At 48.0% G+C, this 142,404-nt stretch overlaps 2 protein-coding genes and 1 non-coding gene across 12 annotated transcripts; all 3 read left to right on the forward strand.

Moving 5' to 3' along the window:
- Positions 1–33,641: 33,641 nt before the first annotated feature.
- SCAMP5 (secretory carrier membrane protein 5) lies at positions 33,642–76,913 on the forward strand. Of its 3 annotated transcripts, XM_066278216.1 has the most exons (8): positions 33,642–33,738; positions 41,612–41,672; positions 67,550–67,591; positions 68,370–68,498; positions 72,013–72,169; positions 73,377–73,478; positions 73,914–74,031; positions 74,306–76,913. In XM_066278216.1, the coding sequence occupies exons 3-8, from the start codon at positions 67,585–67,587 to the stop codon at positions 74,498–74,500; spliced, it is 708 nt and encodes a 235-aa protein (XP_066134313.1). In that variant the 5' UTR covers positions 33,642–33,738; positions 41,612–41,672; positions 67,550–67,584; the 3' UTR covers positions 74,501–76,913. The 3 variants fall into 3 exon arrangements, with proteins under 3 accessions (XP_066134313.1, XP_066134312.1, XP_066134314.1); XM_066278215.1 differs by lacking the exon at positions 41,612–41,672 and having other exon boundaries at positions 33,648–33,738; XM_066278217.1 differs by lacking the exon at positions 41,612–41,672 and having other exon boundaries at positions 33,659–33,734.
- TRNAS-GCU (transfer RNA serine (anticodon GCU)) lies at positions 42,336–42,411 on the forward strand. The gene has a single exon. It is a non-coding gene; the product is annotated as a tRNA-Ser (tRNA).
- Positions 76,914–77,678: 765 nt separating the features above from the next.
- PPCDC (phosphopantothenoylcysteine decarboxylase) lies at positions 77,679–108,571 on the forward strand. Of its 8 annotated transcripts, none has more exons than XM_066278219.1 (7): positions 77,679–77,731; positions 82,810–82,906; positions 84,190–84,398; positions 98,050–98,145; positions 99,041–99,169; positions 103,323–103,491; positions 106,542–108,571. In XM_066278219.1, the coding sequence occupies exons 2-7, from the start codon at positions 82,861–82,863 to the stop codon at positions 106,631–106,633; spliced, it is 741 nt and encodes a 246-aa protein (XP_066134316.1). In that variant the 5' UTR covers positions 77,679–77,731; positions 82,810–82,860; the 3' UTR covers positions 106,634–108,571. The 8 variants fall into 8 exon arrangements, with proteins under 8 accessions (XP_066134316.1, XP_066134315.1, XP_066134319.1 ...); XM_066278218.1 differs by having other exon boundaries at positions 77,714–77,898; XM_066278222.1 differs by lacking the exon at positions 106,542–108,571 and adding an exon at positions 103,876–104,464 and having other exon boundaries at positions 77,714–77,898.
- Positions 108,572–142,404: the final 33,833 nt, after the last annotated feature.

Genomic DNA, 142,404 nt, shown 5'->3' on the forward strand with positions numbered 1-142,404 from the left:
ATGTGGATCCCCTTTCCTCCCAGGTGGAATTCGTTCAGTCATTCAGTCTTGGTACCTTGAGCTGTCTGGGGCCCCTTTTCAAAAAAGAGAATGAGCGAAGGCAGGTTTACCCCCGCCCTTTTTGCTCTCTCCGTTCGGAGCTAAAACAGATTTTAAGAGAGAAAAGGGGGTTGCGCAGTGGATAGAAGGTCAGGCCTGGACGCCCGCTTGAGCGCTGGGTCGCTGGCTTGAGCGTGGGATCATAGACACGACCCTATAGTCGCTGGCTTGAGCCTAAAGGTTGCTGGCTTGAAGCCCAAGTCGTTGGCTTGAGCAAGGGGTCATTAGCTCTGCTGCAGGCCCCCCCCCCCATATATGAGAAAGCAATCAGTGAATAACTAGGGAGACGAAAGGAAGAATTGACGCTTCTCATCTCTCTCCCAGCCTGCCCATCTGTCCCTCTCTCTCTCTGTAACAAAAAAACAAACAAACAAAAAACGAGTAAAGTGGGAAATTGAAACTTTGGTGGCATTATGAGGCTACAGGGTGCCCCTCTCCGGGAACCTTGTAGGATCCGGGGAGTGGCCCGGGATCTCCTGTCAGAAGAGGTGAACAGTGAAGACAGAGGTGAGGTTTGGGATGAAGAACAGTTGGAAGGGAGGGGAGGGGTTGGAGGAGCTGTACCCTCCTTGGAACTGCGCCAGCAGCACCTCACCTTTGACCTTTTCACTTAGCTTCACAATCAGAACTGAGAAAGGGGGGCGACACATGATCCAGGTGGGGGTCACTACGACTGAGCGGGATGGGGGGCAGAAGGGCATGGCAGTGCCTTGGGGAGCTGGGCCCCAGTCTGGAGAGAGGCTGCCGGAGTCCTCTCCCGCCTCACGGCTGCTCTCGCCTCCTCGGCACCCTGGAACTCCTAGCTCTTGGCCCGGGGCGGACCCCCTTACCACCTCTTGAGAATGGCTAGAGCAGGTGAATCTTTGCGCCCCAACGTATGAATTACCGACCTCTTCCCCGGTCTCCTGGACGTTCGCCCTGCGCCAGCTCACGCGGGCCTATCTGGAACAGCGATAGGAGCCAGAGGCATGAGGCACAGCAGCCTTGAGAAGGCACAAAGGCCGCGTGCAGCGTTTGGCGTGGAGAGAGGGAACCCAGACTCTTAAGATCAGGATAGTTGTGGGACTCCAAAGGCAGCAGTTTCGGCTAGGTCTGAGAAGAAACCCCTCTAGTGCAAGAAGCTAGGTTGGAACGGTCTGGTTAGGGAAGACTAGAGCTCGCCACCCATCGGGTGTGCAAAGCCTAAGTTGAACGTCCGCGGTGATGGTGGTGGTGGTGGTGGGGGGACCGGGGGGCATACAGACAGGGGCGTGCAGTTTGATACCGCCTGGGAGGTCAGGTTTTGAGTAGGCCCCACCCCCGCCCGCCCCCGCAGCCGGCTGTACGGACTTGGATTCACTTGGACACCGGAGCATTGAAAGGTCCGCAGCCCCTCCCCCCTGTCCCCTCCGCTCCTAGAGCTCTCAAAAGCACTTAAAATGTAAATGTATATAGTGATTAGCCACCAGGTCGCTAATTACTGCTGAAGCCATTCGTTATGCTGTCGGCGCGCATCGCAGCCCGCCGCAGTGCGCGCCTGCGGGGCCGGGAAGTAGCCAGGTTGGAAACCTAGCTCACCGCACGTGCCGAGGAAGGGCGCGTTAGATTCTGAGGACAGGGAACTGAATGAGGGTGATGAAGTACGCCTGAAGGAAGTGGGGGCGGGGGATGGGCCGTGGGAGGGGAGGAGACTAGGTGGGACATGAAGTAGTGGGGCTGGGACAGTGAAGTGGGGGGCGGGGCAGGGAAAGGCGCAATTCGTGGACAGCCAGGAGCGGGGGGCGGGGGGCGGGGGGCGTTGCAGAGGTTTCGAAGACGCGGAAGGAAGTGGGCCGTCTGGAGTAGGGGGTACCGGGGTGGGTAGCGGGCTGAGGGAGACTACTCCAGGAGGAGCCTAGGGCACGGGGAGGTCGCGGCTGGAAGAGGAATGGAGGGCTCAACCCAGGGCAGGTTAGTCAATTTGAGCATCTGTGGCGCTTACCCCCTCGACGGTTAGAAACGTGGAGGTACAGTCCAGCTTTGCTGTTAAAGAGAGTCGGGTGCCAGCTATTCACACCGTGGACACAGGTATTTTTAAAATGAGAGGGGATCTGTTTCCCTGTGTTTGTTTGTAGATGTAAATGCATTTTTTAAACATCTGCACTACACCTGTTACCTCCGAGGTCGCATCCAGTTTTTGTGGGCCTGTTTAAGAAAATTACTCAGTAGGAATACAGAGTTCAGCACAGAACATATCATCAAATTATCTACTAATGTTCTTTTATTTGTACCATCTTCAAAGTCATTTGGTACTCCCCTGGCTCCAAAAAAAAAAAAAAAAAAATCAGCACAGAGTGTTGGAACTGAACTTCATTAGCTGCTTTTGCTTCTTTTTTTTTTTTTTTCTGTATTTTTTTCTAAGGTTGGAAACAGGGAGGCAGTCAGACTCCCGCATGCGCCCGACCAGGATCCACCCAGCATGCCCACCAGGGGGTGATGCTCTGCCCATCTGGGGCATTGCTCTGTTGCAACCAGGGGCCATTCTGGCGCCTGAGGCAGAGGCCATGAGCCATCCTCAGCACCCGGGCCAACTTTGCTCCAATGGAGCCTTGGCTGCGGGGGGTGGAGGGGTGGGGGGGTGGGGGGTGGGAGAAAGAGACAGAGAGAAAGGAGAGGGGGAGGGGTGGAGAAGCAGATGGGCGCTTCTCCTGTGTGCCCTGGCTGGGAATCGAACCTGGGACTCCTGCACGCCAGGCCAACACTCTACCACAGCCAACTGGCCAGGGCCATGCTTTTGCTTCTAAGTGACCTTCAACATTACTTAACCCCCAAACTTTGGTTTTCTCAGCTGTAAAATGGGGCCAGCCAGAGGCGGATTTAATGGTGGACGCACTGGGCGAACGCCCTGGGCCCCGACTTCTGAAGGGCCCCGCAAAACCCCAATTTTACACCTTTTTCTAATTAAGGGGGGGGCCTTCATCGAGCCCTTAGGGGCCCAATATTTTCTTCTGCGCCCTAGGCCTCAACCTACCTTAATCTGCCCTGGGGCTAACATAGGAACCTGCCTTATAAAGTGGTTGTGAGACACAGCGGTATTAGAACCTTGGCTGGTAAGTTCTCAGGAAATGTTGGCTACTATTTTTCATATGTTGTTTGTGATTAAGATGAATTTAAAAAATTTAAAAAGGGAGATAAGGGAGAAAGAAAGTTGGCAAAAAGGGAAAAGAAAACTTCTTGGAAATGTCAGTTTTCCTAATATGTTAGGAACTAACGAGTAGCAAATTAGACTTGCACCCTTGGGAGATGATGGGTGGTTAGGCTGGCTCATCCTGCCTCTCATGGCCAAATCTCCTCTCAACCCAAGACTGGGAGGAAATCCCTGGCATAGGGTAGTCTCCTCCTCCTCTGTTGCCAAAGATGGGAAAAGAGTTGTTTGTATATGTAGACCCAGAGGAAAACTTGGAGACTGAAAATCTACTTCCAGAAGTGGAGGCAAGGAAAAGACCAATGAAAAAGGCTGGTGACCTGGCCAGATAGCTCGGTTGGTTAGACTAGAGCATTGTCCTGAAGCACAGAGGTTGCTGGTTCAGTTCCCAGTCAGGGCCCATACAGGAACAGCTTGATGTTCCTGTCTCTTTCTCTCTCTCTCTCTTCCTCTCTCCTTGAAATCAAACAATCAATCAATAAAAATTTTTAAAGAAAAAGAAAAAGGCTGGCGACTGCAGTTTCATAAATGATAAGAGTTTATTAAGGGAAGCTTACATACAAGGCATGTTGTGGACAGCTGCAAGAGAAATGGGTCCCTGAACATCTTGGCAGGCACCAAAGAATTACATAGGGTAAATTACATAGGGTAAACTACTATGTGATTGCTACCAGGTACAGAAATTGTTTCACATGCTTGACCAGGTCAGGACAATTACATGTCTGAGAAAGCAGTACGTAGCAGGAGGCAGGGGAGGGGTACCGATTTATGTCAGAATAAACATCAGTTATTGTCAAATTCTAAGGGGCTTTGCAGAAAGCAACCTCTATCTGGCCCTCGTCTAGCTAGCACTACAGATAGTGGTTGCATCATGGAATGGGATCAGGAGCACCCAAAGACTCTGTTTTACTACCAGCTTCTCCCAGCAGAGCCCTGGGAGAAGTCAGGAAATGGACAGTGGAAGAGGCTAGAGGGTACTCATATTATAGCCATCAAGTGCCCAGAATTGGGCCAGATCTACTCTCACAGATCTATTCCTTGATTAATCTTCATGATCTTTCCCTGATCTGTGGTGGCTCAGTGGATAAAGTGTTACCCTGGAATGCTGAGGTCACCAGTTTGAAACCTTGGGTTTGCCTGGTCAAGGCACATATGAGAAGCAACATGTGTTGATGCTTCCTGCCCCTCCTCCTCTGTTTTCTCCCTCCCTCTCTCCTCTAAAAAAAGCAGTAAGTAAAATACATTTTTAAAAATTTTATTTATTGACTTTTAGAAAGAGGAAAGAGAGAAAAAAAAGAGAGAGAGAAGCAGAAGTATCAACTTATAGTAGTTGTTTCCTGTTTGTGCCTTGACCAGGCAAGCCCAGGGTATCAAACAGTGACTTCAGTGTTTCAGATCGACGCTTTATCCACTGCACCACCACAGGTCAGGAAGTAAAATATATTAAAAAAAAATCTTCACCCTGACTAGTTGGCTCAGTGGTAGAGCATGGGCTGGGCGTGTATATGTGCCTGGTTTGATTCCTGGCCAGGGCACACAAAAGAAGCACCCAACTGCTTCTCCACCCCTCCCAGTCTCAATTCTCTCTCTTTCTCTCCTGCACCCATGGCTTGATTGGAGCGAGTTGGCCCTGGGCACTGAGGATGGCTCCATGGCCTCCACCTTAGGCACTAAAAATTGGCTCTGGTTGCAACAGAGCAAGGGCTTGCCGGAGTCTGTCTCTGCCTCCCCTCTTCTCACTTAAAAAAATAAAAAACAAACAAAAAAACTTCACAATCTTCCTTTCTATCATTGTTTTTTTTATTTTATTTTATTTATTCATTTTAGAGAGGAGAGAGAGAAGGGGGGAGGAGCGGAAAGCATCAACTCCCATATGTGCCTTGACCAGGCAAGCCCAGGGTTTCAAACCGGCAACCTCAGCATTTCCAGGTCAACGCTTTATCCACTGTGCCACCACAGGTCTCTATCATTGTTTTTAACAAATGTGGAAACTGACACAGAAAGGTTAAGTAACTTGCCCAATATACCGTGGCTAGGAAGCAGCAAACACAGAAACTTGGATGCAGGTATTCTGGCTTATTTTAATACCTCTTTGGCCAGTAAAAGGGAGAGAAGGGGGTTCCTACATTGGGGAAGGTGTATAGGTTACTCACTGCTGTGTAAAAATTACCCCAAAACTCGGGTGCTTATAACAGAAACGTTATAAGTTGATTCTTGTATGTGCCTTGACCAGGGATTGAACCCGCAACCTTAGCATATTGGGACAATGTCTAACCAACTGAACCACCTGGCCAGGGCGTGGTTCTACTTCTTGAAGCATCAAGTGATTTACAGACATTTCAAAACCACAGTAGGGGCCCTGGCTGGTTGGCTCAGCGGTAAAGCATCAGCCCAGCATGTGGGAATCCCAGGTTTGATTCCCGATCAAGGCACACAAGAGAATCAGCCATCTGCTTCTACACCCCCCCCCTTATCTCTCTCTCTCTCTCACTCTCTCTCTCTCTTCCCTTCCTGCAGCCATGGCTCAAGCTAATTGGCCATAGGCACTGAGGATGGCTCCGTGACCTTACCTCGTCTCAGGCACTAAAATAGCTCAATTGCTGAGCAATGGGCAGCTGCCCCAGATGGGCAGAGCATCACTGGGTAGGGGGCTTGCTGGGTGGATCCCAGTTAGGGTACATGCAGGAGTCTGTCTCCCTGCCCCTCTCTTAATAATAAAAAAACATTTAAAACCCCAAAAAACAATAGGGCCTGATCTGTGCATCCACCTGGAACACTGAGGTCACTGGTTTGAAATCCTGGGCTTTCCCGGTCAAGGCACATATGGGAGTTGATGCTTCCTGCTCTTCCTTGCCTTCTCTCTTTCTATCCTCTCTAAAAAATGAATAAATAAAATCTTTAAAACCACAGCAGAAGGTGAGTGTTTGAGAGGCAAATTTTGGTGGAGAGAGAATCAGGAATTGACATGTTGAAGCAAGTATGTGGAAGGCCCTTGAATTGGGAGAGTTAGGTTTAGTTCCTGGCATGCAGCAAGCACTTAATAAATGTTTGGTAAGTGGATGCATGAGTGACAGTTTTTCTGAGATTGTTTTCAAGTCTTTGGTCATGGGCATAAGAGAAGTCACCACCTTACAAGGCTCTCTTGAAGGTCGAATGGAATTGTGTTGGAGATCCTGCCCAGGCTGGGTGGTACTTCTCTTTGAGTGACTCCCAGGCCCTGGGGCAGTGTTCTGATTCCAGCTGTCCATTTCTTTCTCCACCCCAAGCCCAATCTCCTCACCATGTCTCATCCAGTTTTTACTTTTCCTCTTGCGCCAGCCAGGACGGGCCTAGGAGTCCCAACACCAGCTAGGCCTCTGACTTCAGACTCGTCTTCCTGTGTTCTGGTTGCTCTCAGTTGGAGGATAGAGATTTGCATCACAGATCCAGTGAGCAGTGCTATCTATCTGGGGACAAAAGCCGTTAACCTTGCATGAAATTCAATTGGTTTCATAGCAGACAGGCCAAGTCACCTAAGTCCTGAAAGAGAGAGGACAGGGGATATGTGGGGCTTAGACAGAGTGAGGAAAGGGGTCTGTAGGAGGGGACAGAGCTACAACAAAAGCTATGGGTTCTCCTCCGTCTCCCCAGAGGATTAAAGGTGATGGCCCACCAGTTTTTGGCTCCTTTGTTTCTTTACCGACTGTCCGAATCCAATGCGAACCTGCATGGGCCAGGCTGCTGTGGTGGTGGCCTTGGCTACTGGCCATACATCCTCTGTTACTGCTTTCACCTTTGGATAAGCTTGGGAGATAAGATTATATAATTATACTTCTAGTTCCAAAGTGAGAATTGATGGAAAACAAAAGAATGAGGATGTTTGAGAACCTTGGGGTGAGAATGAGGCAGGAAAGTTAGAATTAGGAACAAAGGCTTCAAGCTCTGCCCCTCCCCTTTTCCATATTTCCTGGAACATCACTGACGAGACCTTCGCTAACCACCTGTTCCCCCACTTCCCTGTACCCAATTTCTTGTAACTGAGAGGACCAAATAAATAAACTTGTTTAGTTCCCTGAGGTTACCTGCTCTCACTTCTCAAATGCATACTATTGCTTTAATAAATTTATCATACTTTGCTAAATCTCTCCATCATTCTCTCTTCCTCTCTCTCTCTCTCTCTCTCTCTCTCTTTTATTCAGTGAGAGGCAGGGAGGCCAAGAGACAGACTTCTGCATGCGCCTCTACCAAGATCACCCGGCAAGTCCACTAGGGAGCAATGCCCTGCCCTCTGGGGCATTGCTTCGTTGCTCAGCAACTGAGCTCTTCTTAGTGCCTGAGATGGAGGCCATGGAGCTATCCTCAGCACCTGGGGCCAACTTGCTCCAATCTAGCCATGGCTGCAGGAGGGGGGTAGAGAGAGAGAGAGAGAAGCAAGAGGGGGGATGTGGAGAAGCGGACGGGCACTTCTCCTGTGTGCCCTGACTGGGAATTGAATCTGGGACTTCCACACGCTGGACTGATGCTCTCCCACTGAGCCAACCAGCCAGGGCTTTTTCACTCTCTCAAAATCCTTTGTGGGCCATGACAAGAACGTGGATCGGGTTGAAGTCTCCCCTTGGTTTCCCTACATGTTCCCCGGCATCAAGAGGAAGGTTTTGAGCTGATAAAGTGAAGGAATAGTTACCAATTATACTTGACATTTACTTAACACTTACTTAGTGTGCTGGACACTGTACTATGTACTTGCATGTCATGTACTAACTTACTTAATACAGCAGTAGCTATGCAGTAGCAGCTACCCATTTCATAAGTGAGTTAGAGCCAGATCCAAAGTCAGGCAGTCTGGCTCCGGAGTCTGTCCTCCATCATGGCAGTAGACCTCCTGCAAGAGCACAGGGAAGCAGGCCAGAAAACTACCAGCTCCAGGCCTCCCCAGCTACCTATAATGAAGTTCATGGTGCTCCAGAGTAGAGTTCTTCCCGGCGAGGCACTTGCCTGGAGTTGGGGCAGGAGAGCTGCTCTTCCTCTTCCAGCTCTGACTTGGGCAGAGCTAGGGTGCTCTGTTTATGCCTTCCCAAAACGGTAACTCTTCTTCAGGTATGCAGTGACTTTTCTTATAATTTACCAAATGTTTGCTTTTCTAATACTCAGAAGTAACTAGTGAGTAGTTAAGAGTATGGACTCTGGTCTGACTTGTGGTGGCACAGTGGGTAAAAACATTGACCTGGAATGCTGAGGTAGCTGGTTCGAATCTTTGGGCTTGTCTGGTCAAGGCACTTATGACAAAGCAACCAGTGAACAACTAAAGTGAAGTAACTATGAGTTGATACTTCTCACTCCCCCTACCTCTCTCTCTTTCCTCTCTGTAAAATCAATAAATAAAATCTTTTTCTTTCTTCTTTTTTAAGGAAGGGAGAGAAATGAGAAGCATTAACTCCTAGTTGCATCACTTTAGTTGTTCATTTATTGCTTCTCATACGTGCCTTGACGGTGTGTGTGTGTGAGAGCTTCAGTTAAGCCAGTGACCTTGGGCTCAAGCCAGCAACTGTGGGTTCACGTTTATGATGGCACACTCAAGCTGGTGAGCCTGCGCTCAAGCTAGATGATCCCTGATCAAGCTGACGACCTCAGAGTTGCAAACCTGGGCTGTCAGTGTCCCAGGGAGATGCTCTGTATCCACTGTGCCACCACCAATCAGGTAATGATATCTTTTTTTTTTTTTTTTTTTAGCTAGAGTGAGAGACATTTAGACAGAGAGAGGGACAGATAGGGACAGACAGACAGGGAGGAAGAGAAATGAGAAGCATCAATTCTTCATTGCAGCATCTTCATTGTTCATTGATTGCTTTCTTATATTTACCTTGACCCAGGGGGCTACAGCTGAGCCAGTGACCCCTTGCTCAAGCCAGCAACCTTGGTCTCAAGCCAGTGACCTTGGGCTTTAAGCCAGTGACCTTTGGGCTCAAGCCAGTGACTATGGTGTCATGTCTATGATTCCATGCTCAAGTCAGTGACTCTGAGCTCAAGCTGGCGAGCCTGTGCTCAAGCTAGATGAGCCCACGCTTAAGCCAGCCATCTTGGGGTTTTGAAGCTGGGTCCTCAGCATCCCAGGCCAACACTCTATCCACTATGCCAGGCAAATTCTTAAAAAAAAAAAAAAAAAAAGTATGAAATTGAGTCCAACTACTTGGGTTTGAATTCCAGCTCTTCCACTTGCTAACTATACCCTTGATCCAGCTGTGGAACCTCTTTGTGCTGCAGTTATCTCTCCTGAAAAATGGAAGTGATGATTGACAGTACTCCTCCCTGGGTGGAATTGTCTCAGGTTATTTCCCAGTACCTCTGTGGAGTCATCACTTCCACTTTTTGGAGATAGCTTAAATTCTCAGCTACTAGGCAGTAAAGCTTGTAGACAAACCTGGAGGAGGGGTAACATAAAAATAGAGAGGCAGAGCAGGACTGTCAGCCTGTATGGAACAGCAAGAGCTGCTAGGCCCCAGCTGTAGGCTGACAGGCAGGAATACAGACCCAGTGGTTTTATTTTGCTTGTGTGTAATTTAGCATTTTCTGCTTCATTTCAATGGGGAGTGGCTGATTCAACTTTTCTGAATGTTGTGTATACAGAGCCCTTCTCCCATCACTTCCTGTCAGAACCAGGCTTGGGATGAACAATTTAATCTTGGGCTGGAGCACCGAGAAGCCAGGAAATAGTTCCCTCTTCCATGGGTCACTTCTCTTCCTTTCCAGGATACTAAGACTGGAAAACAGCTCTTATCACATAATATCCCCTGTCGCCCCTATGCCCCAGCTTATCGGTCCATAACAGAGCCCCCAAACCAAGCTAGGTGAATTGGGGTTTCTCCAAGTTCAGGGAGCTATGTGGTCAATCCCCTTCAGTGGCCACGAGGGTTCCCTGTCGTCACCTCGTAGTTAATTACATCTTCCCGTCTCATGAGCAAAAGATGCTGAACTTAGCCAAGTGTGTCCACCATCTATTGTTCCAAAGTAAAACCACTTCTGGGATGATGCCCTGTTTGCATCATCCCAGAAGACAAATTTTATAGAGCTCAATAAGGGAAAAGAACATAATTTGTTTACAAAATTCCTGGGAGAACCTCTCTCTCTCTGCCCAGGAATTATGTATACATGCTGATTCACGCCCTGCCCAGTGACTCTTACTTGGGAAAGGTAAGAAAGTCACAATTGGTTGCTACCAGCTGCCAGCATTTCTGCCGCTCCCTGAGAAGGATCATGGGAAATGGTGGAACTCTTTCCCCTCCGAAGCAGTCATTGTCTTGTACCCACAGACCTTCGCTATGGGTCGGGGCGCACCTTTCCCATTCTCCCATAAAGTCCAAGTGTTTTAAAATAAAAGACAAGCTCCAGATCTCATGGTTTGGTGTGACAATTTTATATTTTTAAATATTGTCAATTGTTTCAATTGCCTATTTTGGGGTAAGATATCACCTTAAAGCTTAGTGACTAAAAAATAAAGATTTAATATTTCTAATGCTTCTGTAGTTTAGTGGGACTCCACTAGGCAGTAATGTTCCACATAGTTTCAGCTGGGGTCATTCATTTGTCTGTATCCAGGTAGGACTTCGATGGGGACTGGAACACTCACGATGGCTTTACTCACATGTCTGGTGCCTCTGCTGGGCTGATTGGAATGGCTGTGTATTCTCCCTGTGGTCTCTAGCCCAGGCTTGGTTCTTTCTCTCTCATTCTCTTTTTCTTTTTAAGATTTTATTTATTTATTTATTTGTTTGTTTGTTTTTTTGCACTTTTCCGAAGCTGGAAACGGGGAGAGACAGTCAGACAGACTCCCGCATGCGCCCGACGGGATCCGCCCGGCACGCCCACCAGGGGGCGACGCTCTGCCCACCAGGAAGCAATGCTCTGCCCCTCCGGGGCGTCGCTCTGTTGCGACCAGAGCCACTCCAGCGCCTGGGGCCGAGGCCAAGGAGCCATCCCCAGCGTCCGGGCCATCTTTGCTCCAATGGAGCCTTGCTGCGGGAGGGGAAGAGACAGAGAGGAAGGATAGGGGGAGGGGTGAAGAAGCAGATGGGTGCTTCTCCTGTGTGCCCTGGCCGGGACTCGAACCCGGGACCCCTTGCACGCCAGGCTGACGCTCTACCACTGAGCCAACCGGCCAGGGCCTAAGATTTTATTTATTGATTGATTTTAGAGAGAGGAGAGAGAAAAAGGGAGGGAAGTGGAAAGCATCCACTCGTACGTGCCTTGACCAAGCAGGCCTGGGGTCCTGAACCAGTGACCTCAGCATTCCAAGTTGGTGTCCCATCTACTGTGCCACCACAGGCCAGGCCCAGATTTGTTTGTTTGTTTCTTTCTTTCTTTCTTGGAGGAGAGAAACACACAGGAAGGGAGAGAGATGAGAAGCATCAACTCATAGTTGCTTCTCATATGTGCCTTGATGGGAGGCTCCAGGCGAGTCAGTGACCCTTTGCTCAAGCAAGCAATCTTGTCGATGATCCCATGTTCAAGCCAGTGAACCCTGTGATCAAGCTGGATGAGCCCATGCTCAAGCTGGTGACCTCCAGTGTAGGTAGAGCGCAGAGCATTTACGTAGCAGCTGTGGCTGACGCAATGCTGTAAGAATACTCCAGCTTCCGAAACCCTCCTGGGCACACCCAGGAAGGAAGCTTGCCCACTGCGCAGAAATGACTCAATGCCAGCCGGGCAGTCTTCTGACCTTTTTTGGCCATTTGCCCTACCATAACATCCTATTGGCTGAACCCATCTATATAAGTTTGCTTCCTTCCTGAATAAAGCGGATCTGTGTCACTGAACCTGGTCTCCGTCGTCCTCACCCCCGGCGGGACTTGTCCACATTCTGGCGCCTCGAACAGGGACGTAACTGGCATCCAAGGGACGGGTGAGTGACCCTCTGCAATGGGAAACCTTCTCCCCCACTCTCAAGCCCTGCAGGCTTGATCCCTGCATGCCTTATTGCAGAGTAGGTGATTTGAAGTTTGTGAAAAGGATCCTGTACTCACTGAGATATTCTCTCTGGTCTCAATCCCTGGATTGAGGACACGCCCCTCTGGGACCCGGATAGTTGGGCCCGAGTTCTCCGACGCATTCGTTCTGCCAAGGTGCATGGGGGGCAAACCTTCCCTCTTGGCCTCCTGCCTTATTGGCAATACACGCCTGCTTGACTGGTGCTCCTGCTGGGGACCCTCTGCCAGTCCCTAAGGTCCTACAGGCTACTTCTCTTTCAGAGGAGCCTCTACCTCCGTATTAGCCTCCCCCTGTAGAGGAAGAAAAGGATTGGGCCACTGAGTATGATGAACTTGCAGCCAAGTGTGCAGAAACGAAACTAGATACGTTAGAAACTGTGCCATCAGCTCCGCCACCCAAAGAAGCAGAAGTCGCAACTTCCGCATTCCCTGCCGGGGCTCAATGCCCCACCCCAGCCTCTCAGATGCCATTTTCTACCCCAGCCTTAACTCCAACACTTATTTCTGCTGCAGACCCATGGGCCAGCCTATATGCCCCCATGTGTCAGCAAAGAGACATTTCCCATGAAGCATTAGGACTAGAGCCCCCTTACCTTTTTCCGGTCAACATTAACCCTACCGCTGCATGACTGCAACATGGCCCCCTTAACATTTTCTCAGATAGTGCTTATGCAGTATAAACGGTTAAAGGCCTTGCCCATTCCACCTTCCGGCCCAAGCAGACATTACTAGATAGGGCTCTCAGCCAGCTTAAAGAACTGTTAGAGGAGTGTCAACACCCTTGGTATGTTCAGCATCTTCGCTCCCATTCTGGCTTGCCTGGCCCCCTAGCGGCAGGCAATACACAAGGTGATCGTCTAGTTTTAACAGTCTCCCCTATTGAGCAAGCCAGACAACTTCATGCCCAGTTTCTTATGTCTGTCCATTCTCTCAAATCTCTCTTTCCCCGTCTCACTCACGCAACCTGCAAACATCTTGTTCGCGTATGTAAACAGTGTGGGCCCTTACTACCCTTAGGCCCCCTACAACCACAGGGGGTCAACCCTCAAGGCTTATAGCCTAATGCTGTGTGGCAAATAGACGTCACTCATGTCCCCCAATTTGGCAAGCTCCGCTAGGTACACATAGCAGTAGACACCTTTCTGGAGCCATCTCGGCCACGGCCCTAGCAGGAGAAAAAACTACACATGCAATTTGTGTCCTTCAACAGGCCATGCTTTGCCTTGGTGTACCTTGGGAAATTAAAACTGACAATGGGCCCTGTTATGCCAGCAGCCAATTTAAAGCCTTTTGTTCCCAATGACAAATCACACACCGCCTTGGCATTCCTTATAATCCCCAAGGACAAGCCGTTGTAGAATGATGACACAGAAACATAAGCTTCAAATTAAAAAAGAAAGGGGGGATATGCCCCAGGCCTCACCTGGAGAACTGCTCCTCAGTGCTGTATTCACAATTATTTAACTTTTGATTCTGAAGGAGTAACTCCCACTTATAAACATTGGGGAGGCCTTCATAGCCAACTGACTCCATTGCCATTAGTATGCTGGAAGGACCCAGCCACAGCTCAGTGGCAGGAACCGCACCCCCTTCTAACGCAAGGAAGAGATTATGCTTGTGTTTTTCCAGAAAATAGTCCACATTCAATTTGGATCCCAGGAAGGAACATACGGCCATGCCCGGTGTCCCAAGATGATCCCACCGACGACACCTCCAACACCTGTGAACCCTCTGGTTCAGGAGATGGCCAGCCTCAGCCTTGATGAACGGCCGCCTGGAGGAGGTCCTCAGCACTCCAGGAGGAGACCTCGTAACCAACGTGCTCATAACATAACCTGGGGAGGTATGAAGGTGCTAGCTGAACAGGCTCAGAGATTAGCCCCTGATGGACCCCCAGGTCCAGGCACTCTCTTCATGTGTGCCATTACCACAGCAAACTCCCAGGCATGAGGAGATCCTTGCATCTAGGTGGCTGTTCCCCACCCTGGCATAATTATGCCTGTTGAAGTTAATAGCCCACAGTTTCCAGAAGTATATTCCAGTAACTGCTCCCTTAGTCTCCCTGTGACAATAGTGGCCAGGAATCCCAACAGTGGAACGGCACTATATGGGGTAACCTCAGTGACCCAGTGCTACTTAAGTTTACTCTGAATAATAACACTGTCCCCTGGGAGGGGTGGGTCCTCCTTCAAAATCATACTACGGGGGACTTTGCTGAAAATGCTACTACCAACCAAGGCTCAGTACTTGGCCTACAAGCCCTCCTCCTGCTAGCTACCAATAGCTAGGCCCGCCCCGCTAACCTTGCCTTCCCTGGGCCACCTCTTTGCCCGTTCCTGTATGACGAACATCTAAGAACACTCCCAAGAGAAGGAATTCCCTGGAGAGACTGCCGCATTGCCTCTGGCCCAGATGCACAGACCATCAGCCTTGGAGTTTGGCATTGGAAGCTGAGAGATGGAATGCAACCATATGCAGTACACAGCCTGTGGCAGGCCATTTGTTTCATGTTTGGACACTGGGACTTTTGTGGGAAGGGGGCGTGCATGGACCTACGTCCGTTTTTTTACAATCAAAATGGAACTGTGTTTAACAGCACCTGGAAGGTCTCTGTAACACAATGGGAGGGAAATGACATCCTGACCCCTAGGAGGAATCCCTTGTTTAAGACCCCCGTTCTATTTCCTAACTAGTCAAACATTACAGAAGCTTGCCTCATTGTTTAATCCAGCTAATCTATTAGCATATAGTATAATAGGTTATATAGTTGTTTTAGTTCTACTAGGGTTCCGTTGTATAATGCATAGAATTCAGAAGCTACAACAGCAACAAGCAGTCATCAAGCAAGTTCAACTGGCCTTAATTAAAAGAGAAGGGGGAAATGTAGGTAGAGCACAGAGCATTTACCTAGCGGCTGTGGCTGATGCAATGCTGTGAGAATACTCCAGCTCCCAGAACCCTCCTGGTCACACCCAGGAAGGAAGCTCACCTGCTGCACGGAAATGACTCAACGCCAGTCAGGCAGCCCTCTGACCTTTCTTGGCCATTTGCCCTACCATAACATCCTATTGGCTGAACCCATCTATATAAGCTTGCTTATTTCCTGAATAAAGAGGGTCTGCGTCACTGAACCTGGTCTCCGTCGTCCTCACCCCCGGCGGGACTTGTCCACACTCCAGGTTTCAAACCTGGGACCTCAGCTTCCCAGATTGGCACTGTCACCTCTGGGCCACCACCAGTCAGGCTTGCTGAAATCCTTCTTTTTTTTTTATTTTTTTTTTATAGAGACAGAGAGTCAGAGAGAGGGATAGATAGGGACAGACGGGAACGGAGAGAGATGAGAAGCATCAATCATCAGTTTTTCGTTGCAACACCTTAGTTGTTCATTGATTGATTTCTCATATGTGCCTTGACTACAGCAGACCAAGTGGGGCTACAGCAGACCAAGTGGAGTGACCCCTTGCTCAAGCCAGAGACCTTGGGTCCAAGCTGGTGAGCTTTGCTCAAACCAGATGAGCCCGTGCTCAAGCTGGCGACCTTGGGGTCTCGAACCTGGGTCCTCTGCATCCCAGTTCGATGCTCTATCCACTGTGCCACCGCCTGGTCAGGCTGAAATCCTTTTTAATACCCTAGTAGGCTCACCAGCTTTGACTTTAAACTAAGACACCATTGCAGGCTTTTAGTCAGGCCTAACTTGATTACACTAGTGCTTTGGAAAGCTCAGATAGGATGCTCAGAGGCCTCTGTTTTAGTCATCAACTGCTGCATTACAAATTATCCAAAATTTAGTTGTATAAAAAGTAATTGATTATGCTCACAGATTCAGTGGGTCAAGAAGTTAGGGAAGGCCTGACCAGGCGGTGGCGCAGTAGATAGAGCATTGGACTGGGATGTGGAAGGATCCAGGTTCGAGACCCCCTAGGTCGCCAGCTTGAGCGCAGGCTCATCTGGTTTGAGCAAAAAGCTCACCGGCTTGGACCCAAGGTCGCTGGCTCCAGCAAGGGGTTACTCGGTCTGCTGAAGGCCCACAGTCAAGGCACATATGAGAAAGCAATCGATGGACAAGTAAGAAGTCGCAACGCACAATGAGAAACTAATGATTGGTGCTTCTCATCTCTCTCCATTCCTGTCTGTCTGTCCCTGTCTATCTCTGCCTCTGTAAAAAAAAAAAAAAAAAAAAAAAGAAAAAAAGAAGTTAGGGAAGGCACAGCGAGAATTGCTCCTCTCTTCACAGTGTCCAAAGTTTCAGCCAGAAGAGGCAAAGGCTAAGGACTGGAATGATCTGAACATTTGTTCACTTGTATGTCTGTTGGTTCTAGCTGGCTGTCAGCTGAAAGCTTTGGCTCTCCACATGGGCCTCTCTCCCTGTGGCCTCTCTGCTTGGATTAGTTTGGGCTTCCTCACAGCAAGGTGGCTGGATTCCAGGGTAGCATCCAATGACAGAGAGAGAGCCAGGCATGACCCAAATTGTGTTTTATGACCTAACCCTGGGTGTCACACAGCATCGATTCTGCCATATTCTATTTATGAAGGAAGCCACTAAGCCCTGCCCAGGTTCAAGGGGAAAGGAAATAGACTCCATTTCTTTTTATTTTATTTTATTTATTTATTTTTCTTTTTCCGAAGTTGGAAACGGGGAGGCAGTCAGACAGACTACTGCATGTGCCCGACCGGGATCCACCTGGCATGCCCACCAGGGGGTGATGCTCTGTCCATCTTGGGGCGTCGCTCTGCCACAGAGCCATCCTCAGCGCCCGGGCCAACTTTGCTCCAATGGAGTCTTGACTGCGGGAGGGGAAGAGAGAGACAGAGAGGAAGGAGAGGGGGAGGGGTGGAGAAGCAGATGGGTGTTTCTCCTGTGTGCCCTGGCCGGGATTCCCGGGACTCCCGCACGCCAGGCCAACGCTCTACCACTGAGCCAACCAGCCAGGGCCATTTCTTCTTTTTTAAGAATTAATTCCCTTGTCTCTTTTTTTTCCAAAAGAGAGGAGGGGAGATAGTGAGATAGAGCTTGCATCCTGACCAGGAATCACTCAGCAACCCTATCTGGGGCTAACACTTGGACCAATCGACCTATCCTCAGCGCCTGGGGCCAACACTCAACCATTTGAGCCACTGGCTGCAGGAGGGGGAGAAGGAGAGAAGGGAGAGAGAAGCAGGTGGTTGCTTCCCCTGTGTGCCCTGACTGATAATGAAACCAGGGACATCCATACACCAGGTTGACAATCTATCCACTGAGCCAGTCATCCAAGGCCAGTAAGCTCCATTTCTTGATGGGGAATGGCAAGGTTTTGAGAGGGTGTATGGGACTAGACATATTGCTGTGGCCATGTTTAAAGACTGATCTACGGCCTCAGAGAGGGGCATGAATTCAGTGAACTATCATTATTCTTCACAGTGCACCCAAACTCTGAGTGCTTCCCCACTCTGACCTCATGCCCCCCACTTTCCCCTGACTCATCCATTCAGGCCTCACCAGCCTCCTTGCTTTTCCCCAAATATGAGGAACAAGGTTCTGTCTCAGGGTTGCTGTACTTGCTGCTCCTGCTGCCTTCTGATAGGCCCTGGCTCTCTCCCTCATATCCTTTAGGCTCTGCCCAAATGTCATCTTCTCCAAGAGGCCTCCCTGAACACCCTTCAGTTCCCCTCCTTCAATCCATGTCACCTTCTCTGGCTTTCTTCTTCATGGTAATTATTGTCACTTGGCAAAACTATTTTTATTGTTTATTACCTGTGTCTCCTTCCATCAGGATGAAGGCTCTATGAGGACAAGGAATTTTTGTAATTTTCCATTGATTTGAAAGAAAAAGAGAGAGGAAGGGAGAGAGAGAAGTATCAGCTCATTGTTCCACTTAGTTGTGCATGCATTGGTTGCTTCTCATATGTGCCCTGACTGAGGATCGAACCCACGATCTTGGTGCTCCAGGACAATGCTCTAACTACTGGACCACTCATCCAAGGCCACAAGGACTTTGTTTTGTTCCCAGCTGCCTCTATACCATGCAGAACAGTGCTGGGTACTGATTAGGTTCATAGTAATTGGTGAGTGAATGAATAGTGGACTTCTTTAGGTGTGAAAAGTCAGTTACTCATCCTCAGAACATAGGCTATAAGAGTGGTTCTCAAGGGATCTTTGGACGTCTATAAGACCCTTTCTTGGTGAAGATGTGCCTTCAAGATCAAAAATATTCTTATAGCAGTACTAAAACATTATTTGCCATTTTCATTCTTATTCTGTCATGGACATACAGTGGAATTTTCTAAAGGCTGCATGACGTGATATTGTCGCAGATTAAATGCAGAAGCAGCCTCGCCTGTGGTGGGCATTGACCTGGAATGCTGAGGTCGCCAGTTCGAAAACATGGGCTTGCCTCGTTAAGGCACATACCACAAGCAAACAATGAACATCTAAAGTGAAGCAACTATGAGTTGATACTTCTCACTCCCCTTCTCTTCTCGGTAGAATCAATAGGTAAGAATCTTTAAATAAATAAATAAATACACAGATAAATAAATAAATAAATAAATAAATATAGAAGCAGATGTGAGACTCCATCTGTCATCTATCAAGCCAGACATTAAAAAGATCCTCACCTGACCAGGCAGTGGCGCAATGGATAGAGCATCAGACTGGGACACAGAGGACCTGGGTTTGAAACCCCGAAGTGGTCGGCTTGAGCTCATCTGGTTTGAGCACAGCTCATTAGCTTGAACTCAAGGTCGCTGTCTTTTTTTTTTTTTTTTGGTGGGCCATCATCTTTAATTCTAGCTTGCACCCGGCGGGTAAGTAGAAACACACACTGAGCTCCAAAACCCACTCACATTCAGTGCTCACAAAGCTACTGACTTATCCGAGTTTCCTAGAATCAAAGGTTCCTCGCTCACCAGACTTATTCACCTCTGTTCCCCATCTCCTTCCTTCTCCCTGCACAAACTCTGCACAAACTGACTTCTCACTCAACACTCCGCCATCTTGGCTGCTTCTCCTGGCCTCCTCCACGTGGCCTTTCTCTGCTCTCTACTCTCTCTTCACTCTGTTCTAATGTTAATCTCAGGAACCAAGACAAGGTCACTGTCTTAAGCAAGGGGTTACTTGGTCTGCTGTAGTCCCCTGGTCAAGGCACATATGAGAAAGCAATCAAAGAACAACTAAGGAGCCACAACAAAGAATTGACGCTTCTCATCTCTCTCCCTTCCTGTCTGTCCTTCTCTCTGCCTCTGCCACAAAGAAAAAAAAGATCCTCAAAATTTTAAAGCAATGTCATACTTCTCATGCCTCTACTTTTTGTGTTTGCTTTAGAAAATACAATTGTTTAAAATAAAAATGTTTTTTATGTTAACATAATGAGTTTATTATTACTTAAATTAATCTATAGATAAATATTTTTAGATTTTTATGTTTTAATTTTATAATAGGGTAAATATTGATGAATAGCTCATGTTCAAAAAATTAAATGGGGCCCTGGCCGGTTGCTCAGTGGATAGAGCGTCAGCCAGGCATGCGGACATCCGAGGTTCGATCACCAGTCAGAGCACACATGAGAAGCAACTATTCGCTTCTCAATCCCCTTTCACTCCCCCTCCTCTCCCTCTTCCACTGTTGTAGCCAGTAGCTTGATTGGTTTGCGCGTCAACCCTGGACACTGAGGATAGCTCAGTTGATTTGAGCATCAGCCCAAGACGAGGATTGCTGGATGGGTCTCGGTTGGGTAATATGCAGGAGCTATATCTCTATCTATTCTCCTTTTACTTAAAAAAAAAAATTAGCCTGACCAGGTGGTGGCAAAGAGCATCGGTCTGGGATGCTGAGGACTCAGGTTCAAAACCTGAGGTCGCTGGCTTGGGCGCGGGCTCATCTGGCTTGAGGGCAGAGTCACCAGCTTGTGTGTGGGGTCATGGACATGACACCATAGTTGCTGCTGGAGCCCAGAGGTAGCTGGCTTGAAGCCCAAGGTTGCTGGCTTGAGCTAGGGGTCACTGACTCAGCTGGAGCCCCCAGTCAAGGCACATATAAGGGTACAATCAATGAACAACTAAGGTGCCACAACTATAAGTTGATGCTTCTCATCTCTTTCCCTTCTGTCTGTCTGCCCCTCTCACAAAAATAAAGAATAAAAAAAATTAATGGGATTACTGATAACTTTTAAGAATGTAAAGTGGGCCCTGGCCAGTGGTGCAATGGATAGAGCATCAGCCCTCTAGCCCTGAGGTCGCCAGTTCAAGCCCTTGTCAGGGCATATATGAGAAGAAATCAATGGCACAACTAAGTGGAACAACAAATTGATGCTTCTCCTTTCTCCTTTGTCTCAACAAACAAACAAACAAACAAACAAACAAAAAAAAAACCACAATAGCTTGAATGAACTATGGATAGAGGTATAAGTATTTTTCTTTTCTTTTTTTTATTAAGTGAGAGGCGGGGAGGCAGAGATATACTGCCACACCCGGACTGGGATCCACTTGGCAAGCCCTTACCTCGTGATACTCTGCCCTACTGGGCCACAGCTCCATTGCTTGGCAACCGAGCTATTCTAGTGCCTGAGGCCAAAGCCAAGGAGCACCCGGGGCCAATTTTGCTCCAACCATTTGAGCCATGGCTGTGGGAGGGGAAGAGAGAGAAAGAGAAAAAGATGGGGGAAGGATGAGAAGCAGATGATTGCTTCTCCTCTGTGCCCTGACCGACAATCAGACCCAAGACTTCCACACACCGGGCCAACACTCTACTGCTGAACAGACTGGCCAGGGCCTATTTTTGCTTTTCTTTCGGGAAATATTTGAAGGATGAATAGAAGAAAGAAGGGGAAGTTAAAGGCACGGAGGAAAGAGTACAGTTGGAGGATCAAAATCCCAGAGGAGCCTGACCAGGTGGTGGCGCAGTGGATAGAGCGTCGGACTGGGATACGGAGGACCCAGGTTCGAGACCCCAAGGTTGCCAGCTTGAGCGCGGGCTCATCTGGCTTGAGCAAAGAGCTCACCAGCTTAGATCCAAGGTCGCTGGCTCCAGCAGGGGGTTACTCGGTCTGCTGAAGGCCCATGGTCAAGGCACATGTGAGAAAGCAATCAATGAACAACTGAGAAGTCGCAATGCGCAACGAGAAACTGATGATTGATGCTTCTCATCCCTTTCTGTTCCTGTCTGTCTGTCCCTGTCTATCTCTGCCTCTGTAAAAAAAAAAAAAAATCCCAGAGGAGATTAGAAGGGGTAGGAATCAGAGCACAGTTGGGGGAATGGCTTTTACCTAGGAGGGGGTGAGCAAGCATATATTTAGTGCATGTGGGCTGCCATAAAAAAAATAGCACCAAGGTCCTGGCCAGTTAGCTCAGTCAGTTAAGAGAGTCATTTGGAAACAACAAGGTTAAGGGTTCATTCCCTGTCAGGGCACACAAGAGAAGCAACCAATGAATGCATGAGTGGAATAACAAATGAATGCTTCCCTTCCCCCTTCCCCTTTCCTCCTCTCTTCCTTCCTCTCTTCCTTCCTCTCTGTCTCTAAAAAAAAAAAAATTTAAGCCCTGGCTGGATAGTTGGTTGGAGCATCATCCCAGAGCATAGAGCGCAGAGGATGCTGGTTTGATTTCCTGGTCAGGGCACATATAGGAGCAGCTCAGTGTTCCTGTCTCTTTCTCCCTACCTCTATCAAACAAAAACAAAACAAGAAGAAAATTTTGCTGACTGACTGATTTATAAACAACCAAAGTATGTTTCTCACAGTTCTGAGATCAGGATACCAACCTGGTGGGGTGAGGGCCTTCTTCCAAGTGGCAGATGGCTTATATCCTCACATGGTGGAATGGCCTAGGGAGCTTTGTGGAGTCTCTTTCATAAGTACTCCAATCTCATCATAAGGGCTCAGCCTTGTGACCTAGTTACTTCCCAAAAGGCCCCATATCCTAATACTGTCACATTAGGAGTTAGGATTGAAATATTGATTTGGTGGGGAGGAGGGGGGACCAAACAGTCAGCCTGTCACAACATCTCTTCCTCCAAGATAGCTAAAGAGGAGGAAAGGATGTAAGGACCTGTCAGTATTTCCCACTGAGGGGTTGAAGTTACCTGCCAAAAATTAATGGAGTGGGGCCCTGGCCGGTTGGCTCAGTGGTAGAGTGTCGGCCTGGCATGCAGGAGTCCCGGGTTTGATTCCCGGCCAGGGCACACAGGAGAAGCGCCCATCTGCTTCTCCACCCCTCCCCCTCTCCTTCCTCTCTCTCTCTTCCCCTCCCGCAGCCAAGGCTCCATTGGAGCAAGGTTGGCCTGGGCGCTGAGGATGGCTCTGTGGCCTCTGCCTCAGGCACTAGAATGGCTCTGGTTGCAACAGAGCGATGCCCCAGATAGGCAGAGCATCGCCCCCTGGTGGGCATGCCAGGTGGATCCCGGTCGGGCGCATGCGGGAGTCTGTCTGACTGCCTCCCCGTTTCCAACTTCAGAAAAATACCCCCCCAAAAAAAAAATTAATGGAGTGGGCAATTCTGGAGAGGAATTATCTCTAACAGGCTTTGGCAATTTACACATTCAAGGACATCAGGTAACAGGAGTTTATTGAAGAGATACCCAGGGAAGAAAGTCACACATTATTAAGCATCCATTTATCAAAAATACTTATTTAGTCTTTGTTACATGACAGGTATTGTTGTATGTGTGAGGGATATAGAGGTGAACAACATAAGAACCCTGGGTGGAGCTCCTGTTCTAGGGAAGTAAACATAACCTAGTGGATGTGCTTATCACCCTCTCCATGGCACTGAGTAGCTGGAGAAGGAAGCTCCCTGCTACCTCTGCAGCTGACACACAGAGTGAAGTCCATGACCCCAGGATGTGCTCAGGGGCTGACAGGCCACTCTCCAGTGGGTTTGTGCTCACTGTGTGGCATACACTGCTGGTACCTCCCCATATCAATTCTACCTCTCTTTCTCACTGATTTTATTCGCAGACACAATGTGCCCAATTAAAGGGTTAAAAATGTGCGTGACCAGTGGTTGTGCAGTGGGTAGAGCATCTACCTGGAACACTAAAAGACCCAGGTTCGACCCAAGGACACTGAATTGAGCTCAGACTCACCAGCTTGAGTGTGGGATCATCAAGTTTGAGTGCTGGGTCGCTGTCTTGAGCATGGGATGTTCAACATGATCCCATGGCCGCTGGCTTGAGCCCAAGATTCCTGGCTTGAGCAAGGAGTCACTGGCTCAGCTGGAGCCCCCCTACCCCCATCAAGGCACATATGAGAAGCAAACAGTGAACGACTAAAGTGCTACATTTCTCTCCCTGTCTCTGTCTCTCTTTTGCCAAAAAAAAAAAAAAAGGAAAAAATCAAATTAAATTTGTATATTAAGGAATACAGGGGTTGGCAAAAATAGGTTTGCAGTTGTGAGTACATGAAGCAGTTATTCTTATACTCTTATTTATTAATTATTGTATTATTTTTTCATACAAACAACTGTAAACCTACTTTTGCCCACTCAATATACTTTTTTAAAATGTTTATTTTATTGACTTTAGAGAGAGTAAGGGAGAGAGTAAGGGAGAGAGCAGGAAAGAGACAGGAACATCTGTTCCTGTATGTGCCCAGACCAGGGATCAAACCGGCAACCTTTCACTTTAGGACAATGCTCACCCAACTGAGCTGTCCAGCCAGGACTACTTTTTATTTTATTTTATTTGTTTTTTTCAGGGCTACTTTTAAAAAACATAATGTTACTGCACACTTAATAGGCTACAGGATAACATTAACATAACTTTATATGATCGGGAACCCCCAAAATTCATATGACTCACTTCATTGTTATTTTGCTTTATTGTGGTGGTCTGGAAATGAATCTGCAATATCTCTGAGCCATTCTTGTAATCACTTTGCAGTGGTTATAATCAAATCTAAGCTTTTAGACTTGAGAGAGTATAATACTGAAGGACGTGTACTTAAATTATGCTAACTTTGTTGGAATTGGATAAATTCTATATAAACCAAGCATGAACTTGATATATACTTGAATATACAGAGTTTTAAGTAGTAACTTCTCAAAGTTATTAGTACTCTTGTCAATCAGGCTTACAGGACCCACTCCTGACCCAAAAAGAAGACCATTTCCATTGTTATTTCTAATCCTAAAACTGATTATTTCATTCCAGATGTGAGTTCAAATAACTTAATCTGAATAATTTTTCATTTCTTTTTTTAAAAAAGATTTTACTTATTGATTTTACAGATAGAAGGGGTGCAGGGGACGAGCAGTAGTTGCTTCACTCTAGCTGTTCATTGGTTGCTTATCGTATGTGCCTTGACGGGATAAGCCCTGAGTTTTGAACCAGCGACCTCACTATTCCAGGTCGGCGCTCTATCCACTGTGCTACCACAGGCCAGGCTAATTTCTTTTTTTTAATTAAAATAATAATTATTATAATTTTTTTTGGTATTTTTCCATAGTGAGAAGTGGGATGCGGGTTCGATTCCCGGCCAGGGCACATAGGAGAAGCGCCCATTTGCTTCTCCACCCCTCTGCCGCGCCTTCCTCTCTGTCTCTCTCTTCCCCTCCCGCAGCCAAGGCTCCATTGGAGCAAAGATGGCCCGGGCGCTGGGGATGGCTCTATGGCCTCTGCCTCAGGTGCTAGAGTGGCTCTGGTCGCAACATGGCGACGCCGGGGATGGGCAGAGCATCGCCCCCTGGTGGGCAGAGCGTAGCCCCATGGTGGGCGTGCCGGGTGGAACCCGGTCGGGCGCATGCGGGAGTCTGTCTGACTGTCTCTCCCTGTTTCCAGCTTCAGAAAAATGCAAAAAAAAAAAAAAAAAAAAGAAGTGGGATGGGGGTTGTGAGGGGTGGTAGAGAGACAGACTCCCGCATGCACCCGACGGGGATCCACCTGGCAATCCCACCAGGGGGCGATGCTCTGCCCATCTGGGGCGTTGTTCTGCTGTAATTGGAGCCATTCTAGCACCTGAGGCGGAGGCCATGGAGCCATTCTCAGCACCGGGGCCAACTTTGCTCCAATGGAGCCTTGGCTGAGGGAGGGGAAGAGAGATATAGAAAGGAGAGGGGAAAGAGTGGAGAAGCAGATGGGCACATCTCCTGTGTGCCCTGGCCAGGAATCAAACCTGGGACACCCACACATCAGGCTGAAACTCTACCAGTGAGCCAACCGGCCAGGGCCCCAAATGGCCTATGGGAGACACTGCTGGTGGAAGAGAAGCAGTGAAGGATGGTGGTTGATTAAAGATTCACATACAGGCAAGAAGTTAAAAGTCAGGAATTGTCCTAGTTCCCTAGACTCGAGTGGCCCCAGGAATCCCCATTAAAAAAAAAGTTAATGGCCCTGGCTGGGTAGCTCATCCCCATTGGAGATTGGTTAGAACAGGGGTAGTCAACCTTTTTATACCTACTGCTCACTTTTGTATCTCTGTTAGTAGTAAAATTTTCTAACTGCCCACTGGTTCCACAGTAATGGTGATTTATATAGTAGGGAAGTAACTTTACTTCATAAAACTTATAAAGCAGAGTTATAGCAAGTTAAAGCATATAATAATAATTACTTACCAAGTACTTTATGTCGGATTTTTGCTGTTTGGCAGAATAAATCTTTATAAAACAACTTACTATAGTTAAATCTATCTTTTTATTTATATTTTGGTTCACTGCCCACCATGAAAGCTGGAACGCCCACTAGTGGGCAGTAGGGACCAGGTTGACTACCACTGGGCTAGAATATCATTTCCATATGCCAAGGTTGCGGGCACATACAAGAATCAACTAAAGCCCTGGCCGGTTTGCTCAGCGGTAGAGCGTCGGCCTGGAGTGAAGGAGTCCTGGGTTCGATTCCTGGCCAAGGCACACAGGAAAAGCGCCCATCGCTTCTCCACCCCTCCCCCTCTCCTTCCTCTCTGTCTCTCTCTTCCCCTCCCGCAGCCAAGGCTCCACTGGAGCAAAGTTTGCCCGGGTGCTGAGGATGGCTCTGTGGCCTCTGCCTCAGGCGCTAGAATGGCTCTGATTGCGGCAGAGCGATGTCCCCAGATGGGCAGAGCATCGCCCCCTGGTGAGCATGCCGGGTGGATCCCGGTCGGGCGCATGCGGGAGTCTGACTGCCTCCTCATTTCCAGCTTCGGAAAAAAAAAAAAAAAAAAAAGAATCAACTAAAGAACACATAAATAAGTGGAGCAACAAATCAATGTTTCTCTCTCTCTCCCTTCCTCTTTCTTACTCTCAAATCAATAAATAAAAATTTTAAAAAGCTAACAGTACTTTACTGAGTTATAATTTACTTACATACAATAAAATACATAGATCTTAAGTTTTCAGTTTGATAACTTTGGACAATTTTATATACTTTGTTACTACTACCCAAAACAAGACCTAGAATATTTCCATTACCCCAGAAATTTTTTTCTGTCTCTTTCCAGTCAATCTATGCATTCCCCCAATCAACAACCACTATTTCTTTCTTTCTTTTTCTTTTCTTTTTTTTTTTTACAGAGACAGAGAGAGAGTCAGAGAGAGGGATAGATAGGAACTGACAGACAGGAACAGAGAGAGATGAGAAGCATCAATCATCAGTTTTTCGTTGTGGCATTTCAGTTGTTCATTGATTGCTTTCTCATATGTTTCTTGACCGTGGGGCTACAGCAGACCAAGTAACCCCTTGCTCAAGCCAGCGACGTTGGGCTTAAGCTGGTAAGCTTTGCTTAAACCAGATGAGCCTGCGCTCAAGCTGGCAACCTTGGGGTGGGTCTCGAACCTGGGTCCTCCGCATCCCAGTCCAACGCTCTATCCACTGCGCCACCGCCTGGTCAGGCTATTTCAATTTTTATCATATTAATTTTCCTGCTTTTGAGTTCATATAAGTGGAATAATCTAGTTTGTATTTCTTAATCTAGCTTATTCTGCTCAACATGATGTATTTTAGATTGACCCATGTTCTTATATGTATCAGTTACATATTTTTATTTTTTAGATTTTACTTATTGATTTTTAGAGAGAGGAGAGAAAGAGAAAAAAGAGGGAGTGAGGAAGAACAGAAAACATCAACTCATAGTAGTTGCTTCTTTTTTTTTTTTTTTTCAGAGACAGAGAGAGAATCAGAGAGATAGGAACGTAGAAAGACGAGAAGCATCAATCATCAGTTTTTTGTTGCTGTTGCGACACCTTAATTCAGGGGTCCCCAAACTACAGCCCTTGGGCTGCATGTGGTCCCCTGAGGCCATTTATCTGGCCCCCACCACACTTCTGGAAGGGGCACCTCTTTCATTGGTGGTCAGTGAGAGGAGCACAGGAATACTGTATGTGGTGGCGTCGCATAGCGCGGCGTTGCTCATGTGGGACGCACACATCATAGCTCTGGAAGCGCGTGGTATCACTTGTTAGGGCAAGCAGAGACAATTATGGAACCAGACATTGACCATCTCAGCCAAAAGCAGGCCCATAGTTCCCATTGAAATACTGGTCAGTTTGTTGATTTATATTTACTTGTTCTTTATTTTAAATATTGTATTTGTTCCCATTTTGGTTTTTTACTTTAAAATAAGATATGTGCAGTGTGCATAGGGATTTGCTCATAGTTTTTTTTATAGTCCGGCCCTCCAAAGGTCTGAGGGACAGTGAACTGGCCCCCTGTGTAAAAAGTTTGGGGAGACAGACTCCCACATATGTCCTGACTGGGGTCCACCCGGCAACCCCCATCTGGGGCTGATGCTCTGCCCATCTGGGGCGGCTGCTTCATTGCTTAGCAACCAAGCCATCCCAGTACCTGAGGTGAGGCCTTGGAGCCATCCTCAGCTCCCGGGGCTAACTTGTTCATTCAAGCCATGGCCACAGGAGGGGAAGAGAGAGAGAGAGAGAACGAGAAGTGGGAGGTGGGGTGGAGAAGCAGATGGTCACTTCTCCTGTGTGTCCTGACCAGGAATCAAACCCAAGACTTCCACACGCCAGGTCCTCTTTTTTGTTTGTTTGTTTCAACATCCTCCACCCCTCTACTAGAGCTTCTTGTGATCCTCTCTCAAAAAAACCATTTGTACTCACATCCATGACATTCACATTTGAGAAAAAGAAGTGTTATTGAATAATTTGGCTCAGGCTCTTTCACCCCCACCCTCCACCATGAGAAAAACATGTTCCTAGAGCCTGGCACATGATATGAACAAGTCCCAGGCACTGTCCCATAGGTTATGCATGTCTACATTTGTTCATTTATTTCATCCTTACAGGAACTCTAAGACACAGGTCCAGGTCCTAGTATCATTATTTTACATCTGTGGAAAACTAACGTTCAGTAAGGATGAGTACCACACATAGCTGGGAAGGGGTAGGCAGTGTGCCATCTAGGTCCAGATTTATTTATTAGCAAGAGAGAGGGGCGGGGGCAGACAGGGACAGACAGGAAGGGAGAGAGATGAGAAGCATTAACCCTAGTTGCAGCATTGTTTGCCTTCTCATCTGTGCTTTGACCGTGGGGCTCCAGCTGAGCCAGTGACCCTTTGCCCAAGCCAGTGACCTTGGGCTTCAAGCCAGCAACCTTTGGGCTTAAACCAATAACTATGGGGTCATGTCTATGATGCCATGCTCAATTTAGCAGAGGTACAGATTCTTTTTTTTTAGATTTTATTTGTTCATTTTTAGAGAGTGAGGATAAAGGAGAGAGAGAGAAAGAAGGGGGGGGCAGTAAGAATCAATTCCCATATGTGCCTTGACCAGGTAAGCCCAGGGTTTTGAACTGGCAACCTTGGCATTACAGGTTGATGCTTTGTCCACTGTGCCACTACAGGTTAGGCAGGTCCAGACTCTTTTTTTTTTTTTTTTCAGGGACAGAGAGAGAGAGAGAGTCAGAAAGAGATAGATAGACAGACAGACAGGAATGGAGAGAGATGAGAAGCTTCAATCATCAGTTTTTCATTGCGACACCTTAGTTGTTCATTGATTGCTTTCTTATATGTGCCTTGACCGGGGGCCTTCAGCAGACCGAGTAACCCCTTGCTGGAGCCAGCGACCTTGGGTCCAAGCTGGTGAGCTTCTTGCTCAAGCCAGATGAGCCTGTGCTCAAGCTGGCGACCTCGGGGTCTTGAACCTGGGTTCTTCCGCATCCCAGTCGACACTCTATTCACTGCGCCACCGCCTGGTCAGGCCTTTTTTTTTTTTTTTTTGGTGACAGAGACAGAGAGAGTCAGACAGAGACAGATAGGAACAGACAAACAGGAAGGAAGACAGATGAGAAGCATCAATTCTTTGTTGCAGCACCTTAGTTGTTCATTGCTTTTTCATATGTGCCTTGACCGGGGGCTACAGCAGACTGAGTGACCCCTTGCTCAAGCCAGCAACCTTGGGCTCACCAACTTGGTGAGCCTTGCTCAAACCAGATGAGCCCGTGCTCAAGCTGGCGACCTCAGGGTCTCGAACCTGGGTCCTCTGCATCCCAATCTGACGCTCTATCCACTGCGCCACCGCCTGGTCAGGCAGGCAGGTCCAGATTCTTTTTTTTTTTTAAAGTATAGTCTTTTATATATATATATTATTTATTCATTTTTCAGAGAGAGAAAGGAGAGGGAGAAAGAGAAGGTAGGAGGACCAGGAAGCATCAGCTCCCATACATGCTTTCACCAGGCAAGCCCAGGGTTTCGAACCAGCAACCTCAGCGTTCCAGGTCAACACTTTATCCACTGAACCACCACAGGTCAGGCATGGTCCAGATTCTTTTATTTTATTTTTTATTCATTTTAGAAAGGAGAGAGAGAGAGAGGAGAGAGAGAAGGGGGGGAGGAGCAGAAAGCATCAACTCCCATATGTGTCTTGACCAGGCAAGCCCAGGGTTTCGAACCCGCGACCTCAGCACTTCCAGGTCGACGCTTTATCCACTGCGCCATCACAGGTCAGGCCATGGTCCAGATTCTTAATCACTGCACTATGCTGCTTCTCATAGAGAAGGTGATCAGCAAATGCTTGTTGAATAAAAGTTTGTTAAATAATTGTCACTACTAGGCCCTGGCCGGTTGGCTCAGCAGTAGAGCGTCGGCCTGGCGTGCAGGAGTCCCTGGTTCGATTCCCGGCCAGGGCACACAGGAGAGGCGCCCATCTGCTTCTCCACCCCTCCCCCTCTCCTTCCTCTCTGTCTCTCTCTTCCCCTCCCGCAGCCGAGGCTCCATTGTAGCAAAGATTGCCCGGGCGCTGAGGATGGCTCTGTGGCCTCTGCCTCAGTCACTAGAATGGCTCTGGATGCAACAGAGTGACGCCCTAGAGGGGCAGAGCATCGCCCCCTGGTGGGCATGCCGGGTGGATCTCGGTCGGGCGCATGCGGGAGTCTGTCTGACTGCCTCCCTGTTTCCAACTTTGGAAAAATGAAAAAAAAAAGTAATTGTCACTACTGAAGCATTGTTTTTTTCCATTTACACTGGGACACAAGTGGATTTCCACTTTTGGACCTGGGCACTTTTCCAGTCACTCTTGTAAGCCAAATAGAAGGCCCTTTGATTTTCCTGATTGGGGAACAGTCATCTGCGATCATTAGATAGGAAACACAAACATTTCCTGTAAGACTTTCCTGAACCTCAAGCTATCTCTTGTAAATTCTTTGTGGATCCCAGATGTGTCTACCCCCTGCCCCCATGCATTAACCATAATACATGCTTTGATGAATGACATGTGAGGCTTTGTGACATTTTACCATAGTTGAGAAGGCTTCAATATGGACCTCAGACTCTTCTCCTGAAGGCTCATGTGAATTTTTCTTTCTTGAGACCCACTTGGACTCCCAACATCTCTCCTGTAAGAGCCATGCTTGATAACCTCCTCAAGTTCCCAGTCACCGTGTCACTGGGTCCTCCCCACAGCTCTGTAATCAGGCTGAAGTTTGCATTATAGCAGGGATAGAGAGCAGTGACCATGCAGGAGAACCAGAGGCAGGATCCACAGCACAATCCTGTTGTCCTGCCCTTAGCCCATGACTCTTCTTCCATGATTGGCCTGGTGGTTAGATTATGCTTTCTGCTTAAATTCCACAGCTCCTGGGGTTTCCTCTCTTCTCTTCTTTCTCCCTCACTAGTTCTAGTCTACCTTTTTTTCCACTCCTGCCCCCTTTATATCCCAGCTGTGGGAATGAGGCCCCAGTTACAGCAGATTGGAGCCAGACAATGGGCCCTTATTCTGGGCAAAGAACTCCTGCAGTGTCTCCCACCCACTGAGGCCCCGCGATGTGGGCAGAGGACACTGTAGAGGGCATGAGCCATTGGCTGGCAGGACAGAGGGCAGCACTGGCTGAAAAGAGCCCTCAGGAGGTTTGCACTGTAAACACCACTCACAATAAAATCCTATCTTTCATTCCCAGCCCCATCTCTCCAGTGAGTATCTCTCCACCGTCATTCATTCTGGGCTTTTAAACATTCACCTTGGTCTGTATTCTTTCTAGGTGTTCATCTTTGCATATCACAGTCTCATTTCTTTTTTCTGTATCTTTTCTAAGCCTCTTTCGTTTTACTCCTTTGTGTAGCTTGCCTGCCTCTATTTCTTTTTTCTTTTCGTTCTTTTTTTTTTTTTTTACATAGACAGAGAGAGAGAGAGAGGGATAGATAGGGACAGACAGACAGGAATGGAAAGAGATGAGAAGCATCAATCATCAGTTTTTTGTTGTGGCATCTTAGTTGTTTAATGATTGCTTTCTCATATGTGCCTTGACCATGGGCCTTCAGCAGACTGAGTGACCCCTTGCTCAAGCCAGCGACCAAGCTGGTGCGCTTTGCTCAAACCAGATGAGCCCACACTCCAGCTGGTGACCTCAGGGTCTTGAACTTGGGTCCTCTGCATCCCAGTCCGACACTATCCACTGCGCCACCACCTGGTCAGGCTCTTTTCTTTTTTCTTAAGAGAGAGAGGTGCGGGGACAGACGGACAGGAAGGGAGAGAGATGAGAAGCATCAACTCATAGGTGCAGCACCTTAGTTGTTCATTGATTGCTTTCTCATATGTGCCTTGATGGGGGGGGGGAGCTCCAGCTGAGGCAATGACACCTTTGGCCTCAAGCCAGCAACCATGGGGTCATGTCTATGATCCCACACTCAAGCTTGCAACCCTATGCTCAAGTTGGCGAGCCTACATGCAAAGTGGCAACCTTGAGGTTTCGAGGTTGATGCTCTATCCACTGCGCCACCGTCTGGTCAGGCAAGACCCCCTCCATTTCTTATCTCTTATCTCATCATGTTCTTTTTCACCTCTCTCTTTCCATGTCTTTTTTTTTTTTTTTTTTTTTGTATTTTTCTGAAGCTGGAAACAGGGAGAGACAGTCAGACAGACTCCCGCATGCGCCCGACCGGGATCCACCTGACACGCCCACCAGGGGCGATGCTCTGCCCACCAGGGGGCGATGCTCTGCTCATCCTGGGCGTCGCCATGTCGTGACCAGAGCCACTCTAGCGCCTGGGGCAGAGGCCACAGGGCCATCCCCAGCGCCCGGGCCATCCTTGCTCCAATGGAGCCTTGGCTGCGGGAGGGGAAGAGAGAGACAGAGAGGAAGGCGCGGCGGAGGGGTGGAGAAGCAAATGGGCGCTTCTCCTGTGTGCCCTGGCCGGGAATCGAACCCGGGTCCTCCGCACGCTAGGCTGACGCTCTACCGCTGAGCCAACCAGCCAGGGCTCCATGTCTTTTTTTCTCTCCACATTTTGACTTCTCCATGTTTCTATGCCTCTGTCTCCCCATGTTTGTGTGCCTCTATGTTTAGGGCTCCCCTCTCTTGCCTTTCTTTGTCTATCCTTCCATGTGTGTCTCTGTCTCTCTCTATCTCAGCGGTTCTCAACCTGTGGGTCGTGACCCCAGCGGGGTTGCCTAAAGCCATTGGAAATACATAATGCATATCAGGTATTTACATTCCGAATCATAACTGTAGCAAAATTACAGTTATGAAGTAGCCACCAAAATTATTTTTTGGTTTGGGGTCACCGCAACATGAGGAAATGTATTGCGGGGTCACGGCATTAGAAAGGTTGAGAACCACTGCTCTATCTCCTCTCTGTTCTTCCATCCTCCAACCCCTTGACTTCATTTGGCCTGTGGACGTGAAGGACCTTCATCAGCCACCATGCTTTCCTGCTCACAAAACTCTCACTCCTTTCTGGTACATCCAGAGGGCGCTGGGACTACCACGGGAGGTTACCCCCCCCCCCCCCCCCCAGTGCAGATTTGAAAGCTGAAGCTCTGGCTGCTGGTAGCAGGCTCCCACCCCTGTGACTCTTCCTCCAAGTTTTCGTCCTGCTCTTTCTCCTGCGGTCCTGCCGGCTGCCCGATTGGGCCGGAGACAGGATTTAGGACCTCGGAGAGCTCCTGCAAGGTGCGGGGGCGGACTGGCCTTCTTTCCCGCGAGAGCAGCTTTAGAGAGGCCGCAGGAATCTCGCGAGAGCGGGTGCGGGCAGGGGCGGTGCGGGCGCGCGCGGAGTTGGCCCCTGGCCCGCGCGTTCTCGGTTTCCAACCCCGGAGCCGCTCGTGGCTGGCTGGGCTTCGCATCGCCAGGTGCAGCGCAGCACAGGGCAGCGCCGTGGCCTTTTGGCAGCCGAACGACAGCAGTGAGTCTGGGCCCGAATGATCGGAGAAGGGCTTTGCAGGGGAGCTGAGCGCAGGGGCGAGAGGGGATCACCCCCTCTGCAGCTCTGTACCCCCCCGCCCCGCTTCACCTTTGGATGAGGGAGGGCAGGCCTAGATGCTGGAGAGGTGGAGAGTCGAGGTCACCTTCCCTGTCCGGAGCGGGGGTGAGAGTACCACGGTGTCCCCCGGCTCTCCAACTTCCACCAACCTCATCCCCATCCCCATCCCCATCTCCCTCCGAGGGGACCCGAGCCTCGGGTGACGTCAGACCTCTGGATTCTGGAGCCTGGGTCTTGGGCCCGCTATTTCTCCCTAATTCCCCCAACCTGGAGTTCCCTGGATCCCGGCCTCCCCTTCCTGGGGCTGATGCACGCAATCGGGGCTATACAGAGGCGACTGGAGGAGGGTTAACTGTGGCCTCCCTTGGGTCCTTTCTGACAATGGGAGCCTGCAGGTGGACCCAAGTTGTTATAGCACCACCACCCCGCACACCTTCCGCCTCTCGGTGGCGACCAGCCTTTGCACGGCTGGTCTGAACAGCCTCAGGATTTGGGGCATGGGTGCACTGGCTTGAGCCTGGGGTCCTGCAGGACTGGGGTGGTGTGTTGGGTGTGCCGGATGTAGCTCGTTCCACCACTGGCAAGAGAGGGTCAAAGGATGAGGGTGAAGTGTTTGGGAGCCCGCCCCTGCCCCTGCCTCCGGGAGATCCTGGTCTGTGGGTTGGGGAAACCAAGGAGAGAATGGAAATTCATCTCAGGCGGTTTCAACCCGTGGCGCCCAGCTCTGGGATGGGGAGTTTAAGGAGGTCCAGCCAGGCAGACTTTCCCGGGGACACGAGGAGCACAGGGAGAAGTGGTGGTGGGGGGGCGGGAAACCAGTGAATAAGGGAGACTTCCTGGAGGAGGTGGAATTTGGATGGGAGGAGAGGCAAGAGAAGGCCTTCTTGGAGAATGGTACGTATGGGCAAAGGCATAGAGGTGGACTTAAGCACAGCTGTTGGGGAGTCTGCTTGTGGGCCCAGCCATGTGAGTCAGGGCGTTGGGGGAGTCTGAAGAATTTTTGCAGCTGGTTTTGCCTCCAAGGGATAGGGCTCAGAAAGAGGGAGATGGTTCTTGTAGGGGTATTACTGATGGACATGATTTTGTTTGGGGCTCACAAGTCTTGCTAGTTGAGATTTGATCTGAGTTTGGTGAGCCTGAAGGACAAGTCCCCAGAGCTGCCAGAGGACTGTCTCTGGGGAAATGGGCCACAGAAACAGGGTGTTCCTAGGTCCACAAACCCTTGGAGTCCTCTCCCTGGCTGGCTGGCCACCTCTGAACAAGTTCATTCCTCTCTCTGGGCAGCTCTTTGCCAGCACCTTTTTCTAGGGTTGAAGTAAAAGGATTAAGTACTGACCTCTCTTGAGGAAGCTGCTTGCTCTATTTTAGAGCCTCCCTGCCTGTTCTTCTCCCATTTCCTTTTCTCCTCACTCTCTCAACCTCCCTCTCCCTTCCCCACCCCACCCCGAAGAAGTTCCTCTAGACCCTGCACTTCCTTCCTGACTGATAGACAACCTGGACTCTCTGAAGGTTTCCTGGAGATGTGGGCATCAGGGTTGGCAGAAGTAGTGGGCTTAGCCCCATTGGGGACGGGCATCTGTTACTCCTCTTTCACCCTTTCGGAGGGTATCCAAGTCTTGAGCAAGAACATAGATTGACAGTGCTCTGCATCCTATCCTGTGTAGGGTCCCTCCTGGAAGCCCCATCCATGAGAGACTGAGGGAGAGGTTTGATGAGAATGAGTGACTGGTTGGTGCCCAATCTCTGGTTAAGCAGTGGGATGTATAGCAGGAATGTTTGGAGAGGTTTCGCAGGAGGGGTGGGCTGTAAGAAGATAGTAGAACTTAGAGGAGCTGACAGGGCTCTGGTTTAGTGGCACTGGAAGCAGAGGAGGGTAGCTTGACATGATCTCATGCTTGAAGCTGGTTGTGTGGGAAGCAGATCAGCCTGTAGTAGAAAAGCCAAGGGTAGTGAGGCAGGCAGTTTGTAGCTAATTGACCCAAAGCCTTGAATGCCAGGCACAGAATCAGTAGGGGCTACTGAATAGTCATCATAGGATAGTGATAGTAATCCCAGGAGAGTGCTGGTTTCTGAACGTGATCACAGTTCTGGGACTTTGTGGTGGGGGGTGGGCGAAGGGGACCAGAGGTAGAACAAGAAGGAGGAACTTCCATCTTAGATAGGCTCTGGGCACCCTGGAAGAAAATGACCATTTCTGTGCCAAGGATGAGGGGTTCGTGCTAGGGAAGGGGGGGGGGGTGAGATCTGGAGCTAGCCCCCAGGTCTCTGGCCTAATCTGAGACCAAGTTTGAGTCCCTTTTCTCTGCCATTGCCATGGGCCTCACTCTCTGTCCTCCCAGCTGAACAGTAAGAAATGGAATAAATTATAATTTGGGTTTTTAACAAACAAAATTCAGGTAGTATTTGCTATCTTATTTAGAAATTCTTCCCTTCTTCCCAAGAGCTCTTCATTCCATGTCATGGGAGGAGTATTCCAAACAGGACTACTCTCCCAAAATCCTTTACTCATAGAAAGGGTGATTAGGGGTTTGTGGGAGAAATGGAACCATACTCATGTTTTCCCACGTCTTGAGTCCCAGTAGAACAAGGGTCGGGAACCTATGGCTCGCGAGCCAGATGTGGCTTTTTTTTTAAAAAAAGATTTTATTTATTCATTTTAGAGAAGGGGGGAGAGAGAGAGAGAGAGAGAGAGAGAGAAAAGGGGCAGAGAAGGGGGGAGGAGCAGGAAGCATCAACTCCCATATGTGCCTTGACTGGGCAAGCCCAGGGTTTCGAACCGGCGACCTCAGCATTCCAGGTCAACGCTTTATCCACTGTGCCACCACAGGTCAGGCAGATGATGTGGCTCTTTTGATGACTGCATCTGGCTCGCAGACAAATCTTTAATTAAAAAAATAATAACATTAAAAATATAAAACATGTTCATGTATTACAATCCATTCATTTCCTACTGCTCATGGTCATGGTTGCGGGTGGCTGGAGCCAATCATAGCTGTCCTCCAGGACAACACCAGATTTTTATTGGATAATGAGTAAAGTACACAGGTCGTTGTATGGCTCTCACGGAATTATATTTAAAAATATGTGGTGTTCATGGCTCTCTCAGCCAAAAAGGTTCCCGACCCCTGCAGTAGAAGGAGGAAGGATCCTAGTCTAATGTGCCTACTCTGTGCTACGGATGCCTGCCCTCTGTCTCCCGAGGTACCAATGTCCTTTTGCTGTTTTCCCTTCTAACTGTACCAGCTTGTAAATAGGCTCATCTCCTATCAGGAAAAATCTTCCTAACTCGATGTTCTCCACTAGTTGCTGCTGTTTTAAACTGGTGGCTTTGTCTTATAAAAATGATATACTGTATGACCATTGTAGAAATCTCAGAAAATAAAAGATAAAAAAGAAAGCAAACAACTTAAAATCTTTCTATTGAGAGATGACTGTCTGACCTGTGGTGGCACAGTGGATAGAGTGTTGGAATGCTGAGGTTGCCGGTTTGAAACCCTGGGTTTCCGGGTCAAGGCACATATGAGAAGCAACTACTGTGAGTTGATGGTTTATGCTCCTCCCTGCCTCCCCTTTCTTTCTCTTTCCTCTCAAAAAAAAAAAAAAAAAAAAAAAAAAGATGACTATTTATTACAGTGTTGTCACTGATATTCTGTGTGTATGTATATTAAAATTTCAGCCAAGTTTAAAATTTTTATTTATTGATTTTGGAGAGAGAGAAAAAGGGAGAGAAAGAAACATTGATTTGTTGTTCCCCTTATTTATGCAATCTTTGGTTGATTCTTATGTGTGTCCTAACCAGGGATTGAACCTACAACCTTGGCATATCGAAACAACGCTCTCACCAACTGAACTACCGGGCCAAGGCTCAGCCAAATGTTTTGGAAGTCTGCTTTGCTAGACTTGTTCCTTCTTTGTCTCCCTCTTGTTTTCCTCTTTTCTTTTTTCCTAGAGAGAGACAGAGAGAGGGACAGGTAGGGACAGACAGACAGGAAGGGAGAGAGATGAGAAAATTCTTTGTTGTGGCACCCTAGTTGTTCATTGACTGCTTTCTCATTTGTGTCTTGATGGGGGGGGGGGCGGGGGGGTGCTACAGCAGACCGAATGACCCCTTGCTCGAGCCAGCAACCTTGGGCTCAAGCTGGTGAGCCTTGCTCAAACCAGATGAGACTGTGCTCAAACCGGTGATCTCGAAGTTTCGAACCTGGGTCCTCCACATCCCAGTCCAATGCTCTACTACCTGGTCAGGCTTGTTTTCCTCTTTTCTTAGCAGCATGGTCTCTATATCCACCACTCCCTGAAGCTGTGACCTCCTAATTGCCAGAACAGCCATGTCACACCTGACTGCTCCATAACCATGGATGTTGTTGACCCGGTTGACCAGTCATTAAAAAGATTGTGATAGCCTGACCGGGCGGTGGCGCAGTGGATAGAGTGTTGGACTGGGATGCGGAAGACCCAGGTTCAAGACCCCAAGGTTGCCAGCTTGAGTGAGGGCTCATCTGGTTTGAGCAATGCTCACCAGCTTGAGCCCAAGGTCGCTGGCTTGAGCAAGGGGTTACTCCATCTGCTGAAGGCTCGTAGTCAAGGCACGAATGAGAAAGCAGTCAATGAACAATTAAGGTGTTGCAATGCGCAACTAAAAACTAATGATTGATGCTTCTCATCTCTCCATTCCTGTCTGTCTGTCTCTGTCTATCCTTCTCTCTTACTCTCTTTGTCTCTATAAAAAATATATATATATTGTGATAACTCACCTGTATTCACTGACATGAAAAAATTTCATGACATTGTTTAGTGGAAAAAAACAGGTTGTAAAACAGCATAGATAAAAGGGTCTCATTTTTGTCATACATACATTAAAAACCAAACCCAAAAACCTGAAGGTGAAAACTATTAAAGGGTTGGCCTCTGAGAAGGTGGATTTTGAAAGAACTTCTTTCTACTTTATGCACTTTAATTTTTTTAGTTTGCAGAAACATAGCTGAAAAGCAACATATTTTCATTTTATTAAAAAGAAAACTTTGAGGCCCTGCCAGTTGGCTCAGTGGACAAAGCGTCAGCCTGGCGTGTGGGTGTCCTGGGTTCAATCCCCAGTCAGGGCACATAAGAGAAGCGACCATCAGCTTCTCTTTCACTGTCCTTTCTAAGGCCTTGAGCCTGCCTGCATCTGCCTGCACCATGTTCTTCCTACCTTTTAGGATCTAGGTTTATCTTACCTCCTTGCACTGGACCCCAGGCTTCTCTGCTCTTTTCAGGGTTTACATCTGTCTGTTGGCAACTGTCCCCTGGGTCCTTTGCATCTCTAGCTTATTTCCATCTTCAACAGACAACCTTCAGCCATCGTTGCCCTTCCTGGACCCCATATTCCACCTACGTAGTATTCTCTCTCTCTAGTTTCTTCCTAGGCATAAGGCAGCCTTCTTCAAAAAAGCTGTCTATACCTGCTTTCCTGTTCAGCTGTGTATCTATATAATTTGGTTGCTACTCCCATTCCCAGGCCACCAAGACAATTCTTGCTGAAATCACAGATGACTTGACATTACTGAGTATAAGGAGTACTTTCATCCCAGCCCTTTACATGCTGTTGTATTTGTTCATTGTCTGTTCCTGAACTTGGAGAATCCCCTCTCTTATTTATTTATTTATTTATTTATTTAGACATACATACATACATAGACAGAGAGAGGGACAGACAGGAAGAGAGAGAAATGAGAAGCATCAGTTCTTCATTGCGGCACCTTAGTTGTTCAATGATTGCTTTCTCATATGTGCCTTGACCGGTGGGGGGGGAATGACTACAGGAGAGCAAGTGACTCCCTGCTCAAGCCAGTGACTTGGCCTCAAGTTAGCAACCTTGGGCTTCAAGCCAATGACCATGGGGTTACATCTATGATCCCACGCTCAAGCGGTGAGCCCGTGCTCAAGCTGGATGAGCCTGCACTCAAGCCGGCAACCTTGGAGTTTTGAACCTGGGTCCTTTGTGTCCCAGTCTGACACTCTATTCACTGAGCCATTGCCTGGTCAGGCATCCTTGTCTTCTGATGTTCCTCCTGCTTCATGGACCACATCCTCTCCTTCTTTGCCAGCTCACACTCTTTTGCTGGACTTTTCATTATCTTTTTTTTTTTTTTTTTTTGGAACAGGCATTACATTCACATGATTCCTAATTTGAAAGATTGTCCCAAATTTTATCAGTTCTGAGATGAACATTTTGATATTTCCAAAAATATTTTGATGTTTGTGTCTTAAATTTTTTGGCATCTTACAAGTTGGCAGTTTTTTTGTTTTCTTTTGGAAAATAAAATTAACAATCTGCCTTAAGATCCATGAATGCTTGGGTAAGATGGTATAAAGATACATACTAAAAAAAACAAAAAAGAACAAAAAAACCAAAACAAAACAAAAAAGATACATACTAACACCCCCCCACCTGCTCCACATCTGTTCAGTTTCTCTGTCCCCTAGGGAAGCCACAGTTATTTTTCTCTTGATATCCTACTAGAGATTCTTTGTGTATTTATTTCCAAATACAAATATATAGAGGGTAGAACAAAAGTAAATTCACAGTTGTTCCTATGGAAAATAATACAAGAACTAATAAATAATAATAATACAAGAATAACTGTGTTTTGCATACTCACAACTCTAAACCCACTTTTGACCTGTATCTCATCAGGGGGTGTGTGTGATGTCCTTGGGTCCTGTTATCAGAAATAGGAAGTTCGGTTGCTTGGTCTGCCAGATCTTCTCATTATTATTATTTTTTGTATTCTTCTGAAGTGAGAAGCGGGGAGATGACAGACTCCGCATGTACCCGACTGGGATCCACCCAGCAAGCCCACTAGGAGGTGATGCTCCTTTGCAACCGGAACCACTCTAGTGCCTGAGGCGGAGGCCATGGAGCCATCCTCAGCACCAATGGAGCCTTGGCTGTGGGAGAGGAAGAGAGAGACAGAGAGAAAGGAGAAGGGGAAGGGTAGAGAAGCAGATGGGCGCTTCTCCTGTGTGCCCTGGCCGCAGATCTTCTCATTATTGAAGTACTTTTTCTCTGTTGGATTAACAAATAATCTAGGAATGGCCCTCAAACTGTGTGACTCTCCTGTTAGTAGCCATCCATCATCCTTGCTTATATCAGTTTTTATACAAGGGTTGTAAATGGTGATTTAAAAGACATTCCGTGATTCTGTCCATTATTAGAACTTTCCCTTTCCCCTTTCCTTTTTTTAGTGAGAAAGAGAGAGAGGCAGACAAAGACAGACAGGGAGGGAGAGAGATGAGAAGCATCAATTTGTAGTTGTGGCACTTTAGTTGTTCATTGATTGCTTTCTCATATGTGCCTTGATGGGGCGGGAGGCTCCAGCCAAACCAGTGACCCCTTGCTCAAGCTTCACCCAGATTCACCAGTTGTTAAACTTTGCCATTTTTGCTTTGATTCTGTCTATATCTATCCCTTCATCATTTCTTCTATTTTTTTTACAGTATAAAATTTTTACATATAGAATTATCCAGCTGGACTCAGCTTAGATGATCCCAATTTTGTTGGCAACATCCAAAGCATTGTAAGTCAGGAGCCAGTCAACATATGCCTCCTTTTCTGCATCAGGCCTGATCAGGGTATTGATCTTGGCCACAGCAATGCCCTGACCTAGAGCATCTTCACAGCCTGTGTGATCTGGTGCTTGTTGGCCTTGATGTCCACAGTGAACACAAGTGTATTGTTGTTTTCTCTCTTCATTGGTGCACTTGGTGGTCAAGGGGAACTTGACAATGGCATAGTGGTCAAACTTGTTTCTCCTTAGGGTGGTCTTCAGAGGCTATTTGGGCTGCTGTTGGAGCCGCAGTGCCTCTGGCTATGTGAAGGTAGGTGACTTGTGGATGGTTTTTTTGTGGCTGTGGATGCCTCTCAGCACTGCTTTCTTTGTCTTCAAAGCCTTTGTTTTAACTTTAGCTCTGGAGGAAGGGCAGGGGTTTCCTTCTTTGCTTTCAGCACCATCTTTGTGAAAAAGCCCTTTGTCACTTAAAATTTTTTTTTGAAAAGACTACTTTTACATTTCTTTTTTAAAAATTTTATAGATTGATTTTAGAGAGAGAGGAAGGGAGAGAGACACAGAAACATTGATCTGTTCCTATATGTGCTTTGACTAGGATGGAACCCACAACCTTTGCATATCAGGGCAATGTCCTAACTAACCAAGCCATCTGCCCCGGGCCTTTCATCATTTCTTATTTTATGAACTATTTGAAGTGACCTCATGATACTTTACCCCCAAACATTGGATCACATATCTCCTAAGAACAAGGACATTCTCCTACATAACCTAGATACAACATTATCACCCTAGAAATGTAACATTGACACAATAATATTTTCCAGTTTAGACTCTATATTCAAGTTTCCTTTGTTACTTGGTTCTTTACAGTGTTTCCCCCAGTCAAGGATTCCACACTGGTTTTCATTGCCATGTATCTTTTGTCTCCGTTAGTTTAGACATTCCTTTATTTTCTTAAAAATTATTTTTGTCAGCCCTGGCCGGTTGGCTCAGCGGTAGAGCGTCGGCCTGCTGTGCGGGAGACCCGGGTTCGATTCCCGGCCAGGGCACATAGGAGAAGCGCCCATTTGCTTCTCCACCCCCCCCCCCTTCCTCTCTCTCTCTTCCTCTCCCGCAGCCAAGGCTCCATTGGAGCAAAGATGGCCCCGGGCGCTGGGGATGGCTCCTTGGCCTCTGCCCCAGGCGCTAGAGTGGCTCTGGTCGCGGCAGAGCGAGAGCATCGCCCCTGGTGGGCGTGCCGTGTGGATCCCGGTTGGGCGCATGCGGGAGTCTGTCTGACTGTCTCTCCCCGTTTCCAGCTTCAGAAAAATACAAAAAAAAAAAAAAATTTTTTTTTTTCTTTTAGGATGTTGGCATTTTTTTAACAGTCCAGGTCAGTTTAGGTTTTAGAATGCTATACGACTTGGATTTGTCTGATTGTTCCTCTTGATTTAATTCAGGTTAAACATTTTGGAGCAGGAATACTATACTGGTGGTGCTCTGACCATCTCTCTGCATCATATTGAGAGGCCTAGTGTTGTCTGTCTGTCCCATTATTGATGAGGTCTTTTTTTTTTTTTTAGAGAGGCAGGGAAAGAGAGACAGGAACATCGAGCTATTCCTATATGTGCCCTGACTGGGGATCGAAAGGTTAAATTTGATCATCAGGTTAAGGTAGCATCTGCTGGCTTTCTTCACAGTAAAGGTGCTTGTTAGCTTTGATAATTAAGTCATCTTTGGGCTAGTACATTGAGACTCTGTTACTCTTTCTACCAACAAGCTTTCACTTAGTGAATGGTTTAGCATGTTTTGACAATCCTTACCTGAATTAGCTATTTCCTTAGTGAATTCAAAATTGGGAGAGCCTTCTAATTCTGTTACTTTTTTTACATTTCTAGCTAAGCATTCTTCTGCAAAGAAGAGCTTTTTTTCCTTCCTCCCTCTCTTTTTAAAAATAAGAGTGTCACTTTGGACTCATGAATTATTTTTTAAAATTCAGTGTGTCATATTATTGTTATTATTACTTTTAATACTCTTAATTGTCCCAAATTTGGCTCCTTCAAACTAGTGTCCTTTTGACATGCCTCCATTTATTGAATGTCTGTTTCTGGCACTACAAGATGTTCTAGACCCTAATAAGGGGATAGCCTTGTACTTGTCTTGGCTTGGGACCAGCCTTATATTGTAGTAAGGTACCAAAAAGCTGAAAAATTAATATTGATATTCTAGAAGGAAAGGTCAGGCTTTCCTGTTATGTCCTTCCTTTGGGGAGGGGAGGGAGAAGAATGTAGAAGTTTCTGGCTTGTAAGAATAATGGATCATTTAGTTTTAAATCTAAAATAAAGGTTAACCTAGAAACTTCTTCTCTTTCAATGGGAGGCAGAATTTTACATACCACCTTGCATTGATTGTAGTTCCTCCCCCTTCCTGGAATCTTTTTTTTTGTTGATTGACTCTCTAATGCTAATACTAAAGGTCATTAATGGCAGCCCTCTTTTTTTTTTTTAATTTATTTTTTACAGAGACAGTGAGTCAGAGAGAGGGATAGACAGGGACAGACAGGAACGGAGAGAGATGAGAAGCATCAATCATTAGTTTTTCATTGTGCGTTGCAACACCTAGTTGTTCATTGATTGCTTTCTCATATGTGCCTTGACCGCAGGTCTTCAGCAGACCGAGTAACCCCTTGCTGGAGCCAGCGACCCTGGGTTCAAACCAGTGGGCTTCTTGCTCAAACCAGATGAGCCCGTGCTCAAGCTGGTGACCTCGGGGCCTCGAACCTGGGTCCTCTGCATCCCAGTCCGACGCTCCATCCACTGCGCCACCGCCTGGTCAGGCCCTTCCTGGAATCTTGAGAGTAAAATACCTCTAGGCTAGTGAGGGAATATGAACCCTGAAAGATTTGTAAACATCTTTGATTGTGTTACCTTGAAAGTCTTACTATTTCTGTATATCCCCTAAACAAATGTTGTCAGCTTGTGCCATGATGTCATATTCTTCCCCGCCCATGTGTAATCAAGGGTATATAAACAACCCCTGAAATATTTTTGGGAGGCACATGATTTGGGCTTCCAGACTGCCCCATGTCAGCTATATGTGGCCGACATATTTAATAAATCTCCTCCTTTAATAAAACTCTTCAAAATTCATCTGGACTTGGTGTCTCTACGTAAGAGACACTGCGGATTTGAGGTATGGGTACTTTACAACAATATATGTTTTTAAGTCATCTTTCATACTGATGCCTCCAATTCCAGTCCAACATCACAGGTCTCTTTTTTTTTTTAACCTTCCCACATTTAATCATTTAATATTTTATCTTCATTGAGAACCCAGGTTCCCAGTAACACACATCTACTCATATGCATTCTCCTATACTACACATTAAAAAGTTTCAAATTCACTCCATTCTAACCAACCCTAACAGTGAACCTGTTAACACATAAGATACATAAGATATTCTTCCAGTTATTTTTGTCCTTGAGATATAACTCTCTTGAGAATACACAGCAAAGTTCATTGGCTACTTCTTTTTGATCATGGTTGTATAAGGTTTATGTGTTTTTGTTCATTTCAACTTCAGAGTTTACTTTTAATTCTGGTATAAGCTTTTGAGTATGTAAGACATTACGTGTATGAAAGTAGGTGTGAAATATCTTTGCACAGAGAAGTTTCATGACTTAGCCTAGCTCGTCCATCATGTAACCATGACATTTGTTTCTGATTTATTCTTCCTGTGTTTCTTTTGCAAAAAAATAAGCAAATTAATACAAATGTTCTTCTTTCTTTCTTTCTCTCTCTCTTTTTCTTTTTGACAGATACAGAGAGAGTCAGAGACAGGGACAGCTAGGGACAGACAGGAAGGGAGAGAGATGAGAAATATCAATTCTTTGTTGCAGCACCTTAGCTGTTCAATGATTGCTTTCTCATATGTGCCTTGACCCGGGGGCTCCAGCAGAGCAAGTGACCCCTTGTTCAAGCTAGCGACCTTGGATCAAACCAGCGACCTTAGGCTTCAAGCCAGTGACCTTACGGCTCAAGCCGGCGACCATGGGGTCATGTCTGTGATCCCACGCTCAAGCGAGCGACCCTGCACTCAAGCCGGATGAGCCCACACTGAAACTTTATAAGCCTGTGCTCAAGCCGGCGACCTTGGGGTTTCAAACCTGGGTCCTCTGTGTCCCAGTTCGATGCTTTATCCACTGCGCCACTGCCTGGTCAAGCTCTCTTTATTTCTTTTTTCTTTGTATTTTTCTGAAGTGAGAAGCTGGGAGGTAGAGAGACAGACTCCCGCATGTACCCAACTGGGATCCACCCAGCAAGCCCACTAGGGGGCGATGATCTACCCATCTGGAGCATTGCTCTGTTGCAACTTGAGCTGTTCTAGTGCCTTAGGCTGAGGCCATGGAGCCGTCCTCAGTGCCTGGGCCAACTTTGCTCCAATGGAGCCTTGGCTGCAGAAGGGGAAGATAGAGATAGAGAGAAAGGGATAGGGGGAGGGGTGGAGAAGCAGATGGGTGCTTCTCCTGTGTGCCCTGGCCGGCAAATGAACCCGGGACTTCCACATGCTGGGCTGACGCTCTACCACTGAGCCAACCGGCCAGGGCCTGGCCTCTCTTTATTTCTTACATAAATGGTTGCATACTATTTATACTTGTCTGCACTTTGTTTTTTGCACTTGAACAGTGTATCCTAGAAATCATTCCATAGCAGTCCAGAGAGAGCACCTTCATTCTTTTTTACTTTTATGTAGTACTCCATTAAATGATGTACCATAGTTCATTCCAGTGGTTGCATTTAGGCTGTTTCCGGCATTTTGCTGCTGCAAAATATTGTCATATTGAATAATGTATACTTGTTTTTTATTTGTGGGTAAATAAACAGAAGTAGGATTTCCTTCTGGGTCAAAAGGAAAATAGATTTATATTCTCCTCTCCCCCTTTTATTTTTATTTATTTATTTATTTATTTATTTCATTTTTCCGAAGCTGGAAACGGGGAGGCAGTCATCAGACTTCCACATGCGCCCGACCGGGATCCACCCGGCATGCCCATCAGGGGGCGATGCTTTGCCCCTCTGGGGCGTCGCTCTGTTGCATCCAGAGCCATTCTAGTGCCTGAGGCAGAGGCCACAGAGCCATCCCCAGCGCCCGGGCCATCTTTGCTCCAATGGAGCCTCGCTGCGGGAGCGGAAGAGAGAGACAGAGATGAAGGAGAGGGGGAGGGGTAGAGAAGCAAATGGGCGCCTCTCCTGTGTGCCCTGGCCGGGAATCGAACCCGGGACTCCTGTACTCCAGGCCGACGCTCTACCGCTGAGCCAACGCCAGGGCTCCCCCTTTTATTTTTAAATATGAAAAGTAGCATATTACTGTATATAGACTGTTCTACATCTTGCATTTTTTTCAATGACTAGAAATTGTGGCGATCTTTGCATCTCAGTGTTTTTTATTTAATTAGCCGCAGAGAATTTAAAAAAATAGCTGCAGAACTGTCTGTTGTTTGACCTTACCATTTATTTAATCTGCCCCCTGTTGATGACATGTCAATTGTTTCCAGTCATTTGATATTACAAATACTGCTACAATTAATGCTGCTATAAGGGTATCATTTCATGTGGGTTCCTCTCATGCTTTTCTTTTTTCCTTTTGTGGTAGATTTTTTGGGTTTTTATATCTGTATTTGATTTTATCACAAAAGGGGCCACAAAAGACTAATTGTCCGAACTTTAAATGAATCCAGTGAAATTTGACTGGAACTCTAGGAGCTGTTTGTTTTTGTTTTTGGAGAGAGAAATAGAGAAAGAGAGGCAGGAAGAGAGAGAGATGAGAAGCATCAATTCGTAGTTGTGTCACTTTAGTTGTTCATTGGTTGCTTCTCATACATGCCTTGACTGAGGGCTCAAGCCAAGCCATTGACCCCTTGCTCAAGCCTGCAACCTTGGGCTTCAAGCCAGTGACCATGGGTTTCAAGCCAGTGACCATGGGGTTATGCTTATGATTCCACACTCAAGCCAGCGACCCTGTGCTCAAGCTGGTAAGCCCATGCTCAAGGCAAAGACCTCAGGGTTTCAAACCTGAGTCCTCAATGTCCCAGGTTGACGTTCTATCCACTGCACCACCACCTGGTCAGGCCAGGTTTTTTTGTTTTTTTTTTTTAAACAAACTTTTTTGTTTTAGAATTAGGAAGAGAGAGGGCCCTGGCCGGTTGGCTCAGGGGTGGAGCGTCAGCCTAGCGTGCGGAGGACCCGGGTTCGATTCCCGGCCAGGGCACACAGGAGAAGCGCCTATTTGCTTCTCCACCCCTCCGCCGCGCCTTCCCCTCTGTCTCTCTCTTCCCCTCCCGCAGCCAAGGCTCCATTGGAGCAAAGATGGCCCGGGCGCTGGGGATGGCTCTGTGGCCTCTGCCTCAGGCGCTGGAGTGGCTCTGGTCGCAACATGGCGACGCCCAGGATGGGCAGAGCATCGCCCCCTGGTGGGCAGAGCGTCGCCCCATGGTGGGCGTGCCGGGTGGATCCCGGTCGGGCGCATGCGGGAGTCTGTCTGACTGTCTCTCCCTGTTTCCAGCTTCAGAAAAATACAAAAAAAAAAAAAAAAAAAAGAATTAGGAAGAGAGAGAGAGAAACAGTGATTTTTGTTTTCACTTATATGTGCTCTAAATCAGGGATTGAACCTGCAACCCTGGAATGTGGGGACAACGTTCTAACCAACTGAGCAACCCAGCCAGGGCTTTAAAGCAATTTTTTTAAAGCAAACTTTTAATTGAAGTATAACTAATAGGAGAAGTGCACAGATCATAAATGTATGCTTGATGAAATTTTTTTTTTTTCAGAGAGAGAAGAAGGAAGAGAGAAAGAGAGAGAGAGGAGAACTTTGATTTTTTCTTCCACTTATTTATGCCATCATTGGTTGATTCTTGTATGTGCCCTGACCAGGGATTCAACCCGCAACCTTGACATGTCAAGAATGTTAGGTTGGGTCCCAGGCCCCCTTATCAAAAGCCTCAACTAACCAGTTAAACTTTAGGTGACCTGGGGCAGTTCCTGTAACTTTCCACCTGAGCAGTCCTGATTGATATCTTATGTCTGCCTGACCCTCAAACATCCTGCCAGCTAGTCATCCCCCCTTCACTTATCTGAACATCCTGTCACTTGATCAACTCCACCCTCCCTCTCCCATTGTTTAACTGCCACAGGCAACAGAACTTTTTCCCGGGTAGCAGGAAGTACCACCAAATCCTGTTCTGTATAGGATAAAGCTTTTCATCTTCTCATTGCTTATGCTACTAGGGTCTCAGCCCACCTGTTCACAGATACATAAATAATTTTTTAAAGACTGTATTTATTCATTTTTAGAGAGGAAAGAGAGAGAGAAGGGGGGAGGAACAGGAAACATTAACTCCCATATGTGCCTTGACCAAGCAAGCCCGGGGTTTTGAACCTGCAACCTCAGCATTCTAGGTCAACACTTTTATCCACTGTGCTACCACAGGTCAGGCCATAAATAAGTTTCTTGTAAAACTCATCAGGTGGCCCTGCCTAGTTTGCTCAGTGGTAGAACATTGGCTCCTGTAAAGCCAGTAGCCACGGCGACCATCACAGCAGCCTGGCCCATGCAGGTTCGCATTGGATTCGGACAGACGGTAATGAAACAATGGAGCCAAAAACTGGTGGACCATTATCTTTAATCCTAGCTTGCACCCGGTGGGCAAGTAAAAACACACACTGGGCTCCAACCCCCACTCATACAGTGCTCACAAAGCTACTGATTTATCCGAGTTTCTTAGAATCAAAGGTTTCTAGCTCACCAGACTTATTCACCTCTATTCCCCATCTCCTTTCTCCCTTCGCAAACTCTGCACAGACTGGCTTCTCACTCAGCACTCTACCATCTTGGCTGCTTCTCTTGGCCTCCTCCACGTGGCCTTTCTCTGCTCTCCTCTCTAATGCTAATCTCAGGAACCGAGAGAGCAAGCTCCTGGTCTGCCCCACTTTATAGTATAGAAATCAAAACTTTTAATCCAATATATATACAAACAAGGAAGTCTCTGATACATAGTCACTTATCTGAGGCATAATGGGATTCCTCATGAGAGTGCACCACCCCACATCATGCAATCAGTCAAAGGTGTGAAAGACTTAGTCCCAAAACCAAGCCCCAGGCTACAAGGATCCTGCCTGCATAAGCCCGCCCCCAACACACATTAATATAATCACGCGGACCCTGGCCGGTTGGCTCAGTGGTAGAGCGTCGGCCTGGTGTGCAAAGTCCCGGGTTCGATTCCCGGCCAGGGCACACAGGAGAAGCGTCCATCTGCTTCTCCACCCCTCCCCTTCTCCTTCCTCTCTGTCTCTCTCTTCCCCTCCCGCAGCCGAGGCTCCATTGGAGCAAAGATGGCCCTGGCGCTGGGGATGGCTCCTTGGCCTCTGCCCCAGGCGCTAGAGTGGCACTGGTCCCGGCAGAGTGACGCCCCGGAGGGGCAGAGCATTGCCCCCTGGTGGGCAGAGTGTGGCTCCCTGGTGGGCGTGCCGGGTGGATCCTGGTCGGGCGCATGCGGGAGTCTGTCTCTCCCCGTTTCTAGCTTCGGAAAAATACAAAAAAATATATATATATTTTTTTTTATTTTATTATTATATATATATATATATATAATCACGACCATCCTAAGCAAGAAGGGCAACTAATTCACCTGGGCGACGGGCTTCCACGTGGACAGCACCATCTTTAACAAAGTGAGCATAATATATTTTATCTGCCCAACAAGCTCGGTGTATGGATATCCTGGGTTCTATTCCTGGTTAGGGCACAAAGGAGAAGGGACCATCTGCTTCTCCACCCATCCCCCTCTGTTGTAAAGTACTGTACCCCAGATTCTGAAAAGTACCGTACTTCACTTCAGCAGGTTTAGGTAGAGACACCAAGTCCAGATGAATTTTGAAAGGTTTTATTAAAGGAGGATATTTATTAAATATGCCGGCCACATATGGCTGACACAGGGTATCTGCAGACCCAAAGCATGCACGCTGAGTATATTCAGAGGCTGGTTACATACCCTTTGACTACATACAGGTTGGGGGAGCATGACAGCATGACACAATCATTAACAAGATTATAACATTTGTCTAGGGGATTTACAAAAAACTTCAAACTTTCAAGGTAATACAATCAAAGACATTCATAAGCCTTTTAGTATCTATCTCTCCTCCTTTGCCTAGAGGTACACATTAATCTCAGGATTCCAGGAAGGGAGGGAGAGCCAAAATCAGTGTAGAGTGGTATGTAAATTTTGTCTCTTATTGAAAGGGAAAGGGAATTCTTCAGATAACCTTAATCCTTTCAGAAAACTTAAAACCAAAGACCCTAGTGCCTGACCAGGTGGTGGCGCAGTGGATAGAGCGTTGGACTGGGATGCCAAGGACCCAGGTTCGAGACTCTGAGGTCACCAGCTTGAGCGTGGGCTCATCTGGTTTGAGCAAAAGCTCCCCAGCTTGGACCCAAGGTCACTGGCTCGAGCAAGGGGTTACTCGGTCTGCTGAAGGCCCGTGGTCAAGGCACATATGAGAAAGCAATCAATGAACAACTAAGGTGTTGCAATGCGCAATGAAAAACTAATGATTGATGCTTCTCATCTCTCCGTTCCTGTCTGTCTGTCCCTGTCTGTGACTCTCTTTCTGTCTCTGTAAAATAAACACATAAAAAATAAAAAATAAAAACAAAGACCCTAGTCATCCTTGTAAGTCAGGAGACTGGTATATCCTTTTCCCTCCATTTTCCAAAGAAAGGACAGGACAGAAAGACTTCTCCTCTTTAAAATGGTGTTGCCAATATTAACTTTTACAGTTCTCTAGCACCTTACCACATTCCCCACTGGTTTATATCTTAAGTCAAATCTTTGACTTAATTTACCAAAGAGCATGAGGCTGTAATAGATAATTAACAGACAGCATTAATAGCAATACAGTTCATTAAAGAAACAAATGTTACTGATTAATTTCCTATAAACTGCACAAACCTTTTGCAACTTACATAAAATTAAATGGCTTTTGTTTTACCCTAGTTTCCCTTTTCCCCAAAGTCTGATTAAAAAGAGTCCTTAGCCTGACCGGGCGGTAGCGCAGTGGATAGAGCGTCGGACTGGGATGCGGAAGACCCAGGTTCAAGACCCCGAGGTCTCCAGCTTGAGAGAGGGCTTATCTGGTTTGAGCAAAAAGCTCACCAGCTTGAGCCCAAGGTCGCTGGCTCAAGCAAGGGGTTACTCGATCTGCTGAAGGCCCGTGGTCAAGGCACGTATGAGAAGGCAATCAAAGAACAATTAAGGTGTTGCAATGTGCAATGAAAAACTAATGATTGATGCTTCTCATCTCTCCGTTCCTGTCTGTCTGTCCCTGTCTATTCCTCTCTTTCTGTCTCTGTAAAAAAAAAAAAGTCCTTACTTTCTTCATGCATTAGCCATACATAGACCAACCAGCTTCCGGTCTGTGGTTGGAGTAGGGCAGGGGCCCCCAAACTACAGCCCGCGGCCGCATGCGGCCCCCTGAGGCCATTTATCTGGCCCCCGCCGCACTTCCGGAAGGGGCACCTCTTTCATTGGTGGTCAGTGAGAGGAGCATAGTTCCCATTGAAATACGGGTCAGTTTATTGATTTAAATTTACTTGTTCTTTTTTTTAAATATTATATTTGTTCCCGTTTTGTTTTTTTACTTTAAAATAAGATATGTGCATTGTGCACAGGGATTTGTTCATAGTTTTTTTTATAGTCTGGCCCTCCAACGGTCTGAGGGACAGTGAACTGGCCCCCTGTGTAAAAAGTTTGGGGACCCCTGGAGTAGGGCATGCCTTCTACCTTGGCAGCAGTGGGAGTAGTCAGGATCATGGTGCGTGGACCTGTCCACGTGGGAGTCAGTCCTTGGGTGATTTACTTTTTTTTTGGCAGAGACAGAGTCAGAGAGAGGGACAGATAGGGAGAGACAGACAGGAAGGGGGAGAGATGAGAATCATCAATTCTTCGTTGCAGCTCCTTAGTTGTTCATTGATTGATTTCTCATATGTGCCTTGACCGGGGGCTACTGCAGACTGAGTGACCCCCTGCTCAAGCCAGTGACCTTGGGTCCAAGCTGTTGAGCCTTGCTCAAACCAGATGAGCCCGTGCTCAAGCTGGTGACCTCGGGGTCTCAAACCCGGGTCCCCTGTGTCCCAGTTGTATGCTCTATCCACTGCACCACTGCCTAGTCAGGTGGGTGATGTACTTCTTTACCTAGATTGAGTCCCCAGGCTGAAAGGGATGTACTGGATCTCCTGGCAGTGCTGGAAGTGCCTCTCTGACAGTCTTTTGAACAGCTTGCTGTATAACCTGCAGACCCTGAAAGTACTTAAGGAAAGAGTGGTCACGTTTATTCATGTATTTTACTTGCCCTGAACCTTTTGGGGCCTGTGGGCACCATGTAACTTCAAATTAGCTTCTAATTAATATTGGGTTCCTTTCTTACTAGCTGTGAGACTTTGGATATAAATGCAGGCCTAACATTAGAATGGGCAAGTTAAACCTGGAAAGAATTCTATATAGCAACTTCCTAACAACTGTCACTGTGGCCCCACTTCTAGTAGGAAAAGCTTCTACCTATTTGTCAATTATTTTATTAAAGTCTATTTCTAAATGTTTAGCTGGGAAAACTCCTTTCCTGTTTCTTTTTATAATTCCCTTATTTTGCTTAGTATTCACTTGGACATAAACCACTCAGATATTATGCGTTCTGTAATAGATTCCAAGTCTGGCTTTTCTAATTATTCCTTTCCTGTTGGCAAAATCTTTTTCTAATTGGTTTTGAATAAACCTTTTGGCAATAAGGGTCCTAAAAACTCCACTGATTTTGCGTGGCATTTTTCTACTCATTTAAATTCCTATGTTCTGATTTTGAGGCAGACTGGAAAAATATAAAATAAACAATAAAATTAAAACAGCTAATGTTAGCCCTGGCCGGTTCAGCCTGGCGTGCGGGAGTCCCGGATTCGATTCCTGGCCAGGGCACACAGGAGAAGCACCCATCTGCTTCTTACCCCTCCCCCTCTCCTTCCTCTGTCTCTCTCTTCCCCTCCTGCGGCCGAGGCTCCATTGGAGCAAAGATGGCCCGGGCACTGGGGATGGCTCCTTGGCCTCTGCCCCAGGCGCTAGAGTGGCTCTGGTCGCAACAGAGTGACACCCCGGAGGGGCAGAGCATCGCCCCCTGGTGGGCAGAGCGTCGCCCCCTGGTGGGCGTGCCGGGTGGATCCCGGTTGGGCGCATGCGGGAGTCTGTCTGACTGTCTCTCCCGTTTCCAGCTTCGGAAAAGTACAAAAAAACCACAAAAAACAAAAAAACAAAAACAGCTAATGTTAACAAATACTATAACAAGTGTCCTAACACAATGAAGTGACCAAAGCCCACTAGATTATCAAACAAAGTTCTAAATATAACAGGATTCAAAAATTCTTACAGTCTTGAATGTCCTTAACATGTTAACGTAATTTCACTAAGTCCATGTTGACACCATTATTGTTTTATATTATTTACAAATGTAATCCAATTCCTACTTCAGTCTGAGGATTGTCCCAAAGAGCAGGAGTCACACATATTCAGGTAAAGTCCACAAGGCACTGGAGTTGTGGTCACATTCCACACTCTGCAGCTAGAGTCTAAGTCCCAATGACCACTGCTTCTAACTGGCAATGATTCAGGTAGATTGGAAAAGCTGTCTGCGGCACATATAGAGAGAGAGCTTTCATTTTCTTTAAACTAGAGCAGGGGTTGGGAACCTTTTTGGCTGAGAGAGCCATGAACGCCACATATTTTAAAATGTAATTCCATGAGAGCCATACAACAACCCGTGTACATTACGCATTATCCAATAAAAATTTGGTGTTGTCCCAGTGGACAGCTGTGATTGGCTCTAGCCACCCACAACCATGAACATGAGCGGTAGGAAATGAATGGATTGTAACACATGAGAATGTTTTATATTTTTAACATTATTATTTTTATTAAAGATTTGTCTGCGAGCCAGATGCAGCCATCAAAAGAGCCACATCTGGCTCGCGAGCCATAGGTTCCTGACCCCTGAACTAGAGAGATGAACCCAGGGGGTCTTTCCCTGGGGCTCTGCAAATGTGACATGGTAAGGAGAACCTTGGGTTACACTATGTTGGGGTTTCAGAGGTAAATTTATTTAAATTAGGAGCAGGTCCCAGCCTAAAATAGGCATGGGGCATTGAGACAAGAGGAATAAAGGAGACACTATACATTAAACAAAGCAACAAAAATTAAGACTGTCAATACCCACAATAGAGATCTTTGAGGGATAAATAAAACTTGAATATTAGGCAAGGTATAGTAAATGGCCCTTGTGTTTACAAGGAATGAGATCAGTTTACCTGCTGGAAGAAATACCCTAGGCTCATCCACGGTGACGTGAGGTGGGGCCAATGGCACTGGGCACCTTTCCCCTTCAGTGGCAAGTCCCAGTAGGCTGGGCAAGGTCAGGTCACAGGTGACTGGATCAGGGCTGGAAAAGACTGAACCCTCCCTCCGTGGAATGAGGGGGCAGCTTACCTTCTTGTGTCCCTTTTTCCCACAGCAAAGGTATGTCCCTGGTGGGACTGAGAAGCCTAGCAGGCTTTAGCTTAATGACCTTTCTTTCCATTCTTGAAGCAAGGCCCTGATGGAATTCTATGAAGCCCCTTCGGGGTGCTGGAGCCTTTAAGGGCGTATGCCAAGAGCTGGTATATTCCTGATCTCTTTTGGGCTCTATTTGCCTTTTCTGTTCCTTTCTTGGTCATTATAGACCTTAAAAGCCATGCTCAGCCCTGGCCGGTTGGCTCAGCGGTAGAGCGTCGGCCTGGCGTGCAGGAGTCCCGGGTTCGATTCCCAGCCAGGGCACACAGGAGAGGCGCCCATTTGCTTCTCCACCCCTCCCCCTCTCCTTTCTCTCTGTCTCTCTCTTCCCCTCCCGCAACGAGGCTCCATTGGAGCAAAGATGGCCCAGGTGCTGGGGATGGCTCCTTGGCCTCTGCCCCAGGTGCTAGAGTGCCTCTGGTCGCGACAGAGCGACGCCCCAGAGGGGCAAAGCATCGCCCCCTGGTGGGCATGCCGGGTGGATCCCGGTTGGGCACATGTGGGAGTCTGTCTGACTGCCTCCCCGTTTCCAGCTTCGGAAAAATGAAAAAAAAAGAAAAAAATAAAAAGCCATGCTCAGAAGATCTCGCTGATGGGCTGGAGGACCCTTTTCTGTCTATATTAACTTTTGGAAAAAGAGAAAAACGGTGTTATTAGCTGGATCAAATAATAGAGGGTAGAGCCTGACCAGGCGGTGGCACAGTGGATAGAGCGTCAGACTGGGATGCTGAAGGACCCAGGTTCGAGACCCTGAGGTCGCCAGCTTGAGCACCGGCTCATCTGGTTTGAGCAAAAAAAAGCTCACCAGCTTGGACCCAAGGTCACTGGTTCGAGCAAGGGGTTACTCGGTCTGCTGAAGGCCCGTGGTCAAGGCACATATGAGAAAGCAATCAATGAACAACTAAGGTGTCGCAATGCGCAACGAAAAACTAATGATTGATGCTTCTCATCTCTCTGTCCCTGTCTATCTCTCTCTCTCTCTCTCTCTCTCTCTCTGTAAAAAAAAAAAAAATAATAGAGGGTAGAGGTTTGCAAGAGAAACAGGTTTGGCGTCTCCTTTAGGATTCCAGAGTCTCTCCGCTGCTGAATAACTCAGTACATTAGCATTCAAAAGAAATTTTTAACATTACTGTTTCTTTTTTTTTTTTTTTTTTTTTCATTTTTCTGAAGCTGGAAACAGGGAGAGACAGTCAGACAGACTCCCGCATGCGCCCGACCGGGATCCACCCAGCACGCCCACCAGGGGCGGTGCTCTGCCCCCCAGGGGGCAATGCTCTGCCCATCCTGGGCGTCGCCATATTGCGACCAGAGCCACTCTAGCGCCTGAGGCAGAGGCCACAGAGCCATGCCCAGCGCCCGGGCCATCTTTGCTCCAATGGAGCCTTGGCTGTGGGAGGGGAAGAGAGAGACAGAGAGGAAAGCGCGGCGGAGGGGTGGAGAAGCAAATGGGCGCTTCTCCTATGTGCCCTGGCCGGGAATCGAACCCGGGTCCTCCGCACGCTAGGCCGACGCTCTACTGTTTCAAAATGATAATAAACTAAACATTACATTAAAAGACATTATTAACAATTATTACATATTTCCTAAAATCTAAACCAAGATTTCAATATCACAGGGCTATAAAACAGCAAATAAAGAGAATTAATGAAAGACTTTTGAAATAACATATACATTTCTATTATAGAAAATACTTTTTACACAATAAGGGATCTTTGGTACAAACTACCCAGCTGGCAAAGAGATACTAACCCTCTTTTGACCCACAGTAATTTACACTATTAAGTCAATATGAGGGTCGGGATGCCTGGGATTCTTGGTGCCCAAGGGGGTACTGTTATGGCTAAAGCAGTGGGTCTTCCCCATGAATCTCATGCCTCCCACTTCAGATAGCAACCATGCCACACGAAGGAACTGGGGAAGGGTAGGGGAAACTTGGAGGGGACCCAACACCCACTTTGGCCCCACGGGAGTTCTGCCAGTGCTAGTTTTGTTCACTTTACACTTATTTTTCCTTTTATAACTTCCTACATACCAGTGGAGGGCACTATGTCATTAATCCCAACCCTGGAGGGCCCATGAGACCCCTATGTCCTAGGGAGGGGAAGGTGAGAGGCAGCTGGAGGGCCTGTCTCTGATAATGCCATTCCCTATAATCCTTTTATTCCTGATCCCATCACTCATTCTGGACTGTCCTGATAATTCTATTTCCTATAATCCTATTATTTATGATTTTATTACTAATTCTGGACTGTTCTGAGAATCACATTTTTTATAATCCTATTACTTATGATTCCATCACTTTTTCTGGAATTTCAATTTATTTCAAAGAACTGATAACCAGCAAGGTCCACACCCGTGGTTGTTAATTTTTAAATCCTTTTTACCTGGCCCTGTTTCCTTTTCTTTTTCTAAGATTTTTCTAAAGCTAATCTTTAATGCTATTCCTACCCTGTATTTTCCAAATGGGAAAAACTTCTTTTGGTCAGGAGGTGGATATCTGAAATTAGTTTCTATTCTATACTTTCTCTTAGTTGTCCTTGCCATTTCACTCTAGCGCCCTTCCCGCACTGCTCCACTCATATCACGTCCCCGCCCTGCTTTTCTCTGACCTAAATCGCTTACTTGCCAGCCTTTCCCCCAGAGGCTAGAGAAACACTTTAAACTGTCTGAGAGAAGGCAGGAATTAGCACACTAATAAAAGCAAGAAAAATAAGACAGACAATAACTTGCACTTAGAATAAAAGATGTTTGACTATAGAGGTGTCAATCATCACACAAGACAAGAAGAAGGAGCCAACAGAAGAGAATAATTTCTTCAGGGGAGAAGTCAGAGTGCCCTGAAGCTAGGGGTCTCGGATCCAAGAAAAGAGATTTTATATTTTTGGGGTTTGTTTTACGAATTTTTTACTTTTGCCCAGAAATTTCTAATTTTGCATGCAAAAATTCAATTCAGGCCTTAGAAAGACAGTTACACATTAAACAAAGACTTCACATACACGAATCACAAATCAAGAAATTTAAATTAGCACACTTTACTTATTCTAATTTTTCTGACAAAGTTTGATAGATGAGGGAGGGGTTCTCCCCAGTGGAAAGTACTGTACCCCAGATGCTGAAAAGTACTGTACCTCACTTATGAGGAAGGCCCCCCCCCCTCGTGGCCTCTCAGGTGCACGCAGGCTGTGGCACCAGAAATTACTCTATCACACTGATAAACCAGACAAAGTTCGATAGACAAGGGAGGGGTTCCACTTTCAGGGGCCTCTCAGGTGTTCTCTTAGCCGTGTTCCTGGAACTTAGGCTAGGCACCAGAGAGCCCCACTCACACACCAATCACTCAGGGTTCTCTCAGGTGTTCTCCTAGCCGTGTTCCCGGAATTTAGGCTTAGGCATCAAGAGATTCCCACTAACAACACCACACAGCTCAGGGGTTTTAGACAGAAACATTAAAAACAAAGACTGAGATCTCGACAAACACAGAGAAGTCTCTGGAAGTCCAAGGCGAGATTAATCAATCCAGGTTAGCTCAGTCTCCACTGATGCAATGCGATGCGAGACTTACTAATCCTGGCTAATTCAATCCCCACTAATGCCTTCTTAGAGCACAAACAGTTGTCCCCACTAATGTCTTTTACTGAGAGCACAACTAGATACCTCTGGAAGTTCTGGGCAGGATGAAGTCCCCACTAATTGTCTCCCTAGAAAAAACAGATGTCTCTGAAGGCCCGAGGCAGAACTAACCTGGTTAGCTCTGTTCCCACTAATGTCCTCCTACAGTATGAGCAGATATCCCTGGGAGTCCAAGGCAGGACCTAATCCCCACTAATCGTCCTTCCAGAGTACAACCAGATGGCTCTCAGCAAAGCCTGAGGCAGGACCTAAAAACTTCACTGATGTCTTGGTCTGGAGAGCCTATTACATGGGTGAGACCACGTCTGATCCCCACGCAATAGCCCAAAATGACTAGTCCAAAACAGAACAGAAAAGCAAGAATTCAGAGGAAAGCTAGAATTCAGTAAAGCAAAAGAGTTGCCTTACCTACCTCCTTCATTTCTCTGCCGAATTGTCCAAATTGTTGAATTTGGGAACCGGGAGGCATCTGCCAAAGAACTGTTCGGATCCACAGGAAAATGAGGAGCCCTGAAAACGTCTCAGGTGGTGCCTCCTCGAAATTCCAGCAGGGCTGGGTAGCTCCCCAGAGAGACCAGCCGATTCGGGGTGTCTCTACCCAGTGACACAAAACACCGGATCCTGGAAGAGCCCCCATATGTTGTAAAATACTGTACCCCAGATTCTGAAAAGTACCATACCTCACTTCAGCGGGTTTATGTAGAGACACCAAGTCCAGATGAATTTTGAAAGGTTTTATTAAAAGGAGATTTATTAAATATGCCAGCCGCATATGGCTGACACAGGGCACTTGCGGACCCAAATCGTGTGCGCCAAATACATCTCAGAGCCTGGTTATATACAGGTTGGGAGGGGGCATGACAGCATGACACAATCATTAACAAGATTATAACATTTGTCTAGGGGATTTACAGAAAATGTTAAAACTTTCAAGGTAATACAATCAAAGACATTCATAGACCTCTCTTCCTTTGCCTAGAGGTACACATTAATCTCAGGATTCCAGGAAGGGAGGGAGAGCCAAAATTAGTGTAGGGTGGTATGTAAATTTTGTCTCTTATTGAAAGGGAAGGGAGTTCTTCAGATAACCTTAATCTTTTCAGAGAACTTAAAAGCAAATGACCCTAGTCATCCTTGTAAGTCAGGAGACTGCTATATTCTTTTCCCTCCATTTTCTAAAGAAAGGACAGGACAGAAAGCCTGACTTCTCTTTAAAATGGCGTTGCCACCTGACCTGTGGTGGCGCAGTGGATAAAGCGTTGACCTAGAAATGCTGAGGTCGCCGGTTCGAAACCCTGGGCTTGCCTGGTCAAGGCACATATGGGAGTTGATGCTTCCTGCTCCTCCCCCTTCTCTCTTTCTCCCTCTGTCTCCTCTCTAAAAATGAATAAATAAAAAATAAAATAAAATAAAATGGCGTTGCCAATACTAACTTTTACAGTTCTCTTGCCACACCTCTCCCTTCTCTCTCTTCTCCTTCTGCTGCCATGGCTTGGTTGGAGCAAGTTGGCCCTGGACACTGAGGATGGCTCCATGGCCTCACCTCAGGTGCTAAAGTAGCTCAGTTGCTGAGCAACAGAGCAATGGCCCCAGATGGGCAGAGCATCGCCCAGTAGGGGGCTTGTCGGGTGGATCTTGGTTGGAATACATGTGGGAATGTGTCTCTGCCTCCCCGCTTCTCACTTAAGAAAAAAAAACTCATCAGGCCTTGTGTGTGTTTCTCCTTTAGTGACCTAATAGGGACAGTGCTCTAACCATCTGAGCTGCCAGCCAGGGCGATGAATTTTCAGAGCCAGCACCTGTGTGTAACCAGCACTAACACCATCGATTTGTTTTTTCTGTCTTTGAACATTCTAGAAATCTCGACCCAACTTTTTAATTTTTTTTAGATTTTATTTATTTATTTTTAGAGAGAGAGGAGAGAGAGAAAGAGAGAAGGGAGGAAGAGCAGGAAACATCAACTCCCATATGTTCCTTGATCAAGCTGTAGCAGGAAGTGACTCAACGGAGAGTATCAGACACTCAAATAACTTAATCAGAGGAAAGACAATTTATTAAAAACCAGTGGAACAGGCGGGACTACAAACTCCAAACACGCATGCTTGCCAAAGTTGATTTTCTTACAAGTTATATACCTTTTATAGAATACAGGTTTTCATGCAAGGGGCTCATGATCCCTTTGTCTAGAGGTACAGGTCACTCTCATGACTCCAGGAGGGGAGGGTGAGTTTAGATAGGGTCAGAAAAGAGGAAGGAGTTTCAGACCACTGGTCTCAGCTATATACAAGTTCTATCTTCTTTGCTTTGTGTAGCAAGTGGCCCCAGGCAACCTTTCAGAGAACTATAGAAAGTAGTTATTCTATAACTGGCTGATTCAGTTACCCCTGCAGGTTTCTTTCCCTTGCATTCTTCTTGTTTCTTCCTCCTCAGGGAAGAGGGGTGGGGGTCTGACTTCTTCCTTAAGGCAAGTGCTGGGTTTCCAACAGGTGACCTCAGCGTTCCAGGTCGATGCTTTATCCCAGGGGTCCCCAAACTACTGCCCGGGCATGCGGCCCCCTGAGGCCATTTATCTGGCCCCGCCGCACTTCCGGAAGGGGCACCTCTTTCATTGGTGGTCAGTGAGAGGAGCATAGTTCCCATTGAAATACTGGTCAGTTTGTTGATTTAAATTTACTTGTTCTTTAAATATTGTATTTGTTCCCGTTTTGTTTTTTTACTTTAAAATAAGGTATGTGCAGTGTGCATAGGGATTTGTTCATAGTTTTTTTTTTATAGTCCGGCCCTCCAACGGTCTGAGGGACAGTGAACTGGCCCCCTGTGTAAAAAGTTTGGGGATCCCTGCTTTATCCACTGCACCACCACAGGTCAGGCTCTACTCAAGTTTTAAATGTTGCGTTGTCTTAGCCCTTGGTCACACATCATTTTCTGATTTTGATTGTGTGTATATCTCCACCAAAGTTACTGTTCTAGTGAGCTGATTGCTTATTTCCTTCATTGGCCTTCACTTAATGTTTGTCTCAGTGCTGGCCCCCAACCTAAACTCCCAACTGGAACATCTCCGGTGCCTACATGAGGAAGCCCTGTCTGGGGATCTTACAGCACCTGGGACTTGTCTTCTGATGGATCCTATGTCTTTTCTCATAGGTGCCTCCTGTGATGGGGTTGTCTGCTAACAGGTCCCTACCCCCAGTGTTTAAGCTGACTGGGAAGTCTTTTTTTTTTTTTTCCCCTGTATTTTTCTGAAGCCGGAAACGGGGAGAGACAGACAGACAGACTCCCGCATGCGCCCGACCAGACCAGGATCCACCCGGCACGCCCACCAGGGGGCGACGCTCTGCCCCTCCGGGGCATCACTCTGTTGCGACCAGAGCCACTCTAGCGCCTGGGGCAGAGGCCGAGGAGCCATCCCCAGCGCCCGGGCCATCTTTGCTCCAGTGGAGCCTCGGCTGCAGGAGGGGAAGAGAGAGACAGAGAGGAAGGAGAGGGGGAGGGGTGGAGAAGCAGATGGGCACTTCTCCTGTGTGCCCTGTCCGGGAATCGAACCCGGGACTTCCACACGCCAGGCCGACGCTCTACCACTGAGCAAACCGGCCAGGGCCTTTTTTTTTTTTTTTTTTTTACAGAGACAGAGTGAGTCAGAGGGATAGACAGGGACAGACAGACAGGAACGGAGAGAGATGAGAAGCATCAATCATTAGTTTTTCATTGTGCGTTGCAACATCTTAGTTGTTCATTGATTGCTTTCTCATATGTGCCTTGACCGCAGGCCCTCAGCAGACTGAGTAACCCCTTGCTGGAGCCAGCGACCTTGGGTTCAAGCTGGTGGGCTTCTGCTCAAACCAGATGAGCCCGCGCTCAAGCTGGTGACCACGGGGTCTCGAACCTGGGTCCTCTGCATCCCAGTCCGATGCTCTATCCACTGTGCCACCGCCTGGTCAGGCTGGGAAGTCTTCTTGATGGCCTCCCTGCCCCATTCCCACATCCACCTCAGGGCCTGTAAAGCCAGCAGCCAAGGCCAGGGCCACCATCAGAGCAGCCCAGCCCATGCAGGTTCACATTGGATTCGGACAGTCGGTAAAGAAACAACGGAGCCACAAACTGGTGGGCCATAGTCTTTCATTCTAGCTTGCACCCGGCGGGCAAGTAAAAACACACACTGGACTCCAAAACCCAGTCACATTTAGTGCTCACAAAGCTACTGACTTATCCGAGTTTCCTAGAATCAAAGGTTTCTAGCTCACCAGACTTATTCTCCTCTGTTCCCCATCTCCTTCCTTATCCCAGATACAAACTCTACACAAACTGGCATCTCACTCAGCACTCCGCCATCTTAGCTGCTTCTCCTGGCCTCCTCCACGTGGCCTCCTTCCGCTGCTGGCTCTACTCTCATGCTAATCATCCCAGGAACCAAGAGCGCAAGCTCCTATTCTACCCCTATTTTATAGTGTAGCTTCACAACCTTTAATCCAATATACAAAATAGGGAAGTCTCTAATACAAAGTCACTTCTCTGAGGCATGATTGGATTGTACTGCCCCACAGCAAAAAGGGTAGAAAAGGCTTAATCCCAAAACCAAGCCCCAGGCTACAAGGATTCTCAACACACATTAATATCACCTGGGCAACGGCCTCTTTAACAAAGTGAGCAAAATACATTTTATCTGCCCAACAGTCCACCCCTATGCTCACTTTACTACCCACAATCTATACCACCGGCATCCCTGTGCAAGGAAATTAGAACATTACACAGATTACAACAGCAAAAATCATACAATTTCAACAATTACAGAGGTACACTTCACCAGTCTCTGAGCACTTTGCCCAAAGCGCAAAATGTCCTCGGCCTTTTTTCTAGCCATGGAAAAAGCTTCCCGGGGCAGGGGAGTGCTTCCAGCAAAGCCACCCCCTACCCCCATCAGGGTATTTTACATTGTCCAAAATCCGTAATCTGTAAGTCCATCCAACAAAGGAGCCAATGCCCACTCCGGTCGTAGTCCAGGAAATCAGTCCAAGCACATGGGGCGTCAGCCACCCCCCTCATTCCTGCCATCCTGGCAGGTCTTACACTGTCCCAAAGAGGGGCACATGGCGTCCAGCCCTATGTCCCAAAATTGTAGACCTACCAGGGCCGCAGTAGGTGCTCCTTCCAGCTGGGCTTCCATCTTCTGGAGACTGCAAATCACAACTCCAGCCCGATTATCCTCATCTTCCAAAGAGGAACTGAAAACACCAGCTCCGGCTGCTGGGCTCGAGCCCCGGGCCGCTGCCGCCTTCTGCTCCGCAGACCTTGCAGCTCCGGACCCGGCCTCGGCCTCAGCCTCAGCCTCAGCCCCGGCCTCCTGCCACTGCTGGCTCTCTACAACATCCAGGGCAATCTGCAACACACGAACTTGTGAATCCTCCTCCTCCAGCAGCTGCTCCATTTCCAGGCGAATCTCGAACACCTGGTTGGTCTCCTCCTCCAGCATTTCCTCCAGCTCCAGGGTCAGCATCGGTTTCTCCTGCGTTTGCTCCAGCTCCTTCCACTGCTCGGTTTGCAGGTCCCAGGCAGCCTCTTCCACAAATCTCTCAGTTTCCTCACACATAGCTGTAAAAGTCAGCCAGCCTACAATCCCCAAAAGGACAGCCATGGGGAACCATAACAGCAGCCAGTCCTCTACTCCACCACTCAAAGTCTCCTTGCCGACCTGTATCGAATCCTGCTACGGACTACGCCAAATGTAGAGCCAGAAGCCACGGCCACTATCACAGCAGCCCGGCCCATGCAGGTTCGCATTGGATTCGGACAGTCGGTAAAGAAACAATGGAGCCACAAACTGGTGGGCCATAGTCTTTCATTCTAGCTTGCACCCGGCGGGCAAGTAAAAACACACACTGGACTCCAAAACCCAGTCACATTCAGTGCTCACAAAGCTACTGACTTATCCGAGTTTCCTAGAATCAAAGGTTTCTAGCTCACCAGACTTATTCTCCTCTGTTCCCCATCTCCTTCCTTATCCCAGATACAAACTCTACACAAACTGGCATCTCACTCAGCACTCCGCCATCTTAGCTGCTTCTCCTGGCCTCCTCCACGTGGCCTCCTTCCGCTGCTGGCTCTACTCTCTCATGCTAATCATCCCAGGAACCAAGAGCGCAAGCTCCTATTCTACCCCTATTTTATAGTGTAGCTTCACAACCTTTAATCCAATATACAAAATAGGGAAGTCTCTAATACAAAGTCACTTCTCTGAGGCATGATTGGATTGTACTGCCCCACAGCAAAAAGGGTAGAAAAGGCTTAATCCCAAAACCAAGCCCCAGGCTACAAGGATTCTCAACACACATTAATATCACCTGGGCAACGGCCTCTTTAACAAAGTGAGCATAATACATTTTATCTGCCCAACAGGGCCCCTTCAAGCTTACTCCTGAGGATGTAAAGCCAGTAGCCACGGCCACCATCACAGCCGCCTGGCCCATGCAAGTTCACATTTGATTCGGGCAGTCGGTAATGAAACAACAGAGCCAAAAACTGATGGGCCATCAGCTTTAATCCTAGCTTGCACCCAGTGAGCAAGAAATACACACAGTGGGAAAACACTTCCCTTTCCATTTAGGGCTCCCAAAGCCACTGACTTATCCGAGTTTTCTAGAATCAAAGGTTTCTGCCTCACCAGTCTCATTCACCTCTGTTCCCCATCTCCTCTCTGCACAAACTGGCTTCTTACTCAGCACTCCACCATCTTGGCTGCTTCTCCTGGCCTCCTCCACGTGGCCTTTCTCTGCTCTCCTCTCTAATGCTAATCTCAGGAACCAAGAAAGAGCAAGCTCCCGGTCTGCCCCACTTTATAGTGTAGAAACTAAAACCTTTAATCCAATATACAAACAAGGAAGTCTCTGATACAAAGTCACTTACCTGAGGTATAATGGGATTCCTCATGAGAGTGCACCACCCCACATCAAAAAGGGTGGGAAAGGCTTAGTCCTAAAACCAAACCCCAGGCTACAAGGATCCTGCCTGCCCCCAACACACATTAATATAATCACGCCCATCCCAAGCAAGAAGGGAAACCAATACCATCACCTGTGTGACGGGCTTCCATATGGGCAGCACCATCTTTAACAAAATGAGCATAGTATATTTTATCTGCCCAAATAAGGGTCTCAAGTGTCACTTTTTGCCTACCTCCCTTCTCCAGCCTCATACTCCTGCTCTTTCCTTGTCTGCACCGTGCTTTGGCCACAGGGTTTTCTTTCCCGTATTTAATGGCACAATGGATAGAGTTTCGAACCTGCACCTGAGCTCAGGCTCATCTGGCATGAGCTTTGTATCATCAACATGATTATAATGTTATTGACTTGAACAAGGGATCACTGGCTTGGCTGGAGCCCCTGGTCAAGCACGTATTAGAAGCAATCAATGAACAATTAAAAGTAACGCAACTACGAGTCAGTGCTTCTCATCTCTCTCCTGTCCTGTCTCTCTCTCGGAAAAAAAAAAGTGAGTCTCCTCCCTGCATCAGGGTTTCTGCAAGCTTTCCCGTCTGCCAAGAAGCTGCCTTGCCCTGGGCAACTCTTTTGTGTCCTTCAGGTCCCATCTTACATCTTTTTTTTTTTTTTACAGAGGCAGAGATAGACAGGGACAGACAGACAGGAACGGAGAGAGATGAGAAGCATCAATCATCAGTTTCTCGTTGCACGTTGCGACTTCTTAGTTCATTGATTGCTTTCTCACATGTGCCTTGACCGCGGGCCTTCAGCAGACTGAGCAACCCCCTGCTGGAGCCAGCGACCTTGGGTCCAAGCTGGTGAGCTCTCTGCTCAAGCCAGATGAGCCCGCGCTCAAGCTGGCGACCTCGGGGTCTCGAACCTGGGTCCTTCCGCATCCCAGTCCGATGCTCTATCCACTGCGCCACCACCTGGTCGGGCCCATCTTACATCTTATATTGAATTTTTGTGACTTCCCAGACTAGGTTAGAGTACCTTGACACATTCTGTGTATGTTGTCATAGCGGCCCCCTTCCCTTTTATGTGATTCACTGCAAAGATTACTGACTGTTGCGTGCAGAGGGCAAGACCACAACTTTCTTTCTTTTTTTTTTTTTTTTTTTTTGTATTTTTCTGAAGCTGGAAACAGGGAGAGACAGTCAGACAGACTCCCGACTCCAGCATGCACCGGACCGGGATCCACCCGGCACGCCCACCAGGGACGGACGCTCTGCCCACCAGGGGGCGATGCTCTGCCCCTCCGGGGCGTCGCTCTGCCGTGACCAGAGCCACTCTAGTGACTGGGGCAGAGGCCAAGGAGCCATCCCCAGCGCCCAGGCCATCTTTTGCTCCAATGGAGCCTTGGCTGCGGGAGGGGAAGAGAGAGACAGAGAGGAGGGGGGGGGTGGAGAAGCAAATGGGCGCTTCTCCTATGTGTCTTGGCCGGGAATCGAACCCGGGTCCCCCGCACGCCAGGTCGACTCTCTACCGCTGAGCCAACCAGCCAGGGCCCCACAACTTTCTTGTTCATGCTATCTCCCCAGTGCCCAGCAGATTATAAATCTCCAGTAAGTGAATGACTGAAGGCAAAGGAGGGAGGTAAAGAGGGGAGCCCAGCCTGTGACTGAGGCCAGGGCTCTGCCAAATTCAAGATCAAGGAACTTCCCTCTGTCACTTGCCTTTCCCTGCATGGGTCCCCAACTAGGTTTTTCGTGCCCACCCTTAGATAGAGATTTATGTGGTTCGAATTTGTGCCTTGAGGCCTGAGGCAAAGGGTGGGACTGCCCGGAAGGAGGTGGCTGGTGAATGGTGGCTCTGTGAGTGGGGAGATGCCTTCACTGGGCTCATCCCACTGTGAGAGTGTGAGCAGGGTTCTGCCCTGGGGAGTCCCACCCTACCTGGGCTGACATAGGGTCCTGGTTAGGATGGGCCATGGTTCTCATCCTTCTCTGGCTTTTCTTCCCTTCCAGTTCAGGACAAAGAGGTTGGTCCAGCCGGTGCCATCATGGCGGGTAAGGAGAAGGGGGGTCATGCAGGTGGGGCAGGCAGGTGAGCACAGGATGGGTGGGCCTCCTCCTAGTTCCTTTCTCCCCCCTCCCTAGTGTTTAGAGGTCAGGTTCTTTCTGACCTCTTGTCCCCAGGTTTCCCCTGGCCCCCCAATGAGTCCTGTCTATCCAAGACCCTGCATATGACACTGTCTAGTCCTCTGTCAGACCTCTGATATTGGAGATCGAGCATCCTGATGCCCTGGTCTTATTGGCCATTAGACTGATGAGCAGCATGGGTGGCATAGTCCTTGCCCCCTCTGTCACCATTGCTCTCTAATACTCTGAAACCTTTTCTTTTCGTTTCTGAGTTGCCTGGTTTCCAAAGGCTTAGGTGCTGGCTCAACCCTCATCGCACTGGATAAACTAAGGTCTGGAGAGGGGTGATGACTTACCCAAGAGCAGAATGTTGGAGTTGAGACTGGAGCCCCCATTTCCAGACTAACTCATTTTGTTTATTCTGCCTGGCACAGGCTCCCTGCTGAGGAGGGTGCTGCACCCCTGATGGACAGCATGTACTGTTTTTCTTCTGAGGGACAGTGACACTGCTATAGGGCCTTTGGTTACTTTGGGAACCTCACTCAGCCTGAGGAAGCAGGGATGGTTGGGTAGGGATAGCAGAGTGGCCTATGGCCACAGGAGCTGACAGGGCAGCCTAGGCTAGGGAAGGAATGATGATACCAGATTCTCAGGGGGCAGGGAGGGGGACATTCAAGGTGATGCCATGTGATGTCCTTACCCACAGAGAAAGTAAACAACTTCCCACCACTGCCCAAATTCATCCCGCTGAAGCCCTGTTTCTACCAAGACTTCGAGGCAGACATCCCTCCCCAGCATCTCAGCATGACCAAGCGTCTCTACTACCTCTGGATGTGTGAGTGCTATGGGTGGGGGAGTGGGTGGGGTGGGGGCATCTGGGGTGGGGTGCCTGTGAGCTGGCTGTCCTCAGCTACACTTGCAGCATCTGCATGAGCCAGTGAGCCTTTCCTCACCTGACTCCCAAAAGGCTCTTCTCCTGGATTGACTCTGCAGCTGGATCTTGGTTTTCCTCCATCCCTCATCTCAGCCTCTCCTTCTCCCAACCCCTGTCTCCCATTCACAGACCCTTGGGATAAGATATTCTGTCTCTTGCTTTCCCTTTTCTTTCCTACTAGAGTACTTTTCTAGGGAGTCTCAGGGTTCTGGATCTCAAGGTCTTATTTTTCTAAGAAAAGAGCATTTAACTGAGAGGTAGGAGGTATGAGATCAAGTCAGGCTGGTAGCTCAGCAGCAGGTTCCTTATCTGTAGAAAGAGGATGTTGGCCAAGTGATCACTGGTACCACACAGAGCTCTGTGTTGTGTGGTCAGTGCTTCTAAGAGTCTAGAGTTCCAACGTTCTAAGATGTTGAGGTCAATCATTTACCATTCCTAGTTTCTGATGGTCTGTGGCAGGTTTGTGGAAAAGGTGTCATCTTAAGGGTTGTGCCTAGGCTGGTCATAGGTACCTCTTAAGTATGTGCAAGGAGAGGAGTCTGGCTGTCCTCTGCTGAGGCACCAGCCCCAAGGAACGCCAGACACCTTAGCTAGGGTCTGCCCCAAAGAATGTTGCTTTGAGTCAGGCCTGCACTTAGCTGCTTACTTGGGGAGATGACTGATTGTGCCAGGAAGGTGGCAAAGAGTGTTGTCTTTGTAGCAGGTTCTTCATGGAATGGTAGAAAGAGTATGGGGACAGACAAACTCAGTTTCAAGTCTTGGCTTGGCTTTTGGGTGGTCACAGGGTGTTTTTCCCTATGTAATATGAGGAGGGAGGGAATGGGGCCAGTGTGGAAACTACAGATGTTGGAAGAGCGTGAGTAGGTTGTCTCTGATGGCTTTAATTTTTTTTCCCCATCAAAATATGGTATAGGACTGGGGATAGGAGCTTTGAGGATTAGAATGAGAGCACATTTATTTTTTTTATTTATTTATTTTTTTTGCATTTTTCTGAAGCTGGAAACAGGGAGAGACAGACAGACTCCCGCATGCGCCCGACCGGGATCCACCCGGTACACCCACCAGGGGGCGACGCTCTGCCCACCAGGGGGCGATGCTCTGCCCATCCTGGGCGTCGCCATGTTGCGACCCTTCTGGGTGTCGCCATGTTGCGACCAGAGCCACTCTAGCGCCTGGGGCAGAGGCCACAGAGCCATCCCCAGCGCCCGGGCCATCTTTGCTCCAATGGAGCCTTGGCTGCGGGAGGGGAAGAGAGAGACAGAGAGGAAGGCGCGGCGGAGGGGTGGAGAAGCAAATGGGCGCTTCTCCTATGTGCCCTGGCCGGGAATCGAACCGGGTCCTCCGCACGCTAGGCCGACGCTCTACCGCTGAGCCAACCGGCCAGGGCCGAGAGCACATTTATTGACAGAGGGTGAGGACACTAGCCAAAGAAATGTGAACCCCCTAAGTTATCTGGGCCATGCACAGGGTCCATCAAAGATTGGCTGACATGAATTTACTGTCCTGCCAGGCCTCTGGGGTGGGGAGTCGCCTTTTCTCCTAGTGATACTCAGCTCAGGTCCAGGTGGCAGTCGTATCTGTCCAGGCTGAGTGTGATCAGAAGACAGGGCAGGGGAAGGAATGAGAAGGTGAGTGTACCCTGACCTGTGGTGGTGCAGTGGATAAAGCATTGACCTGGAATGCTGAGGTTGCTGGTTACAAACCCTGGGCTTGCCTGGTCAAGCAAGGCACATGACAACAAGCAATCAATGAACAACTATATATGAGTTGATACTTCTCATTCCTCCCTCTTCTCTCTGTAAAATGAATAAATAAAATCTTTTTCAAAAATGAGTGTAGTGAAGTATGGTACCTAAGCTAGATAAAGAAGTGGAGATAGAAAACAGTTGATGGCTAGAGAGGCAGTGTGGCCATGTTAATGGATGTCAGTTCTAAGGAGGTAGTAGAATAAACAATAGAGGCAACTATGTAGATCCACTGAGCTGGAGAGAGGTGGGACTAGGGAGAGAAGCATAAACCAATATAAAAATAGGTTAAATGTCTAGTTTATGCAAAGAGCCAATAAAGTCAATAAGAAGATCAAGGTTCTGGGGGTGGCCAACAGGAATGGAGGAGATGCACAGGAAGAAACACTGTTTCTCATCAGGAGGGTCCTTGAGACAGTGGTACCTGCTCAGAAGGCAACATTGGCAGGGCAGACTGTGGGAGCATTCCTCCTGACCCTGGGCTCTGGGAACCCTGCCCCTGAGAAGATCTCATTCAGGAACTGGATTGAAGGGCTATAAATATCTTCCTAAGTCCTCTCTAGGTGTCTGCCAGATGCTTCACTCCCAAGGAAATGTATATAACCTTTGAGATGCTTCAGGGTGCTTTTCGGAAGCCAGTACTATAGATGCCTGGGATGTTTGAGCCTAAGATTGAGCCCACCTTCCTCTCTTTATTCAACTGGGCGTTGTGGAGCTTTATTTAAAGGGATTCAGCCTAATGTTAAAAACCTAGGTGTGTGTGTTAGTGCCAGCCCCAGTGGAGGAAGGAGTCTTTAAGGTCCCTGCTGCCTGATTCACTGATACTGTGATTCTGAGGTTCAGCTAGATTATGTGGGCACAGAGGAGGGGGAGCCTGGGTCTTGCTCTCGGGGAGCTTCTAGTCTGGTTGATGGGCTAGAATTTGTACTTTGAGGAACCATGAGAGCAGCTCAGGCCTGCAGGAGCTCAAAGGGAAGGGAGATAAATAAGGCTGCGGTAGTGAAGGAAGGCTTCTTGGAGGAGGTGGCATGATAGTTGTGTAAGAAATAGATTGGATTAAAAAAAAAAAAAGAAATCAATTGGATAAAGACAGATCCCAGCCACAACGGCCTGCCCTATTTAAGTGCAAGGCAGATAGTACAATAGCTTGAAGAGATGTGTCCACAAGGCGTTTTCTTTTTCTTTTTTCCTTCCTTTCTTTTTTTAAAATTTTTTTAATTTTGTGTCCCCCTCCTTACAAAGGTGGGTGTCCTGTGCCTTGGCCTTGGTGATTGCCACGGGTCTGGCAGGCGGGTGTTAAGGTCATTCTTATAAGGAGAAGAGCATTTCTACTACTACCTGGGGGCTTCAGGGCCCTTCAGTGGGGCTTGCTGGGCTGGGACTCTGGATTTCTGCTCTGGAGGCTCTTTGTTCTCTGGGTTTTTTAGATCCCCAGGAGTGGGTGTGGGGAGTGGGTTGGTCTGAGCTCTCAGCTTTCTTTCTTACAGTCTGTACTCGTGTGTGTGTGTGTGTGTGTGTGTGTGTGTGTGTGTGTATTCACTGATGTGCGTATGGGTGTGAATGTGTATAAATGTGGTTTATATGTATGTTTGTGTGTGTCTACATCTCTCTGCTTGCGCTGTTTGCATGTGATGGGTTGTGTGTTGAGTTATGGGTGTGTACCTGTGCAGTGAACAGCGTCACGCTGGCCGTGAACCTGGTGGGCTGTCTCGCGTGGCTGATCGGAGGTGGGGGAGCCACCAACTTTGGCCTCGCCTTTCTCTGGCTCATCCTCTTCACACCCTGCTCCTACGTCTGCTGGTTTCGGCCCATTTACAAGGCCTTCAAGTAAGTGGTTGGTGCTGACCCTGGCTCCTAACCCTTCCTCTTTGCTCATTCCCCCCATCTCTTCTCTACATAGTTTCTCACTTTTTCTTTTTTTTTTTCCCATCTCCCAAACTTACTTTCCCTTGTTCACCCTTAGCTCATACTGCCAGATAGGTTTTGGGTTTCCTGAGAGTTCTAGGCTAGGGTGAGGGGCTGGGAGTCAGAGCCTTCTTTCCAGTTCTTTTCTTCCTTCTTCCTTCTTCCCCTTCCCCTTCCCCTTCCTTTTCCTTCCTCCCTCCCTCCCTTCCTCCTTTCTTCCTCCTTCCTTTTCCTCTACCCTTGGGTGTGGGCAACATAGAGTAGACACCAGGCCTATTTTAGTTTTGTCTTCTCCAGTCAACTGCATGTTAAAATTTTTCCAGTGGGGCCACTGTCTTGGTGGAGATGCCCATCCTGTACCCATGGGGCTAGCTAATTTGGTGCCAAGTAGACCATCTATCCATGTACCAATGGAACCAGCCAGCCATATACCACTACCACTGTTTGTGTGCTAATGAGGTCTCCCAACTCTGCCAAAGGGACTGACCATCCATGTATCAATGGGGCTAGCTTTCTTGGTGCCAGTGGGTGTGTACTTTGTATCAAATTGGATTTTCAATCTTTGTGCCAATTGGACTATTCATCCATGTATCAACAAGGCTATCTGTCTTGGTGCCAGTGGTGTATCCATGGTGTTTCAGATGTCTTTGCCAACTGGATCATCCATCTATATGCCAATTAAGTTGCTCTCTTGGTGCCAATAGGTTGTCCATTCTAGGACCAATGGAACTTTCTATCTCTAAGCATATGGGACCATCCATCCATATTCCAGTAGAGCTAACTGTCTTGGTGCCAATGGAATTGTCCATCCCCTTAACAATGGGGTTGTTTATTCCAGCCACAGTGGGTCCACCAGTGGGGCCAACCATGCATGTACCAGTGGATGGTTCATTCTGAAGAAATGTCTTCCTCCTGTAATATACACATTACAGAGGCCTTGGTGATTGCCACGGTAGAATCCTGCAAAGATCCATGGGTAAACACTCTCCCATTTTGGCCTCTCAGTTAGGCCTTTGACTGTCTTTCATCCATTGTGTACTAACTTAAACTTGGAAAGGCTTGGGGGCCTTGAAGGCAGGAAATTCCTGGCCCTCTGCCCAGGTGATGCGAGCCATCTCCTCTGTTACAGGACTGACAGCTCCTTCAGCTTCATGGCATTCTTCTTCACCTTCATGGCCCAGATGGTCATCAGCATCATCCAGGCTGTGGGTATCCCAGGCTGGGGCGTCTGGTAAGAGACTGAAGTATCTGGGACTTACCCAGGGCTGGCATGGGTGGCACTTTGGCTATGTCTTTTGCTTACCTCTGTGTGCTAAGCTGCCTAGCCTGTGAGGACACCAGGAATTATAGGAAGTGTGAGAGGATTCAGGCTAGTATAGTAGAAACAGTCACAGCACCAATGGAGAAGGAGAATCTTACAGTGGTATATGGGAAAACCTGAGTGAAGGAAGCTTTATATCTGAGGAGCTTGTCTCCTAAGCCATGGGGAGGGTTTTTCCTGACCACTAATACAGACCCTTTGGGTATCAGAAATGGTCCCTTTGCATCCAAAGATATGGTCCCTCCATGTGACACTGATATGGTCCCTTGCTCTAGTATCTGGTGGGGTGGCTCCTGGGTAGCCCTTACCATGCTGGGCTGCCCCACAGCTGGCCTCTTCCTGCAGCGGCTGGATTGCCACCATCTCTTTCTTTGGAACAAATGTTGGCTCAGCAGTGGTGATGCTCATTCCCACCATCATGTTCACAGTCGTGGCTGTTTTTTCCTTCATCGCCCTCAGCATGGTACGTGGTTACCTCAAGGGTAAGAGGGTGGCTTTGGAAAGGGGCGGAAAGGGGCTGTGATCTATAACAGCCTATCTTCCAAAGGACAGGAGGACCTAGAGGTCTTCCTAGGGGCTCACTGTGGAATGTCTTGGTGGATTTTGCCCCTGATGTGCAGAGTATGGGTGGGAGAGAGGACTGACTTCTATAGTAAGTTGTCTCTGGCTTCCATGTCCTTTTTGGATGGCCTGCCTCTTCCCTTTGATTAACCTTTCCTGTGCTCCTCCTCCTACAGGTTCATAAATTCTACCGGGGCAGTGGGGGGAGCTTCAGCAAAGCTCAGGAGGAGTGGACCACGGGAGCGTGGAAGAACCCGCACATGCAGCAAGCAGCCCAGAATGCAGCTGTGGGGGCGGCCCAGGGTGCCATGAATCAGCCTCAGACTCAATATTCTGCCACCCCCAACTACACATACTCCAATGAGATGTGAGCCATCTGAGCCTACTGGAAGACAGGGCTGGGAGCTGGGGCTCAAGCCACATAATTGTGGTGGTGACCAAGCAGGATTCCTACTTCCCTTCTCTCCTCCCCCTTTCCTTTTCTCCTCTCCTCTTTGTACAAAGAATTATATATATCTTCTCTGCCCCTTTGGATTTTGCTCTGAGTATCCCAAGAACTATGGGCTGCACATGGAGCTGTCCCATGTGGTAGTAGCTGTGTCCACGTCCCTCGTGAAGTAATGTGCAGTGGAAGTCTCTGTTGTGGTGGTGCTAGATACATGTTTAGAACTAAACCAGCTCCCACCTTCCACCAGGCTACTCCCTCTAACCTTGGCCCAAGGACGCTTCATGGACCAGGGGGCATAACAGAGAGAGCCTTGCCCCCTCCCCAGGCTTATGAGCTGAAACTGTTTCCACTTTTGGTCTTATTGAGAAGCAACACTACGTATTTAATGCTCATGGTGGTGGCGCAGTGGCGCAGTGGCGGTGATTGTGGATGGGAGGGTGGGGACATGCAGGGAATCTTTACTTGCTCCTTCTGATTTGGGTCTCCTCCCGCTCAACCTCCTCCCCTCCTTTTGTCCTACTGTCTCGTTCCCTGTGGTATCTTCTCTTGCCCAGGGTTTCTCTCTTCCCCTTGTGGCTTTTCTTTGTTTTCCCCAAGGTTGAGTGTCCCAGTTGTATCTCCTCCTGAAACTGATCCCAGTCCCAAATCAAGGAGGCAGAGAGAGGAGCTGAGCCTTGCCCCGATGTGGGAGGGCACACAGAGCTGCTCCCAGCACCCAACTCCCAGGGAACGGTGAGGCAGACTCATTTCCCTGCCTCTCAGAGTGTGGCAGGCTCCTCTTTTCGCTGTCCTGCTTCCTCTCCTTCTCTTCCCAGATTCCCCTCCAGTCCCTCTGTCTATGTTCCTCCCCAAACCCCAGCTGCTTTAGCCCTAACTTGCCTTCCCTGAAGAGCTGGGTGGTGTCCAAACAAAGGTGCAGCTGGAACCGAGAATATGTAAATAATTACTGGTTTCTGGGTGAGGCCTGGCTGGCTCAAGCCTGCTGGAAGGTACTCAGTGTCTCTGAATGACTGACCATTGGATTGTTGGCAGCAGTAGCTTTGTTGTGTGGGTCTGGTAGAAGGGATAGGCTCAGAGGGCCAGGCCTGAAGGGAGGATGAGGAGATGGCTGGCAGGGCCCAGTGAGATGGGTTCATGACTCCCCCATGCCAGCTTACTTTTGGTCACAGGCCACTTCTGGGTGCTTGAATTCAGGACCCAGGAGGAAGCACAGGCCCAATCTTATCTGCAGGAGCAGTGGCTGGGCTGGGCTTTTAGGTTAGTAATGGTGTGAAGGGCTTTTTTTTTTCAAATCAAGATAACTTGTTCCCTTCTGCCTATGACCTTGGTTCTTGGCCCTTCCTCAACCTCCCGGAACTTTTTTCCCTTCTGGACAATGATTTCGGGCCTGTGGTGCTGTTCTGTTCCAAGCATTATGAGAATGTTGCTGGTAAACACCCTGGCTCTCTGAGGCCTGGAGGGGAGTGGATTCTCATTCAAGGAGCAGTTACTCATTTCCCATTCTCTCTTCTCCTGGGTATTTGGCCTGAAAAAGCAAGTCCTGCTTGGCAACTGTGGGCTGGCTCCAGCTTGGAACCTAGCACTTGAGCTTTCAGGTACGCTCCTGAGCTTTGAGCTCCAAGTACTTCATTTTTCTATAAGGGGAGCCAGGGCTTCTGCAATATTCTCTTCCTAATGGTCCCTTAGGCTTGGGGCCAGAGTGTGATTGGCTCTCTCCTCTACTACCTTCTCTCTGGAAAGCATTCATCACAGTCCCTAGTACACCAAGTCTGGGTTCTTCATCCCCTGCCCTCTTCCCCTAGCCCAGACTTCTGACTCCCTTTCTCTTAGTCTCCCTGGTAGCTCCTGGAGGCCTGTGGTCCAGCTGCCAGCCTGGGATCTTTGACCTGCTAGTTACCACCTGTAGCCCATTTCTTTCCCTACCTGCCTTGCCTTTGTCCTGGCTCAGACCTGTGTGGTGGTGCCCTGCTCCTGCCCCTGCCCTTGGGAAGGCCTGCTACTTGTGTGTGGCTGAGCTTCCCAGGCCCTGGGAGGCTTCATCTCCAGGCAACTATGCACTTTCCTGGTGAAGGGACCAGTATGAGAAGAGGGCAGTGGGGCACATTCATCTCTGCTGGATGGTCATGGGAGTGGGACAGAGAAAAGTCTAGGTCAGTTCTGGGAGTCCTCAGGTTTGCATCCAGCCAGTGACCTGCTTGTATATTCTGCGGGTGCCCGTGGCTCCTCATTTCTGGGAGACATAGACCCTTCTCCGTCTGGCAGTTGACCTGCCTGAGCCAGTGTCTGTCTTTGGTAACGAGTGAACCATAATAAAGGGGAACATTTGGCTCTGTATAGCTTGCTGCGTCACGTGTCTTCTCTGGGCCTCTGTGCAGCGTCACCACCGGGTGTGGAGGTGGGGTGGGTCTGCTGCCTGACTTTCCTGGGGTCCCCAGGTTACCTCTGTGTGGCTCTTTTTTGAGGCAGCCTTCAAGAGGCCTTGAAATAGCCTCAGAGGCCCTCCTGCTGGTTAGGAGGAGTTCTGAGTTCCACAGAAAGAGATGGAAGGCTGCATTAGTGGGTGTGGTGGTTGGTACCAGACGATCCCCGCTGATGAGGGCAGGGAAGAGCACAGAGGGCCCCACTCAGGTGTCCTGAGGGCCTACTCAAGGGTTACCAGGGCCCGTGGGGGCTGGAGAACGCAGAAGGCTGAAGGGCACCGGTCCTGCTGCCCACGCTATGCCCTCCATCTGCACTGTTGCGTGGGCACTCTAAGCTGCTGCTCATCTTTCGCGACTCACCCCGAGTGCCTCCTCCGAGTGCTTCCCTGCCTCTCCTGGAGTACCATTTTCTGTACTTTTTTCTGTGTCCCTGCTTTTCTCAAGGGCAGGAATCCGTGTGATGCATCTCCATACCCCCTGCACTTAAAGCACAGAAGAGGCTCATTAAATACCCTGAGATGAACAGTGTATATATCGGGTGGGAGTGTGGGGCGAGGAAGCCGGGCAAGTAGGCGAAAACCAGGCAGGGTTCACGGCGGCATGCCCTTAAATGGACTACGACTAACCGAGACGGAGGACGTACTACAACTCCCAGAAGGCCGCGCGACCACGTGAGTTGCCGGATGCTCTCGTGAGATCGCGCGCCAATTAGAGTCCGCAAGAAAAAGGCCGAGGTACTGAGATATTTGAGGCTGCTTCCCCGAGACCCCTCCCGGCGAGGGTGAGGGGCTCGAACGGGCTCGGATCCTGGAGGGTCGGAGACGGGGTCCTCGCGGCGAGGCGCGAGGGGGGAAGGGAAGCTTCATTGGCGGGCTTCGGGCCAGCAGCTGCGCGTGTGAATGTGAGTGACAGGCCCCACTCTCCTGCCTGTTCGCGGAGCGCGGCTCACACGAGGGAGGGGCCGTGCGGCCTGCGGTGGGCAGCTCTGGTCTGGCGGCGCCACTCCCAGGCTTGTGCTGCTGCTGGGCAAGCGCCCCGTGCTGTTAACCCAGTGTCAGAGGCGGCCCTCCCGGGTCCCTGCACCCACTGCTTGCCTTCGGAAGAAAGAGCATCGTGATCCCGCCTCCAGACACCAATAGGGCTGCCCGGACTCCCTGCGGCTAACTCGGGAAAGTTGGCGGACTAGGGAAAGGAGAGTTCCGGGGTGGGGCAGGTATCCCACAGACCGGCCCAGAAGGACGGACTAGCATTGGAAAATTTGGGCGAGGCCAGGTTGTTTTTTGTTTTTTTGTTTTTTCATTTTTCCGAAGCTGGAAACGGAGAAGCAGTCAGACAGACTCCCGCATGCGCCTGACCGGGGATCCACCCGGCATGCCCTCCAGGGGGCGATGCTCTGCCCCTCTGGGGCGTTGCTCTGTTGCATCCAGAGCCATCCTAGCGTCTGAGGCAGAGGCCACAGAGCCATCCTCAGCGCCCGGGCCATCTTTGCTCCAGTGGAGCCTCAGCTGCAGGAGGGGAAGAGAGAGACAGAGAGGAAGGAGAGGGGGAGGGGTGGAGAAGCAGGTGTGCGCTTCTCCTATGTGCCCTGGGCGGGAATCGAACCCGGGACTCCTGCACGCCAGGCCGACGCTCTACCACTGAGCAAACTGGCCAGGGCCGGCGAGGCCAGGTTTTGTCAGAGAACAAGTTGGGGCTGGGGTGTGTGTGTGTGTGTTAAGTATCGAAGGCCCGTGCAGAGCAGGAGAGAGTCCCATGCTGGGAGGTGCAGGTGTGTCTTGGGAGCAAGCGTTTCCCACATATCTCCCGTGGCCGAGAGGGGGCAGCACTCAGCTCCTGGCTGGGGACGGGTATGTGTGAATATAATCTATTCTAGACTCTATATCGACCTTTCTTTCCATCTCTATCTAGTCGTGCGTGAATATAATCTATATCTACTTCTTTTACCTGTATCTGCCTCTCTTTCTTCATCCATCCATTCAGTCTATCCATGCCTCCCTCCATCTCTCCATCCCTCCCTCCATCCCTCCCTTCCTCTCTACATACATCCATCCCAACCTGTGGCCTTGAGGAGGGTTGCCTAATGGGATTACAGGCACAGCCGTCAAGTGTGCCAGCTTCTGGTTTGGGAGAAGAGCAGTCTTAGAGTGCTAAAGTCTTGAAGTGCTCCCTGAGGAGTTTTTTTCTTTCTTTTTTTTTTTTTTTTTTGTATTTTTTTTCCTGAAGTTGGAAACGGGGAGGCAGTCAGACAGACAGACTCCCGCATGTGCCTGACTTGGATCCACCCGGCATGCCCACCAGGGGGCAATGCTCTACCCATCTGGGGTGTTGCTCTGTTGCAACCAGAGCCATTCTAGCACCTGAGGCAGAGGCCACAGAGTCATCCTCAGCGCCCTGGCCAACTTTGCTCCAATGGAGCCTTGGCTGTAGGAGGGGAAGAGAGAGACAGAGAGGAAGGAGAGGGGGAGGGGTGGAGAAGCAGGTGGGTGCTTCTCCTGTGTGCCCTGGGCAGGAATCGAACCCAGGACTCCTGCACGCCAGGCCGACACTCTACCACTGAGCCAACTGGCCAGGGCCTCCCTGAAGAGTTTCTTGCCTTTCCTTGGGGAAAGGGGTTCAACGTACCCTCCCACCTCTGGTGGCCATGGGCTTCCTTTCTGTTGACTTTAGGTTTGTGGATAGGGTGACACTTTGAGGAACAACAAGTGGTTTATTATTGCTGGGGCAGAGTAGAATGTGTTGACTTGTGGGAGACAGGCCAGAGCAGAAGCCTGGGGCTGGCAGTGAGGAGCAGCTTGGGCACTAGGCTAAAGGATTCAAGCTCTTAATGTAGCCTAGATCTTTGCCCACCCACCCATATCCCTGAGCTTTGTCTTGCTCTTGTCCTGGGCCTCAGCCCCTCATTCCTGTGCTGTGCTGAGCTCATACCCTGTCTGGCTCTTTGTTAGCCCTGGTTCCGCTTGGGTTCCACACCTGGCCTTATGGTGACTGGCAGATTTCCCTGAAACCTTGACTTAACTCGGCCATCATTAAAGCTTATCAGAGGAGATTTACACAGCATGAATGAGCCTGACACAAACAGGCTCTTTGCTCTGTCTGGCCCTGCCTTTCTAAAGAACAGAGAAGCTACCATTTTTCTGGCTGTGGTTCACCTGCATGGCTTGTGCTCTGGTAGCCTGAGGCTCAGGAATTACAGCATTCAGGCCTATAATCTCTGCTTGCCAACTCTTTCTGCTGCTCAGGAGTTCCTTTTGAGTACCAGCAGAGCCCAGGGCAATGAGGGGCTGTCTGCAGCTACTTTGGCTGTGCAAATAGATGGTTCTAACAGGAAATGGATAGAGCAGGGGTCCCCAAACTTTTTACACAGGGGGCTAGTTCACTGTCCCTCAGACCGTTGGAGGGCCGGACTATAAAAAAAACTATGAACAAATCCCTATGCACACTGCACATATCTTATTTTAAAGTGAAAAAACAAAACGGGAACAAATACAATATTTAAAATAAAAAACAAGTAAATTTAAATCAAGAAACTGACCAGTATTTCAATGGGAACTATGAGCCTGCTTTTGGCTAATGAGATGGTCAATGTGCTCCTTTCATTGACCACCAATGAAAGAGGTGCCCCTTCCGGAAGTGCAGCGGGGGCGGATAAATGGCCTCAGGGGGCTGCATGTGGCCCGCGGGCCGGGCTGTAGTTTGGGGACCCCTGGGATAGAGGGACAGGCTTACTAGTTTGGGATCTGATCTTTTGTGAGCAGAAAGAACTCCTGCCAGCTGTCACCTTCCTTGGGATTGTCAGATTGAATTGATGTGACCTTGATGTCAAATGTTGGTTAAATTATCCAACTTTCTATTCCTCAAATATAAATTCCCCTCCTCCCAACTTTTCTAGAAAGGTAGATAGGTTTTTCTCCTTAGCAAAGATTGTTCAATTGGCTAAGTAGTAAATCTTGGGCTGTCCCAACTATTATGTGGCATTATTGAAGTCACCAACATGGATTCTTCTGCTCCAAGTTTAACTGATTGCTTTTTAATAACCTGTTCCTTAGAAATAATATCAGCTTGATGTGGTGGAAGTTCAGGGACTGCCGAGATGAAATTCACCTTCTGTTTTGTGGGAATCTGTCCTAGCATGAGCTGGTTGGGGTGGGACAGAATCAAGTTTTGAGATCCAGCAGATAGGTTTTCCCGGAGAGTCAGGAATGTGCCTTCATTACCTATTATGGGTGCTATTCAGCTTGCTGATAGGTTCTGGGAAGAAACTGGACAATAGGCCCTCTAGACCTTGCCAGTTGCTAACAGGCCCTGGAGTAGACACAGTTCTGCTGTGGGCAAGCAAGGCCCTGGTGCAGAGTAGAGATTGAGATTATTGGCAAATGGAACTTTGGAGGAGTCTTGCTGAAGGGAACTGGCCTGTGTTTAACCCCTGCTGAGAATGGTCTTGTCCTCTGGGAGACCCATCCAAGTAGGAGTGGGATAATGAACCCAAACATGATCCTCAGCTCATGCAGGTATGTGCCTGAGTCTTGGAAACAAATACTGGGCAAGCAGTCCTAGGGAGCCAAGGGGCCTGTGGAGTGAAAAGGAGACCCCTCTGAGTATGCAGCCGTAGAGGTCGCCATTGAGCAGCTCACACCCAGTTCCTCTTCAGGGCCTACCTTGGTATCCCCTTCTGCTGATTCTGCCCGTTTTAAGTGCATCTTCCAGGCCCTCTAGTATAAAGAGCCATTACCTCTGTCTTCTACATTGCCTCAGAATGTTTCTGCTGAAAGAAGCTTCAAAGATACTACCTTTGCATTTTCAGATGAAGAGATGAGTCCAAAGTGGGAAGTATCCTGGGCCAAGGTTGCATACCATGTCTGGAGCACAGTCATGGTCAGGGCCCAGCACTCATGATTCTCAGGCCAGGTGTCTGTCCTCTGCCCCACACTGCCTCAGAGGATGCAGTTTATTATCCATTCAGCAGACGTTCAGGACCCACCAAGTGCCTGGTAGTTGGCAATTAGACCTGGCCACACATTCAGGGAGCTTGCTGGTGGCGGTGGTGGGGAAGTGGAGAGGGAGAGGCAAGGAAACCAGTGAACAAATTGAATAAATGATGACTAAAAAGGCGCATCCCAGAGCAAGACCTGCCTTAAATGATTTCAGATGTGACCCCTCTCTTCTCAACTCATCTACAGATTTCCCAAAGTCAGCGTCTGTCTTTTCACAGTTCTTTTGCCCAGGGCTAGATGTGATTGGTCCTTAGTGATGGTTGCTAAGACAGTATGTCTTGCTGGTCCAGTGGAAGTTTTGGTGTGTCCACTCACTTCCAGCAGCATCTGAGGGCCAGAGGGATATACCAGGCATCTGGGCTCATGGGCTGCCCTATATCCCTTTATGTTTGTCATATTCTGGGCTTGGATTTGTGGAGTCTGATTGACAGTCAGGGAGAGAAAGGCAGATCTCTTGGCCGCCGAGGGTTCCACCTCCTGGCATCCTGCCACTCCCTTGTCAGTGAGCCTGGCCCACTATAGTAACTCCTCACTTTGCACCTCCAGTCTCACCACCACCATGGCTTCCTTCAAGCTGTCAAGAGCACCATCTTTTCTCCTTCCCTTCCTTCCTTCCTTCCTTCCTTCCTTCCTTCCTTCCTTCCTTCCTTCCTTCCTTCCTTCTTTCCTTCCTCCCTCCCTCCCTCCCTCCCTCCCTCCCTCCCTCCCTCCCTCCCTTCCAGCGAGAGAGAGAGTGAGAGAAGGGAAAGAAATGAGAAGCATTAACATCAACTCATATATTAGTTGTTCATTAATTGCTTCTCATATGTGTCTTGACCCAGGGGCTCCAGCTGAGCCAGTGACTCCTTGCTCAAGCCTGTGACTATAGGATCATGTCTATGATTCCACGCTCAAGCCAGCAACCCCCTGCTCAAATTGGTGAGTCGGCACTCAAGCTGGCAACATCAGGGTCCCGAACCTGGGACCTCAGTGTCCCAGGTTGATGCTCTGTCCACTATGCCACCACGGGTCAGGCAGTGCCATCTTTCTAGAATAGAAACTTACCCTTGCCCTCACTGCCCTTTTTCATTTTTATTTATTTATTTTTGTATTTTTCTGAAGTGAGAAGCAGGGGCAGGGGCGTGGCAGACAGACTCCTACATACACTCGACCAGGATCCACCCCTCATGCCCACCAGAAGGCGTTGCTCTGCTGCAATGGGAGCCATTCTAATGCTTGAGGTGGAGGCCATGGAGCCATGCTCAGTGCCCGGGCCAACTTTGCTCCCTGGAGCCTTGGCTGTGGGAGGGGAAGAGAGAGAGAGAGAGAGAAAGGAGAGGGGGAAGGGTGCAGAAGCAGATAGGTGCTTCTGTATGCCCTGGCCGGGAATCGAACCTGGGACTTCCACACGCTGGACCAGTGCTCTACCACTGAGCCAAGTGGCCAGAGCCTATTTTTTATCTTTTTATTTTTGACAGAGACAGAATCAGAGAGAGGAATAGGCAGGGACAGACAGGCAGGAACAGAGAGAGTTGAGAAGCATCAATCATTAGTTTTTCGTTGTGACACCTTAGTTTTCATTGATTGCTTTCTCATATGTGCCTTGACTGTGGGGCTACAGCAGACCGAGTAACCCCTTGCTTGAGCCAGCAACCTTGGGTCCAAGCTGGTGAGCTTTGCTCAAACCAGATGAGCCTGTGCTCAAGCTGGCGACCTCGGGGTCTCGAACCTGGGTCTTCCGCATCCCAGTCCAATGCTCTGTCCACTGTGCCACTGCCTGGTCAGACGCCCTCACTGCCCTGACCCAACTTTGCAGCCTTACCTCCCCACTCCATCACCCTTTGACCTCACTACTACATCTGCCACCCTTCTTTAGGCTTCGTCCCCTTCGTAAAACTGCTCCATTGTGCAGCGTTACTCTCCTCTCTGGAAAACTTACTTTGTCCTTTAGGACTCCACTTTAGAGTCAATTTTTTGGTCTCTGACTTCCTCAGACAGTCCTGGGCAACCACAGCCCCAGTGCAGACCATCCTCACAGTGCTGGCCGAATTGCATTACAGCTGACCTATGTGTAGCGAGGGGCTCTGGCCTTATCAGATTGTGTGCTCCCTGGGACTGCTGATCCCACAGGGACCCCGCAGCCAGCCGAAGGTCGGACAGGGTGCTCATTGTGTTTCAGTCGAATGTGTAAATGACCTGAGCACCCCTTGTTCTGCTTTTAGATCCTGAACCCAGGCAGAGCTTTATGGAGTCCAGTCCTGGCAGGCTCCTGGGACTCAAAGCCGCCAGACCCCACGTGGAGCCAGGGGCCACATGTCCAACTGCTGCGCCCATGGCACAGAGACTGTTCCATGTTCTTGTGGGCGTCACTGGCAGTGTTGCAGCCCTAAAGTTGCCTCTTTTGGTGTCAAGGCTTATGGACATTCCTGGTGTGAGTATCCTTACTAGATGACATCAGAGACATGCCATTCCTGTTGCTGGCCTATTTTTGTGCAGTGCATGGAGTACTTCTTTCTTAATTGTGGTGTTTGTGGATGTCTTCCATGTGCCATGAGGGGAATGCTGGCAGTAGAGACCTGTGTACCAGTATAACCATAAGCTGGATTAGATGGTGTGGACAGGGTTAAAGGACGACTAGGAAAGGAATGTTCTGGCCAAGGGATGGACTAAATTTCCATATGCTGAGCTGTGGTTCCCTGAGGTCCTGGCATGGGGCAGGGTGAACTGGGGAAGTGTGGCCGGTTCTTAGTGCAGCTGCTTTTACCCTGGCTTGTATGCTGTAGCCCTGTCCTCCTCCTCGGACACCATGGCTGTTCTGTCAGTCCAAGTGCTTTTCTTGCTGCTCTAGTTTACACTTTGCTCCTTCAAGTGTTCAGAAATGCCCAGGGGCCCCTGCTTTGTGTTTGGGGTGGGAGTTAGCCTCCTGCCCTTGGCCAGAGCATCTCAACTTTATTCAGTTCTATATATTAGGTTTTTTGTGGGGTTTTTTTTTGACAGAGACAGAGAGAGAGAGAGAGGGACAGATAGGGACAGACAGACAGGAAGGGAGAGAGATGAGAAGCATCAATTATTTGTTGCGGCTCCTTAGTTGTTCACTCATTGCTTTCTCATATGTACCTTGACCAGGGGGCTTCAGCAGAGCGAGGGACCCCTTGCTCAAGCCAGTGACCTTTGGGCTCAAGCCAGCGACCTTGGTGTTTCAAACCTGGGTCCTCCGTGTCCCAGTCTGATGCTCTATCCACTGCACCACCGCCTAGTTAGGCTATATTGGGGTTTTGAGGGCAGAGCCTTCTGTGGGAAAAGTTTAGCACTATAAACGGCAGGTAATAGCCCCTTCTTTTCTGGGATCCAGTGCCCTTCACTGGTCTGTTGGTCTCCCACTGCCCTGCCCTGATGGCCTTTGTTTGGCTGGCCCCTGCCAGGCTGCACGGCCCTCTCTGCCTTTTCAAATTCTATACAAAAAACTCATGTAGAAGCCCTCCTGGCCCACCTCAGCCCATGGGTGTTTTGCTTGCTTCCTTTTGAAATTCTCATTTGAGCCTGACCTGTGGTGGCGCAGTGGATAAAGCTGAGGTCGCCGGTTCGAAACCCTGGGCTTGCCTGGTCAAGGCACATATGGGAGTTGATGCTTCCAGCTCCTCTCCCCCTTCTCTCTCTGTCTCTCTCTCCTCTCTCTCTCCCTCTCTGTCTCTCTCTCTTCCTTTCTCTCTCCTCTCTAAAATGAATAAATAAAATAAAATAAAAAAATTTTAAAAAAATTCTCATTTGATGTATTGAAGTGGTAAAATATTTTGTTTAGAAAAGTTATTGCAATAAAGGAGAGACTTCAGTATAAAACTGGGCTTAGCCCTGAATACAACAAGGAATGGTGGGGATTTATAGCCAAGGAGCAACATCAGTGTCAGTGAATGGAAGAATCACTAAGAGGACATATCAGCAGTGATGGGGGATGCTGGCTACACCGTGCTGGCAGGATTCTTGCTGAAGCCAGGCAGGGTGGTCAGACAGGAAGGTTTCAAGGGATGAGCAGCCTGTCGTGGGTGGGGGCTTCTGGATTGACCAATTTAGCAGGATTCCTGCTCCTGAGGACAAGGATCCAAGATAGGCCTAGTTGAAAAAGTGGCTCACAGGAACCTGACTAGTTTGGTCAAGGAGAGACTTTTTTTTAATTTAAGAAGAGAGGGGATAGTGAGAAAGACTATAGTGAAACCTGGGGCTGATGTTCGAATTAGCAGAGCACCTGGCTATGGGAGTAGAGGAGGGAGAGAAGAGAGGGGGAGGGGAGGAGAAGCAGATGGTCTCTTCTCATGTGTTCTCTGACCCGGTATGGAACCTGGGATGTCTGCACGCTGGGCCAACGCTTTATCCACTGAGTAACCGGCCAGGGACAAGGAGAGTCTCTTCATCAAGACATGGAACTGTCAGCTGCCTTTGACACTGCTCATCCTGTTGTACCCTTGATTTGTGGGGTGGTGTTAAGCCCCTGGGGCTCAGGGTGCTGTGTGCTTGCTTGTTACCTGCACAGTACCTGATGCAGGGGGCATAGGTAGATGTGCCTGGTATTTCCAGCAGGGGGCAGTGCTCACCTGCAGATAACCACATTGGGATTCCAGACAGGAATTGGGAAATCTTTCACTTTTTTTTTTTTTTTTTTGAGACAGGGAGTCAGAAAGAGGGATAGATAGGGACAGACAGACAGGAACGGATAGAGATGAGAAGCATATGTGCCTTGACCGTGGGGCTACAGCAGACCGAGTAAACCCCTTACTCAAGCCAGTGACCTTGGGTTCAAGCTGGTGAGCTTTTGCTCAAACCAGATGAGCCCGCACTCAAGCTGGTGACCTCAGGGTCTCGAACCTGGGTCCTCCACATCGCAGTCCAACGCTCTATCCACTGCACCACCACCTGGTCAGGCTCTTTCACTTTTTTACTTTCCACAAACTTCTACCCAGAAAGTCAGTCTCTCACCTCACCCCCCAGGCTGGGACAAGCAGTAAAGCAGGCAGCCAGGGCTGCCAGCTAGGCCGTAGGGGTAAAGAGAGGAGAGTCTTGTGGCTGCTCTGAGGGTAGGCACCGGTGCTGTTTGGGCAGGGTCACCTGGGGCCCTGCCACCGCTCATGTGCCCAGCACCTTTGGTAGCAGCTGGCCAACTAGAGCTGTGCGCATGGAAGGCCTGGGAGGGGTTGAAGTGAGACCGCCTTTGCTACTGCCCCCCAGGAGGGAATGCAGTTCCCTTTTCCCCATAGCCCCAGAACAAGGGGATTTCTGGACTGGGGGTGGCTAGGGGTGGGGAGTCCTATCCCAGGAAACAGATGGGCAGCTTCTGAGCTCAGGAAAGTGGCAGCTCCATGCTTCCTGCCTTCCCTCCCATGCAGCTAGCGTTTAGGGGGATGTGAGGAAAGGGTGGCCTGGAGCAGGGCTCGGTTCTCCCTCTCTGGCTGGAGTTGAAGCCAAAAGTCAGGTAGTCAGAAAGGCTCTGACCTTGGGAGGAGGGACGTCCTGACTTCACCTCTTGGAGCCCGCTTCTTCTAGTTTAAAATTAGGATGACTACTACCCATCCCCTTGGGCTCTTGTCATGGTTGAGGGAGGGGGCCACAGATGAAACGGTTTGCCATCTTGTGCCAATAACTAGGCACAGCACCTGGCATATGGAAGTACTTAACAGTGTGTTTCCTGTCCTGATTTTCTTTCCTTTGTTGTCATGTCCTTTGAGCTAGCCATATGGTGTGGGGTATTGGGGTCAGTGAGAAGACAGCACATGTGGGAGGAGTCATGGGGGCCACAGTCCACTTGCTTGAGTGAAGGCCCACATCCACGTCACCTTTGGCCATTTCTGGCCATTTCATCCTGCAGGTGGACAGCTCCTCAGAGAGCCTGGGTTTGCTTGGTGGGGCCCTTGAGAGGTATTGGTAACCAAGGGGAATCTCTGGCTTGCCTTGTGTTGGCCCTGAGATAGTGCCTTTCCCCCAGAACTTGTTCATATTCCCTGATAGCACTGGTCTCCCCACTTCAGCATTGCTCCCCAGGGGCAGTCTTTGTCCCTTGACATTGTCCTTCTTAGCTCTGTCTAAGCCAAGGCTCCCTGAGATTTTGACTAAGGAACAAGAAACTGGGATGAGGGCCCCAGGGAGCTGGGTGATTCTGCAGAGCTGGCTCCTGACAACTCCTGAATCATTTGCCTCTGGGCATGCCAGCAGAGCCACTGACCTAGAGCTAGACCACCAACTGGAAGGGGGTGACAGAGAGGGGTGGGTCTGGCCTCAGGGCTCACATACCAGCAGTCTTGGAAGAGAGGCCACCAGTAGAGAAGCCTTGGAGCCCTTACATTTGTGGTGGGGGGTGGGGAGCAGAGGCCAGCTCCACATCAAGAGAGGCAGCTGAGCACAGAGCATTTCCCACACTGGGACCCGGGGAAGTCAGTTTTTTATGGCCTTAGTTAGTTTTCTTCTCTAGGCAATGAAGAGAAGATGCTCAAATGGCCCATCTCCACTACGTCTCTGGCACTAGTGACGGAACATTGTAGATGGGAAGACACAGAGGACCAGGACCCAAAGGCAGCCTGAGAGAAGGTGCTGGGGGGAAGGAGCTTCTGGAGAGTTGGCAGTTCCCTGTCATGTAATTGGGCAGCAGTTGGTCTGAGTTGTCAGCATAGTAGGACTCTGCCCAGTGGTTGGCACCCTTCTCACTGGGGAGGAGAAGACGGACACCTCTAGCTTAGCCAGGGCGGGCTTCAGTAGGCTGAGAGCCAGGAGGGAATTTCCAAAGGTAGAGAAAATCTTCCACTCAGGGAGCTGGCAGACTCCGGGCTCATAGAAGGTTAACTTTCTAGCATGCCCATGAGGACGTGCAGAGCCGTCAAGGGTGCATGAAGGAGGTCTCCGCTCACACATGGTGTGGAACACATTCTTTTCCTGGAGGAAGATTGGCAACGTCTAGAGAAGTCACAAACATTGACAGTCCTCAGTTCATCCACAGGATGGAACCTTGTGGGATGTGTGGATAAACATTATGTGTGTAAGGATGTTGATTATAGCATTATTATTTCAAAACAAAAACAAACAGGAAACAGAGAATGCCCAACTGTGGAGAGGTGTGCTGCAGTGGGCCAGTCACTCAGTGTGTTCCGTGGCAGTGGTTCAGAAGGACGCCTGGATGGGTCTCTGTGTTGATGTAGGACGATGCTTAAGATATATATATATATGCGAGTGAGCAAGGCGCTGTGCTTAGTACACCGCAGCACGCCACCCAACTCTCGTCCCATGGCCCGTTCCCATATGGCCAGTGGGCTAAGAATAGTTTTTTACTTTTTAAAATGGTTAGATCCTGACTAGGTGGTGGCACGGTGGATAGAGTGTTGGACTGGGATATGGAGGACCCAGGTTCAAAATCCCGGGGTTGCCAGCTCGAGCGCAGACTCATCTGGCTTGAGTACAGGCTCACCAGCTTGAGCACAGGGTCACTGGCTTGAGTGTGGGATCATAGATATGACCCGATGGTCGCTGGCTTTAGGCCAGAGGTCACTGGCTTGAGCAAGGGGTCACTTGTTCTGCTGGAGCCCCCCCCATCCCACCCTGGTCAAGGCACATATGAGAAAGCAATTCGTGAACAACTAAGTTGCCACAACGAAGAACTGATTGTTCCCATCTCTCTCTCTTCCTGTGTGTCTGTCCCTATCTGTCGTCCCCCCTTCACAAAAATAAATAAAATAAAATGGTTAGAAAAACCAAAAGAAGACGATTTGGTGCCATGTGAAAGTACATAACATTCAGATTTCAGGGTCCATCATGCCTCATTGAACCATAGCCACATTCGGTCACCGACACATTGCTAATCACTGCAGTCTTGATGCTGGGGTGTGGAGTAGTTGCAGCAATGTCTAAAATAGCTTCTGACTCTTTATAGAAATATGCTACTCACAGAAATTAGGGGATATTTCAAAATGAATATGAAATGATAAAATGTCCCCTAATTTTTGTGAGCAGTATAGTTGCTGGGCCACACATGTAGCTTGATTCCTTCTGTACAGTCACAGGTCTGAGTGACTGCCTGCGGTTTGTCCCCAGCAGTTACCCTGGTAGAGGGATGGAGGAAAAGAAACAAGGAAGCGAGCCTTGCATTTTTCATTTTGTGTCATTCTGTTGGGTTTTAACACAGTGCATATTTATGTTATTTTTGAAGTCAGTTGGGGCTTTTGGTGGGGATATATGGAACATTTTTTGTAACTTTATGTTTTTGTTTTTGTTTTTTTCACCGAGGAAAGGAAAACAGGAGAAACAAGGCCTGGTGTGAGGTTTTTCTTTCCAGGTAGGGGCCACCCACTTGCTCTGGGGTCCGCTGTAGAAACTTGGTTCTCTCATCTGTAGTGCTCCCAAGTCGCTGAGGCCTCTGCTGGCCTGGCTGGCCCCTTCCTCCCCAGCCTGCTCCTCAATGGAGTGAGCTCTGCCAGCTGTGGTTCTAGGGCAGCCAGCCCTGGGCTGAGGGGCCCCAGGCCCCAGGGCCTTCCTTGATACCCCAGAACAACATCCCCATGGAGAGCCTGTGAGGTACGTCTCTCTGGTTTAGTTCTTGAGAGTGCACTTGCTGGGGAAGGGCACAGAGGGAATGGCAGCTCGGTCCCACTTCAGTGGCAGGATGGGCTGGAACAACCAGAACACCCGCTCCCACAGGAAGCCCCTTTCGGGGTAGAGCCTGGTGGAAATGGCAGTGGTCACAGAAGGGTTGGGATGGCACAGGGTGCTAGGTGGGCCCCTGGCAGCCATGTGGTACAGATGGTCCACGGCTCAGAAAGGGAGACAGAGGCTGAGAGGAAGATGTTACTTGAGATCTCCAGCGAGTGAGTTGGCAAAACTGGAGCCCGAGGCCACATTTCCTGACTCCTTTCAGTGCGTGAACTTGAGTCGCTCGAGTCTGGAGCGGGGGCATTCTCTGCTTGAGCTAACTGCAGCTGAGGACGAGAACCTCCAGGAACTGTGGACTCTTGCCTGATCTGCCTTACTTTATGGTCAGGGGTTATAGATACCCACCCACCTATTAAACTGAGTTCTTCCTGAAGGCACAGCTTGTGTCTTACCTGCTCTGGCCCCGTGCACATGATAGGCTTAGTGAACATTTGCCACCTGAGACATCATTATGAGGCACTGGGACCCCTATCAGTCAACCAGAAACCCTTCGGGGGTTTGTCAACAACTCTACCTTCTCCACAGCTTCCCACACCATGTGCTGACTGCCCTGAGCACCACAACTCCTTCTTCCTGGACTGTACCTGCCTCCCCATGCTCAGGGTCATGTCAGGTGCTTGGCTGGCCCCAGGCCCTGGGCACTGCCAGTATCAACACTGGTCAGCTCATTGTCAGGAGCCCCTGCCATGTGCATCAGCCCAGAGTCCTGAGCTACCAAAGGTCAGGGCTCCTTGCCCTGTGGCAGGTTAAGTCATGACTGATGCTTCCCCTCCAAAACCTTCATGGATCCGGGAGCCATCATTACGCCCCCTGCCAGAAATACTTGCTCTTCCCCGGCCAATCAGCTAGGGCATCCAGCTATGCCCTTGTTCACTCGTGTACACCAGTGCCTGCTTTCCAGGATGGTCGCCACTAGCCACATTCAAATTCAAATTTGAATTACTAAAGTTCACTTAAACCAAAATTTAGTTCTGTAGTCACACCAGCCCTACCTCAGGTGCTCAGTGGCCCAGTGTGGCACATGGCTGCCATGCGGAGTGGCCGAGGTGAGAGGTGGCACATTCCCATCACTACAGAGAGTTCCACTATGTAATTCGGTAGAGCAGGTCATTTTGCCTCCCAGGGGACACTGGACAATGTCCAGAGATATTTCTGGTGGTCTTGACTTGCAAATGGGTAGAGGCCAGAGGTGTGGTGGGAGGTAGAAGTTCAAGCTATAGGGTCTGTCTCGTCCAGTGTCTGTGGACGTACCTCTCCACAGGTCTCTTGTAACCTGCCTCAGAAGTAGTGTGGGCCAGACAAGGGGCCCAGAGTGGAAGAGAAGGTATCACCCCAGATTCTGTTTTCATTTCCCTCCTCTGACTCCAGGAGCCCAAGATGTCTTGCTGATGTCTCTCCAGCAGAGCAGAGGGAACCAGACTTGCCAGTTGGTTTCCGGAAGAAATTGCTGTAAATGCCAGGCAACATGCAGGCAGCTCACATCATAGGGTTTAGCCAAGCCTCGGTCATACTGCACAAAGAGAGTCAGGTTAAGAATATAGATATAGGCCCTGGCTGGTTGGCTCAGCGGTAGAGCGTCGGCCTGGCGTGCGGGGAACCCGGGTTCGATTCCCGGCCAGGGCACATAGGAGAAGTGCCCATTTGCTTCTCCACCCCCATCCCCTCCTTCCTCTCTGTCTTTCTCTTCCCCTCCCGCAGCCAAGGCTCCATTGGAGCAGAGATGGCCCAATGGGGATGGCTCCTTGGCCTCCGCCCCAGGCACTAGAGTGGCTCTGGTCGTGGCAGAGCGATACCCCGGAGGGGCAGAGCATCGCCCCCTGGTGGGCAGAGCGTTGCCCCTGGTGGGCGTGCCGGGTGGATCCTGGTCGGGCGCATGCGGGAGTCTGTCTGACTGTCTCTCCCTGTTTCCAGCTTCAGAAAAATACAAAAAAAAAAAAAAAAAAAAAAGAATATAGAGGCCTGACCTGTGGTGGCACAGTGGATAAAGCGTCGACCTGGAAATGCTGAGGTCGCCGGTTCGAAACCCTGGGCTTGCCTGGTTAAGGTACATGTGGGAGTTGATGCTTCCAGCTCCTCCTCTCTCCTCTCTCTCCCCTTCTCTCTCCTCTCTAAAAATGAATAAATAAAACAATAAACTTTAATAAAAAAAAAAAAAAGAATATAGATATAAAAAAGTTGGCAATGGTCCTGCTGGGGGACTACACACCAAGTTGCCTTTTAGGAACTATGCATTATGTGGGAGATTGTTACAGTGCCCAGCCTTGCTTCTACTGGGACCCAGGCATGTGTAAGACAAGCCAAAGAGGGTTCCTGCCCTCAGGAGTTTTTCTTGCCCTGCCCAGGCTCCTTGGCATTTGCTGGGACAGAGGCTAGGATGAGTGAGTGAATAGAATGAGTAATTGAGTATCTCAGAAGGTAACACAACTTGCTATTTTTTTTGTTCTGGGGGCCCAGCCTTTGACCCTTGGGACCTTCAGGCAGAGAAATAAAAATGAAAGAACACAACCCTAGGGCTGGCCACGCAGATGAGTGACATCCCTCTAAAACCAGGAAAACTGGCCAGGGCCTGCTGGAAAGCACTGAGGTCAGGGTCACTTCCAAGGAGAGGTGACTAGCCACTTCAGTGGGGTCATGGTGGGGGCAGTAGGAAGAAGAGACCTATCCTGTACTTTTCACATTACTCTTTAGGAAAAGACAGTGATCCCAGGAAGCTCCCTAACAACTGTGTGCCCTGGGGAGGCAACCAGAGAGGGATCAACTGAGAGACTGGGGGAGGGGCTTAGAGGGGAGGTCTCAAGTCCAAGGTGGGAGCCCTGCATGGACCCCTGGCTAGAACCCTCCAGGGACCAGGGAGAGGCCAAATGAAGACCATGAGACACTGAGTGGATGTAGAGGGGAAAAGCTGAGAGGAAAGAGGGAGCCCCTAAACAGGGTCCTTACCAACGGGGGGCTCCTGAACATTGGCCCCAAGTGCAGTCTTCCCCTTGAGATCTGGCAGGCAGTTTGGGATCTGGGGAGTGAAGGAGAACTAGATCTTCAGGAAGCAGTTTTCCAAATTTCAGAATGGAAGAGGATGGGCTGGGACCTTCCTAAATGTCATATTATTCAAGTGGTTGGGGAGCTGTTAGCAATGAAAGCATGTACCCACGGGGAAAAGAAGGCAGTGACTAGAAACTGGTCTGAGCACCTGTTGAGAATGGTTGGAGAACAGATGGAAAGGGGGACATACAAGCAAAGGTGAAGGTGGTATATGGTCCTGAGTGAGCCAAAGTGTGACCAAGAGGACTGTTTACATGTTACACGTGGTAGGAGGGACCTGCCCTCCAAGTTGTGGGAGTCATTGCCTGGCCTTGGCAGGTTCTATCCTGGGGTGCTGAAGTTCTAGTTGGTGACACAGAGGATGTGTGGGAGGCAGCAGAGGGGTTGGGAGCTGCTGGTGACTAATGCCCATTTATCAAAAAGACAAAGGAGGCGGGCTCCACAGACAGGCTGGCAAGCACTTAAGAAATGATTGTCACTGGGCTTGATTGGGCTCTCTGGGAATAGGCATATCTTTTTTTTTTATTTTTAATTTATTTTTTATTTTTTATTCAGTAAGAGGAGGGGAGGCAAAGAGACAGACTTCCACATGTGCCCCGACCAGGATCACCCTGCAAGCCCACTAGGGGGTGATGTTTTGCCCTTCTGGGGCATTGCTTCCTAGCTCAGCAGCTGAGCTCTTAGCGCCTGAGGGGCGAGGTCATGGAGCCATCTGGGGGGGGAGGCACCTCGCTGAAACCAATCTTACCATCACTGCGGGAGGGGAAGAGAGGGGGAGTGAGAGGTGGAGAATCAGATGGTTGTTTCTCCTGTGTGCCCTGTCTGGGGATTGAACGATTGAACCTGGGACATCCACATGCCGAGCAGATGCTCTACCACTGAGCCAACCAGCTAGGACCTCTCTACCTTTCTGTTCTTTCTGGATGATTTCTTTTAGTCTTTATATATATATAATTTTTTTTCACGAGAGGGACAGACATGCCTGACCAGGCGGTGGCGCAGTGGATAGAGCGTTGGACTGGGATGTGGAAGGACCCAGGTTCAAGACCCCGAGGTCGCCAGCTTGAGCACGGGCTCATCTGGCTTGAGCAAAAAGCTCACCAGCTTTGACCCAGCGTCACTGGCTCCAGCAAGGGGTTACTCAGTCTGCTGAAGGCCCTCAGTCAAGGCACATATGAGAAAGCAATCAATGAACAACTAAGGAGTCGCAATGCGCAACAAAAACTAATGATTGATACTTCTCATCTCTCCATTCCTGTCTGTCTATCCCTCTCTTTGACTCTCTCTGTCTCTGTAAAAAAAAAAAAAGGGACAGACAGGAAGGGAGTAAGATGAGAAGCATCAGCTTATAGTTGCATCGCTTTAGTTGTTCATTGATTGCTTCTCATATGTGCCTTGACCCAGGGGCTCAAGCCAACCCAGTTACCCCTTGCTCAAGCCAACGGCATTGCATTTTAAGCCAGCGACCTCTGGGCTTAAGCCAGTGACCTTGGAATCATGTTGATGATCCCACACTCAAGCTGGATGAGCCCTCACTCTACAGGGTTTCAAACCTGGGACCTCAGCGTCCCTGGTTGACACTGTATATCCACTGTGCCACCACCGGCCTTATGTTGAATTTTTTATTTTACTAATTCATAATTTTAATTTCCAAGAGTTCTTTTTTGTTCCCTGTATGTTTACTTAAAAAATAGCATCTGATCTGATTTGATCTGATATCTCTTTCCACTTCTAAAAATGTTTATATATCTTAACTGCTTTTTTTTTTTTTTTTTTTTTTTTACAGACACAGAGAGAGAGTCAGAGGGATAGATAGGGACAGACAGACAGGAATGGAGAGAGATGAGAAGCATCAATCATTAGTTTTTTGTTGCGACACCTTAGTTGTTTATTGATTGATTTCTCATATGTGCCTTGACTGCGGGCCTTCAGCAGACTGAGTAACCCCTTGTTCAAGCCAGCGACCTTGGGTCCAAGCTGGTGAGCTTTGCTCAAACCAGATGAGCCCGCACTCAAGCTGGCGACCTTGGGGTCTCAAACCTGGGTCCTTCGCATACTAGTCCAATGCTCTATCCACTGTGCCACCGCCTGGTCAGGCTCTTAACTGTTTTTTGTTTGGTTTCATTTTGGGGTTTTTTGTTCTCTTTGTTCTTGGTGGTTAATATGCTTTACAAAATCCCTTTACTCTTACTTTAATAGGCTTTTGGGAGGGAGTAGAGTTTAATCCACCTTATTCAACTGAAAGTTTATTCTTTCATTTAATTACTACATATCTTTTTGTTTTATATATTTATTTATTTTTATTTATTTATTTATTTATTTTGTATTTTTCTGAAGTTGGAAATGAGGAGGCAGTCAAACAGACTCCCGCATGCGCCCGACCAGGATCCACCTGACCGGGATCCACCTGGCACGCCAACCAGGGGGCAATGCTCTGCCCATCTGGGGCATCGCTTTGTTGCAACCAGAGCCATTCTAGCGCCTGAGGCAGAGGCCACAGGCACAGAGCCATCTTCAGTGCCCAGGCCAACTTTGCTCCAGTGGAGCCTTGGCTGTGGGAGGAGAAGAGAGAGACAGAGAGGAAGGAGAGGGGGAGGGGTGGAGAAGCACATGGGCGCTTCTCCTGTGTGCCCTGGCCGGGAATAGAACCCAGGACTCCTGCACGCCAGGCCAACGCTTTACCACTGAGCCAACCGGCCAGGGCCTTTTAATTTTTTTAATTGAACTTACTGAGGTGACATTGGTTCGCAAAACTACAGGTTTCAAGGGTACATCCTTTTGTCTTAAATGTGCCTTTTTAGACACAGTTTGATGTGATTGATGGATTTAAAAACATCCAACAACATGTCTGAATTTTGATGAGGGAGTTTAGCCCATCATATATTTATGACAATTGCTAGTATATGAGGACCTCTGCCATCTTATTTAATGCTTTATGCTCAGCTTCTTTTTCTCTCTGCTTCTTTTTTACCTTTCCTGGTCTTGATTGTGTGGATTGAATTTTCTCTACTAATTTGAAAGTTAGGTATTATTTTTACAGTTACCTCTGACTTACGGTGCCCCAGGGCTGTTCTAGAAGGCACTCCAATGCTGAGTGGGAGTTTGATTTACATGACCTTTTCAGAGGTCCCTGTGGTTTTGAGCAAGTTGTGCTTATGGTGGATTCTTAGGGGGAGACAGAAGGGAGAATGGCTTCGTGCAGGAGCTCTCCAGTAGGGCTGGGAACACCAGACCTTCCGAAGTTCCTCGGCAGGCTGCTCCTCTGAGACATCTGCTTCCTGAAACCTCTCCCTGGGGAGACGATGGGGACGGCTGGGGACTAGGTTAAATGGCATACTCCATCCAAAGAGGCAGCTGTTACTCAGTCCCCCAAGTCATTATCAGTAGGAAAGTGGGTCTTGCAGTGTCAGAGCTTCCAGTTTTTCGAGAGAAGCTGGGAAATTGGATTTCCTATGTGACATCGTTAGATTTGTCTATGCAGGACAAACGGCATGTCTGCAGACTGGATCTGGTCCAGGCACTGCCGCCATGACCCCTGCCCTGGTTAGTCAGTGATTCTGTCCTTGTCACCCTTTGACATTTCTCCCTCTTAGATAAATGTCCCCCAACAGTATGATTTCCTACATCTTTCCTCTCTCCCAGCCACCTCTTCTGGGCCCCTCCATCCTGCCAGCTTAACGAATAAGTGCCATTTGCACTACCATGTGCTGCTCCTCACAGCTGTCATTCTGTTTAGCACCTTAACTGTTCCCCTTGTCTGCACTGTTAACTGACCTAGTAAATGAGCAGTGTGAAGGTCAGCTGAGTCCTTCTCCCGCGAATGCTAGGTACACGGGTCTGGTTTCTTGGGTCTGCCCATGAGTCCTTGTTCCTAGAAGGGCAAGAAGGGACTCTGCCTGCTTTCACTAGGGCACAGATGGATGTGTAGATACAGACACTGTGCCAGGCCTGACCCCAGCTCCCACTGCCTTGGCCTGCAGAGGGCAGGCCTTCCCTGTGGTTCATCGCTTCGCACTGTGAGCTGTGCCGCCTTGAGAGGGCCCCTCTCTTGCCATAACCTCTGGGGCCCTCTTCCTGGAGTCCTGTCGTCTGCCCTGCCTGAGCATCAGGAGCCGGCAGCTTTATGTACACTGGGCAGCTGGTGCCTCATTCTTCAGATAGGGAAGTGAAACAGCCACACCTGGTGGTGGGGCCTGACCTTTGGGTGACAGTGGAAGTGGCTATGCAAACTGCCAGGCAAGACGTCCTCTCTGTACCCAGGCTATGAAGGAAGCACTTGCTTAGCGTGGTCTCACTGGCCTCCAGGGGTACCTCTGCTAATGGTTTCTCTCACCCTCCCCCCCTGCGCTTTTTCTTGGTGACAGCTGGAAGTAGCAGTGGTCACAACTGAAAGAGCCAAACATTTCTACAGTCCCCAGGACATTCCTGTCAACCTCTACAGTGACGCCGATGAATGGGAGGTCAGTGCTGGGGGCCCCAGGGCTGTGTTCCCTCACGTTTCTACAAACAGGATGGGACTGTCCTCCTGCAGCCTGGTAGTCCTGGTGGCTGGAGCAAACAGGGCAGGCTCAAATCGGAGGTCAGGGCCCTCGGGGCAGAGGCGATGAGGAAAACATCTGTCCTAGCTCCTGGCTTGTAGGAGGCCTGCAGTTTCCTCCCACCCCAGGCTGAGCTTGAGCTCAGCACTGGCTCTGTGCCTGAGGTTGAGTGTCCTTGTACTTATCTGGGCTGATGAAACCACGGAGAAGCTCTGTTCCCCTCACCCTAGTCCACGTGGCTCCAGTGTCAGGGCTGTACATAGTGCCTTGCTTCCCACGGTCTCTGGGCCCTGCGTCTCCTCTCCTGCAGGAGGTGGGTACTGGCCTCCTCACCAGACATTGAGTGTTGTTGTCACATGGGTGCCCTGCCAGGCATTTTTAAACATTCTCAGCCTATAACGTTTCTGATTGGTCCATCTTCTCCAATCCCCCGCCCCTCCCCCATTTCTCACTGCCCCAGACATTTCACATTGTCCACTGGTTTGGACAACCCAAGCATCCGCCTTAAGCAGACAGGGCAGGAGTTCCCTGCCAGATGTCAGTTCTCTTGAAAACCAAACCATAAAGGGAATAGCTTTGAGGGACAAGGGGCATTTGTCTCATAGGCCTGGTTTCTTTCAGGCCATTGGCTCTGTAGCCTATGCTCTTGCCAGCTTAGCTGCAAGAGGGGGTGGCGTTGGATGTGGGCAGGGGTGGCTTAGGTGGACTCCCTTGGGTTCCTGACTTAGTGTCCTTGGCCTGTGTTGCATCCCTTCCCATCATCCTCCTCCCACACATAGAGGCCAGCCCTCTCAACCCATTTCTTTCTCTCTGCCAGATGTGGAGGCACCGGTCTGACCCTGTGCTCCACATTGACCTGCGGAGGTGGGCAGACCTTATGCTGGTGGCTCCTCTGGATGCCAACACCCTGGGGAAGGTGGCCAGTGGCATCTGTGACAACTTGCTCGTGAGTGACTCCCTGTGTCCTCCTCCCTCCTTGGGCCTTGCTGCCAGGTGGCTGAACCATAGACTGCCTTTGTGTGAGGTCCTCACCTTGGAACCCTCTGTGGTGGACTAGTTGGCGTCCCCCTGCCCCCACCATCTCACCTCTGCTCTGGCAAGCAGGCAGAGGATATGGTCCTGATGGATGGGCTCGCTTTGTGGATACTTCTGAGGCTACCCACCTCTCACCAGTCCTTGGACCCTGAGCTCCTCTCCCTTTATCCTTCATTCATGGGCTGCTGTTCTGCGAGTCTCCCTGCCTAGGCCCAGCAACTGTCTGCCAGTGCCTGTCTCCTAGCATGTCTCCCAGCTCAGCCCTAGTGACTGTCTCCTAGTGACTGCCTCCCAGAACCTGTCTCCCTGTTCAGTGCCTGTCTCCCTTCCTGTTGACTGTCTCCTAGTGCTTGTCTCCATGCTCAGCAGCAGCGACTACCTCCCAGGGACTGCCTACCAGCACCTCTCTCGCAGTACCTGTCTCCCTGTGCCTGTCTCCATGCCCAACCCAGTGCCTTTCCCCCAGCACCTGTCCCCCAGCACCTGTCTCCCAGCGCCTGCCTTCTCACTGGGATCTGGATGTCTACATGAACAACTGATAAGTGTTTGCTTCCTTGTGGCTTTCTCACTCACACTCATCTGTCACTGTAGCCACAGGTGGAGGTGTGGCTTTCCTGTGTATCATGAAGAGCTGGTGGGGAAGCGAGGAGAAAGATAGGGCAAGAGTGGGAGCAGGTAGACGGTGTAGAAGAGCCCAAGTTCAGCTGTGCCAGGGGACTGGTGGACTTCCAGGGAGCTGTTGTCCTTAAAGAACCTTTGTGTACTTGCCTGTCCTGGGCAATTTGGCACAACCTCTCTGCCTTCCCTCTGCCTCAGTACCCTCCATGTGCTCCTTCATTGAGCTTTTACCTGCTGTGAACTGGACCCCATGCTGAGGGACACACAGGACACAGTCTGAAAGGGGTGGTTTTTGGTCACCCGTACAGGCGAGGAGGGAGTATGCTCTGGTGTGTGGTCCAGTCTTCAGTGACCTTGGTTGGTCCTTTGACAATAGAGTCACCCCCTTGCACAATGCTGGGCATGTAGTAAGTGTTTGATAAATACTTACTGTATGAATGGGGTAATTACTGATTTTACATTGGCAAGCAGCCAGGAGTTTTCCAGGGTTTAATATGGTAAAGAAATGAATGATGAAGCTGGGTTAGTATCTTTAGGGGTCAGGTAGGTGAGTCTCCTTCTGTGCTTGTTGATGACGCTTAAAGTACCCTTGGAAGAATGCACTCAAGATTGCAGCATCGTTTGAGTAAGAGCACAGGGTAAACAGAAGAAGAGCAGCAGGCAGACCATGTGGCCAGGAGCAGGGCCAGGCAGTGCAGAGATGGGCGAGCCTTGTGGAAGTGTGATCAGGAAGGCTTCCCAGCCTGCCCTGTGGTGGTACAGTGAGTAAAGCATTGGCCTGGAATGCTGAGGTTGCCGGTTCTAAACCCTGGGCTTGCCTGGTCAAGGCACATACAGGAAGCAACTACTATTAGTTGCTTCCCACTCTTCTCACCCTTCTCTCTCCTCTCTCAAATCAATAAATAAAATCTTTAAAAAAAAATAAAAAGAAATGAAAAAGGCTTCCCAGTGGGACTGGTGATGAGGCTGACAGGACCAACATCATTTAAGCTGGTTGGAGTTATATGTGACCAGCACTGTGTCACCAAATCTCTGAGCTTCCACTGCTGGTCAGTAGCTGGCCAATGTGGTGAAGCCCTCTGACCTTGAGGAGGTAAGCCTTGGCCTGGGCCGTTCTCAGAGGGCTCCCTCCTTCCTCCTGAAAATTCTGTTTCCTTGTTTTCTTCAAAACTGCCACTGCTCCTTGAAACCTTTAGGGTTCCTTCCTCCTGAGTTGGCTGAGCAGTAGTAGAGTATGTTCCCAAGAGCAGCCCCCAGACCATTTTCCTCAAGGGGTTTCACTCAAAGGCAAATATTTTAAGGAATTGCAAATTCCTTGTAATGTTTAAACTGTCACCATCCAGCCCTGGCCTCTTGGCTCAGTGTATAGGGTATCAGCCCCATGTATGGGCGTCCTAGGTTCAATCCCCAGTCAGGACACATGTGAGAAGTGACCATCTGCTTCTCTCCTCCTCCTTCTCCATTTCTCTCTCTCTTCCCCTCCTATAGCCAATAGTTTTGTTGGTCCCAGTACATAAGCCTCAGGTGCTAAACTTAGCTCAGTTGATTTGAGCATTGCCCCAGATGGAGTTTGCCAGTGGATCCAGGTTGGGGTGCATGTGGGAGTCTGTCTATCTCCCCTATACTCACACATTTAAAAAAACAACAACTCACCATCCTTGCTCTGTGGCTCTGTTCTCTCAAAGGATGTTTTCTCCTTAAGTCCCTGAAAAGAAGCTCACCCTGCTACTTCCCTGCTTCAGTTGTCTTCCTTTTCCAGTGCCCAACACTCAGGGTTCTGGTAGAGGAGAGTGCTAGGTGTGATCTGTGCGCCAGCCGCTGGGCCTGTGCACCTGACCTGCTCTCTGGCCAACTCAGTCCTTGGCTCCTTGGTACTAAACAGCTCAGCAGATCCAAAGAGAGAAGGTGACTTCTTGAGTCATCAGTCTAGCTGGGAGCTGGTCTCCTGACCAGGATCCAGGCCTTTTCTCCAGCCAGGCGGATGCCCAGGGGCAGAGGCTGAAGTGCTGATGACAGCACTGGCCAAACAGAAGTGATTGTGGGAACTAACGCCTCCTTTCATGCCTCTTGCTGCCGAAAGGTTTGGAGGGGCTGTGGTTGGTTCAGGAAGCCCTGAGCTTCGAGATGAGGGGGGCAAAGCTGTAGGGGTACAGACATGGAGGGGTTGAGGATGCACAGAAACCCCAGCCCAGCTTCCCCCATTCCACATGCAGTTGGGGGCTCTTCTAGATACACTCATGACTTCTGCGGAAGCAGCAAGTGGCACGGGGCCAAGAGGAGGTGTGACTGAAACTGTCCACTCAGAGCTTGGTTGGAACTGAGAGGCTCCTTCCTGTCCCAAAAGAGGGAAGAGGCACCAACGGGGATGGCCTTGGCCCTGGCCTCTCCATTTCATTGTTCTCTGCACTCCCCTCTCTCTTACCAGACAGGCTGCACTTAGGAAAGGGGTGTGCCGGCCTGTCTCTGAGGGACCAGCGGTCCGGGAGAAGGTGCCTAGGCGTCAGCATGGGGGCACACTCTCCTATGGGCCCCAGAGCTTCCCTCTCCCCCAGGCAGCCTTGACCCAGGGTCCTGCGCCTGTGACCTTAACAGGAGTCCTGTTCCGAAGCCTGGACTTTGTGCCAGGCCCTGTGCAAAGAGCTCTAAGGGTTTTCACCTTCAGTCCTCACAGCGAACCAGGAGGGAGGCTTTTGCAGGGAGAAAACTGAGCTTCTTGGCATTATGTCCGAGTTCTCATGGCTAGAGTGCATAACTCAGCAGGATTTGAATCTGGGTCTATGTGGTTGTCAAAGCCCACAGCTGCTCTGATCTGTGACTGCTGGGCTGGTCTGGAAGTCAGGAGGTGATGAGGCTGCGTGATGCAGTGAAGGTCACGGAAAGCCTCCTGCCCAGGCCATCGTCTGGGTGTGTGACCTTGGGCCACTGCTCACCTCTGGGGAGTGCAGCTTTCCCATCAGTGAGACAAACTGCAGGGGGGGGGGTTCATGGGTCAAATATGGGAGAGGGTCTTTTTCATATGTGAGATGCTTTTGGTGCCAGCTTTAGTTGGCCTTGAAGTAGAGCTGGTGTCCAAGTGCACAGGCCCCACCTGCTGAGCTGTCTGGTTTTGGCTTTGTGGTCACTATAGAGCTGGCCCTCTGCGCCGGGGTTGCTTCTGTCTGTGAGGTGTGGAAAAGCCGGTGTCTGGGCGCAGGGAGACCCACTGATTCAAAGAGGATAGGGTGTGGTAGAGCACTTCCTGGGCCCAGTGCCAGAGCCTGCCCGGGGAGGGAAGAGACGTGACCCCTAAGGGGAGTGACTCAGCTCCCTGCAGGCTGCAGCCCCCAGTCACCAAACCATGTGGTTGCTTGTGGCCTGGAGGATGGCAGACATATGGGATTTGGGAAGGGGTGGGGAATGGGTGGCAGGCTGAGCAACAAGCACCTCTCCCCCACCCTCCTTTACAGACCTGTGTCATCCGCGCCTGGGACTGCAGAAAGCCCTTGCTCTTCTGCCCAGCGATGAACACCACCATGTGGGAGCACCCCATCACCTCACAGCAGGTGGGCCAGCTCCAGGCCTTCGGCTACATCGAGATTCCTTGTGTGGCCAAGATGTTGGTGTGCGGTGACCAAGGTGGGCACCTAGCCAGCCTTTCAGCCTGTCCTCACTGCCCAAGGTCAGAGCTGGGTTCAGATCCCAGCCTGGTGTGACCTCAGGCAGAACCATTCTTCAAGCCCAACTTTCTCACCTGGAAGGTGGTAGTCATAGCTCCTTCCCCCAGCATGGTGAGGGTTAGCTAAGGTTGTTTGTATAAGGAGCATGGTTCATGACAGCCACGCCTGCTCCTGGGGCCTGGCCTGGGGGTTTCAAGGGATGTGATGGGCTGGCTTAAGTTGGAGGTCCAGTCTCTTAGCTCCAGGCTCTGGGAGATGCCCACAGGGGAGCCCTGTGTAGGGTGGGTGTGAGGGTGGTACTCTGACTCAGTCTGTGTGACCATAGCAGATCTTTGCTCCCTAGGTCTGGGGGCCATGGCCGAGGTAGACACCATTGTGGACAAAGTGAAGGAAGTCCTCTCCCAGCACACTGACTCCCAGCTGAGCTGAACCAGAGCCCCTGTCATGCGTGTCCCTCTGTACCCCGTGTGTCTTCAAGCCCAGTCACTGCAGGGGGGCATTGGCAATGTACAGTGGGGATTCACCTGCGCTGAGCAGGGGTCTGGCCCGTTGCTGCTACACAGTCTCCAAGGGCCCAGCCTGCCACAGGTTAAACTGGACCAAAGGCCCAGGTTTCGGCTTCTTTCAACCAGGAAACACCGCTGTCTGCAGCTGCTCCCTACCTTCCCTGGGGTGGTTCTGGTAAGCCAGAGGGGCAAGTTGATGGACTGTCCCTGTGCCTCTGGGCGGGGACAGAGGAGCGACTGACCAACCCCAAGCCTACGTCGTGTCCAGGAACTGCTTTTAAAATCTGCCTGGTTGGGAGACCCTGGTGTGGTGTCCCCTGGCTGGGCCTGGGGCCTTTCAGCTGCCTCAGGGTGGCAGGATCCTGTGATTTCCTATGGGCCATGCTGTGAGATTGGAGCACCAGGGAATAAATCACAGTGACCTTTGGAGAGACTCTGCCCTTCCTCACAGTCCAGGCCCGTCTGTGGTCTCTGAGATCAGGAGTATTGCTAGGTGTGGGTGGGAGGGTCTGACTGACTACTGACTGGAGCATCTTAGGCCCCATGCCATGTGGTGGTTAAGGGCCACAGGGCTCTGAAGCCAGACAGCCCTAGTTTAAACCCCAGCAGTGGGGCCTTGGCTCAGGGCTCAGCCCTTCTGACCCTCCTTTTTCTCACCTTGAGTGCCTAACCTCCCAGAGTTATTGAGAGGACTCAATGAGATAAGCTGTGTGGGGGTAACCCCCACTGAGTCCCTCTTACACAGTAATTGTCAAACAAGTGGAAGTTAAAGTTAGACACATTTACGTACCAGTGAGCGTTCCTAACGTTTATGAAACAGACTGTCTCATTCTGGGCAAAATAAAATCCCAACTCTCAGCAGATGTAGACCTTTATGCAAGTGATAGGCAGAGACAGATTTAATGGCGGGCACACCGGGCACGCGCCCTGGGCCTCAACTTCCGAAGGGCCCCGCAAAACCCCAACCTTACAATTTTTTCTAGTGATACCAAATTTGGTTTGGTATGTGCAATTTTAACATTAACAGTACATAATATTTTTTATTTATTTAAAAATATGGTTAAAATGTATTTTTATTTTCCCTCTCTCCTTTTTTTTAAGGGACCCTAAAATATTTTCTTCTGCGCCCAGGGCCTCAACCGACCTTAATCCATCTCTGGTGACAGGCTTTCAGCCCTGGAACTGAGGCCTCTGGCTTCCTGGCATCCTCATCAGTGTTACTGCGCCTGCGGTGGGGCCTGAGTGTCCGTATACCCCACCTCCCACCCAACAGCACACATGGGTGCAGAAGTCCTCTCCAGGCAAACAGCCCTAGAAACGCAGGCCCTGCCTTTGACCTACATGCCATTTGGTGGCTTCCCCAGGGAGGCGCTTGTTTGCCTATGTGGAGCTGAGATTAGGGCTGGCTTCCTGGCCCCCTGCCTTCCAGGCCAGAGGTGAGAGGGACCACGGCGGCCAGAGGTGTTTTGAAGGGGCACTAGGAAGCCTGCTGGCTGGAACCAAGGCCTCCCACAGCCTCCAAGAGCCTTTATCTCTATAGCACTTGACTTAATCAATGGCCATATCATTGGCTGGTCAGAGCTGGAGGTTAGGGCATGGAAAGGGCCTGGATAGCTGAAATCCAGAGACAATCGTAAAGTTCCACTAAACTGGGTTTCGATTGTTCCTGTCCACCTAGCCCTTCCTGTCCCTCAGCACCCTGCCAATGAATGGTTAGACTTTCCCGTTAATAGGAATGGCTACTGTTTCCGAGTGCTTACAGTGGGCCAGGCTCTGTGCTGGACACTTGGGGAGACAGTTGTCCAGAAGCCCTGTTAACAAAATATCTGTTAATAAAAGGTCATAGGAGCTGAGACATTTGCCGGCATTTGCCTGATACCCCTGAAAACAGCTGGAGCTGCTTAGAGCAAACTGAGCCTTGTCAGCTAGAGACCCTTCCCTTGAGGTCTGCCACTCCACTGTGGCAGTCCTGCCCACTGTTGCCAATTTTGTGTGGGGGTCTGGATGAATTGGCTAGGGCAGATGAGCCCAGTTGTTCCCAAGCTGTGCCCAGTACCTGAGCTGCATTAGCCTGGCCCCATCTGCCTCAGAGGTGCAGAGGTGGGAGTGGTCAACATGCTTCCCCACTGAGTGAAAGCTCTCGAAGTTGTCATCACTGGGCAGACATATTTCTTAGAGAAGATGCTAGCTTCCCTGATGATTTTTATAGGATTTTGGAAGTATGACAGAATAGAACATTTGGATCTGAAATTTGCACTTGTGTTTGGCAGCTTGGAGCTTCTGTGGGCTGCCCGGGCTGCTGCTGGGCCAGGGCCCAGCCCACGCTGGGCTGTCCTTTCCACCTCCACAGGCTGATGTATCTTCTGCTGCATCCCCATGGCTTCAGGAAGGCCCTGATTACTAGGCAGAACACAAGTAGCCCTTTGTGACCTAGCCCCTGCCTACTTTCCTAGCTCTAACCATTACCACAGCCAACCCTGTAGAGCTCCCTGTCCTTTTGCAGAGTGGACAGCCGTGACCCTGATGGAGTGTTTTTGCTTCTTGCCTTCGTACATCCTGCTGCTTTTACTGGAAGGCTCTTCTTCACCTGGCTGACTCCCAGTCATGCCTTTGATGTGCCTGGGTGCCACCTCTGGAAAGCCACCTCTGGCCAACTCAGGCTGGTGCCCACAGTGTGCCCTCTCATTTATTATAACAGAATTGCAATGGTGAGTTTACTTTGTGCCCTCCCTAAAGTTGGGGTTGACCAGAAGGGAGGAGTTGTCCTGCTCCTCACAAAGCCTGTAAGACATCCCGGGCTTCTTGTGCCGACGAAATTAAAAAAGTATGTGTGCGGGTAGACAAGGGATGGTCTGCTTCTTTCTGAGCAAGACACACGTAACCTAGAGCCATACAAGTAAGGACTGATACATGTCACTGCAGAAAAGTAATTCTGCCTAGCAGTAGCCCAAAGTCCAAGGACAAACAACAAACCAGGAAAATAATTTATAGCCATAGAACAATGTTCTAATTCCCCTAATAAATAATGAGCTCCTATATAGGGGGTCCTCGGGTTATGACACAGTTCCGTTCCTACAACAGTGATGTAACCTGAATTTTGGTGCAAGAACATAAAAACATAACTAAGCCACAGAAAAACAAAAAGGACATAAGTATATTATACTGTCATAACAAAAAATGAGTGTAAAAAAATTACCTTTATTCCTGTGGTTGGCTTGCACACTGGAAGGGGCATTGGAAGATGGGAGAGAGTGACCTATTGGGAGGAGGAAGCTGGAGAGGCAGGAGAACCTGCAGAAATGTGCTGGAGATACTGGGTCAGGTGAATCAGGATTGCCTGACTTTTTTTTGTTTTTATGGGAGTGAGCGTTATAAACTTGAAACATATGTTCAGACTTCATAACCTGAAGAGTCCCTGTACATTGATTTGAAAAGGACCAGCAACATAAATGAAAAGTGAGCAGAGCATAAAAACAGTATACACACACACACACACACACACACACCCTTGAACATTAAAAGCTACTCAACTACATTCATGAGGAAAGTGGTACACATAAACCATACTGAAATTAAAGTTTTCACTTGTTAGATTACAAGAGTGTGGGTAATGGGCACCCTCACATGTTGCTCTTTGGAGAGCAGCCTAAAAATACCTTTCAAAATCATATACATACCTTTACCCAGCAAATCTAGGAATTTGTCCTAATGGAGACACATGTGACAAACTGCAGTGCTATCAAATGGTACTACAAGACTGGCAGTACTCTCACCATTTAACAGCTGGAGTTTGCTTCCATAAATCAGGGCTGTTCCTACACTGGGCTCTACACCACCCAAGGCAAAGTGTGGGGCAGCTTCTCAGGTGCTGGGATTGGATTCTGTGTGAGCTGCATTGTGCAAAGGAAAATGCAAGCAAGGTTCAGAGCAATGTGTGTTGTGTGCTAACTGTATAAAAAGTGAGGGAGAAAAGGAGATGGTGTTCATCTCAGCAGATGTATGCATCAAATACCTACTGAAAAGTAGACAAGAAATCCGCCATTGTTTGCCACTCAGCAGGGGGACTGGGTGCTTGAGAAACAAAGGTTGGAGGCTGAGTTCATTTTAGGGTTTGAGCCAGCTGACTAAATTATCTACCACACAAGCAATGAACTACATGCATCTAAAAATAGGTTCCTGCCTGACCAGGTGGTAGCTCAGTGGATAGAGTCTCGACCTGGAACACCAAGGACCCAGGTTTGAAACCCTGAGGTAGCTTGAGTGTGGGCTCATCTGGCTTTAGTGTGGGTTCACCAGCTTGAGTGTGAAGTCACTGGCTTGAGCGTGGGATCATAGGCATGACCCCATGATTGCTGGCCTGAGCCCAAAGGTCGCTGGCTTGAGCAAGGGGTCACTGGCTTGGCTGCAGCCCCCTGGTCAAGGCATATATGAGCAATCAGTGAACAACTAATGTGATGCAACTACGAACTGATGCTTCTCATTTCTCTCCCTTCCTGTCTATACCTCTCTGTCTCCCTCCCTCCCTCTCTCTAAAAAAAAAGAAAAGAAAAGAAAACCTGAGATGTTACCATCTGCCTCTGAACAAAGAACCCTGGAGTCAGATCCTAGTGATTGACAGGTTGTTTACACTGAGACCTTCCTGGTGCAACCAAATATTCTATAAAACTCAAGGCCACCTGACCAGGTGGTGGCGCAGTGGATAGAGTGTCGGACTGGGATGCGGAGGACCCAGGTTTGAGACCCCCGAGGTCGCCAGCTTGAGCATGGGCTCATCTGCTTTGAGCAAAGCTCACCAGCTTGGGCCCAAGGTCACTGGCTCGAGCCAGGGGTTACTCGGTCTGCTGAAGGCCCATGGTCAAGGCACATATGAGAAAGCAATCAATGAACAACTAAGGTGTTGCAACGAAAAACTGATGATTGATGCTTCTCATCTCTCTCTGTTCCTGTCTGTCTGTCCCTATCTATCCCTCTCTGATTCTCTGTCTCAAAAAAAAAAAACAAACCCAAAAAACTGAAGGCAGGTTTGGTACCACCGGGGCAAGGCAATGGGCAGGATCTGGCCAGAACTGCCAGTTGTCTCATAGCAAAGGAATGTTGGGAGTAGATAGGTGTGAGGACAAAAGGCAGATGGGAGATTTGAGCTTTGGGGCCTTTGAAGAGCAAGCTGATAATTCAGGTGTAATCTGGGAATGTGTCATTCCCTGGCTGCAATGGTCTGATCTCATAGGGGCTCTCTCTGCTGAAAATACATGGTGACCCTTTGCCTGGGGGCCCACAGAGCAGGTCCTTGAGGATTGGAGGCCCTATGTGCTCCCTTTTGGGCCTCTGAATCCTGGAGGAGGGGGCAGAGTTCACAGGTTCTTTTGTGTGTCTGGCCAAAATAGATGCAGGCTGGTGGGTTCATAGTAGAGAGAGGGTCTTGGAAGCAGTCAGAATGGGCAGGAACACGGGTGCACACTGGAGAGTGAAGTGGGACACCCCTCACCACCTGCGGTGGGACTTGGGGGTGGGGTGACAGGCACTTCTTGTTCTTGGGAGGGACCAAGGCTTAGGAGCTCATGTGTCACCTGGAACTTCTAAAAGTTGTACTCTTGGGAGCATGGAAATAGAGCTCTCAAGCTCTCTTGGGGAGAGACTGGCATGACGGGCCCCATAAGGGAATTCATGGCTGCCCAGCACTTGGCCTGTGCCAGACATGCTTTGCATACCTTGTCTTGTTTAATCCTCCTAACAATCCTTCAAGATAGGCATTGCTGTCTTCACTAAAAATATAGGAACCCGAGGCTCAGAGAGAAGAGTATCAAAATTCTCCTAACTACAAACCAAGACACGGCTGCTTAGAGGGGGTTTGGATATGGGCTGTGCTGCTCCCACCAGCCGGACTTGAGATGAGACTAGAAAGAGAAACAGGTAGACTGACTATGTATTTTGTTGTTCAAAGTGGGCACTTCTGGGAGTGAAAAGGGACAATAAATGCACCAGGACTATAGGCATCAACTGGGTGTATGTCTTGGGCAGATCAGGACGTGTGGTCACTCCCTCCCAAGACTGGCATATGAGCAGCGACTAGGGAAGGTGCATGAGTGTGTGGTGGGGGACTGGGGCAGTGTGGCAGCCTCCAGTTGTCTTCTGCAGACTTCCCTGATCTTCCTGGACCTGTGCAGGAGCAGTGGCCAAAGCAGGTAGTTTCTGGGAAAAACGGGTCATTCATTGAACTGCCTGATTTCTACAACTAACAAACAGGAACCCTGAGATGCTGAATGGCAGGTATCCTGGAGTCAGGAGTGTCCTCCCCTGGTCTACAGATTCTGCTGTGACTCAAGCTCTGTCCCTCTGGAACTCCTGGGCAGAATGTAGTGGTTTGGATGCAGGCGTATTCTAGGCTAGGGACAGGAAGTATGCAAGACCAGGCACAGGTGGAGGGTTCGGGAGCTTAGGGGTTAGCTCCTGCTACATTCACCAGCCAGTCTGGCATTCAGGGGTGGGTCCCCAGCCATCGCACAGACAATGGAGGGCCCAGTCCAAAGCTCAGATGGCCTTTGCAGGCACCTTGACGTACTGTGTCCCAGGTGGGTATGTGCAGGGAATCCGCTGCAGAGCATGCAGCCAGGCAGATAGTGCCACCTGCATGCTCCCAGGCCTGGGCAGGCTGCTGGCTTGCAGGGCTGACGAGTAAAGGAAAGTCCCTACCCCCACGAGTGCCAGTCTGCCTGGATGCCTCACACCAAGTACAACAGCCCAGGGCCTCTGCAAGCCAATGTTGCATCTTCGAGGGCTGATTGTTTCTTTATTTCTTCCATTCATTAAAAAAAAAGAATTAATAGACTTTACAGACAAAGACAAATACCATATGGTTTCACATATGTAGAATCTAAAGAGCAAAATAAACAGAATAGTAACAGAAAAATAGACACAGAGAACAGACTGATGGTTGTCAGGGGAGGGGGAGTTGGGTGGCTTGGTGAAAAAGTGAAAGGATTAAGAAGTACAAACTGCTGACCTGTGGTGGCACAGTGGATAAAGTGTTGACCTGGAATGCTGAGGTCACTGGTTCAAAACCCTGGGCTTGCCTCGTCAAAGCACATATGGGGGTTGATGCTTCCTGCTCTCCCCTTCTCTCTCTTTCTCTCTCTCTCTCTCTCCCCCCCCCCTCCCTCTCTCCCTCTCTCCCCTCTCTAAAATGAATAAATAAAATCTTTAAAAGAAAAAATCAAAGAAGTACAAACTGGCAGTTACAGAGCGGTCACGGATGTAAAGTACAAGTACAGCATAGGGAATACAATCAGTAATATTGTAATAACTATGTGTGGTGCCAGGTGGGCATTGGAAATATCGAGGGGGGGACATTTTGTGATGTGTATAAGTGTCACACCACTATATTGTACACCTGAAACTAATATAAAATAATATGCAATGTAAACTCTAATTCAAAAAATTAATAGACTATTTTTTAGAGCCATTTTAGGTTCACAGCAAAATTGATCAGGAAGTGAAAAGAGTTTCCACTTACACCTGTCACCATGTATGTCCAACCTCCTGGTTGGTGTTCATTCACTTCTCAAACTCTGTGTTCCAGACACCATCCTGGACCAAGGCCCTGCCCCGTGCTCAAGGTACTTCCTGTTCAGTTAAGTAGACAGAAGAGCAGATAGACCAGCCCAGGGAGGGGTAAGTAGCTGAGGGTGCCAAGGGAGCCCTGAAAGACAGCCCACTGGTCTGCAGAGGAGGTCAGAAGAAGGAGGAAGGGTCACTGGGGAGACCCTACCTGGGCTAGATTCTAAAAGCATTGTAGATGTTAGAAAAGAGAGCAGGGAGGGCAAGAGTGGGGGTGCATTGTCAGGAGAGAGCATTGCTGACCCAAGCTCTGGGTCTGGCTTTGAACTTGGACATGTTAAACAGAGGCAGGAGGAGCTCCATCCTGCAAACCCAGAGAAAGGATCCAGGTGGGCCAGAGCAGGCCCAGGGGCATACCAGAGTGGGCAGGTCCAGCATGCCCTGGACAGAGCCTGGAAAAGCTCAGGATCGGGACTGCAATCTGTGGCTTTAATTGTGCCCTGAAAATGCTTTCGAGGGTTTTCACCAATGCCTCAGGTGCCAGTCTCTGGAGGACAGAATCATTTGTTTCAATGGTCCAGGGGCTCACACCCCCATCCCTTCTGCTCAGACACTCTAACTTGGACTGACAGTCTTGTATCTCACAAAGAAACAGGCAAGGCCTGCCTGGCACAGCCTGTGCCTAGTTGGCCTCTCCATCATGCCAGGTGTTCTCCACTTCTTTCTCCTGGTGGTTCCAGAAGAGAGGACATGAGCAAAAAGAACCCCTTTCTAACTGAGCAAGCTGACTAAGGCACAAGAACGACAAGGACCCGGACCACTCTCCCCAGCCAGCCTGAGGCAGAGCCAGAGTTACCAGGCCCTCTGAGCCAGCCCCCTGTGAGGGCAGCAGACAGGCCCCGAGTAGATGAGGGTGCCATATGCAGCTGGGCTCAGAGCCTCTGCTTGCTCAGTTAGAAAATGGGGGACAGTAAAGTGTGCCCTTTATCCGTGGCTCTGATGCCATTGAAAGCAAAGACAGTCCACTAGATTTGAGAATTTCAGAAACAAGAGATGCTGCAAAGAGCAGAAGAAATGTCAAAGAAACTCACTGATAAACTCAGAGGACGGAAGAGACACGCCTCCCGAAACGTGAACAAAGTGCTAATAAAAGGGGAACTTCAGAGAACATTTAAAATGTGATCACAGGCCTGACCTTTGGTGGCGCAGTGGATAAAGCGTCGACCTGGAATGCTGAGGTCGCCGGTTCAAAACCCTGGGCTTGCCTGGTCAAGGCACATATGGGAGTTGATGCTTCCTGCTCCTCCCCCTGTTCTCTCTCTATCTCTCCCTCTCCTCTCTCTTCCCTCTCTCTCTAATAAAAATGAATAAATAAAATCTAAAAAAGTAAAGAAATAAAAAATAAAATGTGATGACAAAGTGGTAGAAAGATCATGTCAGGGAAACCTTTCAGAAAGTTAAACAGAAAGACACAGAGATGGATATAATAGGATAAAAGAGAAAATTAATTAGGTCAATCTGAGATTCAACATCTGACTGATTCAATTTCCTAGAAGAGAGGATAGAGACAAAGGCAGGCAAAGATATAAATATAAAAAAGTAAAATAGGCCCTGGCTGGTTGGCTCAGTGGTAGAGCATCGGCCTGGCATGCGGGGGACCCGGGCTTGATTCCCGGCCAGGGCACACAGGAGAAGCGCCCATTTGCTTCTCCACGCCCCCACCCCCCGCCTTCCTCTCTGTCTCTCTCTTCCCCTCCCGCAGCCAAGGCTCCATTGGAGCAAAAGATGTCCCGGACGCTAGGGATGGCTCCTTGGCCTCTGCCCCAGACGCTAGAGTGGCTCTGGTCGCAGCAGAGGGATGCCCCGGAGGGGCAGAGCATCGCCCCCTGGTGGGCAGAGCGTCGCCCCTGGTGGGCGTGCCGGGTGGATCCCGGTCGGGCGCATGCGGGAGTCTGTCTGACTGTCTCTCCCCGTTTCCAGCTTCAGAAAAAAAAAAGTAAAATAAGCCCTGGCTGGATCGTTCTAATACGCAGAAGTTGTTGGTTTGATCCCCGACCAGGGCACATACACAATGTTTCTCTCTCTCTCTCTCTTTTTTCCCCTCTCTAAAATCAGTGTTTTTAGAAAAATAAAATAAAAAAATAAATGAAGCCACATTAAAATGCCACTAGAAGAGCCTGACCTGTGGTGGCGCAGTGGATAAAGCGTCAACCTGGAATGCTGAGGTCGCCGGTTCAAAACCCTGGGCTTGCCTGGTCAAGGCACATATGGGAGTTGATGCTTCCTGCTCCTCCCTTCCCCTTCTCTTTCTCTTTCACTCTCTCTCCTCTCTAAAAAAAAAAAAAAAAAAAAAAAAAAAAAAATGCCACCAGAAGAGCTGCCACCCCAGAGGAACTGCCTTGCACATCTTATGCCTCAAACCTTTGGAATGTAAAAACCAGGTAAAGTAGTAACCTTTGGATTGGGTCTAGGATTACATTGTTTTCTAAAGAACTGTTTGCAAAAATAACAAGAAAGCTGTTATTATGATTGCTATACTGATGAACTCCTGGATTGAAAATTAAAGACAGTCTTTACAATTACTATCACTGTGTTAGCTTATCTGCACCTATAGAAATCCCTTCCTTCTATTGATGTTGTTTCTCATAAATACCACTTGCCCTTTGTTTCCTTATGAGAACACTATTTGAGTTTCTGTCTGAGTTGGTGTCTCCAAAATAGCTGTTCTTTTGGGTCTCAAATAAACGTTTATTGCCTCTCACTTTGGCCTTTTCCTTTGAAAAAAAAGTTCTTTTTATTGGTTTTAGAGAGAGAGGAAAGGAGAGTGAGAGAGACAGAAACATCAATCTGTTCCTGTATGTGCTCTGACCAGGGATCGAACTGGCAACCTCTGTGCTTCAGGGCTGTGCTATAACCAACTGAGCAGTCTGGACAGGGCTGGCCTTTTCTTTTTCCTTTTTTTTTTTAATTTATTGATTTTTAATTTTATTTATTTATATATATTTTGTGACAAAGACAGAGTCAGAGAGAGAGCCAGACAGGAAGGGAGAGAGATGAGAAGCATCAATTCTTCGTTGCAGCACCTTAGTTGTTCATTGATTGCTTTCTCATATGTGCCTAGACTGGGGGGGAGTGGCTACAGCAGACTGAGTGACCCCTTGCTCGAGCCAGCGACCTCGGGCTCAAGCTGGTGAGCTTTGCTTAAATCAGATGAGCTTGCGCACAAGCTGGCGACCTCGGGGTCTCAAACCTGGGTCCTCCGCATCCCAGTCCGACACTCTATCCACTGTGCCACCACCCAGTCAGGCTTAATTTTAAGTTAACATATGTAACTCACAATAAACCTTTTTTAGGAAAGACAAAGATGTCTTAAGAGTTGGCTGAGTATGCAACACAGTGAATGAATACAAAACAAAGCAAAAGCTTTCACCAAGGTTCATCACTGTGAAATCTTAGAACACCAGAATTAGAGAGAAGGTCGTGTGGGATGCTGAGGACCCAGGTTTGAAACCCCGAAGTCACCAGCTTGAGTGTGGAATCATAGGCATGACCCCGTGGGTGCTGGCTTGAACCCAAAGGTTGCTGGCTTGAGCAAGGGGTCACTGGCTCAGCTGGAGCCCCCAGTCAAGGCACATATGAGAAGCAATCAATGAACAACTAAAGTGTAGCCACAACAAATTGATCCTTCTCATCTCTCCCTGTCTGTCTTTCTCACTAAAAAATTGTTTTAAATAATAAATGAATAAATAAAGAGAAGGTCATGGGAGATGGTTTCTGGAATAGTGACATGAGAGACTCTGTAGATCCTCTCCCCAGTAAAACAAGTATAACCGATAAAACTTAATTAAAAAGTAAAAAAAACAGGGACACTACTCTTTTATGGATTCTTGCTGTATTGGCCAAGAGTTTGCTTAAAGGCTTTTAATCACTGTAAAAAAAAATAGAAGACTGGATAAAGAAGATGGGGCACATATACACCATGGTATACTATTCAGCTAGAAGAAATGATGACATCGGATCACTTACAGCAGAATGGTGGAATCTTGATAACATTATGCAGAGTGAAATAAGCGAATCAGAAAAAACAAGAACTACAGGATTCCATACATTGGCGGGACATAAAAGCGAGACTAATAGACATGGACAAGAGTGTGGTGATTACGGGGGGGTGGGGGGAGGAGGGGGAAGGGGAGGGGTACAAAGAAAACTGGATAGAGGGTGATGGAGGACGATCTCTCTTTGGGTAATGGGTATGCAACAGAACTAAATGACAAGATAACCTGGAAATGTTTTCTTTGAATATATGTACCCTGATTTATTGATGTCACCCCATTAAAATATAAATTTATTTATAAAAAATAAAAAAAACAAAAACCTTTACATTCTCTGGAAGTTACTCTAAAGGCACATTGTAAATAAGCATTTATTTAAGAAAACCTACCCAGTCTTGATAAAAAGATTCAGTGGCTGTGGCATTTGATCTACTCTCTTTTTTCTTCCTTTTTCCTCCCAGCTCATTGTGACCCAAGCTGCACTTCAGTCAGATCTATCCAAGAACATAGGGCTCTCTCTGTCCCCAGTTCCAGCTGAGGGTTACAGTGTCTCCATGGGAGTGGCTGACCACTAGCATTTCTCATCCTCTCTACCTCCCAGCTCTCTGTTGCAGAAATTGTATTCCAGGTGAGAGTGAATGGGGGCTAGGGGCTCTGTTCCTCATGCCATTTCCAACTCATAGGGTGTAACCCTGACTGCAGGCACAGCAGGCGGAAAATAATAGGGCCCTGATCTCCCTCATCCTGGTTTGCCCATAGAAGGGAGGTTCTGTCCCTGGAGAGGCAAGTTTAGAAGACCAGAGGCTATTGTCCTCCCTAGCACCCTCGTAAAGCAGGGCTGTCACTCCAAAACACCAACTTCAGAGCAGTGGCACACAGGTTTTGTGCAGGTAGAGAGGAAGGCCGTAAAAACAGAGCTCAGATACTGCCCCCAAAGAAGGTGACTTTATTTGGAGCAGAGTGGGGGGAAATTCAAGCCTGTGGTGCTCTGAAAACTAATGGAGATAGTGGCAGTAAGCAATAAAGAGAAGGCTTGTAGCTCCATGAGAAAAACATGCTAAACCTTAGGCCACCTAGATGTCTCCCAGAGAGAAGCAGTGAAAGAGAAGAGCCTGCCTAGGTCAGAACAAAACTAGAAGACTGTCCTTGCCTGACCTGTGGTGGTGCAGTGGGTAGAGTGTTGACCTGGTGTGCTGAGGTCACCAGTTCAAAACCCCAGGCTTGCCCAGTCAAGGCACATATGAGAAGCAACTACTATGAGTTGATGCTTCCCTCTCCTTCCCCCTTCTCTCCTCTCTAAAAGTGTTTTATAAAAATCAAGCAATAAAATCTAAAAGAAGAAAAGACTGACCTCAAAGGGGCTTGAATTTGATAATATCAGACTGGAGCAATTTATGACCAGAGCATTGTTGAAAAGAGTAGAACAGTTAACAATTGGTGAAGGCTAATAGCTAGGTGTGATACCATTAGAGACAAACAGCTTAAGAGAAAGAGATAAAGAGGGGGCCCTGTTAAAATCACTGTTGCCCTGCCTGGATAGCTCAGTTGGTTCATCCTGAAGCTCAAAGGTTGCTGATTTGATCCTCAGGACACATATAGGAGCAGCTTGATGTTCCTGTTTCTCTCTCTCTCCCTTCCTCTCTATAAAATCAGTAAAATAAACATTTAAAAAAGTGGGGAAAAAAAGAAATTCCTTTATTTATTTATTTATTTATTTATTTATTTATTTATTTATTTATTTTATAGAGACAGAGAGAGAATCAGAGAGAGGGATAGACAGGGACAGACAGACAGGAACGGAGAGATGAGAAGCATCAATCATTAGTTTTTCGTTGTACATTGTGACACCTTAGTTGTTCATTGATTGCTTTCTCATATGCGCCTTTACCACGGGCCTTCAGCAGACCGAGTAACTCCTTGCTGGAGTCAGCGACCTTGGGTCCAAGCTGGTGAGCTTTTGCTCAAACCAGATGAACCCACGCTCAAGCTGGCAACCTCGGGGTCTCGAACCTGGGGTCTCGAACCTGGGTCCTCGGCATCCCAGTCCGACACTCTATCCACTGCGCTACCGCCTGGTCAGGCAGAAATTCCTTTTTTTAAAAAGCACACACTGTTATCCCATAGTGAGAGTGCACTTGCCCAGAGATGTCCCTTCCCAAAAGGGACATCAAAGAATGCAGGGGAAATAAACTTTACTATGAAAGTCTAGCCCTGGCATGACCAGGTGGTGGCACAGTGGACTGGGACGCAGAGGACCCAGGTTCAAAATCCTGAGGTCGCCAGCTTGAGTGCAGGATTGCTGGCTTGAGCGTGGGATCACAGACATGACCCCATGGTTGCTGGCTTGAGCCCAAAGGTCCCTGGATTGAACCCCAAGTTTGCTGGCTTGAGTCCAAGGTCACTGGCTTGAGCAAGGGGTCACTCACTCTGCTGTAGCCCCCGGGCAAGGCACATATGACAAAGCAATCAATGAACAACTAAGGAGCTGCAACAAAGAATTGATGGTTCTCATCTCTCTCCCTTCCTGTCTGTCTGTCCTTATCTGTCCTTCTCTCTGACTCTCTTTCTGTCTCTGTCCAAAAAAAAAAGTCTAACCTTGGCTGGTTGGCTCAGTGATAGGGCATCAGCCCAGCATATAGATGTCCCAGGTTTGCCTGACCAGGCGGTGGCGCAGTGGATGGAGCGTTGGACTGGGATGCGGAAGACCCAGGTTTGAGACCCCGAGCTCACCAGCTTGAGCGCGGCTGCTGGGAAGGCCCGTGGTCAAGGCACATATGAGAGGGCAATCAATGAATAGCTAAGGTGTTGCAATGCGCAATGAAAAACTAATGATTGATGCTTCTCATCTCTCTCTGTTCCTGTCTGTCTGTCCCTGTCTATCCCTCTCTCTGACTCACTCTCTGTCTCTGTAAAAAATAAGTAAATAAATAAAATTAAAACCTCACTTTAGATGTCCCAGGTTTGATTCCTGGCCAGGGCACACGGGAGAAGGCCTGTCTACTTCTCCACCCCTCTCCCTCTTGCTTCTTTCTCTTTCACTCTCTCTTTTCTCCCCTCTTGCAGCCATGGTTCAATTGAAGCCCAGGTGCTAAGGATAGCTCCATGGCCTCTGCCTCAGGTGCTAAAAAATGGCTCTGGTTGCAACAGAGCAAGGGCCTCAGATGGGCAGAGTGGACTTGCCAAGTGGATCCCAGTCGGGGCACATGCAGTATTCTATCTCTGCGTCCCCTCCTCTCACTAAATAAAATAAATAAAGAAAAGAAAAAGAAAAAAGAAAGTCTAGCTAGGTCATTAAATAGATAAACAAGCAAACAGCAAGAAGAAGCAGCTTTGTGTGGGGGTTCTGTTTTTGTTTTTGTTTTTCTACAGAGACAGAGAGAGAGTCAGAGAGAGGGATAGACAGGGACAGACAGACAGGAATGGAGAGATGAGAAGCACCAATCATCAGTTTTTCATTGCGAGACCTTAGTTGTTCATTGATTGCTTTCTCATATGTGTCTTCACCGCGGGCCTTCAGCACACCGAGTAACCTCCTGCTCGAGCCAGCGACCTTGGGTCCAAGCTGGCGAGCTTTGCTCAAACCAGATGAGCCCACGCTCAAGTTGGTGACCTCGGGGTCTCGAACCTGGGTCCACTGCACCACCGCCTGTGTGGGGGTTCTGGTTGGTATCCAGAATTGCTACCATATATTATCTAAAATGTGTTAATACATTTTATATCACAAATATATATTATAAAATTTAATTATTACATAATAAATATCAATATATAAAACAATTTTCAACAAAAACCTATGACACATGCTAAGAAACAGGAAAGTATGACCAATACACAATATATTCAAAGAACTAAAAGAAACATGTAAAAAACTTAAGGAAGGTATGATGATATCTCATCAAATAGATACTATCAACAAAGAGATAGATATTATAAGCAAGAACCAATTGAAATTCAAAAGTTGACAATTACAAGAACTGAAATAAAAAATCCACTAGAAAGGCACAACAGTAGATTAGAGATAGCAGAAGAATTAGCAAACTTGTAGATAGGTTGATAGAGAACATGCAATTTGAAGAATAGAGAAAAAAAGAATACCTGGAAATTATTATGCTAAGGGAAATAAGCCAGGCAAAGAAAGGAAAATATCATATGATCTCACTTACATGTGGAATCTAATGAACAAAGTGAACTGAGGAACAGAATAGAGGCAGAGGTCACAGGGACCAGAGGGACAGCTGTCAGAGGGAAGAGGGATGAGGGGATGGGATCAGAGAAGGTAAAGGGATTAGTGAAATATATACATAACACAGAGATATAGATAACAGAACAGCAAATCCTAGACAGAAGAGAGGGGGAGTTAAGGGGAGGGGGGCAAAAGGGGTATAAAAAGGGACACGGGTGGGGGGTGAGGGAGTTATATTCAGTGGGACACTTGAATCCATGTAAACACAATAAATTAAAGTTAATAAAAATTTTTAAAAAAGAATGAAGACAAGAAGCAGCTTCAGAGAAAAGTGATACTGTTAAGTGCACCTACATATGCATAATAGGAGTACCAGAAAGAGTAGAGAAAGAAAGGGGAGAAGCATTAAATATTTGAAGAAATAATGGCTAAAGCCTGACCAGGTGGTGGCGCAATGGATAGAGCATCAGCCTGGGACCCTGAGGACTCAGGTTCAAAATCCTTGAGCATGGACTCACCAGCTTGAGTGTGGAGTCATAGACATGATCCATGGTTGCTGGCTTGAGCCCGGAGATCACTGGCTTAAAGCCCAAGATCACTGGTTTGAGCAAGGGGTCACAGGGTTGGCTGGAGCATCTCCCCCCCCCCCCCCCTGCATCGAGGGATGTATGAGAAAGCAATCAATGAATAACATAACTACAAGTTGATGCTTCTCACCTCTTTCTCCCTTCTGGTCTGTCTCTTCTCTCTCTTTAAAAAAATAAAATGGCTGAAAACACCTCAACTTTAACTTGTAAATTAAAAACATTAATTTACACATCTAAAAAACTTAAGGCACTCCAAGTAGAATAAATATGAAGAAGTCCATACCCAGACACATTGTAGTACTTTTTCCTTTTTATTTTTTTCTGCAAGAGACAGAGTGAGAGGAGGAGAGATAGAGAGACAGACTCCCGCATGCACCCCAACCGGATCCACCCAGCAAACCCCCATCTGTGGCCGATGCTCTGCCCATCTGCAGCCATGCTTGCAACTGAGCTATTTTTAGTACCTAAGATGGAGGCTCCAAGAGCCATCCTCAGTGCCCGGGCCAATGCACTTGAACCAATCAAGCCATGGCTGCAGAAGGGGAAGAGAGGGAAAAAAGGGGAAGGGAAAAGGAAAAGGAATAGAAACAGATGGTTACTTCTCCTGTGTGCCCTGACCGAGAATCAAACCCAGACATCCACATGCTGAGCTGACATTCTACCACCAAGCCAATTGGCCAGGGCCTGATCTTTTTTTAAATTAAAAAAAAAAAAAAAATTCTCGCCTGACCTGTGGTGGCGCAGTGGATCAAGTGTCGACCTGGAATGCTGAGGTCACCGGTTCAAAACCCTGGGCTTGCCTGGTCAAGGCACATATGGGAGTTGATGCTTCCTGCTCCTACCCCCTTCCTCTCTCTCTCTCTCTCTCTCTCTCTCTCTCTCTCTGTCTCTCCTCTCTAAAAAATGAATAAATAAATAAAATAAAAGTAATTTTAAAAATTTCTCAATTACAGTTGATATTCAACATTAAATCAGTTTCAGGTGTACAGCATTGTGGTTGGACAATTACAGGGTGGGACAAAAGTGGATTTACAGTTGTTTGTATGGAAAATCATACACCAATTAATAAATAATAATACAAGAATAAACTATGGCCTGACCAGGTGGTGGCACAGTGGATAGAGCGTTGGACTGGAATGCTGAGGACCCAGGTTCGAGACCCTGAGGTTGGCTCATCTGGTTTTTTTTTTTTGTTTTTTTTTTTTTTTCATTTTTCTGAAGCTGGAAACAGGGAGAGACAGTCAGACAGACTCCCGCATGCGCCCGACCGGGATCCACCCGGCACGCCCACCAGGGGCGACGCTCTGCCCACCAGGGGGCGATGCTCTGCCCATCCTGGGCGTCGCCATGTTGCGACCAGAGCCACTCTAGCGCCTGAGGCAGAGGCCACAGAGCCATCCCCAGCGCCCGGGCCATCTTTGCTCCAATGGAGCCTTGGCTGCGGGAGGGGAAGAGAGAGACAGAGAGGAAAGCGCGGCGGAGGGGTGGAGAAGCAAATGGGCGCTTCTCCTGTGTGCCCTGGCCGGGAATCGAACCCGGGTCCTCCGCACGCTAGGCCGACGCTCTACCGCTGAGCCAACTGGCCAGGGCCGGCTCATCTGTTTTGAGCAAAGCTCACCAGCTTGGACCCAAGGTCGCTGGCTCAAGCAAGGGGTCACTCGGTCTGCTGAAGGCCTGCGGTCAAGGCATATATGAGAAAGCAATCAATGAACAACTAAGGTCTTGCAACAAAAAAAAAACTGATGATTGAGGCTTCTCATCTCTCCATTCCTGTCTGTCTGTCCCTGTCTATCCCTCTCTCTGACTCTCTCTGTCTCTGTAAAAAATAATAATAATAAATAAATCTTTAAAAAAAAAAAAAAGGCCTGACCAGGCGGTGGCGCAGTGGATAGAGCGTCGGACTGGGATGCGGAAGTACCCAGGTTCGAGACTCCGAGGTCGCGCGCGGGCTCATCTGGCTTGAGCAAAGAGCTCGCCAGCTTGGACCCAAGGTCGCTGGCTCCAGCAAGGGGTTACTCGGTCTGCTGAAGGCCCACGGTCAAGGCACATGTGAGAAAGCAATCAATGAACAACTAAGAAGTCGCAATGCGCAACGAGAAACTGATGATTGATGCTTCTCATCTCTCTCTGTTCCTGTCTGTCTGTCCCTGTCTATCTCTGCCTCTGTAAAAAAAAAAAAAAAAAAAAAAAAAAGAATAAATTATGTTTCATGGAATCACAAGTGTAAACCTGCTTTTGCCCCACCCATATAAAACTGACAGAGGGATTCCCTGGAAAGTCTTGCACGCACCTGACACAGTACATGGTTATTGCAACATTATCAACTATGTGACCTATGCTGCACTTGACATGCCAATGTGCACTTCTAAATCTCTTCACCTTTTTCACCTAGCCCCCCAACCCCCTTCATCTGGTAACCATCAGTTTGTTTTGTGTATCTAGGAGTCTAGTTTCTGTTCTGCTTGTTAGTTTATCTTGTTCTTTAGATCCCACATATAAGTGAAATCATAAGCTTTCACTCCATTATTTCACTCCGTAAATGTAATACCTTCTGGGTTCATCTATTTTGTCTGCAAATGGTAAGATTTTATTCTTTTTCATGGCTGAATAATAGTCTATTGTTATAGTTGTATCACATCTTCCTTATCCATGCATCTTTTGATTGAGACATTGAATCCATTTATATTTAAAGTAATCATGGTTAGGTATGTATTTTGTTTCATTGTTTTTGTAGCTCTCTGTTCCTTTCTATTCTCTTGCCCTCTTTCTTGTGTGTTGATGGCTTTCTGTAATGTTTTGTTTGGATTCCTTTATTTCTTGTATATCTTTTGTTGATTTTTTTTGTGTGTGTGCCTGCTATATACCAAGCTATGTGTATAGCAATCTATTTTAAGTTAATGACTGCTTACATTTGAACACACTCTAACTTTACTACCATTTTTTAAAAATTATTTATTTATTTATTTATTCATTTTAGAGAGGAGAGAGAGAGTCAGAGAGAGAGAGAGAGAGAGAGAGAGGAGAGAGAGAGAGAGAAGGAGGGGAGGAGCTGGAAGCATCAACTCCCATATGTGCCTTGACCAGGCAAGCCCAGGGTTTCGAACCAGCGACCTCAGCATTTCTAGGTCGACACTTTACCCACTGCACCACCACAGGTCTGGCCTTTACTACCATTTTTACTCATCCCTCTATGTTTATGTTTTTTTGTCATTATTTCTTACCTCTCGTTAGTGTGTGTCCCTTAACTTAATGTTGTAATTACTCACTTTCCTATTTTTTGCCTTTTAACCTTTGTGTTAGTTTTAGTGTTAGCTGATCCTCTCTTTTTATTATGTGTTTGCTTTTTGTCAGTGAGAATATTATTCTGTGAAATATTTTGTTCATAATTTTATTTTATTTTTTCTCCCTTAGAAGTCTCTTTAACATTTCTTTAAAATATTTTAAAATTGAGGAACCAAGATGGCAGTGGAGTAGGCAAACACACAGACTCCAAGCTCACACCACCAAACTGGATTAAAAATTAATTTAGGAACAATTAGCGTGAAAAATCAACTTTGGATTAAAAGAACAGGTCTCAAAAACTAAGGAGCAAAGAAGAAGCCACACCGAGCCTGGTAGGGAGTACCGAGGCACAGTGGGTCTCCTCTGCTTCCAGGAATGAAGGTGGAGGGAGACTGAGAGCCCAGAAGGGCTCACATTACAAGGAGAAGAGCAGAGAATATCGCTCACAGACACTTGGCTGGGGACCGGGGAAATGAGGTGAGCTGAGAGGGCTCAATTGTCTTCCAAAAGGAAAGTGGGGAGAGAGAGACAGGTGGTGAGGGGCAGAGGAATGCATGGGATGACCTGAGAAGCTGACTCATACAATGCAGAGGTGGCCATTGCTGGAGGAGGGGTTGAACCCTCAACAAAGTACAAGCCTAATGTGGTTCTGGGTGACCCACCTCCTGAAAGCTCTTCAGCTCCAATCAGAGTAACAAGACACAGCTGAAAACTAAGTAGGGAGGAGGGGCAGTGACTCAGGTCTCCATGGAGATCTGAGATACACCTCCCCCTATTGAAACTGACAAAGCACCCTGCCCCCGCTCCTGGATAGAAGCTGGTGCAGATCAGGCCTTCAGAGTCTCAGGTTATAGCCACTGCATTCCTGGATACAGCTCCAAATAAGCCCCCTGCTGAGATCAGTAAACAAGATTACCACTGAGTTAAGAAAACAGAAGAAAACAAACAAATCAAGACTTCAAAGAGGCTCTACTAGGTAAGGAGATCATAGCTGGAAGAAGCCTACAAGTCATAGAGAATAATAGGTAGACAGAGAAGCATAAGTCATATGCTTCAACAAGAAAAATCCTCTGATAAAATCTTGGATGAATCAGAAGTAATCAAACTACCGGATGCAGAATATAAAATAATGATTTTTAGGATGCTTAAAGATCTCAAAGCTACAATGGATGGACTTAATGAACACTTCAGTAAAGAAACAAAAAGGACATGGAAATAATAAAGAAGAACCAGACAGAAATGACAAACACAATATCAGAAATGAAGACTACAATAGAAGGAATTAAAAGCAGGCCAGATGAAGCAGAGGATTGAATCAGCGACTTAGAGGACAAGATAAGTGAAAGCATGAAGCGGACCAGCAAAAAGAAAAGAGACTGAAAAAATTTGGGGAAATTTTAAGAGAGCTCTGTGACAACCTAAAGAGAAACAACATCTGCATCATAGGGGTTCCTGAAGAAGAAGAGAAAGAACAAGGGTTAGAGACCTTGTTCAATAAAATTATAGCTGAAAACTTCCCTAAATTGATGCAGGAAGAAATCACACAAGTTCAAGAAGCACAGAGAATTCCATTAAAGTGAAACCCCTCAAAAATCCAAACCAAGACACATCATAATTAAAATACCAAAGATAAGAGATAAAGAGAAAATATTAAAAGCTGCTAGAGAAAAAAAGGCTATCACTTACAAAGGAGCCCCCATAAGGATGACATCCGACTTCTCAACAGAAACACTTGAGGCCAGAAGAGAATGGCAAGACATATTCAAAGTAATGCAGAACAAGAGCCTACAACCAAGACTTCTTTATCCAGCAAGGCTATCGTTTAAAATTAAAGGAAAAATAAAATGCTTCCCAGACAAGAAAAAACAAAACAAAACAAAACTCAAGGAATTATTACAACCAAACCAATGCTGCAAGAAATGTTAAGGGACCTGTTGTAAACAGAACAAAGGGGGGGAAATAATATAGTAAAAGAGGAATATAACTTTAAAGAATAAAATGGCAATAAATAACTACATATCAATAATAACCTTAAATGTAAATGGATTAAATGCTCCAATCAAAAGATATAGGGTAGCTGAATGGATAAGAAAACAGGACCTGTATATATGCTGTCTATAGAAGACACACCTCAAAACAAAAAATACACATAGACTGAAAGTAAAAGGATGGAAAATAATATTTCATGCAAATGGAAATGAAATAAAAGCTCGGGTAAAATACTTATATCTGACAAAATAGACTTTAAAACAAAGACTATAGTAAAGGATAAAGAAGATCACTACATAATGATAAAGGGAGCAATCCAACAGGAAGAGATAACCATTATAAATATATATGCACCTAATATAGGATCACCTAAATATATAAAGCAGATTTTGATGGACATAAAGGGAGACAGATTAACAGCAATAGTATAATAGTAGGGGATTTCAATACCCCATTAACATCAAAGGATAGATCCTCAAGAAAGAAAATTAACCTGACCAGGCAGTGGCGCAGTGGATAGAGCGTCGGACTGGGATGTGGAGGACCCGGGTTCAAGACCCGAGGTCGCCAGCTTGAGCGCAGGCTCATCTGGTTTGAGCAAAAGATCACCAGCTTGGACCCAAGGTTGCTGGCTCGAGCAAGGGGTTAGTTGGTCTGCTGAAGGCCTGTGGTCAAGGCACATATGAGAAAGCAATCAATGAACAACTAAGGCACATATGGGAGTTGATGCTTCCTGCTCCTCCCCCCTTCTCTCTCTCTCTCTCTCTCTCTCTCTCTCCTCTCTATAATGAATAAATAAAGTCTTTAAAAAAATTTTAAAAAATTAAAATTAAAATTAAAAAAACATTAAAAAAAAAAGTAAACAAGATCGGCCCTGGCTGGTTGGCTCAGCGGTAGAGCGTCGGCCTGGCGTGCGGGGGACCCGGGTTCAATTCCCGGCCAGGGCACATAGGAGAAGCGCCCAATTGCTTCTCCACCCCCCCTTCTGTCTCTCTCTTCCCCTCCCACAGCCGAGGCTCCATTGGAGCAAAGATGGCCTGGGCGCTGGGGATGGCTCCTTGGCCTCTGCCCCAGGCGCTAGAGTGACTCTGGTCGCGGCAGAGCGATGCCCCGGAGGGGCAGAGCATCGCCCCCTGGTGGGCGTGCCGGGTAGATCCCGGTTGAGCGCATGCGGGAGTCTGTCTGACTGTCTCTCCCCGTTTCCAGCTTCAGAAAAATACAAAAAAAAAAAAAAAAAAAGTAAACAAGATCAATAAGCCTTTAGCCAGACTCACCAAGAAAAAAAGAGAAAGGACTCAAATAAATAAAATTAGAAATGAAGGTGAAGAAGTAACAACAGACACAGCAGAAATACAAAGGATTGTAAGAAAATACTATGAAGAACTGTATGCCAAAAAATTAGACAACCTAGGTGAAATGGACAAATTCCTTGAAAAATGTAATCTTTCAAAAATCAATCTGGAAGAATCAGAAAACCTAAATAGACCAATTACAACAAATGAGATTGAAACAGTTATCAATAAACTCCCAACAAACAAAAGCCCTGGGCCAGATGGCTTCAGAGGTGAATTCTATCAAATATAGATAGAACTAACTCCTATCCTTCTCTATGAACTAACTAACATAGGAGTTAGTTAAAAAAATAACTAACTCCTATCCTTCTCAAGCTATTTCAAAAAATTCAAGAGGAAGGAAAACTTCCAAACTCCTTTTATGAGGCAAGCATAATTCTGATTCCAAAACCAGGCAAAGACATCACAAAGAAAGAAAACTATAGGCCAATATCCTCATTAATTTAGATGCTAAAATTCTCAACAAAATATTAGCAAACCAGATTCAGTAATACATGAAAAAAACCATACACCACGATCAAGTGGGATTTATTTTGGGGAGGCAAGGCTCATACAATATTTGTAAATCAATCAATGTGATTCATCACATAAACAAAAGGAAGGACAAAAACCACATGGTAATATCAATAAATGCAGAAAAAGCATTCGATAGAATCCAGCACCTATTTATGATCAAAACTCTCAGCAAAGTGAGAATACATGGAACCTACCTCAACATGATAAAGGCCATCTATGATGATCCCCCAGCCAACATTATACTCAATGAGCAAAAGTTAAAAGCAATCCCCTTAAGATCAGGAACAAGGCAGGGGTGCCCCCTTTCACCACTCTTATTCAACATAGTTCTGGAAGTCCTAGCCACAGCAATCAGACATGAAGAAGAAATAAAAGGCATCCAAATTGGAAAAGAAGAAGTAAAACTATCATTATTTGCTGATGATATGATACTGTACATAGAAAATCCTAAAGTCGCAGTCAAAAATCTGCTGGACCTGATAAATTAATTTAGCAAGGTGTCAGGATATAAAATTAATACTCAGAAATCAGAGGCATTTTTATACACCAACAATGATCTGTTTGAAAGAGAAATTAAGAAAACAATCCCCTTCACTATTGCAACCAAAAAAATAAAGTACCTAGGAGTAAATTTAACCAAGGAAGTTAAACACTTGTGCTCGGAAAATTATAAAACATTGATAAAAGAAATAAAGGAAGATACAAACAAGTGGAAGCATATACCGTGTTCATGGCTAGGAACAATAAACATCATTAAAATGTCCATATTACCCAAAGCAATTTATAAATTCAATGCAATTCTTTTTTTTTTTTCTTGTATTTTTCTGAAGCTGGAAATGGGGAGAGACAGTCAGACAGATTCCCGCATGCGCCCGACCGGGATCCACCCGGCACGCCCACCAGGGGGCGATGCTCTGCCCCTTGGGGGGGGGGGTCGCTCTGCCGCAACCAGAGCCACTCTAGCTCCTGGGGCAGAAGCCAAGGAGCTATTCCCAGCGCCCGGGCCATCTCTGCTCCAATGGAGCCTTGGCTGCGGGAGGGGAAGAGAGAGACAGAGAAGAAGGAGGGGGTGGGGGTAGAGAAGCAAATGGGCGCTTCTCCTATGTGCCCTGGCTGGGAATCGAACCCGGGTCCCCCGCACGCCAGGCCGACGCTCTACCACTGAGCCAACCGGCCAGGGCCATTGCAATTCTTATTAAAATACCAAGGACATACTTCAAAGATATACGTAGAACAAATATTCCAAAAATTCATATGGAACCAAAAAAGAACATGAATAGCCTCAGCAATCTTTTTTCAAGATAAAGTGGGTGGTATCACACTTCTGGACATCAAGTGGGTGGTATCACACTTCTGGACATCAAGTTATACTACAGGGCCATTGTACTCAAAACAGCTTGGTACTGGCATATGAACAGGCATATAGATCAATGGAACAGAACAGAGAACCCAGAAATAAACCCTCACCTTTATGAACAATTGATATTTGACAAGGGTGGTGATAGCATACAGTGGAGTAAAGACAGTCTCTTTAACAAATGGTGTTAGGAAAATTGGTCAGCTACCTGCAAAAAAATGAAATTAGACCACCAACTCACACCATTCACAAAAATAAACTCAAAATGGATAAAAGACTTAAATGTAAGTCATGAAACCATAAGCATCCTAGAGAAAAACATAGGCAATAAGCTCTCCAACATCTCTCGCAGCAATATATTTGCTGATTTATCTCCACGCGCAAGCGAAAATAAAGGACAGGATGAACAACTGGGACTATATCAAACTAAAAAGCTTTTGCACAGCTAAAGACAATATGAACAAAATAAAAAGACAAACCATATGGGAGAACATATTCAACAATACATCTGATAAGGGGTTAATTACCAAAATTTGTAAAGAACTTGTAAAACTCAACACCAGGAAGATAAACAGTCCAATCAAAAAATGGGCAAAGGAGATGAATAGACATTTCTCCAAAGAGGACATACATATGGCCAATAGGCATATGAAAAAATGCTCAACATCACTAATCATTAGAGAAATGCAAATTAAAACCACAATGAGATATCACCTTACACCAATACAAATGGCGCTCATTAACAAAACAACACATGAGTGCTGATGAGGATGTGGAGAAAAGAGAACCTGCCTGCACTGCTGGTGGGAATGCAGACTGGTGCAGTCAGTGTGGAAAACAGTATGGAGATTCCTCAAAAAATTAAAAATGGAACTGCCTTTTGACCCAGCCATCCCACTTTTAGGAATATACCTCAAGAACACCATAGCACAGTTTGAAAAGGAGAAATGCACTCTCATGGTTATGGCAGCATTGTTTACAATAGCCTAGACCTGGAAACTTCCCAAGTGTCCGTCAGTGGAAGAATGGATTAATAAACTGTGATACATATATAAAATAGAATACATATACACAATGGAATACTATGGGGCCATGAAAAAGAAGGAAATATTATTTTTTGCGACAACGTGGATGGACCTGGAAACTATTATGTTAAGTAAAATAAGCCAAGCAGAGAAAGAAAAATATCATATGACCTCACTCATTTGAGGAATCCCATGAAAAATATGAACTGAGAGCAGAATAGAGACAGAGGTGGGATCAAAGGATCCAGAAGGAAAGCGGACAGAGGGGAAGGGGATGATAGGGTGATAGGATGGGACGGGAGCAGAAAAGCAAATCCTGGAGGGAAGGGGGGAGGATGTTACGGGGAAGGAGACAGGGGGGATGTACTGGGGAACACGGGTGACATTAGAATCTATGTAAACACAATAAATTAATAAAAAATATATTTTAAAATTGAATTTATTGGGGTGACAATGGTTAATAAAATTATTTAGGTTTCAGGTGCACAATTCTTTCTTTTTTTTAGATTTTATTTATTCATTTTTAGAGAGAGAGGAGAGAGAGAAGGGGAGAGGAGCAGGAAGCATGAACTCCCATATGTGCCTTGACCTGGCAAGCCCAGGGTTTTGAACCAGTGACTTCAGTGTTTTAGGTTGACGCTTTATCCACTGTACCACCACAGGTCAGGCGTAGGTTACAATTCTATAATATATCATCTGCATATTGTGTTGTGTGTTCACCACCCCAAGCCAAGTTTCCTTCCATCACCGTTTATCTCCCCTTTGTCCTCTCCTGCCTCCCTCTGCCCCCTTTCCCTCTGGTAGTCACCAAACTGTTGTCTGTGTCTATGAGTTTTTTTGTTTAATCCCTTCATCTTTTCCACCCAGATCCCCAAACTCCTTCCTTTCTGACAGCTGTCAATCTGTTCTCTGTCTCTATGAGTCTGTTTGTATTTTGTTTGTTAGTTTATTTTGTTCATTAAAATCCACATACAGGCCCTGGCCGGTTGGCTCAGCGGTAGAGCATCGGCCTGGCATGCGGGGGACCCGGGTTCGATTCCCGGCCAGGGCACATAGGAGAAGTGCCCATTTGCTTCTCCACCACCACCCCTTCCTTCCTCTCTGTCTCTTTCTTCCCCTCCTGCAGCCAAGGCTCCATTGGAGCAAAGATGGCCCGGGCGCTGGGGATGGCTCCTTGGCCTCTGCCCCAGGTGCTAGAGTGGCTCTGGTCGCGGCAGAGCGATGCCCCAGAGGGGCAGAGCATTGCCCCCTGTTGGGCAGAGCATCGCCCCTGGTGGGCAGAGCATCGCCCCTGGTGGGCATGCCGGGTGGATCCCGGTCGGGCGCATGCGGGAGTCTGTCTGACTGTCTCTCCCCATTTCCAGCTTCAGAAAAAAGAAAAAAAAATCCACATACAAGTGAAATCATATGGTATTTGTCTTTCTCTGACTAGCTTATTCCACTTAGTATAATACTCTCTAGTCCATCCATGCTGTCACAAAAGGTAACATTTCCTTTTTATGACCATGTAGTTTTCCATTGTGTAAATGAACCATAGCTTTTTTGTCTACTTGTCTAATGATGGACACTTGGGCTGCTTCCAAATCTTGGCTATTGTAAATAATGCTTCAGTGAACATAGGGCTGCATATATTCTTTCAAATGAGTGTTTTGGGTTTCTTCACATATATACCCAGAAGTGGGATCACTGGATCAAAAAGCAGTTCCATATTTTATTTTAAAATTTTATTTTAATTTATTGTGTTTACATAGATTCTAGTGTTGCCCCAAATGCATCCCCCGATCCATTTTTAATTTTTTGAGGTATCTCCATACTGCTTCCTACAGTGGCTGCACCAGTCTGCATTCCCACCAGCAGTGTACTTTTTCTCTACTTCCTCACCAACATTTGTTGCTTGTTGATTTATTGATGATAGCCATTCTGACAGGTATGAGATGATATCTATTGTGGTTTTAATCTCTATTTCTCTGATGATTAGTGATGTTGAATATCTTCTCATGTCTATTGGCCATCTTTGAAAAAGTATTCAGGTCCTTTGCTCATTTTTAAAATGGATTGTCTTCTTGGTTTTGAGTTGTTCTTTATAAGTTTTGGGTATTAGTAACCCTTATCAGATGTAACACTGTTGAATTTGTTCTCCCATTCAATGAATTATGTTTTCATTTTGTTGATGGTTTCTTTTGCTGTGCAAAGTTTTTAGTTTGAGGTGGTCCCATTTGTTTATTTTTTCTTTTGTTTCCCTTGCCTGAGGAGACATATCAGAAAAAATATTGCTATGAGAAATGTCTGAGATTTTACTACATGTATTTTCTTCTAGGATTTTTATGGTTTCAAATCTAACATTTAGCCTGACCAGGTGGTGGCGCAGTGGATAGAGCGTTGTTCTGGGATGCGGTAGACCCAGGCTCAAGACCCCGAGTTCACCAGCTTGAGTGTGGGTTCATCTGGTTTGAGCAAAACTCACCAGCTTACCCAAGGTTGCTGGCTCGAGCAAAGGGTTACTCGGTCTGCTGAAGGCCCATGGTCAAGGCACATATCAGAAAGCAATCAATGTACAACTAAGGTGTCGCAAGGAAAAACTGATGATTGATGCTTCTCATCTCTCTCCGTTCCTGTCTGTCTGTCCTTATCTATCCCTCTCTCTGCCTCTGTAAAAAATAAATAAATAAAAATAAATAAATAAATAAATAAGTCTAACATTTAAGTGTTTAATTCATTTTGAGTTTATTCTTGTGTGTGTGTGATATAAGATCTAGTTTCATTGTTTTCCATGTATCCAATTTCCCCCACACCATTTATTAAATAGACTGTTTTTACCCCATTGTATGTCCTTGCCTCCTTTTTCAAATATTAATTGACCATAAAGGTGTGGGTTAATTTCTGGGTTCTTTTTTTTTTTTTTTTTTGTATTTTTCTGAACCAGGAGAGACAGTCAGACAGACTCCCACATGTGCCCGACCAGGATCCACCCGGCACGCCCACCAGGGGGCGACGCTCTGCCCACCAGAGGACGATGCTCTGCCCCTCCGGGGCGTCACTCTGTTGTGACCAGAGCCACTCTAGCGCCTGGGGCAGAGGCCAAGGAGCCATCCTCAGCGCCCGGGCCATCTTTGCTCCAATGGAGCCTCGCCTGCAGGAAGGGAAGAGAGAGACAGAGAGGAAGGAGAGGGGGAGGGGTGGAGAAGCAGATGGGCGCTTCTCCTGTGTGCCCTGGCCGGGAATCGAACCCGGGACCTCCGCACACCAGGCCGACACTCTACCACTGAGCCAACGGGCCAGGGCCAATTTCTGGGTTCTTGATTCTGTTCCATTGATCTATATGCCTGTTCTTATGCCAGTAGCATGCTGTTTTAATTACTATGGCCTTGTAGTATAGTTTGATACGAGGTAGTATGATACCTCCACCTTTGTTTTTCTTTCTTAAGATTGCTGTGGCTATTTGGGGTCTTTTGTGGTTCCATATAAAATTTTAGACTATTTGTTCTAGTTCTGTGAAATACAGCATTGGTATCTTTTTTTTTTTTAATTTTTTTAATTTATTTTTTACAGAGACAGAGAGTGAGTCAGAGAGAGGGATAGACAGGGAAGACAGGAACGGAGAGAGATGAGAAGCATCGATCATTAGTTTTTCATTGCGCGTTGCAACACCTTAGTTGTTCATTGATTGCTTTCTCATATGTGCCTTGACCGCGGGCCTTCAGCAGACTGAGTAACCCCTTGCTGGAGCCAGCGACCTTGGGTTCAAGCTGATGGGCTTTTCCTCAAACCAGATGAGCCCACACTCCAGCTGGAGACCTCGGGGTCTTGAACCCGAGTCCTCTGCATCCCAGTCCAACGCTCTATCCACTGCGCCACCGCCTGGTCAGGCTACAGCATTGGTATCTTGATAGAAATTGCACTGAATCTATAGATAGGACCTTTTAATGATGTTAATTCTTCCTATCCATGAATATGATATATGCTTCCATTTATTTGTATCTTTTTTAATTTCTTTCTTCAGTGTCTTATAATTTTCTGAGTACAGGTCTTTTGCATCCTTTATTATTTGGTTGTGTTTATTTTTTTGGTGCAATTGTAAATGGGATTTTCTTAGTTTTCCTTCATTATTAGTATAGAAAAATGCAACTGATTTTGGATGCCTTTCATTTCTTCTTCTTCTTTGAGTGCTGTGGCTATGACTTCCAGTACTCTGTTGAGTAAGAGTGGTGAAAGTGAACATCCTTGTCTTGTTCCCCATCTGTGTGTGTGTGTGTGTGTGTGTGTGTGTGTGAGACAGAGACAGAGAGAGAGAGAGAGAGAGAGACAGAGAGAGACAGAGAGAGGGACAGATAAGGACAAATAGGAAGGGAGAGAGATGAGAAGCATCAATTCTTCGTTGCAGCTCCTTCGTCTCCTTAGTTGTTCATTGATTGTTTTCTCATATGTGCCTTGATGGAGGGGTTGCAGCAGAGCAAGTGACCCCTTGCTCAAGCCAGTGACCTTGGGCTCAAGCCACCGACCATGGAGTTATGTCTATGATCCCATGCTCAAGCCAGCAACCCCACGCTCAAGCTGGTGAGCCTGAACTCAAGCCGGATGAGTCTGCGCTCAAGCGGGGGTTTTGAACCTGGGTCCTCCACGTTCCAATTTGACGCTCTATTCTTTGCGCCACCACCTGGTCAGGCTTGTTCCCCATCTTAAGGCGATGCTTGCAGTTTTTTGACATTGGCTGTGGGTTTGTCATATATGAACTATATTAAGTCGAGGTATGTTTCCTTTATTCCTAGTTTTCTGAGAGTTTTTTTTGTCATAAATGGGCACTAGATTTTATCAAATGCTTTTTCTGAATCTATTGATATAATCATGTGGTTTTTATTTTTCATTTTGTTTATGTCATGTACCACATTATTGATTTGTGTATATTGTAGCAACTTTGTATTCTAGGAATAAATCTCACTTGATCATGGTGTATGATTATTTTAATGTAATGCTGGACTTGGTTTGCTAATATTTTTTTGAAATTTGTAGTCTTTATGTTCATCAGTAATATTGGCCTATAACTTTCTTTCTTTGCAGTGTCTTTTTTTTTTTTTTTTTTTGTATTTTTCTGAAGCTGGAAACGGGGAGAGACAGACAGACTCCCGCATGCACCCGACCGGGATCCACCCGGCACGCCCACCAGGGGGCGATGCTCTGCCCCTCCGGGGCATCGCTCTGTAGCGACCAGAGCCACTCTAGTGCCTGGGGCAGAGGCCAAGGAGCCATCCTCAGCGCCCGGGCCATCTTTGCTCCAATGGAGCCTCGGCTGCGGGAGGGGAAGAGAGATACAGAGAGGAAGGAGAGGGGGAGGGGTGGAAAGCAGATGGGCGCTTCTCCTGTGTGCCCTGGCCGGGAATCGAACCCGGGACTTCTCCACGCCAGGCCGATGCTCTACCACTGAGCCAATCGACCAGGGCCAGCAGTGTCTTTATCTGGTTTAGAATTAGGATAATGCTGGACTTGTAAAATTAGCTGGGGAGTCTTCTCTCTTTTTGAATTTTTGGAATAATTTGAGAAGAATAAGTGTTAGTTTTTCTCTTTTTTTTTTAAGTTTATTGTATACACAGTTCTTTCATTTATTTATTTTATTTTTTTATACAGAGAGAGAGAGTCAGAGAAAGGGATAGACAGGGACAGACAGACAGGAACGGAGAGAGATGAGAAGCATCAATCATCAGTTTTTCATTGCACGTTGCAACACCTTAGTTGTTCATTGATTGCTTTCTCATATGTGCCTTGACCATGGCCCTTCAGCAGACCGAGTAATCCCTTGCTCAAGCCAGTGACCTTCGGCTCAAGCTGGCGAGCTCAGGGTCTCGAACCTGGGTCCTCTGCATCCCAGTCCGACACTCTATCCACTGTGCCACTGCCTGGTCAGGCAAGTGTTAGTTTTTCTTTGAATATTTGGTAAAATTCACCTGTAAAGCCATTTAGTCCAGGACTTTTGTGTTTTGGGAGCTTTTGAAATTACTGCTTCAATTTCATTAGCTGTAATCAGTTTGTTTAGATTCTCTGGTTCTTCTTTATTCAGTTTTGGAAAAATGTATGTTTCTAAGAATTTATCCATTTTTTCCAGATTGTCCAATTGGCATACAGTTGTTCATAATATTTTTTTACAATCTTTTGTATTTCATTGGTATCAGTTGTTACATCTCCTCTTTTGTTTCTGATTTTATTGATTTTTTGTCCAACTCTAGATTTTATTGTCCTATCACAGATAGACAGACAGAAAGGGAGAGAGATGAGAAGCATCAACTCATCGTTGTGGCACTTTAGTTGTTCATTGATTGCTTTCTCATATGTGATTTGACTGGGGGGCTCCAGTTGAGCCAGTGACCTTGGGCTCAAGCCAGCAATCTTGGGCTCAAGCCAGCAACCTTTGGCATCAAACCAGTGACCATAGGGTCATGTCTATGATTCCACACTCAAGCTAGCAACCCCTTGCTCAAGCTGGTGAGCCTGTACTCAAGCTGGTGACCTCAGGGGTTTTGAACCTGGGTCCTCAGTATCCCAGGCTGGTGCTCTATCCACTACCCCACTACCTAGTCAGGCATGTTTCTCTTCTTGATGCAAACTTCATAGTTTTAATCCCAGCCAAAAGGAATGACTAAAAGCAAAGGACAATAGATGAAAATGATTTACATGGGACTATACTCTATAATAAATTTGCAGCCTGACTGGTGGTAGTGCAGTGGAGGGTGCTTTCACTATCTTCATTAACAAAAAATTTTTTCTCAGTGTTTTGAGTGAGTGTTTCTCACTACCCTGTCTTCCAAATTGCTATTTGATCTTTTGATTAATCTAATTTGCTGTTGATTCCATCTAATGTAGTCTTCATGTCAGTTATTGTAGTCTTCACTTACGACTGGTTCTTTTTATGGTTTTTATCCCCTTTTCTATGATTCCTGTCTTTTTGTTAAAATTTTCACTGAGATCATCTCTTCTTCCTGTAAGTTTGGTGAGTATCCTTATAACCAGTAGGTTTTTTTAATTATTATTTTAAAGAGAAAATAAGAAGAGAGAGAGATCAATTTGTTGCTCCACCCATTTATACATTCATTTGTTGATTCTTGTATGTGACTTAACTGGTGATTCAACTTGCAACCTTGTTGTTTCAGGATGATGCTTCAACCAACCAAGCTACCTGACCAGGACATTGTAACCAGTATTTTGAACTCTGCATCTGATAGACTGTTGTCCTCCATTTTGTTTAGTTCTTTTTTTGGAGTTTTCTCCTGTTCTCTCACTTGGGACATGTTTCTTTGTTTCCTCATTTTGGCTACCTCTGGTGTTTGTTTCTATGTATTAGGTAGATCTGCCATGCCTCCCAGTCTTGAAAGAGTAGCCTTATGTAATAGGTGTTCTGTGGGTCTCAGTGGTGCAGTCTCCCTGATCACCTGAGCTGGGTGCTCCAGGGGTATCCCTGTGTTGGTTGTGTGTGTTCTCCTATTGTAGTTGAACCTTGATTGCTATTGGCACGTCAGTGAATGGAACTGACCCTCAGGTTGACCCATGAGGATAAGCTATTGTGTGGGGGCTGACCCCATGGATCAGGATTTACTTTAGCAGGGCTCTGGTGCCTTCCAAGTCCACCCATTGGATGTGTCATTAGTGTTGCTATTGGATGGTGCTCTGGTGTGGTCTGAAGCTGGCCACTAAGAGTGTTTGTTCTGGATCCTCTTGGGGTTCTGGTGCAGAACAAGATTAGCCACTGCCTGTGCCCAGGTTGGGGCCACATGATAGGAGCGACAGAGTGATCTGCAGTAGGTAGCCCCTGCTTGGATAGAAGCACCTGGGAGTAGTATGCTGTGAACTAAGGCTGACACGAGTGTCAGAGTTGGGACCATTTATCAAGTACATGGCTGGGGTCAGTCGCTGCTTGTTCAGGGTTTGTAGACCTTGGACAGGTTTTAGGAAATTCTGCAGTGTCATCCAGGACAGCTGCTTGTGTGGATTAGCCTCTGAAATAATTTCCAGTCAGGCACATGAATTGGGTAGTGCACGGTATCAGAGAACCTGAGAAGCTGAAATACCTTCTCTCCTGCTCCCCTGCCAGTCAGATGGAGGTGTGAGGTCCCCCCCCCCAGCAGACTGACTTTCCAAGATCTCACAGTGACTTGGAACAGAGCAAAGGCCCAAAGTGTGGATTTTTGATGCAGAAGATCAGCCTTGGGCAGGGGAAGCAGACCCCATGGCCCCAAAGCTAGCAGGGACCCTTAGGGAAGGCACAGGGAGACAGATGGAGGGGGAGACCTTACTCATAGTCTGAGTTGCTCATCCCTGGGACCTCTGGTTGTATGGGGTGTAGGGCTATATAGTTCCTCATCTCCAGAGGCACAGCACACACAGGCTGAACCATGGTATGGGAATGTGCCCATACCTGCGGTGTGGTGACTTGCTTGTTCTCTTGGCTATGATCTTTTTGTGAGTTTGGAGCCCAGCTGTGTTCCCCATAATCCTGGGGATTTTCTGTTTGGCCTATGGGTTTTCTCTCGCTTCTCAGTCCTTCATACCCAGACAGAACTTCTCCCTTGAGCAGTCCTGGGGCTCTGCAGTGACTTTTGGCTGACCACAAGGCCCTCAGGATGTCAGAGCCATCTGGACCCACACATGTAATTGATGAGAGAATTTTGGGAGACAGTCACCCTTGTTGGGGCTGCTTATGGGAGCAGACTGGGTCTGAGAAAATCATGCTAGACAGGTTGGACATCTGCCCATCCCCCAAGCCAGGGGCTGCAATGTTAGGGGTAAAGAAGCACTTGGACTCAGTGCCACTCCCAAGTGTCCCCCATATCTGCTCTGCTTGCGCCTTTTTTGGGCCTGCGGTGGCCATATTACCTCAGGACCATTCCTACCCACTCTGTAGTTTATGTGTGTCTATGGCACTGCCCAGTAGCTCTTGGAAAGGTAAGGGTTGCAGGATAAGTTCTTCAGGAAGCAGCCATAACTTGAAGGTTAGAGTGCAGAGTGTTTCTTAGGAAGACCTCTTGGGATTTATGGTTCTAAAAAAAAGGGAAGAGGTAGGACTGGGCAGAAGGGGAAGCTGAGCTGCTGTGCAAGGCCCTGCCACAGGCTTGGCTGCCTCCTTTGCAGTGCTAGAGCAAGAATGATCTGGCACAGTTCTGCACTGAGTTGTTATAGTGGGCCTCTATACCCAAGCTGAATGAATCTTTGGACATAGATTGCCCAGAGAAGGGCATGACCTCAGGTGTGGCAAGTAACTGCAGCCAACACAAACTGCTGAGGGGCTGACAGCCTACAACCTTCTTCCCACTGAACTACAAGTCCTTCCCTGAAGGGGATACGGGCATCTCATCTCTATGTCTGGTGTCCTGGGCTATAGTGGGCTTTGGAGGAATGCTTGTTGAATGAATGAATGAATGAATGAATGAATGAATGAATGAATTACCTTCAAAGAGGTCCCTAAAATATTTTGGTCTCACTGTACCTATTAAATGGGGATAATATCCTACATCCATGCTGAAAAAAGAAAAGCTTATTATAAACACCATGTTCCGTGGACATACAAAGCCTCTGATGTTCTCTTCAGTTGCTGTGCCAAGGTTGGGGCAAAGGTCACTGGGGGTTGGGTGGGAGTGGACAGTAGGCAGGGTGGGCTTGGCAGTTTGTGGTTGCTGCTTCCGGGGAAACTACAGCTGTGTCTTGCTCAGGGTCAGTGAGGCCCAGGGAAGGGGAGGGATCATATGCAGGGCAGGCCGCAGGCACTGAGTCACCACCCAGAGGAAAACCACAGATTCAAGAGTCCTAAGAACCCCCCAAAAAGGTAGTGATAAGCTGGGCTATTGCCAGCATCCAGTAGCAGCAGCTAGACAGCCTCCTCCCCTGAAGGGCCATTTTGCAAGGCAGCACCTACTATATCCCCTAAGAAAGGCTGGCACAGCCATAGATCTCTGTGGAACAGGGACAGAACAGGAGCTGGGTGACTCTAGGAAAAGAACTATCCCTCTCTGGTCTCCTCCTCCTCCTCTTTGCCCCCCAGGGACATAGGGACCATCCTTTTTTTTTTTTTTTTTTTTTTTTTAGAGAGAGAGAAGGGGACAGACAGGTAAAGACAGGCAGGAAGGAAGAGAGATGAAAAGCATGAACTCATAGTTGCAGCCCTTTAATTGTTCATTGATTGCTTTCTCATATGGGCCTTGACTGGGGAGGGGTGGGGGTTCCAGGAGAGCAAGTGACCCCTTGCTTGAGCCAGCGACCTTGGGCTCAAGCTGGTGAGCCTTGCTCAAACCAGAGGAGCCTGTGCTCCAGCCGGTGACCACAGGGTCTCGAACTTGAGTCCTCCATGTCCCAGTCCAATGCTCCACCGCCTGGTCAGGCAGGTCTGATGAGTTTTATAAGTTTATTTATGCATCTGCAAAACAGACAGGCTGAGACCCTAGTAGCATCAGCGGGGAGCTGCAGGAAGGGGGTGTCTGATATAGGGACTACTGTAAACATTTGCTGGCATGTGCACCTGGACATGCTCAGATTAGCAGACTGTCTCCCTTTCCCAACCCTCAGGTCCCTCCCAATGGGCCTGTCCCAAGGACATTTCCCAGAACTTTTCCAGGGTTAGGGGAGTTGCTTATTGAAAGGAGGAGGTTGGGTGAGAGAGATGCTTAATGAGGAAGTTGCCCCAGTGGGAGGTTGGGTAAGGGGAATTTGAGTTTAAAGGGACCTTCAGTTTAAAGGAGACCTGGACCCAAACCTAATAAAGTGTTTATCTGAAATTTGAATGTAAATGGGAGTCCTGCCTTTTTATTTGCGAAATCTGACAATCCTAAACCAGCCATTACTGTTCAGTGTGCCAAGCAAAGTAAGCCCCTTTTTGTACACCATTTCCCCTCTGTCCTTCCTTGCTGTCTCCAATGGAAGCTTAAACAGCTTACTGCACTGAATCCTGTCAGTTCCTACACTGTCCAGATGTGGGGAGGGGGGAAAAGGGCGGGGGAGGCAGCCTATGGGCTAGAGTGGATGCTAAGTAGAGGTAAGGCAATGACTTTGGATGACTCTTCCCACAAAGGGAATGTAAAGCCAATGGCTATCACCATGGCCATGCAGGTTCACACTGGATTCGGGCACACAGTAAAGGAGCTGTGAAACTAGAAAATGGTAGGCCATTTTGTTTATTAAGGTCTCACAAAATGGAAGAGCAAACAGGCAGGGAAAACTGCTTCCCTTTCTCTCAGGGCTTCCAAGCCCCAACTCCGTCTCTGTTTCCACACCCTGAACTTATTCTCCAGACTCACCTTCTGGACTCCTAGGCCCCCACAAGCCTCAGCAAGGCTCTCTTTCTCTCTCTCTCATCATGAGGTTTGGACCTTCCCCTGACCTTTCCTCCCCTGGCATTATGCTAATCAGATAGGTTAGACCCCCTTGGCAGGGGAGTGAACAACAGGGTCAGAGAATAGCCCATAAGCATTCACCTCCAAGGATAACATCTAGACCTCAGTTGTGTTTCAGCTGGAGGTCCAGAAAAGCAGCAAAACCAGACAAGTGATGCCATGGCAGCCCTGAGGATCAGTTGCACTGACTAATGACCCCCCTCCTGGCGCTGACCAATCAGTGCAGACCGTGGCCCTAAAAAGATACACCTGGAGAGCTGATAAATAGTCTATTGAGATCTTTCCCTGGTGTTGGGCAGATAAAATATATTATGCTCACTTTGTCAAAGATGGAGCTGCCCACGTGGAAGCCTGTCACCCAGGTGATGATATTAATTGCCCTTCTTGCTTGGGATGGGCGTGATTATATTAATGTGTGTTGGGGGAGGGCTTTCGTGCCAAAAGGTTTTTAAAGGAAGAGAGATCACATTGTTCGGGGGAAGAGTGATTATGTTCTAGGAGGAGCCCATGCTGTAGGAGCACAGAGAAAGGCCACGTGGAGGAGGCCAGGGGAAGCAGCCAAGATGGCGGAGAGCTGAAGGAGAAACCAGTTTGAGCAGAGAGAAGGAGATGGGGAACAGAGGTGAATAAGTCTGGTGAGCTAGAAACCTTTGATACTAGGAAACTTGGATAAGTCAGTAGCTTTGTGAGCACTGAATGAATGGGTTTTGGAACCCAGTGTGTGTTTTTACTTGCCTGCCAGGTGCAAGCTAGGATTAAAGCTAATGGCCCACCAGTTCTTGGCTCCATTGTTTCATTACTGTCTGTCCGAATCTAATGCGAACCTGCATGGGCCAGGCGGCTGTGATGGTGGCCATGGCTACTGGCTTTACACCATGGCTGATTAGTTCAAGCACATTGGTCCCAGAAGCTGAGGAACCTCCACCTCAGATGCTAAAAACAACTTGGTTGCAAGCATGGCCCCAGATGGGGGTTGACAGGTGGATCCCAGTCAGGTGCATGTGGGAGTCTGTCTCTCTATTTCCCCTCTTCTCACTTGGAAAAGAAGAAAGAAAGAAAAAAGAAAAAGTATTTTAATTAGCATATTTTAATTGCTTATTAATAAT

This window comes from Saccopteryx bilineata, chromosome 4 (assembly GCF_036850765.1).
Source record: "Saccopteryx bilineata isolate mSacBil1 chromosome 4, mSacBil1_pri_phased_curated, whole genome shotgun sequence".
In the NCBI taxonomy this organism is placed as follows: Eukaryota; Metazoa; Chordata; class Mammalia; order Chiroptera; family Emballonuridae; genus Saccopteryx; species Saccopteryx bilineata.

Coding starts and splice junctions, on each gene's coding strand:
- PPCDC (XM_066278219.1), top strand. CDS start 82,861: ATGTCTATGATTCCACGCTCAAGCCAGCAACCCCCTGCTCAAATTG. Junction 98,146..99,040: donor GTGACGCCGATGAATGGGAG/GTCAGTGCTGGG, acceptor TCTCTCTGCCAG/ATGTGGAGGCACCGGTCTGA. Junction 99,170..103,322: donor GCATCTGTGACAACTTGCTC/GTGAGTGACTCC, acceptor CCTCCTTTACAG/ACCTGTGTCATCCGCGCCTG.
- SCAMP5 (XM_066278216.1), top strand. Junction 68,499..72,012: donor TCTCTACTACCTCTGGATGT/GTGAGTGCTATG, acceptor GTACCTGTGCAG/TGAACAGCGTCACGCTGGCC. Junction 74,032..74,305: donor CCTTCATCGCCCTCAGCATG/GTACGTGGTTAC, acceptor CTCCTCCTACAG/GTTCATAAATTCTACCGGGG.